The sequence below is a fragment of the Stegodyphus dumicola genome, chromosome 6 (assembly GCF_044657685.1).
Source record: "Stegodyphus dumicola isolate Sdum_Otavi_A_Nest chromosome 6, ASM4465768v1".
Lineage (NCBI taxonomy): Eukaryota > Metazoa > Arthropoda > Arachnida > Araneae > Eresidae > Stegodyphus > Stegodyphus dumicola.
The window spans coordinates 1499864-1616372 of record NC_140773.1 but is presented as its reverse complement, the minus strand read 5'-3'; the positions used below and the strand labels follow the sequence as shown (position 1 = coordinate 1616372).

General features: G+C 38.2%; 1 protein-coding gene and 1 long non-coding RNA gene across 13 annotated transcripts; one reads left to right on the top strand and one right to left on the bottom strand.

Annotated features, from left to right (window-relative positions):
* Positions 1-652: 652 nt before the first annotated feature.
* On the bottom strand, positions 653-49990 carry LOC118180730 (uncharacterized). 2 transcript variants are annotated; one of them, XR_015041549.1, is made up of 3 exons: positions 49509-49990; positions 47928-48008; positions 653-934 (listed from the first exon to the last, which is right to left on the bottom strand). It is a non-coding gene; the product is annotated as an uncharacterized LOC118180730 (long non-coding RNA). The 2 variants fall into 2 exon arrangements; XR_015041548.1 differs by having other exon boundaries at positions 653-696; positions 49509-49984.
* LOC146996642 (transcription factor unc-3-like) lies at positions 3105-103640 on the top strand. 11 transcript variants are annotated; one of them, XR_015041533.1, is made up of 4 exons: positions 15898-16322; positions 23183-23251; positions 90431-91277; positions 103388-103402. XR_015041533.1 is itself a non-coding variant. In XM_085817983.1 (3 exons), the coding sequence occupies exons 1-3, from the start codon at positions 4203-4205 to the stop codon at positions 103533-103535; spliced, it is 315 nt and encodes a 104-aa protein (XP_085674109.1). In that variant the 5' UTR covers positions 3105-4202; the 3' UTR covers positions 103536-103640. The 11 variants fall into 11 exon arrangements, 5 of the variants coding, with proteins under 5 accessions (XP_085674109.1, XP_085674112.1, XP_085674111.1 ...); XM_085817983.1 differs by lacking the exons at positions 15898-16322; positions 90431-91277 and adding an exon at positions 3105-4300 and having other exon boundaries at positions 103388-103640; XM_085817986.1 differs by lacking the exons at positions 15898-16322; positions 103388-103402 and adding an exon at positions 4188-4300 and having other exon boundaries at positions 90431-91414.
* Positions 103641-116509: the final 12869 nt, after the last annotated feature.

Sequence of the window (116509 nt, the reverse complement as noted above, 5' to 3'; positions counted from 1 at the left end):
TCATCTAATGATAGAACTTCCAAGGTTTCTAATCTGCAAAATTTATATAAATACATATTTCTTTTTCTGATGCATATAAAACTTTCCGGCTCATATTAGCATTTTAAAACAAAAAAACTAAATTAAATAAACTAGTAATTTTTAAATAGTTTTTTTAAAGCTGAAATTCAGATTTTTTTTAAACAAAAATAAAATAAATATAAAACATGAAATAAAGATTTAAGGGGAAAAAATGGCAAATAAAGCTACTAGAAATATTTAAAAGTAACTTTAAACATTTAACTTTTAGAATTTTAAGATAAAATATTTAAGACAAATACGCTTACTGTAATTTTTAAATTGTGTAAATTTACTTGCTTGAATTTTGACCCTTTTAAATTAAACAAAAACACATATTAAAAATATAAACAAAAATATTAAAATACAAAAGCACAAAATAAAACATGTTACAATTTAAACATTGCAGGCATTGTTTTGTTTGAATTTTAGTATTTTAAACTAAAACTTTTCAAACAAAAATAAAATAAATATAAAACATGAAATAAAGATTTAAGGGGAAAAAATGGCAAATAAAGCTACTAGAAATATTTAAATGTAACTGTAAGCATTTAACTTTTAGAATTTTAAGATAAAATAAGACAAGTATGCTTACTGTAATTTTTAAATTGTGTAAATTTACTTGCTTGAATTTTGACCCTTTTAAATTAAACAAAAACACATATTAAAAATATAAACAAACATATTAAAATACAAAAGCACAAAATAATGCATGTTACAATTTAAACATTGTAGGCATTTTTTGTTTGAATTTTAGTATTTTAAACTAAAACTTAAACAGCAAAATTGCACACTTTGAATTTATCTGTTTTGATGAAAATTGCAGACGAATTCTAAATGTTCTGTGAGTTGGTTCAGTAAGTAATATCAGTGACAGCTATGGAAAATACAAATATATGGAAAATACAAAAAATATTAACTAACACAAAATTGATCAAAATATTCAAACGAGAAACTTAAATTTTTGAATCAGTTTATGTATTTAATTTGTCAATATTTAGCCTTTTAATTAGGATAGCTCCCAAAGCCTTTCTCCTCTCCTTACATAAAACAGTCTTGGCACTGGAGTATGCCGGTATTTTAGTAATAAAATCATAACCTTTTTGATATAATTCTGAAAGTAGTTTTGGAAATATATGGGGAACGGGAACTGATTTTTTTGGGGGGGGGACTTTTCTTCTGCAAGTCTCTAACTTCCTTTTAACTTCGTTCTCAGTAATGTTGGGCACGCAGAAATGTACTTCGTATATGTACTTTCTTCAGTACTTTGTATTGAAAATTTCTCTTTACATTTCCTTTACAACGATGTGTCTTTTCTTTTACACATACCCAACTCATTCCTAATTTATTTTTTCGGTGTGGGTAATCATCTACAACTAAACATTCTTTTTTTGTAGAGAGTAATTTTTTTAAAATGGCTATGGGTTCCATCGCAGATTTTTTTTCGACGCTAAAAAAGACATACACGCTTCATAAGGATCAAACATCGACTGAGAAAATGAGAAAGACATTTTCTATTATAAGTATCGGCTTTTCTCTACAGCAGGTGCAAAGCTCGAAACTACACAATAGATGACATATGACTGATTAGGAAAACAACACAATAAGTGCGAGAATGTCCGCTCTGTCCACCTAGCTACTCTCACGTGTCCGCTGTAGCCACTGTCCGCTCTGACCGCGTAACCAATACAACCACCAAGAACCGGCTCAGTGTGCGCAGGTGAAACAGAAATATCAAACTTCCATCCTGGATCCTGGTATGTCTGAAAAACTTAAAGGAAGACAAGCCTAAGATACTAATTCTGAAATGCATATTATTTTAAAAGATAACAAACCTATATCTCTGATACCCAGAAGATATAAGAGATAAAGAAAGTGTTCAACTAAAACAAGTAAAATCTATTTTACAATTGGATTTGGATGTTCATGAAGAACAAGTTATGTCTTTGGAAAGAAAACTTTCCGTATCAGGCTGTAGAAATTTTACAGAAACAACTATTAGATGCCAAGAATGAAATAGAAGCTGCGAAAATACAAATGTTTAAGGTACAAGAAGAAAATAAGAAAACATATAACTTTCGAAGACGTTCTTCAAAATGTTATGAAATTAATGATTTAGTAGCAATCACCAAAGATAAAATCCTGTCTGAGAAAGAAAATAAAGTTCAAAATGTTAAACTGAACATGCAAGAAATGCTAGCTTTAGAAAAAGATTGCATGAGGGAAATTATGGAGAAGCGATTATTTGCTAAACAAGCAGAATTAGAAAGGAAAATGTGTATCACTCATGAAGATATCAGAATTATATCAGAAAGGTTGTCGTCAGTTGCGAGAAATTCTTAATGCTGATGATTGGGAACATTAGGGAGACCTGTGTGGTGCTGATGCTGTTCCAACGCCATCTAGTGCGACTTCAACATCAATTTACAAAGCAACTAAACATAAGACAACGTCACAGAAGAGGCGTTTCTTGAAGAATCTTCTGTCCCCAAAAGAAGACTTTCTAAAGCAATATCAGCTGTTAATTTTATATCTGAAGTAAGCAAACAAAATGCTTTTAATTTTCAAGCAAATACTGATTATACTTCTGGAAAAGAAATAATTGACGCAGAAATTCAAAATAGTTTTGAAACTTACGGAGAAGAGCTTCGAAAAGATGCGAAAATACAAATGTTTAAGGTACAAGAAGAAAATAAGAAAACATATAACTTTCGAAGACGTTCTTCAAAATGTTATGAAATTAATGATTTAGTAGCAATCAAAAGGACGCAATTTGGACCAATAAGTTAAAATCAAAGTATTTAGGCTTGTATAAGATTGTCAAAATAAAGAATAATGACTCCTATGATGTTGTAAAAGAAGGAGATCATGAAGGACCCACTAAAACAAGTACATGCGCTGAATACATAAAACAATGGACTCAAGCAGAAGAAGATGAATAAAATAATACTGATTATGACGTTCTTAACCTGAAGTGATACAACTGATAACCGAACTGTGAGTTTCCACCTAATAATGACTTTTATTTAAGTAAATGCTATTTTTAAGATGAAATGAACATTTCCAAAACTGTTAAAGATTGAAGATATTTTTCGTTTTAGATGAAATATAGAAGGGACTGTTGACGATGTTATTGTGCAAAGATGGACAATTAAGATGTTTCCTTTCAATATTGTCCTTAGCACACAATCTTCCCCTCTCCCTTCGTACTTCTTTTCAGGTTTCGGCTTATTTACGATGATGGTTCTTTTTATGATGTCAAGAGTAGAATAATGTCTTCGAGGTCGACGCATAGCAGGAACCCGAATGTGGGATACTAAATCCATAGTTTAACAATTTTCTTCGCGAGCTGTCTAATTTTTAGCTGTTGACTGCACGAGTGAAATTGATAGAACTTTGAACAGTTTGTTTTATGAGAGGAGATGTAAGATGTTGTTTTATAGATATAAGGTGTTATAGATGTTGTGTTAATAAATGAACGATATTATACAGTCGGTAGATGGAGCAAAATGACAAAAACCTAATCCAGAAATCTTTTTTTTTTTTTTTTCCCTTTCTGAATATTTCTGAAAATCATGTCTCTATTTTTTGAGAAATAAATAAATAATAAAATTCAATTAAAAATTTTTACTTGAGATGAAATCAGAATGGCTTTCTAGTGAACAAATGTGAACAAATTTTCAACGAAAGAAGTACTCAGCAATAAGTACTACAACTTTTTCAAATTTAGTTTTCCAATTAGGAACACAAGATAGAGTAAAAAGTGGATTTCTTGTAAGATTTCATTTCTTTTTCTTGGAAAAAGTAGGAAATTACGTAATTTTGGAAACTTCCTCAATTGCTTTGAATGAAAAATTCTTCAATTCATATGCAGCCATTCTCAGCTTAATTGCTCATAGCAATCACAGCAGATTACGTTTTATGCTTTCTATAGATTTCTGTAGTGCAGTGGATTTACATTTTACTTTTGTTATTTAAAATTCATTTCCGTACATTGGAATCAAAATATTGAGAATGAATAATTTAAAATGCGAGCGTCCAAAATTCGTTTGCGAAGTTTTTTCAGAAGTTGACGAGTTCCATCGACATGTGGCAACAATTCGCATTTCATTTTCTTTTATCGTTTGCAGATATATTAATTTTTAATGAATAAAGAATTTTTCCTTTGGAAATTTCCCAAAATAGCGATTCTTATCGCAAAGAATCTGCGTGAAATTTTGTCCTCGCAATGGAAATCCGCTAGGTAAGTTTTTGAAACTTTGTAAAATGCTTTTGAAGGCAATATTTTATTCAGCGTAAGAGATTTTGAGTAGTGTAAGATGTTTAATGAAGGGATAGAATACATCGAAGACGAAACTCGCTTTGTTAGATCATTTACTTTAAATAACTGAGTGTCGATCAAGTCGAAGATTTGCTTAGCGATCATCGTTCAATAAATTGGGATATTATTAAAGAAATTTTCATATCATCTAGACCTGTCAAGCTTTTGAACTTTAGTTCATCGCTTGTTCAAAATACAGTAACATGTCTCAGAAACATATCCTTCTTAAAATATAAGAATATTGCTGGTAATGGAATGTAGATTAATGTAATTAATGCTTACTATACCTGAAATTTGATTTAAGGATTTAACTAAAGAATTTGTATTATGGAAGGGAAAACAATCCGAAAGTATTTATAAATATTTTATTTGGTAATGATGTAGTATGCAAACTACCACTTTTTGTTACTTTTTTCTCAAATAGTGCGATTAAAATTCTAATTTTTAGTATAAAAATAAATGCAATTAAGAGTACATAAATGAATATAATTCCATTACTAATTTAAAAACATATTAAATTTTTAATGTCATTGCATTGATATTTCCATTGCTTTATAAAAAAATCGAATGTGTATTACCACATGACTTCCTTGTACGATTTGTTTTTGCTGCATTTAATTTAAACTTATTTCCTCGAATTTCATTAGATATATATTTCTCATTCAGTTAATTCAGTTCACACTTCGTGGCAAGGCAAAAATACATAAAACATCAAAATAACTTTATTAAAATTGAAAAATATAGTCTCTACATAGTATAATAAAAGAAAGAGTCTGTCTGTGTGTGCGTGTCTTTCGTTCGCGCTGCACGTAAGTTAATAGACTCACGGCTACGAAATTTGGTAGATAGGTGCATTTAGACAAGAGCCAGTGCACCTCGAAGCGATTTTTTTCGAAATTCGAATTAAAAATTTTTTTATTTTATGTTTTGTGACGAAATCGCGTCATTTTGAGACATAATGGCCTATAGGAAACGAGATTTTACTCTGCACACTCCATTTTCACATCGTCATGAAATGTAGGCACTTAACTATTTTACGAACTTAAAATAAATTGATCAGGAATAGGATAAGCTTCAGGCCACTTGGTGAAGTAATCAACGACAACGAGTATGTATTTGTTGCCATCAGCAGTTCGTGGCAGAGGTCCCAGGATGTCAAAGGCGATTCGTTCAAAAGGCGCCCCTACGTTGTAACGTTGCAGCTTGCCTCGGCTGCGTCTCTTAGGTCCTTTCCGACCTGCACAGGCATCGCAAGATCGGCACCACTTTTGCACGTCATCCTTTGCATTATTCCAGTAAAAGCGCTCACGAACTCTCTGTAAGGTCTTCATTATTCCAAAGTGACCTCCCGTAGGGCTGTTATGTAGTTCTTTAAGGACATCAGGATTGCGGGATCTTGGAAGTATCAGCTGCCATCGGAACGTCTTCCCATCATCCGATTCGAATTTCCGGTATAAGACGCCGTTTCGAATGTGAAGTGAATCCCAGAGTGCCCAATATTGTTTGGTTGTAGGACTACAGATAAAAATGTCCTGCCAGGTAGGTTTTCTGTTTGACGACTCCATTAGATCAATTATGGGTTTAATGTCGCGGTCTTCCAGCTGGTCTTTCCTGACTTCATCATCACTCCACGGTTCTCGATCAGCCGATGTTGATGTTGTAATTTGTCTTGCGACCGGAGTCAGCAGCTCGTATTTCGCTTCCACCCTGGAACAATATCGACAGTTTTCTTGGCAAGGTCTTCTAGACAGGGCGTCGGCGTTTCCGTGTGATGATCCCTTACGATGACGGATAGTGATGTCATATTCTTGGAGTCTCTGTATCCACCTGGCTATTTGACCCTCAGGATTCTTGAAATTTAAAAGCCAGGTCAATGATGCATGATCGGTGCGGAGCAGAAATTTTCTGCCGTATAGATAGTGATGGAACTGTTCTACAGCTTTGACTATGGCGAGCAACTCTTTCCTGGTGACACAATAATTCCTCTCCGGTTTAGACAGGCACTTGCTCCAGTACGCCACTACACGTTCTTGGCCGTCTGTTTCTTGGGACAAAACAGCACCGACACTTTCATTGCTCGCGTCGGTGTCGAGAATAAATGGTCGGTCGTGCTGAGGATACGTCAGGATTGGAGCAGATGTTAAAGCCTCCTTTAAGTTGTTAAATGCATCGTCGCATTCTTTTGTCCACAAGAACTTTTGGTTGCTCTCTGTCAGCTTGTGAAGGGGTCTTGCGATGGAAGAAAAGTCCTTCACGAATCTCCTATAGTAGGTGCAAAGCCCTAGAAAGCTTCTCAGCTGATGGACATTTTCGGGACGTTTCCAGGATTTAACCGCTGATACCTTTTCAGGATCCGTGCGCACACCTTCTGCAGAGATGACATGTCCCAGGTAAGTCACTTCCTTTCGGAACAATTTGCATTTAGCGGGACTCAGCTTTAGATTGGCTTCTTTCAGTTTCTGAAGCACCTTTCTAAGATTTTCTAGATGCTCTTCAAAACTCTTTCCGACGATGATGATATCGTCCAGGTATATCAGACAGGCTTCATAGGAAAGTCCTTTCAAAACAGTCTCCATGAGGCGTTCGAATGTTGCCGGCGCATTACACAGTCCAAACGGCATCACCTTGAATTGCCAAAGCCCTTGTCCCGTAGTAAATGCCGTCTTTTCTCGGTCATGAAGGTGTATTTCTACCTGCCAATACCCACTCTTTAAATCAAGCGTTGAGAACCACTTGCTTCCAGAAAGAGTGTCTAGAATGTCGTCAATTCTAGGAAGAGGGTAACTGTCTTTCTTCGTAACCTCATTCAACCGGCGATAGTCAACGCAAAATCTTGTTGAGCCGTCTTTCTTTCTGACGAGAACGATGGGAGATGCCCATGGACTTGTTGAAGGCTCGATGACATCGCCTTCTTCCATATCTTTTAACAGTGTTCGCACCTCTTCCTGTTTAGCAAACGGCAGACGCCTTGGATGTTGCTTGATCGGGCGATGATCGCCGGTATCTATTCTATGTTGTGTCAAACTAGTTCGACCCACGTCAGAAGACGAGCGGGAAAAAACAACTTGAAGATCTTTAATAACGCGATCGGCAGCATTCTTCTCTTCATCGTTTAATTGCGCATTCTGCAATAACTCCGATGTAATTCTCTCTGAGGACACGGATTCTTGGATGTTACTCTTTCTTTCAACGGTGGTTACTGGAGTACATGCTGCAACCACTTCACCTTTCTTAATAATTCTCCCCTTCTCAGTTACATTGGCGACTCTCACCGGGATAACCGTTCTGGATAGGTCGACGAGTGTTGAGGCTACTAGTACTCCTTTTGGGCTATTACAGTTATTGGGATATTCTATGACGCCGTAGCGGAAATTTTTGTTTTCGGCTATGGATCCAGGAAGTAAAATTTCTGTTCTTGCCGGTATTGTGATATTGTCTTGTGCTATGATTTTATGGACAGATTTAACTTCATCATTGACTCCAAATAACGCTATGTCCTCAGATGTAGAATGCAATTCGTTATTTTTAAAGTCCAAGGAAAAATTGTATTTCCTTAGAAAGTCCAATCCGAGTATGCAAGAATCAGTGATCTCTGCTACATATGCCGTGTGATGGTAAGCGGCACTTCCAAACGTGATGTTAGCATTTACTTTTCCATCGATGTTGATCTTCTCACCGGACACAGTCTGTAGGGTAACGCAGGGCGGCGTCCAGATAAGTTTGCTTCCCAGTTGTTGAGCCAAATCTTTTCGGATGATGGTAACGTTGGCTCCTGTATCTATCGTCATATTGCAGGGAACTCCATTAATATGTCCTATTATGAAAAGTCCATTACTGCCGCCTCTCACTGCAGAAATCTGAAGCGCTTTAAACTGGGGCTTTTCATGATCTGGCAACCTCCGCCCCGCGAGATGGCCACTAATTAGCTTCCCTGCTGTTTGTTAGGAGCGGTCTTAGCATCCGTGCCCTGGGGTGTTCTGCAGTTTCGTCGGATGTGTCCTTCAGCACCGCAGTTCCAGCACTTTACGGTCGGTTTCTTGTCACCAATATTCTGACTCAAGGCGTTCAGTTGTCTAGTTAAATCGTCTAGACGAGCAGTGACTTGATCCCCTGGCTCCTGGACTTGAGCAGCTCTGACTGGATGGCGGTCTCGACGGGTGACTTGCTGGGCTGCCTCAAATTTCATGGCATACACTAAAGCGCTTTTCAGATCTTTAACATCCGCCATTCGCAGTGCTTTCTGTATTTCAGGGTCCCGGATGCCATCGATGAAATACTGCAGGGACAGGATTTCCCTTGTTTCTGTCGGGCACTCTGAAAAGGCGTGATGTGACAGCCTTTCAACATCCGTGGCGAGCTCCTGAAGCGTTTCGGTGAGCTTCTGTTGACGAGATTTTAATTGGAGCCTGCTGTAGTCTTTTAAACATTTCTCGCCGAAGCGCAGCTCCAAAGCGCCGGATAGAGCTTCGAAATCTAGCCTTTGATTTTCGGGAAGCGTCTGCAGGATATCCGCTGCGTCTGCTCTCAGAGAAGTGGCGAGATGACAGGCCTTAGCTTGGGAATCCCACCCATTCGCATCCGCAACGATAGAAAATTGTGTCCTATACACCTGCCAGGAGGTCTTCCCATCATATGTAGATAGTTTCAGAACGGAACGAGCAGGCATCGATAAAAATTTAAAACCTTCAGAATTGTTTCCTACCGTCGCTATGCACTTCTTTAGGCTGTCAACTTCTTTGGCGACGGCAGCAGAAACCCTATCATCAATTTGTTGTTCGACGGCAGAAACTCTCTCTTCTATATGTCCAACTTTAGTTTCAACCGCGTCTATTCTGCCTTCCATAGCCTCAAATTTATTTTCTATTACGCAGGTAATTTCTCTTTTCATTTCGTCCTGACCTGCTTTCATCTCATTTTTAAGGGATTTCATCTCTTCCTTAACGGATTCCTGGCCCAATTTCATTTCTCCTTTGAGGGATTCCTGGCCCAATTTCATTTCTTCTTTAAAAGATGTTTGGCCAGCTTCCATCTTTTCTTGGAAAGCAGCAAAATCAGTAATGAGCTGTCTCAATTGTTCTTCCATCCCTCTTGTTATTGGCATTCAAATCCCACTTCTGACACCAAAAATTGTTGCGTGCGTACGGGCTCGTTATGAAATGAATGCACAAGTCCGATGAAAAATGAACAAAAATTTATTATTATCACAACAAAAATGCTTAAATTTTCTCAAATTATCATGCAGTATTACAATATCTCACAGTAGTTATCTTTTAACTACTCAAATATCCAATAGAACGTAATTCAAAACAGCTAAAGAACGCTAATCCGCGAATTCGCTACAATCAACAAGAGCAGTTTTCTAAACAACAACAAACTAAGCAAGCAACTACTACGAACTGAGATGTTTTCCTTCTTTTATAAGATTTTAAAATCACGCGCTAGAATTTTCCAGTACTTTCTCGAAATCAAAAAGAGATATTTATTTATTTAACGCCCGCGCTCTTGTATTTTTAATTTTTCCGGCTTAGCTTTCTTTTAATATTCGTCACGCGCTGCACTGCGCGAGAAATAAAACCATTTAATTTATAATTGAACTAACATTAGCTTTTTAAATAGCAAATTCGTAACAATATTGAAAAGTTTTGCATGACTTTTTTTCTTCAACGGGAAGTTGGTAAATTTTTTTATTAGGATAATTAATATTTGTATTAAGGGATATAGCTTATTTTATTGTAATGTTTTTTCTCTTGAAAATATAAGATAAAATATCATTAATTATATTTTGCTTTTCAGAATTTTTTGTTTTTTGTATTCTTTTAATGTTATTTATTGCTCATTTCACTGTTTTTAAGATATTGAAAAATTTTGAGTGATTTTTTTTAGGAAACAAAGTTCTTAACCTCCTTTATACCATTTTCTTAAGATTTTGCAAAGGGAAGTTGGTTAATTTATTTATTAGGATAATTAATATTTGTATTAAGGGATATTGCTTATTTCATTGTAATTTTGTTATACGTAATAACTTTTTTTATGAAGTTCTTCTGCAGAGTAAAATTCTATGCAGTTTTTAAATTTAACGTTTGGTGTTCCCTTCAGCCATTATTTCTGTACATTTAAAAGCCAGACGAAGGCTGCTAGTAAATGTAAAACACCAAGTACAGTGAAAACAGTTATCAAATTTTACAATTAAAGCCAGCGGTCAAGAAGTCAGATTTTTCTGTGCACAAAACTGAAAGTTTACTTTTGGTCCCACTCGGCAAAAAGACACTGAAAGTGTAGAAACTGACTTAATTCACAGTTCTGCTAAATTTGGCTCAGCCTTATTTAAACAACTTTTAAATTGCCCCACCTATTGGGTGCCTCCATAATAAAGAGACCACCACATCTGGCCTTGTATAGATTAATGGACTGGGTTACATTTGTAATTATTCACAATCTGCCATTGTATTTCTAAAATTCCATACTGAGATGAAATTCTTACTGATCTTCCCGCACTTTATTTCAATAAAGTGAGAATTCGAATTTTATAAAAACTATCTTTGATAATATTTATAAATTTTATTTACTCTTTTGAGAGCACAAACATGATTCCTCCAGATTAATAATAGCGAGTACAAATTTTTATATTGGACCTTTAGAACATCTTCTGATGTTGCCATTTCGGAAAAACACAACTCATTTTACTTTTATTCATAATTCACGATCTTTACATATGTGTATTTTAAGATTCTCTATTAATGTGTTTCTGATTTCACAAACAGAAGTCTTCAATTATGGAGAGGAGATGTTTAAAAATTTAAAACCTGTTTCTTGAAAAATTAAATATAACTTCAATGCACATGCAAGTTTGTTTTGAAGGTCTTGGGGTGAACATGCACATATGGCAAACTATATTTCTTTACAGTTTCCTGCATTCAAATACTTAACAATAATGTAAAAGAAAATGCAAAGTATTTTAAAATACTACGTTAAAATTTTGCTCTTAACTCGTGTAGACCTTTGTTTTTATTATCCGCGTATGTTTGTTTATATTTAATTGTGCCTTGTACACACTTGCATTCAGCATTTGTTTTACAGTACACTGAATTAATATATATGTTTTCCAGTTTGTAACAAATGTTCAGTTCTTTTGTATCATTTTAAGTATGCTTAAAAGTAAAATTTTTATGCATTTGTACAATTATTTGAATGCACTTTATTTTTCACTTTATTTCTCAATTGTTCTTCCATCCCTCTTGTTATTGGCATTCAAATCCCACTTCTGACACCAAAAATTGTTGCGTGCGTACGGGCTCGTTATGAAATGAATGCACAAGTCCGATGAAAAATGAACAAAAATTTATTATTATCACAACAAAAATGCTTAAATTTTCTCAAATTATCATGCAGTATTACAATATCTCACAGTAGTTATCTTTTAACTACTCAAATATCCAATAGAACGTAATTCAAAACAGCTAAAGAACGCTAATCCGCGAATTCGCTACAATCAACAAGAGCAGTTTTCTAAACAACAACAAACTAAGCAAGCAACTACTACGAACTGAGATGTTTTCCTTCTTTTATAAGATTTTAAAATCACGCGCTAGAATTTTCCAGTACTTTCTCGAAATCAAAAAGAGATATTTATTTATTTAACGCCCGCGCTCTTGTATTTTTAATTTTTCCGGCTTAGCTTTCTTTTAATATTCGTCACGCGCTGCACTGCGCGAGAAATAAAACCATTTAATTTATAATTGAACTAACATTAGCTTTTTAAATAGCAAATTCGTAACAATATTGAAAAGTTTTGCATGACTTTTTTTCTTCAACGGGAAGTTGGTAAATTGTTTTATTAGGATAATTAATATTTGTATTAAGGGATATAGCTTATTTTATTGTAATGTTTTTTCTCTTGAAAATATAAGATAAAATATCATTAATTATATTTTGCTTTTCAGAATTTTTTGTTTTTTGTATTCTTTTAATGTTATTTATTGCTCATTTCACTGTTTTTAAGATATTGAAAAATTTTGAGTGATTTTTTTTAGGAAACAAAGTTCTTAACCTCCTTTATACCATTTTCTTAAGATTTTGCAAAGGGAAGTTGGTTGATTTATTTATTAGGATAATTAATATTTGTATTAAGGGATATTGCTTATTTCATTGTAATTTTGTTATACGTAATAACTTTTTTTATGAAGTTGTTCTGCAGAGTAAAATTCTACGCAGTTTTTAAATTTAACGTTTGGTGTTCCCTTCAGCCATTTTTTCTGTACATTTAAAAGCCAGACGAAGGCTGGCAGCGAAGCTGCTAGTAAATGTAAAACACCAAGTACAGTGAAAACAGTTATCAAATTTTACAATTAAAGCCAGCGGTCAAGAAGTCAGATTTTTCTGTGCACAAAACTGAAAGTTTACTTTTGGTCCCACTGGGCAAAAAGACACTGAAAGTGTAGAAACTGACTTAATTCACAGTTCTGCTAAATTTGGCTCAGCCTTATTTAAACAACTTTTAAATTGCCCCACCTATTGGGTGCCTCCATAATAAAGAGACCACCACATCTGGCCTTGTATGGATTAATGGACTGGTTTACATTTGTAATTATTCACAATCTGCCATTGTATTTCTAAAATTCCATACTGAGATGAAATTCTTACTGATCTTCCCGCACTTTATTTCAATAAAGTGAGAATTCGAATCTTATAAAAACTATCTTTGATAATACTTATAAATTTTATTTACTCTTTTGAGAGCACAAACATGATTCCTCCAGATTAATAATAGCGAGACATCTTCTGATGTTGCCATTTCGGGAAAAACACAACTCATTTTACTTTTATTCATAATTCACGATCTTTACATATGTGTATTTTAAGATTCTCTATTAATGTGTTTCTGATTTCACAAACAGAAGTCTTCAATTATGGAGAGGAGATGTTTAAAAATTTAAAACCTGTTTCTTGAAAAATTAAATATAACTTCAATGCACATGCAAGTTTGTTTTGAAGGTCTTGGGGTGAACATGCACATATGGCAAACTATATTTCTTTACAGTTTCCTGCATTCAAATACTTAACAATAATGTAAAAGAAAATGCAAAGTATTTTAAAATACTACGTTAAAATTTTGCTCTTAACTCGTGTAGACCTTTGTTTTTATTATCCGCGTATGTTTGTTTATATTTAATTGTGCCTTGTACACACTTGCATTCAGCATTTGTTTTACAGTACACTGAATTAATATATATGTTTTCCAGTTTGTAACAAATGTTCAGTTCTTTTGTATCATTTTAAGTATGCTTAAAAGTAAAATTTTTATGCATTTGTACAATTATTTGAATGCACTTTATTTTTTGAAACTCTGGTTGCAGAACTCTGAAACTTTGTGCTTTGATTTTTATTGATATTACGGCAAATCTCATTAGGGTTATCTGTCTAGAGAAATGGATGCCTTCGTGGAGGACGTTCTAATTGAAACTGGCTCGCAGACACGTTACACATGGGGCAAACCAGGAAAACGCCCATGCAATTAGAACATTTTCGAATTATTTCGCTTGGCACAACGGATTTTAGAAATCCAAACCGGAAACTTACGCAGTGTTTTTCGCGATTGTTCTATGGAATATGAACACATGCATAATGGAGACGCACTCGTATGCGCATAACGTACATATACTTAATCCTTTGCAATGACGGAATTAACATAAAGGCTTTCACTTTACGTCATATGATGCATACTATACACAGAAACCTTATGAAATTCTATTTCTCGTTCTTGAATACTAGGTATATAGCTTATAACCGTTTCAACCAGGTATCGTCAACGCAGTGCTCGCTGGTTCCAAGATGCTCCCTAAGCAGTTTCAAACTACCCTTTTTCAAATATTGGCCCACGAGCTGCCGAGCGGTAAAGTCGCAGAACACTGAGAGCTCGTTACGAGGTTCGGATCGGGCTGGCTGCATGGGCGTTGTCGTGGTTTCCTCATGTGTAACGTGTATGCGAACCAGTTTCCCTTAAAAGTCCTTCACGAAGGCATCCCTCCTCGTAGGCAGATAGCTCTCGAATGCTTTGTCGTAATCAAATAAACAAGCCAAATCTTTCAAATATCTAAATGGCAATTTTTGGATATTCGGAAGACAAATATTCGAAATTGTAACGAATGATTTTTGTAAATTTCTTATTTTTGCTTTCCCATGGTAAGAAATGTAAGAGCAGCAAAATTAGCCTTTTAACATAAACTGAATGCTAGCAAAATCAAAATAACACTTCATGACAAGATGAATCAACTTTCGATTGCTAGGAACATCTGATTCCGCATACAATGAACTATTTTCTATCCCCATTAACCTCATATACTCTGTCCAACCAGGTGCACTGCGCTTTACATAGATTACTTCCTGTTCATATGTTATTTAATTAATTTGCCTTCTAAATTCAAGCAAAATTCGCATTCTTCTCTTCAGATTGGAAGATAACGAGGGCATACAGACAGCATTGATTTCGCAATGGTTGGTACTAAGAAAATGTTATGTCAGCTGATTGTTGTGTGACAACAACTTATTTCATTGCACAACAACAAGCCTCAGTTTTCTTGCTTAGCTGGCAACATTTATGAACAAAGAACTATAGCAATGTACTAAAGCAACTTTTATTATGAGTTTTCATTTAGTTCACTAATGGCCCACCAGCGGGCAAGCGGTAAAGTCGCTGAACACTGGTAGTTCGATTCGAGGTTCGAATCCCGCGAACGGGCTGGCTGCATAGGTGTTTTCGTGGTTTTCCCCCACGTGTAACGTATATACGAGCCAGTTTCCCTTAGAAAGTCCTCCACGAAGGGCATCCCTCTCTTTAGGCAGATAGCCCTCGAGGCTTTGCCGTAATTAAATAACCTAACCTAACCTAGTTCACTAATGTTTACTGTGGGTGGCAAACTGGGCCAATGATTGGGCCTTGTCTCAGGTGAACTACTCGAAGAGGTGCCAAATTAGCCACAAAAATTTAGAAATTAGACTTCGGAAGTACATCAAGAAGTTGAAAAAGAATTAAAATACTTTCGAGTACTCCGGATGAATTAAGCGAAGAATTCATAATACTAATTTTTTTTTAAAGCGCTGAGGTTTCGCAGCACTGGATGTTTCTAACATCAAAATTTAATCTTCGAACAAACGTGTTGAATTTTAGCTCGTTGCAATGGCTCAACTAGCCTAGATAGCACCATGGCGCAGACGTTAATATTCTCTACTATCAATTGTTTATTAGCAAAGCAACAAATCATGTTTTTGGCATAGATTTAGTCAAGATTTAGAGATCTTGTCTAAATCTACGCCAAACATTAATTTTGTTGCTTTGCTAATTTTATGTTTCACTTTGGTGTGTTTCTCTTTTCTTGGGCTGAAGATTTTACTTCACCATAACAAACTTTGTAAAGTCTATTGAGTTTACATAAACTATATAATATCGATATCAATACTATACAGTATCGCAACAGCCTATTTTTGTTGCCAATGACGAAATGCTATAATTGGCTAGATCTTCTGCACTTTCAATACACCTTTCCTTGGAGAACCATGATCGCTGCGTGGAGCCCGCGAGGCAGCATATCAGTTGATCCGGAACAAATCTCACCACCTGTACACTCTCAACTTATAACTGATTTTGGAACTATTTTTGTCGCAACCCACATAAGGCATAAAGGCCGACTAGAATAGCGTTGAAGGATCTAAATGAAGGTATTTACCGATAAAGTGTTCCATTATTATCAAGTTTTTGCTTCACTTTTGAGTAAAATTTGTTGTCGAACGATAACCATGGTGCGAGGTTGTATTGATACTTATTTTGGGACGGAACTGTATAGTTAGTTTTGTGATGGTTATTTCTGGATTACACTGCTGGATGGATTAAATGAGTTTTCTGTCAGCCTGTTTCATTAATTGTTATGTCTGGAATACGATTGTATCTAAGGTAAGACATGACTTCTTTTTCTTCATTTTTGAGTTGTTCTCTTGTTTATAATGAAATAATAAATTTAATTTTTCATCATAAAATAGAAACGGAGTTTTAAATTTTTAACTTTTTTTGTGTGTGTGTAAGATTTAAGACGAGCCGTCGTGTCTGATTTTAATGCAACTGATATCGACATTAAAGAACACCTTTTAAACGTTCAGTTTCGCTTCGTTGATTTTATAAGATAACCAGTATCGAATATATAATTTTAAAAGAATCTGTTCTTGTAACATGAATAAGTAAGCAATAAAATTTTGGAAAGAGAGAAATAAATGAAAAAAATGAATGAATTTTATGAAGGAACAGAAATAAATGAAAGCGATAAAGCTGTCAATTTAAAGATTTGAAACACGAAAATGAAATTAAAACATAAAAACCGGTTCGATCAGATATAGTCAATCTGATTAAATATTAAGAAAAATACTGAATCATCCATAATCAATGATTGATCCTCCAAAATTACGCCTGAGAAGACCGGAATTTAAAATAAAACGTCCACGGTCTAGAAATTTTAAAAGTTTGGAATTCTACCAATAGTCAAAGATTTGTGGAGGCATCCCGGTCATAAATGACGCGCGCAAATTGGAGAAGCTTTCAGCTAAATAGGTTTTAAATATGAAAAGTTCCCGACAGTTCCGGCCCATTTATCTTAATGAAGAAGGATGAAACACTCACGGATCAATTATGGCAATAATCATTTGTCATTAATCAAGATATCCGTTGGAAAGCATTTTAAGTGCCCTAACCATTCTCTCTGTCTGCGACACCCTTGATTTATCCTTTCCGTTTCCCAGGTACACGAGGTAAAGGAAGGAAATCGCTAAGCAAGCTATTCCATATGGGATTTTGGCACAGCATCCTTCAGAAAAAATTCTATTACGTTAATGATTTCTAAATCTTCTAATGTCCCTAAACCTGAAATATACATCACGTGAACTACACTGATGTATGCTGCTATCGTCTTGGAGATGTTCATCCATGTTCGAATCTTGAGATTGCCAGAGTACAAGCTATTTGTGATTGTGAATCAGTTTAGGTAAAAGCTTTCTAACCGGGGGTGTGGAAAAGCAGCTCAAAACTTATAAGATTTGTGCTATTTTTGTTTTAAAAGGGAGTTTGATATCACAGCAAAGAGAAAAATACTTGTTCGGGCTGAATGTAGATTATGTTTATTGAAAAAAATTGGAAAAAAAACAGCATATCATCAACTAAAGGAATAGCATAACTAATATGGAGTTAGTACAACATCTTTTAAGAAGTGATATAGTAGTGTATGTTTGATAGCGATTAAGGTCCATTTTTACTACACTTTCTGAGATGAAAATATTTAGATACATTTTTTGGAGATCCGCGGCGAATGCTAAACTGTGTTGTTATTTGTTTAGAGCAATTATATTTACTTGATAATTGTAATTTTAATTTAGAAGTCAAACAACAAAAATCAGCGTTATATTTTCAAATTTTCACAGGACTCGTTTCGATGATTTTACCGAACCATCAGCAAATCATGATGGTTCGGGAAAACCATCGAAAGGAGACCTGTGAAAATTTGAAAATATAACGCTGATTTTTGTTGTTTAACTAATTAATACTTGTTCGGCATGTTATTGTATCTTAATTGTAATTTTATTTACTTCATATTAAATTTCTGCTCTCACATTTTACCTCCATGAAAAAATATTTACTATTCTTCTTGTTAAATAAATTGACAGTTGACATCACAGGCATTTTGAAAAGAATTTTATGTATATTGGACTAAATATTGTAGATTTTAATGGGCTTCATATACTATGAGCTCAGTAATGCTGAATATAACTGATTTTATACTGCGAATTTAGTTGTTTTGAAAGAAAATTCCAAGCATCGCTACTTTAAAATCACAGTTTTTATTAGGTAGAGACGTTCTGAATTTTGAAACCATGTCAAATAATTAATTTTGTTTTTTATATAGCATTGCGTCTAAATACATTCTTTGAGGTACCTGAATTTTACAAATCAAGAATTGGAGGCGGTTTCTCTAATCATTTTAAACTAAACATAAGGCAGCCTTTAAGAGAAAACTTACTCATGTGTCATTATATGTCTCATTGCCTTAAATGCCTATTGTATTTTAAAATGAAACACTTACTTTCTTTTGAAAACTTTTGTATCTCTCTACAGTAGCAAATAATATCAAGAACCCCTCCCCCCCCATTTAAATCTTTGGCAATGTACAATGAATACTTACAATGCTGAAGGACTTTTACACATGTAATCTTAATAATCGTAGGCTCTAAACAGTTAGCTGTTAATTCTTAGAAAATAACCATTTTAGAAAATCGTTCGAGCTTCTACATCTGCTAATGTTAAATAAAATATTGTTTATTAGAAATTCTTCAGATTATGGATTAGACGCATTTTTTATATCATCACTTACTTTCAAAAGTAAATTTTTACGTTTCAATTAAAAATTACAAATAAGTAATATTTATTCTAAATTTCATGGAAAAAGTGATTTAAAGTTTTACGTCGCCTGTTTTCAAAATTCATTACTGGGATTACTATTGAATCAAGAGTCAAAATTTTCATTACGAAAATTGTACAAATTTTTTTAACTTGGAAGTGTTTACAACTTTGTGATATTAAATTTAATAGCACGAGTGATTAAGTAAAAAATAGTGATTTGTAAGTCAGAAGTAAATTATTTAAGCTGTAATAGGAAGAAAAGCTTATTTTGAATGTTAGATATTCCAAATAAATCAAACGAAGTACGGCATGCAATATATTAAAATAAAACTCTTTACTTACGCTGTATTTAAGCACATGTATTGGTATATAAAGGGCTACTTGTGCTGTTTACATATGATTTTGAAATATGTAAATCTTGAAACCATCCGCCCATTAAGTTTAAAATCCTTTCCTATAAAAACAATACAATTCTTTTGTTATATTTTGAACTCACAGATAATACCATTTTTATTCATTAGGCTATCCTGTACGAAGGCCAAGACAAAAATCTTGAAATGTGCCACGTTTTACTCACGTACGAAGTTATGTGCAGTTAAGAAAATGCTCTGAATTTTTTTCTGATCTTAAAATCTAAAAAAATAAGAAAATAATAAGCTATAGCATAAAATACATTTAAAAAATTTTCCTTTATCCTTCTCAAGAAAACTTCCCTATTTCTTTATAAAGCGTTTTTAATGTTTCTCTGGTTTTCAAGATTGCCATAAAAAAGATGGAAGAGAGGGAAAGAACGGTAGCGTTACATAAGATCTCTGGCTCTATAAAGAGCTAAAAAATTATGACTCTTTGTTAAGTTCATTTTATCTGGCGGAATTTCTTTCACGAAATGAGGAGGGAAATTCTCCTAGCATTTCTTTTTACACTCGATTCTGTTTTAAGCATGCTGGCATTGTAATCTGATTAAATCAAAACCAGGAAAAAAAAAAAAAAAAAAAAAAAAAAAAAGAGGAAAGAAGATGAAGGGCAGAAAGGAAAAATAACAGATACTACAGATTAGAAAATGAACATATGAAAGAGATATCTCTAATTATCTTTCATTTGCAGAATCTGTTTTTAACAAAAAGATACTTTTTTATCGGCTTGCCTTAGGTAGTATACAGTAAAGATAGTTTCGACCGAACTACATTTTAATTGACTCGAGAACTAGATGTAATTAAAGAGCACGTTACTTATAAGGAATAGGATAAAAATACATTTCTAATAGAAGAAAAAGTATGATTTTTATGAAATCGATGGCGGTAACGCCACAAGTTGGCGACAACTTCTAGTTTACTTTTTTTGGTACTATTCGGTTTCGAGGGCCATAAAAAAATTGCAGCGAAAATGTATGCGCGAAAGCGCCAAATCTAGCATACACGCCCATTTACCAGCGTGCCAAATCTCGCGTACGAGCTGATTTCAGATTGCGTAAGTTTATATAGTTCTGTATTTCTTAAGACGCCATTGAAATACTAGTTTAATTTTTAATTCCTTTTTTGATATCCTATGGATCTAACAATTTAGGAATTACCTATGATGAAAAGTCTGCGATAGAACTTTGGGTAAAGTGCAGAATCACCCACTGCTTGACGCGTTTTTAAGAATTGCACATACTCGGTGTAAAGATCGTGACTTGTAAAGATCATGACTTGTGAAGATCGTGACTTAAAGAGAACGTGAAATATAAATAATAGGACAAGAACTTGCATTTTACGGTGTGGCAACAAGAAGAGGATTCGAAAGATTTTTATATATATATATTTGTTTAGAGAGTTGAATGTTTTTTTAATTTTTTGAATAGTTGTAAGAGTTTTAACTGAGTAGTTAAGAGTTTAAAATTTTGATAGTTTAGAGCTGCAGTATTTATTTATTTATTTTTTTTGGTTCTGTTTTAAAATTTAAATAAAAGTATTTTGTTTATTCTGAAAAATTAGCTTTATTCTTCCTACAAGATTCAATATTCAGTATATTGAAATAAGGAAAGGATTTTTACTGGCGCAGTCGACAGGATCGGAGTTTCCCCGCATATAATTACGAACCAAAATAACTCAGGTGAGAGCTCAATTTACCTTGGAAACGTAAAATAGTTAATTAAGATTATGAAAAGTTAATTATTGTTTCCGTCATGGAATCTTAGTTTATTTACTTGTCAAAGTAATGAATACGCCAGTGTTCAAATGTAATTTTCAAAGTAATGAATACGCCAGTGTTCAAATGTATCTACTTTTCTTAGCAAGAAGTAATTGCGAGCAAATTAATAGACATTTTAAAAGAAATTTATCTTAAGTGTCTTAGTGAATAAAAAATGCTTTTGGAAAATATACTCGGTAGAATTAAGACATTATGATAAATAAGCATTTTCGCTTGTAATTTTTTTTAAATATGAATTCTTTTATCAAAAATAAAAGTTTTCAAGGAGCTTTTTAAGGTGTTTGTTTTCTTGCAAGTATAGCTAGCAGTAAAATTTCAGATATTCATGTGTATATCATCATATTATAATTATTAATGTTCACAGTATTTTTCCGCACTCGATATGTTTTTTTTTTTTTTTTTTTTTTTTTTTTTCCACTCCGTAAGCACAAATATTTCAAAAATTATCGAATTGATGATTTAAATAAATTTTAATAACTTATCTAAAACTGTCTGTGTTTAGAAACACTGCAGAAGCAGTGGTAAAGATTATTTCATGCAGAAAACTTCTTGATAATGATCTTAATCCTAAATCAGTATACTGCTAATGATTTATATTAATATCATTGATAACAATATAGTCCAGACTCTGATGTCTTTCTCAAACTGCCTTCTTTAAAAATAAAATTTCAAATAAATAAAAAACTTATTATTAATATACATTGAATTGACTCCAGCCTAGAATTAATAATTCTATAACTTATTTAATTTCAATAGTATAGTCTAGTTACTCGCGTATGATTAATTACGGTGCGATCGCAATCTAGGTAAACTATACTTATCATTTACACTATTGCGCTTCTTAATGACCTGATGGATATTGATTTTTCCGGATAATTGCGTTTTCTTAATATGCTACTTCTAGTCCAACTGATTCCATTTGAGTTTTCTTGCTGTTTTATAAGCAATATGAAAACTTCTTATAAATAATGACTAGATAACCACTCCTTTGTTTTAGACTGGTTATGTACCTAATTCAAATCAATGTATCGGAATTTTAGTAATTTGTTTTCAAATTGTGCTGTTTACAGACAGAAAATAAGGTGGAATTTTCTCTGGAAAAAATTTAATGAGTAGATACATTATGTTTTTCATCAGCGTCCTGTTAACAGTGAGAGAAAGATTGAGTTCATAAGGCTAATTAGAAAGAAACTGTAAAAAGAAAAAAATGAACCCAAGCAGGATTTAGCAAGGAAGACAGGAATAATTCTACTTTATGCATATACAAAACTTCATTCTACTCTTAAGCCAAAACTGCAGACGATACTATATGATATAAATTTTATTTTATGGAACTCTTTTTCTTCGAATTTCTCAATTAAGCCTGGTGTTCAGAAGCAAAAAAAAAAAAAAAAAAAAAAAAAAAAAAAAAATTAATATTTAAAAAAAATATTGTTATTATTTAATAGTAATTTTAAAACTCAGTTTTAAATCAAACGTTTAGTAAATATTTACGTAAATGAGGCAGAAAGAAGAAAATGTTATTAGAGTGTATCTCGTCATATTTCCTCATATTAGAAATTTTTTAGATATTTAATATGCTACGAAATATATAGATTAATAATTAATATAGATACGAAATGCATATCAATAAGAAATTTTTATCTAATTAACTTTAAAAAAATTAAGTTTACTTGAATCATAGTTTTTTTTTTTTTTTTTTTTTTTTACCCTTTTTAAGTATTCTGTGACTTTTATTCTGTACCAATTTTAAACTGCAGGCTTAACAGCTACACTCTTAATGATATAACAAAAAAATTTCTTCTGCGTGTGGTGCATTTTTTGGCTTCTGAAGATTATAAAAAAATAAGTAAATAACAAATAATTTTTTTTTGTAGATTTTGAGACAATGAGATGGAAGTAATGTTTATAATAAAAGCTGCTCGACATCTACGAATTAAAATGAAGACTACTATTAAGTCTATTAATATAATCCAACTAATAATTTCGGGTGCCTTATAAATGTTTTCTGGAAATTATTGACACAGTCAGGCATAATTTAATTTGTCACTATGAATTATATTACAGAATACTGCATTTTTTCAATAATAGTACCTTTTATTTTTATTCGGTGTCTGGAATTAAAATATATGCTTCGATTTAATTTTAAAATGTAACTAAAGATTTCTTTTACCTGCTTTTAGTCGGTGCTGTGACAAGAAGAGCTGTGGAAACAGAAATGAAACACCCTCCGATCCCGTGATAATTGACAGGTAGGATATGTGTTTCTTGGTGTATACTTTTCCATTCGTTGCATATATATATATATATATATATATATATGCAACGAATGGAAAAGTATATATATATATATATATATATATATATGCATTAGTTTTGTTATATATGTATATTAGTTTTGTAATACAATAGGTTATGGAGCAATAATGGTAAAATAAACTATTCTATTAATAACCATTTAAGCTATTATTATTATATAAATTTTCCAATAACTTGCAGTTTTATATTTCTTATTCAAAATAATAATAATAATAATAATAATAATAAGCTATTTTTTAAAGTCCTTAGTTTCTTTTAAATTGCTTAATATTAAATAAACAATCAAATAAGATCACTAATCGCTGCCACATCCAGCTCGTTTTCGATATTCATTCGCCTGATCTCTAAATTTAGTACAAATGTTTGCGCAGCAGATGGCTCTACAACTAGATCCAGTTACCCTGCCCTTACAGTACACCTCTGCCCGCCTTATATTCATCTTATATTCACGACAACAACAGTAGGAGGAAAATATGTCCGAATTTGCTTGAGTTTTAGTATTCTGAGTAATGCAGCTTTTAAAAGAGCGCAAGAACGGTTGATTATGTTGCCAAGAGCCAGTGGAGTAATTCATGACACAATTATTAAATAGTGTGTAACTTTTTATAGCTAATTAAGAAATACAGATATGAAAATTAATTTTAATAGCTCTAAATGATTTTGATTGAAGGTCGTAATCATTTATCGCAGAAATATAATCTTCTAGAATAATTTCCCACTCTGTTTGGGTAACCGACTGAGAAGATTTCTACGTCATTCACGTTTCATCTTCGAGACTTTTTTGTATAAATGACATTAGGATTTATATCCTCCAACAAAGGGAAGAGGAGACGCTAGTCAGTTGTCTAATTTTCAGAAGATTATTAAATTTTCTATCAGTTACAGATATGTTTCTTAAAGATAGGGTGCCATCTGAACCATGTAACCCTCTGCGTCATACTAAAAGACTACATGAACTAGAAACATTTTGGGATATCTTTTATAACAGCCAGAGGATTCTTTGTGGTGGAACAGAACATAAATAATTTTGGTTGTTAAATTTTTTTATTTAATGTTGACTCATTTCTTACTATCAAAACGATACTAAACCAGCAATATCTTAATTTTTCAAAGCACATAAAATAGTTTAATGGCTATTCACTTGTTTTTAAATATGGAAAAGTATTATAGTAACACATAAGGACATCTTCACAGCATCTATATATTACATTGGCGAAATACATTTAAACAATGAAAATGACAGTACGAATGTTATAAATTTGCGAAGAAAACTTTAAATATTTCTGCAAGCAAAAGGTCATACAGCACATTATTTTAGATTTGATTATGAAGTTGTTTTGTTATTTTTCTAATAGTCTACTTTTTTCTATTCTTTATTTATCATTTTTCAGTTTTCCATATTTAACTATATATATACTTTCTTTATTTATCATTTTTCAGTTTTCCATATTTAACTAGTCAAGGTATGTTTCGTAAAACATACGTAAAATGCTGCAATATAAATTACATAAATTTTAGCGTGAAAAATCAGCTATCGGAAACAATTTTCCCCCCTATGTTGGAAATTATTTTAGAAGCTTATAATCAGACTAAAAGATATTTAAACAATTCAGAAAGGTTTTCAACCTATAATACAACCTAAAATATATTGTATATATATTGGCTTTCAGATTATCAAGATATGCATTGAAGCACACCTGAACTTGCTCTCACTTGCCACTAAATGCTTAGAATTAATTGAGAATGTATTAACAGGGATTCAAGTTTGCCGTCTCTCAAACTTGTAGTCAAAAGACTATTTGTAATCTCATAATGTAATTGATTTCTTTCTGCAAATGGAGTAATATTATATTAAAAATTACGTCATTTCAAAAAAGTGGTATTTTGCTTGAATTCAGCTATGTTCTACTATAGAATGGCTTAGGTATTTCTCAGGTTTTGAGAAAAATTTTAACTGCAGCCGGAGTTTTCTATAAGACAGTCTTCAATATTTCTTTACTATGATTAGAGATTGCAATATCAGCAGGGAAGTCCATTATTCACTTGATATTTCTTTTAGCATTAATAAGACTAATACTGATATTAGTTACAAAATACACATTGTTCATTGGGACCTTAGTTTCATTCGGAAAAATAAAGGTCCATGCCCCTGCAAAACACGCACAAGAAACATCCGAGGCTGAACCATAAGCCCAGCATCTAGTTAACGTAAGCTGAAAAAAAAAAATGGATTTATATTAAAAATTTTTAGTATACGAGACATAAAGTTCGGCCAGTCGGAGACATGAAAACATATCACATTTCTGATTTCTGTTCACATTTGTTTTTAGAAGTAGAGGATAATAAGATTTCCAGTTCCAAATCTATATAAAACTGTAAAATTGATGGGAAGATTTCAGGTTAAATTTCAGTTACGAAGTTACTGCAAAGTTTGACATTTAATCAATAATTACCTTGTAGTATTTAATAATTTTAGCGCACGATTAAGTTTCTGTAGTAAACTTCTTTAGTGATAAGTTTTTAATTTAAAAATATATTTTTCATTAAATGTTGAATGCAAAATGCACTCCGTTGCTTTAAATGAACTTATATGCTATTAAAGAATATTTATTTTTTTTGTTACACTCTTATCAAATTTTACTCTCATAATTTACTCTTTTTCCATTTCTTATATTTCGTTAATTTTTTTGCCATATATTCATTTCGATTTAACATATTTTATTTCTTATCTGTCTAAGATAAATTTTATTTTATCTAATATATTATAATATAAATAATAAGATAAAGAATATATATAAAGAATTAGAATAGTTAATATTTATTATAAAACCATATAACCTATTTATCTGTATAGAGATTTATTTATATAATTTTATTATTTATATATGTAAAATGAAACATAGTTCTGTTACACACGCAGACTATAACAGCGTTCCGTAGAGTTACGCCATTTTTAATTTTAGAAATTAACTCTATTTGATACGGAAATATTCGTACATTTAGAGCATAGCATTGAGATAAATATCTATATTGAGGTAATATATTTTCCTTTGTGAATTAGGCGTAACAACAAACGTTTAGCTAAAAAACACTCTTGTTTTCCTCATTCAAAAAACATATTGCTACGGTAAAATAAATTTTGAGAAAAATAAAACATTTTAGAAGATAATTCAGAACTGCAAAGCAAATATGCTATTTGCGAAGGAAACTAAATTTTCAACCAAAAATTCTACGAAATATACGAATAAAACTAACTTTGGTACTTTTCCGTTTTGCCGGCGCAAGCGATAAAGTCGCCAATAATGGTACAACCCATGCCAAACGAAATATTCTCGCTGGTAACCTTTTACGCCTCAATTTCAAAACAAGTCGCAGCTTTTTCTTATCAGATTGATTGTTTCTTTCAATACTGGCATATAATTACATAGAATTTTTATCAGATAGTTCAGTTTTATGTCTAAGGCCATTTTCGGTAATAAAGTTAATTAGGATGCAATCACAGTGCTTACCCGAAGCCGAAAATATAGAAAAGGTAAAGTCAAGGGTTAAATTCATCAATTCTAACGAGAATGCATTAGCGAAGTAAAGCACTGCAGTTTTACATAATTTCTGAGTAAGCTATTCGCACGAATTGAAATATTTCTTGCATTTAAACTTGTGTTCCAAATTAAGATTTAACTTGAAATTAATGTAGATAATTACTGAGAGCATTAGATTTTTGTAGAGTAGTTTACGTGAGATGAGATCGCTTGGGGTCACGTGATATAAACCGGCGAATCAGAATGTTGAACCGTGAAAGCATAGTAAATTCTTAAATTAATGTGTTTTTACAAATTTATTGTCTTTATTTATTGGCTTTTTATAAAATTTTAAGCGATATTAAAATGTTTATGCCTTCTTTTTTAAAAAGAATTCTTAGAACTAACATTTTTTAAATATTTTTTACGTGTATACTGTATGTTGTCGCCAATAAAGTCTGCTTGTCGAGATTTGCGCCGGCGAAACGGAAAAGTACCCTAACTTTCTATAATAGTTCATCTCATATATTTTGTATCATCATCTAATTTGTATAAATAATATGCATATTTCTAAAAGAAGTTTAAAAAAACTGATTCTATACTGTACAAATATTTAAAAAAAAATCATTAAAATGTATTCGCCACTGTCAGTTAACCCAGAGTCTTCAACAGGCGCGAAAATCAGAGTAACTGCATATATTTAGTCTTGTCTTTGAAGTATATTGTCGTTCTTTGGTGGATTTTACCGGAGTTCTTTAAACACTAGATTTTCCTCTTAATTACAAATGAAATGTAACTACTTTGCTGCTGATTCAATAACACGTTTTGCACGGTTATTTTCTTAATTTTCAAAAGGGCCAACCAGCGGCGGAGCGGCAAAATCGTTGATCACTAGCGAGCCCACCATTGGCAGTGTGGTAAAGTCGCTGAACACTGGTAGTTCGAATCCCGCGAACGGGCTAGCTGCATGGAGTTTTCGTGGTTTTTCCCATGTGTAACATGTGTTTCCCTTGGAAAGTTCTCCACGAAGGCATCCCTCCCCTTAGGCAGATAGCCCTCGAGGCTTTGCCATAATCACACACAATACAATACAATACAATACAATACGTTGATCACTAGTAGTTGGATCTGGGGTTTGAATCCCGGCGAACGGGCTGGTTGCATGGGCGTTTTCGTGATTTTCCGTATGTGTAACGTGTTGTGCGAGCAAGTTTTCCTTAGAAAGCCCTCCGCGAAGGCATACCTTTCCTTAGTCAGATTGTTCTCTAGTGCTTTCCCATAAATAAACCAAACTAAACTTCACTTTAAAAAACTTCTTAAAATTGTAGCTTTTTGATGCTTTTTCACTTTTCACTTTTTCTGACATTTTTATTTATTTTTATTTATTTGTCTTTTTAGAGCTCAAATGATTCTTCCGACAATCTTTTTTTTCAATTTTAATGAATTAGCTATTTTTTCGTACACATTTTCTGTACAATTCCGCCCCGCCCCATTTTAAAGAATATTATAAAAGAATAATTGCACCGAATTCCGCTTAGTGTGATATGTATTCCTTGTATTTCATGTATTGATTTAATTTTTTAATATATTTACAGTAGGTTTCACATTAATGATTAGGAAGAAACATAAAATGACTTGTCATTTAAGACAAAGTAAGTCAAGACAAGTCATTTAAAACAAGTTTGGTCAACACTTGAGTTAGTTCTAAGAAAAGAGCATTTTTATTTGATTTATACGATTTGTAGTTTATTACTCAAAGTACAGAAAACAATCTAGATCCCGGATGGAGCTGTACTGAACTGTTCTGTTTAAGAAATTGTACAATAGAACTTCTGTTTTTCAAATTTAAATAAGTCGAATGGAATGATGAAGTGTATATTCGAAATTGTTATTGCCTTTTCTCATTAGCTTGTAGAGACATTGGGTATATTTTTGGAAGCCGGAGAGATGAAAAATTAGCAACGCTTTCCCCGGAAATCGAACCGCGGACCTCTGGAATACCGGCCCAGCGTGCAGAACCACTATATTACGAAGGCAGGAGAAATACCTTATATACTCCCCCTTTTAAAGGGCGACTGGGATTTTTAGGGGACTCATTCGCCAAATCCTGGGTGTGGAGAATCCTCATCCAAAATCCTTTTAGTTAGGGTGCTACTGTAGAGACATTAGGTATATTTTTGAAGCAGGAGGGATGAAAAATATGCAATCGTGTTCGCTGGGAATCGAACCACGAACCTCTGAAATACCGGCTCAGTGTGCTGACCACTACACCACGAAGGCACGCTAGGAAGGCGGGAGAACAAGGTCGTAGCTAGAATTTCTAGCGCCCGGGAACAAATAAAGAATCTGCGCCCCTTTCTGTGTGACAGAAACGGAAAATATTTCATTAAAAAATTTCGTAGCATGACTTTGGTGCCCCTTGGATGCTGCGCTCGGGGACAGATGTCCCCCCTTACCCCACCCTAGTTACGCCACTGCGGGAGAAATACCTTATAAGCTGAGCTTTCGATTAATTGAATGTCCCTTTATCTCCCTTCAGCTTCTGCTCGTGGAGGTTCCACTGCATTCCATTGCGCAAAGAGAAAAACCATAAAGAAACATCCACACAACCAGACAATTCTGTTGGAAATCAACCCCGTAACAAAACTACAAGTATTCTGTAATCTTATCCTCTGAGCCACTTTAGATAAATTCATTGAGTGTTACATCGCCATAGGACGATGCATACTCCAAGTATTACCATACTTGTAACATACCCGATAAAAATAGCACTGGATCTGTAGACGCTGCTCGTCCGCTAGGAAACGATAATGGGTCGCGTGCCAGGAAGCCTTTATCAGACAGCGTCCTCGCTTGTTACATCAAAGACCCTCTAAAATTCGAATCCCCCGATTTGAGAGTCCCGCTTTAGCTCGACTGAACTGTCATCTCTCGTAGCTTTCTGAACCTCGGTGGTTTCCTTTAGCTGGCTGTCACAGAGACTCAATTGATAACTGGAGTCATTACTTATATTGAAATTAAATTATTGATTTAAAAGCAGAAATTAATTGAACTCCAGGGAGAAATTATTACCATTTCAGGCATTCCAAATTTTGTTGTAATTTCACTTTTCTTAAATATTTCATAAATTAGAGTAAAAAAATTGATACAACAGTGGGAGAAACATTTCGTATGATTTTTTTACCTGTCATTTCGCAAAGCTGTTCGCTGCAGTAACGCTTATGTAATTGCAATTAATATACTCACATCTAATCAGCAAAATTTACTGTACCGCATCTTCTGATTGTAACACTTTTAGAGCGGCTGCATTTTTAAAAAACCGCTGCGTGTTGACCTATTCACATACGTATACAGAAGAAATTTAGTAAATTTAAAGCGTGTTTGCTTTTCAGAATTTATTAATGACAAGCGTATGAACATATTTATGTTATCAGTTTATATCCTTCATGTCAGTGCTATATAGTATCTTTCATACCATAGCTTGAATATACAAGTAATACGGTTTCACTAGACGACCATCCAGAAGTCAATGCATTTAATTCGGCTAAGTGTACTTTCTAAAGTAAATGAATTAAGAAAAAAAAAAAAAAAAAAAAATTGGAGCTAAAAAAAAAATTGAATCAGAGAAAGGCTTGAGCTTTCCTGAAATTTTCTTTGAAATTCTTACATAGTTTGCAGAGATCATTTTATGTTTAAAGTTGTTTTCAATTCGAATTTTCGGATTTTTAAGAGACAGCTTTAGTCTTAATTTTACCTCTTGCCGTTTGAAATATTCTCTCAAAACAGGGAAATATTGTGGGAGGTAGCCCAGATTCAACAGAAGAATTTTTCTTCTGTTAACCTTGTTCAAAAGGAGGAATGGAAAGCTTAAGAAATCAGACTTCACTGAACTGTCAATCTTTCGTGTTATATAAATCTAAACATTAAAGAAACGAAGACTGGGGAGAAATTAGGCGTACCATGCTTTAATACAGCCCAATACCCAGAGGTTTATATAAAAACGATAAGGAATTTTTAAATACCCTTGAAAACATCATATTCGTTGAAATACATATAAAATACAAAACTATTTTGTGGCCTAATAATTGATTTGTTAGCAGTAAAAATAAATCAGTTTACCTTTAAATGTACGGGCCCACCAGCGGCCGAGCGGTAAAGACGCTGAACACTGGTAGTTCGGTCTGAGGTTCGAATCCCGCGAACGGGCTGGCTGCATGGGCGTTTTCGTGGTTTTCCACATGTGTAACGTGTATACGAGCCAGTTTCCCTTAGAAAGTCCTCCACGAAAGGCATCCCTCCCTTTAGGCAGATAGCCCTCGTGTGCTTTGCCATAATTAAATACACCACACCACCTTTGAATGTACGAAAATAAACTCAATTTTTTTCTGTTAAATGAAACGTTTCAAATATTTAAAAATAACTTCCTTGTTCCTTCCTTGTTTGTAGCGTTAAATGAACACAATATAGATGATTTCCGTAGGCTCATTTTTTCCTTTCTTTAAATTCTCTTTATCCATGAATTCTGTTTTGTAACTTTTAATAGATAGAATATCATATGAATGAATTGAATGGTCGTGCATGGACCCTCTCCACTTCTTTATAGAGCATGCGTGATGTCCTCCCTAGAGCAGTTGGAACTTCGATGAATTGCACATGGATTGTCTCTTGTAATGGATTTTGTTTGAAGATAATAACGAGTCACATTTTCAACATCTCAACGTATAATGTTTCTTTTCAACGAGTTGTTTCTTCCTTTATATTAAGATCCCCACCTTCTTACTCTATTATTAGTTCATATAAACACGTGAAACGAGTATTTTAGCTACTTTTGGCGTCATGTTTCCAACATTTTTCTGATACTTTGTGCGCCCTATAGCTCCTAAACGCTTGTCCCTCTGCCCTAAGATTTCCCAGTTCTTCTACTTGTGACATGAGCTTTCAGAAAAGTATATGGAGTTCCTTGAAACCGGTATCAAAGGTAGGTAGGTCACGGAGGACTGGAACGCCTGGTGTCTAACAGAGGTAAACAGGCATATGTTCCACTTCCTAGTCTAACTACAGCAAAAGCTCCCTGGAGCCGCACGAGGCAGCACCAGGAGATTATTGAGGTTGTCAAAGGGAAGTACATGGCCTTACAAGGGCATTAGTAGGATTATATTACAGATTGAAGAGGCAAGCTGTGGTGTTACAGATAGTAGGAAGTTAAACTGAAAATACTTTACAATAAGACGTACACATAAAAAGACCTAAAAACACATAGGCAAACAATACACAAAACAGAATGCGTAAAATGCATAAACAGAGAGCACATAAAACAGGTACATACACATAGTCACTTAAGGCACAAAAAGACAAATGGAGTACATGAAGTCACACGAGAGCTGGAGCACAAGGTTAGTGTAGGACTGTTGATTTTTCCGATAATAACCCTATGTGCTATATCTGACTTCGAATCTAAAATTTTCTGAAAAACACAAAAACCTTGTCTAAAACTTAAAGGTTTATTTAACTGGAACTTCAACACTGATGAAAACTTAACATCACAAACAAAAACTTAACATCCTGGGTGGAAAACTTCAAAGTGCTTTAAAGTAACAGCTATGCCGGCACGGTGAAGAACACTTTCCCTTAAAAGACAGAATCCATCTAGCCCTTTCGGCGTATATCTCCATTCCGCTGAATTCAGACATCCGCTCCTACGTGTTTTGGACTTAAACGGCCAGGCTGGAACTGGAATAGGACTGGATCAGGACCGGAACAGGACTGGAACAAGACGGGAACCGGAACAGGACTGGATCCGCAACAAGACGGGAACCGGAACAGGGCGGAAACCGGAATATCTCATCCCCTGGCTTCCGCCCCGGGCAGGTCTATTCTGGCTCGAACTAAAAGGAACTGCGGTGCCACTAAGGAAAGCACCTCCTTTTATTGCCGGCGGTTGCCGTTACTACAGGCGACTTATGCAAATATTTAACATCCTTCCACCTAAGGAAAAAAAAAAAAAAAAAGAAAAAAAAAAAAAAAAGAAAAAAAAAAGTGAACTTTCACATCAAAGTAAAACAATGCAAAAGAGCCTTAATATGCCAATCTGTCCGGCGGAGTTACAGTTCTACCAGATCGTGTTACAGGCCTGACAGATTTATCATCTATGTTGAGTTTAAGTTCAGACAAAGAATCTTGTTTTTCATTCTGCAGCTTCACGGGTACATCATTTTGCGCTACCTCTAAAGGATACAGAGTTCGAACTGCTCTAAGCAAAATTCCATTTCGGGTCTTTACTCTTGCAAGCCGATCCATTCCATCAGGTCCTGGAAGTAGTTCTATGACACGACCAAGTTGCCAAAAAAGTCTTTTGTCACGACTACCGATCAAAACAATATCATCTAATTTAATAGTAACTTTCCTTTAAGCTCTTTTATGCGAAACCTTGAGAATTCCCAAATATTCTTTACGAAATCTATTTTTAAATGCTTCTCGTACAGTTTGAATATACTGAAATCTTCTTTGTAAATTACTTGATTTAATACCGTATTTTATATCCCGCAAACTACTAGTTCTAATTTCTTTTAAAAAGTCGGCAGGAGTTAAAGCTTTAAATTCAGGATCGGAAGGAATTACTGTCAACGGTCGGTCATTAAGAATCGCTTCACAGTCACACAGTATCGTGTACATTTCTTCATAATTTAAACAAGCATGTTTAAGAACTTTTTTAAGGACTTGCTTCATCATTCCGATCAGACGTTCCCACCAACCACCCCACCATGGAGCACTTGGGGGAATAAATTTCCATGTTATCCGCTCATTGGCTGCCTGCCGATTAATTTGTTCAAAATCTATTAATTTAAATGCATTTGAAGCTCCTACAAAATTAGTTCCATTATCACTGTACACAGTTGTGGGTTTACCTCTTCGTGACACGAACCGATGAAAAGCCTGAAGAAACACTTCTGTAGATAGAGAAGTCAGCAACTCCAAATGGACCGCTCTATAAACGGCGCATGTAAAAACACAAATCCATGCCTTTTCTTTGTTTCTCAACAATAAAGGACCACAAAGGTCTATACCCGTTACTTGAAATACTGCTGAATCATTTACTCGCTCTATTGGCGGTGGGGCTGATATGTGGTCAACAGGTGCAGCAGAATATCTCTTGCAAGTAATGCATTTACTCAAAACAGAACGCACCGTTCTTCTGCCAGATAACAACCAAAACCTTTCCCTTAAGGTATTCAGTATATATTGTACACCTGCATGTCCTTTCTTTTTATGTTCTTCCATAATTAAATTCCTAACTAATGGATGTTCTCCTGGTAATATTATAGGTGTTCTAAACTCTAACGTGTCATCTCTTCGAAACGCACCAGTTTTAATTCTTAGAATTCCCGCATCGTAAAATGGACTAAGAGTTCGTAAGCGTGCGTCTTCTATATCCTGAAACGATTCCGATTGAATCAAGCGAATAACAACCTTTTCTGCAAAATCAATTTCATCAACAGTGAGTTCACCTTTCCTTTTTTTCTTATTTCTGCAATTAAAGAAAAATCGTTGAATCCAACCAACAACTCTAACTGTTTTTCGATAGCTAGAAAATCGCTCACTCAAACTAAACCTTTCAGTAGACACTAGAGATGAAACCACTGCCTTTTTTTTCTCGCTGGCTATTTCCGCTTCATCAGTTATAAATTCGGCACTCGGCCAATTTTCTTGCGATTTTAAAAGCCAGCTCGGACCCTCCCACCATTTTGACCGGGAGAGTTGGCGAACTGAACACCCTCTACTTGGAAGATCTGCAGGGTTAAGGTGACGAGGTATATGCCTCCAATCCTCCACACGTGTCAAAAGCCTTATTTCCTGTACTCTATTTCCTACAAATGTCCCCCATTGTTCTTCCCTTTTTATCCATGCAAGGACAGTAGTTGAATCTGTCCAGAAAAATATACTTCTGGCCTCAAAGTCTTTTAGAGCGTCTGCAGCAAGACGAGATGCAATAGTTGCTGCTAACAATTCTAATCTTACAATGGTAGTTTCCTTTTTACCACAAGGGGAAACTCTAGACCTAGGCTGAAGCAACTGTACTTTAACTGATTCAGGTTCTTCTACACGAATAAAAACTACTGCCGCATACGCTGCTTGACTGGCGTCACAAAAAACATGGATTGAACACTGTTTTGGCTGATATCGTATCCACCTTGGAATTTTAATGTTTTTCAAAAGAAAAATGTCCTTTACCCATTTCAAAAATTTACTTTTAATTTCGGTGTTAACTTCTTCGTCCCATTTTACTTTTGTTTCCCATGTACGCTGTAATAACATCTTAGGTAATATAAGGACTGGACATGTTATACCGATGGGATCAAATACTTTATGGGCTATTGCCAAAATACTTCTTTTCGTAACTTTCTCGAAACAAAGATTTTGTAAATTAGCAACATTTATTTGAAGAGTATCGCCTTGTCTTTCCCATAACAAACCTAATACATTCGCAATAGATTCTGTTTCTAAACTACAGTCGGTATATTCCCAACCCCGCAATTCAAATTTTCGTTCTGCCATAACATCTGAAGATACTTTCATGAAGCGCTGTAATTCATCTTCACTTCCAACACTTGTTACACAGTTATCAACATAGAAACTATTCATTAATTTAACAATAATGTTGGAAGAATATTTTTCATCTGCATCATTTTTCTCCAAAATTGAATTTAAGTGATATTGAATAACAGCTCCAAGTAAAAGTGGACTACTAGTTACACCAAATACGACTCGACAATGACGAAAATGCTTCAAGCCATCTTCACCCTTTATCCAAAGAAATCGGAGGAAGTTTCTGTCACTAGAATTCAGGCCAATTTGTAGAAAGGCTTTACGAATATCAGAAATCACCCCTATTTTTTCTTGGCGAAATCTATTTAAGATTGTAGGAATAAATGAAATAAGGTTTAATCCCTTTTCAAGACAATCGTTGAGACTCGGAGAACCCTTTACTTTAGACGAAGCGTCAAATACTGGCCGTAACTTCGTAGTACTATGTTCCTTAACAACATGTCTATGTGGCAAATAATGATGGGGTAAATCTAATTCATTTACGAGTACTTCCTCTATTATGCCCTCTTTGAGCCATTCTTGGAATATATTTTCATACTCTTGGCGAAGATTATCTATTTCAAGTTGCCTAATCGTACCGTGCAACCTTTTAAGCGATAACTCAAAATTATCCGACAGGGGAGGGTGCCCTTCCAACCAAGGCAAAGACACTACAAAGCGGTCATCTTCTATTTTTACAGTATCAAGAAAATGTTGCCTGGTAGCCTCATACAATTCCAATTTAGTCTTTTGTTCGGATGGGTCCGTAATACCAAGCGAGTCGAGGGCCCATAAATCAGAAATACAAGCCTCTTTATTCAACATTGATGTAACTAAGAATGTTGAACCTTCACTATTCAACTCCCCGGTTTTTCCCATAACCGTCCATCCTAACTTTGTTTCAATAGCTACAAGACCGTTTGAAATTTGTTTACGATTCCCCGTTAATAATCGTCCTGCAACATCGGCTCCTATTAAAATTTCTATGGGTCCTTCTAAACGATCTGTTAAACTTATTCCACAGTCAGCAAGCTCTTTAAGCCATATTCCTTGTCCAATAGAAGGTATACTATTACAAATAACAGGCTGACTTAACGCATCAAAATTACAACTGTACGAGCCAGACATATTAGATAAATGAATTTTGTAAACTTTATGTTCACACAAACTGGTCGTTGTACCGCCAAATAATGCGTGGCTAAGGTATTCCTTTACCGTATACCTGTAACCCATATCTTGAGCTGCGCTTTGTAGAATATATGACCTTTGAGAACCAGTATCAATTATAGCTCGAGCCGAACGAGATTTTTTTTTTATCTCCTTTAATTATTACTCTTATTGTTTGCAGCAAAACCTTAGGAGACCTTGAAGAAATGTTGGCGAGTGTTTCAGCCTGATTTGGAGGCTGTTCCGTTGCCTTGTCTCACTCATTTGTGAATGGCCCTTACATAGAAAAATATGATGCCTTTTGCCGCATGTAAAACAAACTGTTTTTAATCTACACCTCCTGACAGAATGTCCAGATTTCAGACACAGATAACAAGAGCGTGTCCTTTGGACCAAAACTTCTCTTTCTGACAACGATAAGTTACGCGCCTGAAAACATTCCGCAGAACCATGATTTATACTGGAACAAAATATGCAGCCTTTTCTAGCTTCATTAGAAGAAGTAAACAGTTCAGCTGCCGTAGGTTTTAAGCGAGGTTCTCTTATCTTTAAACCCGAATTCCCTTTCTTATTACCGTGAGCCAATCGATCGAAAACATTGAAAGATTTAGCTGCTAAAGAAATTCTTTCCTCACTTTCAACTTCACCGCGCAAGAAACATAAAAGGCGCTCAAGGTCAGATTCCCTTTCTCTTAACTCGGCGTTTTCGCCGGTTAAACTTTCTGATCCTTTACGCGAAAACCTAAGTCTCTCCCAGGTTTTTAAGACTTCATTCGGCAATGCTGATTCTACCAATGGATATAATATCGCGCAATATTTGCCTCTATTTATTCCCAATATCTCCAAGGCTCTTAGATTAGATTCGAGTTCATCATATAGTTCCCGCAAAGAATGTGTACCTTGTTTTTGAATAACAAGGGTTAGCAAATCACGAATATAAATCTCCGTTAGTAATTCTTTGTTACCAAAACGCGTCTGCAATGCTTCGATTGCGCTCTTGTAACTATCGCCAGTTGGCGGAAAGCTTTTAACTATTTCCTCTGCAGGAGAATTCTCCATAGCCTGTGCTAAATAAGCGAATTTATCATTATTATCTAATGTAGGATCTTTATCAATCTTTTGGAATTGCCCCCAAAATCCTAGCCATTTCTTCACGTTGCCGTCAAAGATAGGCAATTTAATCTTCGGATAATGTAACATTTTATTCTGAACAAAGGACGGATCAATTAAAGTTACATTCGGGGTTCCAAAAGTGAGATCTTTTACTTTACTTTCCAGAAGTCTCCACCTATCAAAATATAATTCAGATTCATCTATTTCCTTAATAAGTAAAGTCTCGTCTGTAATTTCTTTAAACATTAATTCTCGTATTTTCATTTCAGTATCAAACAAAATTTTAGCTTTCTCGGAAATAACTTTTATTTTAATTAATTTTTCTTCCTGATTATATTTAGTTTCTTCATTGTCAAATTCATTACAAGCTTTACTGAATAGTCTTCTATATTGAGTTCTTGCTAATTTTAAAGCTTCCATAATTCAAAAATAAAAAAGTCGCTTACCTTGCAGATAATATCCTGTCGCTTGATGCCAAATGTTGATTTTTCCGATAATAACCCTATGTGCTATATCTGACTTCGAATCTAAAATTTTCTGAAAAACACAAAAACCTTGTCTAAAACTTACTTATAAGGTTTATTTAACTGGAACTTCAACACTGATGAAAACTTAACATCACAAACAAAAACTTAACATCCTGGGTGGAAAACTTCAAAGTGCTTTAAAGTAACAGCTATGCCGGCACGGTGAAGAACACTTTCCCTTAAAAGACAGAATCCATCTAGCCCTTTCGGCGTATATCTCCATTCCGCTGAATTCAGACATCCGCTTCTACGTGTTTTGGACTTAAACGGCCAGGCTGGAACTGGAATAGGACTGGATCAGGACCGGAACAGGACTGGAACAAGACGGGAACCGGAACAGGGCGGAAACCGGAATCTCTCATCCCCTGGCTTCCGCCCCGGGCAGGTCTATTCTGGCTCGAACTAAAAGGAACTGCGGTGCCACTAAGGAAAGCACCTCCTTTTATTGCCGGCGGTTGCCGTTACTACAGGCGACTTATGCAAATATTTAACAGGACAGTTCTGTTGTACATAAATACAGGTACATCTTGAATGATGAATGATGAGTTCGTGAATACTCATGTGTGCAGAAGAGTGCAGTTAGATTGCTAAGGCGTTGATTATTGTAGCGTCGCTAAGAACATAGATAAAAAACACTAATAAAAAAGCACGACGATGTTGTAGCACTAATTATTGGGCAGTGCCCCAGCAATTAGTGCACCGTGAGGCACACAAGCGTTCACTAACACTGCATAAGAAGATGCTTGTTCACATGCTGTTGAAAGGATTACATATATATCATTAAGGAGGCATAATACATCTCATTAAGGAGAAGTCATGTATTTGCGAATTGTTAGTATTGCCATTTTAGATTGGTGGGAACGGGAGCTTAAACACACAGTTGTGGTGAAGCACAGATATTGCAAAATCCATTGGACTAGTGCTTCGAATCTCCTCCCCGTTTTAAAGGCCCACCAGCGGCCGAGCGGTAATGTCGCTGCACACTTGGAGTTCGGTCCGAGGTCCGAATCCCGCGAACGAGCTGGCTGCATGGGCGTATTCGTGGTTTTTCAAATATGTAACGAGCCAGTATCTCTTAGAAAGTGCTCCATTATGGCATCTCTCCCCTTAGCAATATAGCCAATGAGGCTTTGCCGTTATCACATAAAACAAACCAAATCTCCCCGTTTTAGGAAGAATCGTGCAGCCGAAGAAAAGTAAAATCAGCGAAAATTACTGGTTAGATCTGGGAACAAACCCCGTGGAACAGGTGGCTTTTTTTTCCGGTTTTCTCCACGTTTTACATTAGCACGAGCCATGTTCCTTAGAAAGCCTTCCTCAAAAGCATACTTCCTTTATGTTAAGGGGTGTTGGAACCCAAAAATCTTCAAAAAACGGTGACTGCGGATTTTTGTATTTTCAAATTCTCTACACTTTTATTTTTCTAAAAATACCATTCTTTAATCTCTATGAAAATTATAACTGTAGAAAATCGAGTTTTAATTTGTCATCGAATGCTTTGATAAACGAGGATTTTTACATAAAAACGCGTTTTTCTCCAAACGTGATTTTTTTTATACTCGATTTACCTTTTCTCAGGAACTACTGCTCACAGGTATCTAAAATTTTTATGGCTTATTCCTAATGTTTAATAAAATGAGCTTTTTGTGATAAACTAAGAAAAAAAAAAATTTAAAAATGTTTTGTGTGAGAAAAGTGCTAAATTTTACTATGCCTAACAAAATATTTTGTAAATTACTCTAAAATTCAAAATGTTTCAAAAGCTCATTTCAGTATAATAAGATTAGTATACTTTAATTACTCCAAAAATTTCAAGCCTGTATCTACAGCAGGTTTTGAGAAAAGGTACATCGAAAATGGCCAATTATTTAATATTGTCGGTATAAGGGTTGCTGATACCCTTTAATGAAATTGGCGTGCTCTAACATAAACGAAATAATTCGTGAACTGTGAAAATACTGCTTCAGTTTATAGGGGCGAAACCGCTTATGCCGGGTTTCGAGTCCCGGACTGAAATGCGAATCTTCAGCGACTTTACCTCTCTGCCGCTAACATCATGAGTACTGTGATTTCTGGGACAATATAACTTTTATTATTACTCTAGAAAGTATATTTTATCTTCTTCAGACTCCATTCTGCTCTAATTCCATTTGAATTACTTTTTGCCCTCTTTCCTTGGTCTTCACATCATTCATATTTAAAAATATACGCTTTGCAAAACTCGTTTTTTTTTTTATATACTAGCAGCTTCGCAGCCAGCCTTCGTCTGGCTTTTAAATGTACCGGAAAAATGTCTGAAGGAAACACCAAACATTAAATTTAAAAATTGCGTAAAATTTTACTCTGCAGGACAACTTCATTAAAAAAAGTTATTACGTATAACAAAATTACAATGAAATAAGCAATATCCCTTAATACAAATATTAATTATCCCAATAAATAAATTAACCAACTTCCCTCAAATGGTATAAAGGAGGTTAAGAACTTTGTTTCTTAAGAAAATCACTCAAAACTTTTTAATATCTTAAAAACAGTGAAATGAGCAGTAAATAACATAAAAGAATGCAAAAAATTCTGAAAAGCAAAGTATAATTAATGATATTTTATCTTACATTTTCAAGAGAAAAAAATTACAATCAAATAAGCTATATCCCTTAATACAAATATTAATTATCCTAATAAAAAAATTAAGCAACTTTCCGTTGAAGAAAAAAAATCACGCAAAACTTCTCAATATCTTACAAACAATGAAATAAGCAAAAAATAACATGAAAGCAACTCAAAAAACATAAAATTCCGCGCAGTACAGAACAACTTTATCAAAAAAAAAAAAAAAAAAAAAAAAAAAAATCAATAAAAATGTATTATATAACAGGATGAAAGTTTAACGTGTCCAAAAATCAAAGAAAACTGTACATTTTTCAAAATAAACATTTTTTTAAAAAATCCCGTTGAAAAGGTGTTAAGCTCCCTTTGTTAAATAAATTCAAATTTAATCGATTTATTGAAACACGAAATTTATTTTAAAATCGTAAAATAACTAAATGCCTATGTTTTATGACGATGTCAAAATGGAGTGTGTAGAGTAAAATCTTGGGTTCCTATAGCCCATTATGTCTCAAAATGACGTGATTTCGTCACAAAACATAAAATAAAAAAATTCTAATTCGAATTTCTAAAAAATCGCTTCGAGGTGTACTGGCTCTTGTCTAGATGCACCTATGTACCAAATTTCGTAGCGTGGGTCTGTTAGCTTACGCGCAGCGCAAACGAAAGACACACACACCACTTTCTTTTATAATATGTAGAGATTTACGCATCATATTTTATATAAAGAAAGTTTTTTTTATGGGCAGCATGTGTACAGATACACACTGCATTTAATTTTTTCTTCCAAGGAGGAAAAAAAAAAAAAAAAAAAGCGTCGTTGTTCTTTTCTGCTGACTGGGAATCTTTCGATGTTTTACTCGCATTTCATTCACATTTCGTCGCGCTTCTGCTAGACATTTCTTCTGCTTCTAGCAGCTTGTTTCTTGCTGCTTATTTTTATGCAGTGTTTATGTCCGCAGCCTGAAGATAAGCCAAAAAAAAAAAAAAAAAAAAAAAAAAAAAAATACGAAACATTGTCTATTATTTCAAGCTCCAATTCCAAAATATTTTAATTATTAAATAAGTCCACTTTGCTTTGTATAATTTATGCAAATTGCAAATATAAATATCTAGCTATTGTATAGTATATAGTTTCAAACTGGTGGCCTGCGGGTCGCATGCTGCCCCTGAAGGAAATTTATGTGGCCCGTACATTTCAGTCACGTATTTGTTTCAATACTCTCCTTAAAGATTTCGATAAAACATTAATTTATTGGGCAGTGGATATGTTTTGAGAAAAGAGAAAAGCACGAGAAAGCATTTCAGCAAAACCCGAGGTGGGCACTCGGCCAGAAGTGTGATGGTAGCTCTCTTGTCTAAACGTTCTTCCTTTTTAGTACTTTTATTTTTAAATTATACATATCTTATTTCTCCTACACACTTAATGCCCCCTTGCGGCGGTAAAGTCGCTGAAAGCTGGCAGTTCGATCGAGTACCACCATGCCACACAGACACTATACATTTATAAACATCCACGCCTTATCCGGGAATCGAAACTGTATTCTTCGGCGTGACAGTCAGTCACTAACCGCTATCCCGGTTGGGCGGATCCTGTAATATAATGACTTAATGCCCATCCATGAACTGTTTCTGTCTATGGCGTATTTCGATGTAGTGATTTTGCGGTTCAGCAAATCAAAGATTTGGTCATCGAACTTTTGGGAAAAATTGAAGATTTGGAGCATCGAAAACATTTGGATCACTAGTTCTTGCTCTCTGACCTGTAGATTATATAAAACTTCTATAAAACGTTTAAGATTTATATGATTTTAGTCTCAATTATTATTATGGTTAATCTTAGGATTCTGACGTTACCAAAAGTTATTTATTTACGTTATTAAAATATTCATCTAAAAAGAAGTCCAGATTTAAACATTCAAAGGAGAGAAACCTAAGATATTTTGAACCAGCCAATAAGAGTAAAATACGTCGAGTAAATCATTCCTCTCTCCTCTCAGTAACATTCACAATATCACCACAGTGGCGACATCACTTGGCAATTGATAGAACTATTTTAAAATATTCTAAGTAAAAAAAGGTAATAGATAATTTTGCATTTTTTTATTTTAAAGCATAAAGCTCAAAAACTATATTTTTACTTTTTCTTTAAAAAATGTAAGTTGAACAACAGGGAATACTAAAATAATAAATATGGAAGATATAAGTATGGAATATGTTTGAAGTATTAGTTACAAGATTTAAATGTAGATGACACCACTACACATTCCGTGGTCAAAAAGGAAAATCCCTGAAACTGCGTTATCATGAAGCTAAAAATGTAATTTCGATTTTAAATTTTTGTTTTATACCATTCAGAAATGTCCTAAACAAGCGTCAATGATTTGTTAATTTAATTAATTTTAAGGTTAAACTGCATTAAATTATCAATACCTGCAGTAAAAACTTTTAGTTCTTTTTTTGAACTTGTTTCGGAATTAGAAAAGAAAAAGCTTTATGATTCGAAATAATGGCTACTATTTTTTACTTCTTCCATATTTTTTATTAACTGAAGGAAATACTTCAGCGATAAAACTAATTTATCAGCTCCGCAAGAAAGTTTACCTGCTCCCAGTAAAAAGATAAACGCTCTCGTAGGACTTCATTTTTCGGAAATGTTATGCCAGTTATGATCATACGATGACGAGAAAGTTTATAACGGATCATGCTGGTCACTAGAATATGGAATTGGATGCTGCCTAAACTTGTGCTGCAGGCTTTCAGCAGGCTTGGTTTCGAAGTATAAATAAGATTTTCACAGTGGCGTAGCAAGCATAACTGGCACCCGGGGCAAAATACCTTTTTGGCGCCCCCCCCCACAAAAAAAACACTGATAGAAATATAATTTGTAGAATATATTCGTAATAAAAATAATGCAAATAATAATAAAATGCTGAATCTGCCATAAAATACTCTAAAATATATTAAGAATAGTCACTACCTAACCACACTAGCATTGGATTCTGAAATGTATCTGTATCGGCGGAAAAATCAGACTTACGATGATGTAGAATTAGTTAAAAAAGTATTATTTATTTTACATATTTTTATAATTGTTTTTAAAAAAGTACAGTTTTTAAACAATTAAAATTTTATATTATAGATAAGTAGATATATTTTTAATAATAATACAATGTTATAATACATTAATATAATTAATTACTATGTATACATTTTTCTTGCCTTGGATGAAGCAAATTTATCAATTACTTCATCAAAGTCGATCCTTTCAAATTCTTCTCTTTCCACATTCAAAAATGCCAGATGACTTAGGGGATCTTGTCCCATCGTTGATTGTAAATATGTCAAAATTAATTTTAATTTGCTGAACGAACGTTCATAGCTAGCATTTGATAATGAAATAGTTAGGAATATTTGAAGTGCAACTCTTAGGTTTAGAAAAACATTTTCTCTATAGATCTGTAATGGAGTTTTAGAACATTTTGCCGTCACATTCACTGCTCAAAACAATTAGGGAATATTGTGGTTCGGTATGAAATAACCATAAAATCAACAATCTATTTCAGAAAAGGAAGTAGAAGAGATTATAAAGGAAAATTATAATGTTTACAAAATTGGGAATATGTAAATTTAGTGTGTGACGTCGAAAACTATGCGTTTTAGATAAGGAGTAAGGAGCGGCCTGCAGCATTCCTTTTGTTGTAGCAGATTAAAAACAATTGACACGCGTTGAATGCTTTGTAGCAATGAATATTTGATGTCTCAGTAAGATGACTTAGTTGAATCGGTAACCAGGAAGGCCATCAGTCGTTTAAAGGAGAGTGAAACGCAATCCTTTGTAGCGGAAGCGTTAGGAGTTTCCAAAAATGTAATTTTCAGACCATGGAATCGGTTTCTGGAAAATGGATATGTTTGAGAAATTCGGGACAAGGTCGTGTTATCGTTTTAAAATAAAAACCGGGAGCTTTACCTGCATTTCCTTTAAAAATATAAAAATATATCTCTATTTTAGAGAAATAAAGTGGTCAGAAGGAATGTTTTGTATACGGAGATATTTGGTTGATGTACTGCAAACATTTTATCAGGCAATACAAGGAAATAAATAATTAATTGTATTACAGTGATTATTAATTTTAAATACATTTTCCAGAAATCTATCAAAATAAAAATTGAAATTTTCCGAAAAATCTTGTTTGGAGACCATTTGGCGCCCCCTTGCGAGCGGCGCCCGGGGCATCATACATTCCCTTGCACCGCCCCCTCGCTACGCCACTGGATTTTCACCGTCGATTTATTGTTGATTTTTCATACAGGTTGAGCACATCTATGTTGTTGTTATTATTGCTGTTATTCTGACTTATCTCACTTCTCTGGCAGTAATATCAGAACAAGCTGACAAAATTCATCGTGGCAAAGAGCGCAAGTCATAGTGTCACTTGTATTGTGTTAAAGGCTATTCCTTTGGCAATAGCCTTTAACACAATACAAGTGACACTATGACTTTGCTCAGTTCTGCCTCCGATTGGGCAGGAACGGGTCTGAGAGCCTTCTACCAGCAACCTCTCTAAAAGACATATTTAAAGTGTCCCATGTCACACAGACACTATACATTTACAAACATCCATGCCTTCGAAACAGCAGTCAGCGTCGCAAATCACAATTCCGGTTGGGCAATGCACGTGTATAAAAAGTAATCTATGCCACTGTATGATGAAACAATTTTAGATTATTTGATGTCTTCTTTAACAAATTGTATCGGTTGCGTTAGATGGAAAAAGTTTTATTACGAATCTACAAAATTGCTTCATAATTTTGCAATACTATGTTCGTAATTTTGCGAGAGTTTTATTTTCCTGTTTTATCTGTCGTAAAACGAGAGAAAGAGCTTTTTAACCTCCTTGAAAAGCAGATTAAGCTCACTTAAAGCCTTTTCAAATTCTTTTCTGGCGATTAAACGCAAATTATTTCCACTTTAATCGTAGCACTTTTGGTAAGAGATGCTTTCAGCTATAAGTACATTGACGAGCCAAAACATTATGACCATCCCCACGTTTTTCAATGAACTTCTCTGGATGACGCAGGTGCTTGAATTTGAATGGTATATCTCGCTTACTTGCGAGTAATGGGCTCTAAGCGAATTTGACAGAGGGCATATTGTGATTGTCGAAGATTCGGAACGAGTATCTCCGAATCTGCACGACTTGGTAGGTTGTTTACGATGAGCCATTGTTAGTGCGTATGCATAGTTGATAAATGAAGGCGAAACCAGCAGTAGACGTCAATGTGTTGGATAAAAAAAAAGGTCTTCTAAGACTTTCTCGCTTTCGACGCCAGGCAGTGGCTCAGCTTACACTTTAATACCACATAATTTCAAGTACATGTGTGTCGGAAGACACAGTTCAGCGGATATTACTGGACGGCGCAACAGACGTCCCACTCGTGTATTGATTAAGCGTCATTGCCAACTACGCTTACAATAGGACCGGGAATAACAAGATTAGACAATGGATAAGTGGAAGACAGCTGCCTGTCACGATTTCTCATTTATCATGTCGATGCTCTAGTCAGGATATGCCGTCTTCCAGGCGTGCATTCGCTGCCCCCTTCCCTGTACAGCAGGTCATACACAGGCGGGTGGTAGTAGCGAGTATTATGCTTTGGGGGACGTTCTTAGGGACGGCTCTGAGACCCTTAATTGATAGAACAGACCATGAAAAATGAGGGCTCTCTGAACATAATTGCTGATCAGTTGCAGCCTTACCTGTTTGGAGCTTATGTGCGATTAAATTGAATATATTTGCTTTAATTAGGGTTGTAAGTACTGTTTTACTTCTCTTTTAGTATTTTGCTAAGTGATTTTATGATATTTATTGTCCTCATCAACTTTTTAAGGCAGATTGCATGACTGAATTCGCCGGCAGTGCTTTACTTCGCTAATGCATTCTCATTAGAATGGATGAATTTAAGCCTTGACTTTACCTTTTCTATATTTTCGGCTTCGGGTAAGCGCTGTGATTGCATCCTAATTGACTTAATTACCGAAAATGGCCTTGGACATAAAACTGTACTATCTGATAAAAATCCTATGTAATATGCCAGTATTGAAAGAAACAATCAATCTGATAAGAAAAAGCTGCGACTTGTTTCTAAAATGAGGCGTAAAAGGTTACCAGCGAGAATATTCCGTTTGGAATCGGTTGTACCATTATTGGCGACTTTATCGCTTGCGCCGGCATAACGGAAAAGTACCGAAAAGGTTTATAAGACTTGTTTGATACAACAATAGCTTTTGCTAATGTAAACAATTATATTATTTTGAACATTACTTCATCAGATCCTCTCACTCATTTTAATATCACTAGGAGAAGATATAATAACTAATTGAAATGAAAAGGCAATAATCTTGAAAAGTAATAAGTAAATGTCATTAGTTTAACTTTCTAACTATTGAGTTTGATGTATATGAATTTATCTATGAATCATTTCAGAATTATCATGTTTAAATTAGTATATATTTCGACAATTTTGAAAGTATGCCTGACAAGTTTTCTTAGAAGGGGAAATAAATAAAAATAACCCGTCGAATTAGGTTTTCTCCCGCAATAGAAGGGAGGGGAAGCTGTTTTTTAATTGTGCATTCTATTATCTGTTAATAAAATAAGTTAATTTTTTAAATATGATAGGCGCTGCCACAAATATAAGGCAATATTGCTTAATTTTCATATTATAAAATAAAAATGCATCAAACATTTAGGTTTTATGGCTTACATATAAAAAAGTCGTTTTGTTTCAGTTGAAATAAAAATGTTTAGACATGTACGAATTTTACTATTTAATTAAGTCTGAAAAAAAACATGCCTTACATTTTTTAAAAATAAATACTGTTTTTTTAATTTTCTTATTTGCATTAAAAGAAATAAACATTTGATGTACATATTATATATTGGCATATACGTATATTTGTCAGTAAATACATATTTAGCATAAAATAAATACATGTATATAGAATATAAAGTCAACTGAATATCTGGAATTTTCAAAAATCCGGACTAGGTATAGTTTTTAATTTAAAACAGAGTAGAAAATAAAATTACCTTTTAGGACATTAACAGCATCTTCGGGAACTTCTTGCAGTTATAAAAATCTGATAATTTTGAACTATCATGTAATGCCTCCTGAAAAAAAAAAGTATTTTATTGTGCTACAATTTAAAAGAAAGACAAGGGGCAGATAAATTTGACAATTTGCTGTGGCACAAGTATTAGGAATATGGAACCTATGCAGAATGGACAAGGTTTTTTTTTTTAGTCCAAAGGGACAATTCTCCCAGAAGGACTGTTAATTTCGTTTTGGCATTTTGCATATATTTTGCATTTTGCATATTCCCGATATGTTTCATTTCAAATTGCTGCCACCAAACATTATATTTAAAGAAATTAAATAATGAAGAATCTGCATGAATGTATGTATGTTTCTCGTATTGCAATAAAACAACGGTACCTAGAGCCAACAAAATTTGAATAAGGTAATCTTCCATAGAATATGGGCATGTGGAAGCCCTAATTGGAATTTGAAATTGGTTTTATTATTTGCTTTATTATTTAATATTTTCTAATACTTCAACGAATTTTTGATTAACAAAGTAAACGATTTCAAAGCGAGCAATGGCAAGACTGTACGAGTAAAAAAAAAAAAAAAAAAAAAAAAAAAAAATCTCCAGCTCGCGAGAGTATTGGAAATTCTAAAGATATGTTCATTTTAAAATTATTTTGCGATATTGCTGTTGAATGTTTTTATGGTTTAACTGCGAAGAACATGATATTTTATAAATAAAGGTAACACACAAAATGTTAAAAAAACGCCCCTTTGGACGTAATTTAAAATCTGAAGCTTTCAGTCTTTTTTAAAGAATGCAAGATTTTTTTAAAATCGTAAACGGAAAGCCGTCTTAGCAGCTTTATTGGCCTCCGGGACTTCTGAATGTTCAAGAGGCCTTAGCTACACCTACACTCTCGAGAATAACAACATATTTGCAAAAATATAAGTTTTAGAATGTTGATATGACCCAGGTAGTGCTAGTATTTATATTTTGGAAAAATTCAGCTTTGCAACAGTAAGTGAATTTTATTGTCACAAACTATAAGCAGAATTTATAAAAAATGAAAGTTAAAAATCTATTAAAAACTACTAGAAGCTGAAAACGATATGACTTTAATAGGAAATTCAGTAAAGTATACGGTTTTTATTTCTTCCAATACTACCAAATAATTTACACACTTGTGTTATTAAAAAAAATCAAAACTTTAGTATGCATTTTTTTTTTCCACCGCTGTTCTTCCTATTTAAAATAGGAATGCATGCAAAACTAAATTTAAATAATTAAATTCGATAGCTTTGTGTAAATTGTTCAAAAATAAAAATAATGTTAAGAATTATTTACAAAAAGTACCATCCATACGTACAGCTTTCATTGTGTTAGCATTACGTAATAAATAAAACTACGTTACAGCATTACACTCTTAAAGCAAATTTACAGACACCTAAAAAAAAAGAGCAAACTAAAACTACTTTTTATTACATACTTAAATTTTGACACATAAACTAACTATAATTTATAATAATTAAGATATTTATATTAAGAAATAATTGTATATATATTTTAAAAGCGAACTTACTTTTGGCAAAGGAGCTGTATCCATTGTTACGACTGTCCTCGCTTGAAATGGCGCTTAGCCAAAGAACGTTCTTTGGCTTAGCAAACTTGTTTGGTCAGTCTGGGTGGACAATGACAAGACAGGAGGTCGTCCTGCTCCTTCAATTCACTCCCTTCCCCAAGGTTATTATTGCAAGTGGGAAACATGTTCTGCTACCAAGACAGTAAATTTGCGTTGTTTGACACGAAACGGAGCGAAAACTGCTGTCACCATGGAGGTAGGAAGTAAGATGGAGTCGCCCTAAACAAGTTTCTCCGTACCCTGCTCTGAAGCACCGGCGATCCCTACGTGGTGACCAAAACATTGGGTCATTTACCATTGAGTTCTATGGGATTTGACGCGTTCGGGTGTAAATATTTTGTAATTACGTCGCAAATATACATATAAATGTATATATTTTCTTTTTCTACAACACTTCAGAGTCCTAAGTATGTGAAAACAACATATTTTTAAACAACATTTCATTCTGAACGGAATTAAATGCTATACTTTTCACAGGACAGTTTTCTCAGAATGGTTTAATTTGAATGAAATATTTTCACAAGTTTTCGTTAATTACATTAAAAAAATTAAGGTAATTCGATTTTAAACGGTTAAGGTACAAAAATTAAGATCAAAGTTTATTGTATTATTAATATTAAAATTATGCATTATTTATAGAGCTTCTTCTTAAAATACTTTCTTAAATATGACATTATTTTTTGGCTTCTTTTAAATCGAAAAATGTAAGTCATTTTATAATTAATGCTCTATTCGGTTCATTTTAAATTAGAGAATTATTAGGAATTAGCGAAAATTAAATAGGTATTAAATAGTATTTGACTTTCTCTGAACATTTCTGAAAGGGAATAAAATAAGTGTTTTTTTTAAGTATTATTTAAAACTTGTAACTGAGTTATTATAAAATGTAAAGGGAATAATTCTTTTAATTATACTTATCAGATTTTTTTTTTTTTTTTTTTTTTTTTTTTTTTTTTTTTACCCTTTATTTCAACAATACATATTCCAAAACTCTTTATTACGTTCTTAAGTGCGCATCTCATAGCATTTGCTTTACAATACCTTTTAACAGATTGCTTTCCAATACGAACAATTCTTGCTTAAATAGTTTTATAACGTATTTGTCAACAGGATTTCAATTTATGTTTACAATTCAATATTAAGGTTATTATATATTTAGATAACATTTATAATCATTATAAATTAGATACATTTAATCATTAAATTTCTTCACAGTACTTTCACAGTTGTTTATAAGTGAATAAATTCTTCATTTCAAATACATTTATAAATAATTAAATGAATATTTAAGTATTTTGTCAAAGGCAGATACATGCTTTTTGCAAGCACATGCATAAATACCCATACATATTTCCTATTTATCATTTCCGGCATGTGCAAATCTTTAATTTCTGTGCATTCACTATATTTTTCGTGTAAAGTAATTTACACTAATTTAGCATACACCCGAAAGTTTTACATAAAAAATACATATGAATATAATTTGAATGAAAATTATAAGTATTATTTTTAATACCCACTCAGAGGTCAGTTTTTCTTCAAAATTCCTCCACGATGGCATCTCTCTCTTTAGGCAGATAGCCCTTGCATGTGTTACTCTATTTAATAAAAACTTAATCTGACCTATGTGCCTTATTACAAATATTTTAACATACATAATTTTATATTTACATTTAGTCATCAAGTTTCAAACTTTTCAAATCTTCTAGAAAATAAATTTTGGCAGATCTCTTTTAGCAATTTTCTTAAAATCTATATTTTTGTTGTGCAACTGCTTAGAATTTTATAAAACAAATTCATAATCAAAATCGCTGTTGTTAGTTATCGAAAAATAACCAAGATGTGATTTTTGCGTAAATGTCAGTAAACTATACAAATTGCTATTATCCATCACACTATGAATGTTTCTTTCATGCGAGAGTGTCCCTTTTTCGATTTCTATGGAACTGTCGTGTGTCGAAATACTATCAGAATCTTGTCAAACGAGCTTCTGAATGTAAACAAAGAACACCCCGTCTGGTGACCCAAGCTTCAAAGCAGTGCTTCACTTCTAGCGCGGAATGGCCCCTCCTCCCTTTCCTACCTCCATGGCTGTCACCCTCCAAATCCCACCCTGCGAGATTTATAGTGTAAGAATTTAGAAATGTTGAAAATATGTGCCCAACTACAAAGTCTTCCAAAGCTAAGAAAGAAAATTTAAATATTATTAGCCTTGAAGGAATTAAAATTTATCCTTTAATGCACGAATAAAGTGCTATTCAAATTCTTTAAAAAATGTCTCAAAATTATTTTCTACAAATAAGAAACCACTCTTTACTAAGTGTAGTATTTTATTAGCAATTTATAAAAATACGTTAGAATTGTGCTGCTCTTGATCTGAACACAATGTAAATTAAGCCAGCCTGGCTAAAATAATGTGGCTAAATGCCTGTAAAGAGTCTCTTGTTGGTTTAAGTCTTGGGGAACTTACATACGACAGTATAAACTTCTCCGGCTTTGTCCAGGTTTCGATAGAGAATACTCACCGGGATAGATTCAAATGTCTCTTACCTTTTCTTACTCTACGGCAATTTTTTTAAGACGAACAGTATTTTAAAAGTGCCCCCATGTCCCATATATGACATTTATGCCTTCCCTACAGCAATCCACGTAATGATATTTATACCTTTCCTAGTAGGTGTCAATACGATGGCCAATTTTTATTATATGTGGTTATAGCATATATATATATAAGAAAATCTGCTGATATCTGAGTCACTACTATAGCTATCGTCACCAAAGTTTTTACAATTCTTTTCTGGGTCCTGAAAAAGGTCTACGTCTACTTTAAAAAAAAATCTGATGTGTACACCACATGACTTCCTTGTACGGAATATTAAATTATACGCATTTTTCTTGACTTTTATTTAAGCTTATTAGATTGAATTAAACCTACTTCGCGGACAGCGCATAAACCACAATAGAATAAATGCATTCTTTAAAATTCACTTTGTTTACCATAGCGACACTCTGGCGCTAGGTTTACTTAACAGAATTATATTTCATTCATATTATAACTCAGAATGCACATAATGTATATCATTTAAAGAATTATCTAATCGTTGCCACATGTTCTATTCAAATACTATAATAAAGCTAGACTTATGTATAAAAGAAATTAAGCAAACAAAACAAAAAAGAAACAGCTTTTCACAGACGATTGAGTATTTCTCATTTAATTAATTCGGTTCTCACTTTGCGAGAAGGCAAAAATACATAAAAATTCAGAATATCTATATTAAAAATTACGAAGTAAATCTTGAACACTTATTTCCTCGAAGAAACTCCAGAAAGGATTAAGCATGATTTAATTCGCAATAATAAATGAAGGCGTTATCTTTGTTGTTGCGAAGCTTAGTCTCTCTAGATTGGCAACAAATCCACTAGTCTCCCGTTTCAAATGTAAACATCAATGGCCGCCATTAAAAAAGGCTTAGGGGCAATTAAACAACTTTAAAAAATAACAATGGTTATTTTTCAGTTTATAAAATATATATATTGCCATTTGTGCAGCATATTGGTTATTTGTATTAAATATACACACCTAAAAATATTAGATTAAAAATTGGTTACCATTTTTATTATCAAAATTTAAATTATCATACTTTAATTCTAAAATTTAGTGCGAAATTTGGGCCTGTTTAGTAGAGATCAGTTTCCTTATTATTTCACTTAGTTTTAATCGCAAATGAGGATCTACTTTTAATTTTATTTTATATTTATTTTTCAAAATTTTGTTCACGCAAATAGATTGTGTAAAAAAAGTAATAAAATTTAATAGCTTTATTTGAAATGCCTTTAAGTTATTTTTTCGTTTGAGCCAAATATTAACAAGTGTTATTTATGAAATCTTCAGTTAGGAAATATATATATCAAGTGTTCTTTTTTGTCACGAGATTTTTTAATTTATACTTAAAAGTCCTTTGTTTCTTTGTGTACCACCTATTTTGCTCTTGCGTACCACCAGTTGAGAGTAGAGAAACGTGTTTCAGAAAGTAAATTTTTTTTTTTTTTTGCATTTTTGTAAATGCGATGTTTTGTTTGGAAGAATTATTGGTAACTTCTATTCTTTCAAAATTCAATACAATTTTAAGTTGTTTGAACAATCTTTATTACATTATCGTGCAAACGGTAAATGCGCTGTTCTTACGACACTTGCAATTAACACATTGCATTTCATAAGTATATTCTTACAGAAAATTTAAAATTATATACTATTTAAGCTATAAAATTTAGATTTCTTATAAAAAATAAGTTATATAATTTAAAGCCAGCAACTGTAAATAGTAACAATGATTATATAAAGCACTATAAAATAAAGCTTAAATATTTTGTAGATATAAAATAATTTAATAAAATAACTTTTCATTGTAAATGTTATTCAACACCATAGACAAAATATTTGTGCGTGATAGACATTTAAAGGTAAGAGATCACTAAGGAAACAAATTTGATAAGCAATGGTCTTTAAAAATAAAATCAATACCTGGAGGACAAAAACAGTAAAATGCCGTGCAATATGAGGTCAGTTTACTGTCCATTTTCTCCGGGTTTTTATGCGTTTTTACTTAAACCTTTTATTTGAGACACCTTTTCACACTTTCCAGATTGCAGTGAGAAGCATTTCTTTTTCTTCGATTTCAATAATAAGTAAACTTACACCACAAAACTTATTCTTACCTTGGACATTTGACCTTAGATCTCTTACCTTTAAATGTCTAAGTTCAAAGTCTCTAAGGTCCAACGTCAGACGTCTAAAGAAGTCTAAGGTCAGAAGTCTAAGGTCCAACGTCAGACGTCTAAGGTCCAACATCAGACATCTAAGGTAAGAAGTGTGAGAGTGTGTGTGAGTGTGTGAGAGTGTGTGAGAGTGTTTGAGGGTGTGAGGGTGTGTGTGTGAGGGTGAGGAAGTGTGTGTGAGGGTGTGTGTGTAAGGGTATGTGTGTGAGGGTGTGTGTGTGTGAGAGTGTGTGAGTGAGGGTGTGTGTGTGTGAGTGTGTGAGAGTGTGTGTGTGTGTGAGGGTGTGAGTGTGAGTGTGTGAGGGTGTGTGTGTGTGAGGGTGAGTGTGTGTGAGAGTGAGAGTGTATGAGTGTGTGAGAGGGTGTGTATGTGAGGGTGTTTTGTGAGAGAGTGTGAGTTGAGTGTGTGAGGGTGTGTGTGGGAGGGTGTCTGTGGGAGGGTGTGTGAGTGTGTGTGTGGGTGATGGAATGTGGTGAGGGTGTGTGTGTGTGAGGGTGTGTCTGTGAGGATGTGTGTGTGAGGGTGTTGCATGAGGGTGTGTGTGTCTGAGGGTGTTGTGTGAGAGTGTTTGAGAGTGTGTGAGAGTGTGTGTGTGTGAGGGTGTGTAAGATTGAGAGTGTGAGGGTGTGTGGGTGAGGGAGGGTGTGTGAGAGTTTGAGTAAGGGTGTGCATGTGTGAGGGTGGGTGTGTGTGAGTGTGTGTGAGAGGATGTGTGTCTGTGAGAGCGTGTGAGAGTGTGTGTGTGAGGTTGTGTGTGTGAGAGAGTGTGTGAGGGTGTGTGAGGATGTGTGTGTGAGGGTGTGAGGGTGTGTGTGTGAGGGTGTGTGTGAGTGTATGTGTGAGTGTGTGGGTGTGTGGGTGAGGGTGTGTGGGTGAGAGTGTGTGAGAATGTGTGAGTGTGTGTGAGGGTGTGTGTGTGTGTGAGGATGTGTGTGTGAGAGTGTGTGTGTGAGGGTGTGTGAGAGAGTGTGAGAGAGAGTGTGAGAGAGTGTGAGAGGGTGTGTGAGGGTGTGTGGGAGAGGGAGTGTGTGTGTGGGTGTGTCTGTGAGAGTGTTTGAGAGTGTGTGAGTGTGTGTGAGAGTGTGTTAGTGTGTGTGTGAGGGTGTGTGTGGGTGAGGGTGTGTCTGTGAGGGTGCGTGTGATTGTGTGTGAGTGTGTGTGAGGGTGTGTGAGTGAGGGTGTTAGGGTGAGTGTGAGTGTGAGGGTGAGTGTGTGAGTGTGTGTGAGTGTGAGTGTTGGATTGTGTGAGGGTGGGTCTGTGGGTGAGGTTGTGTGTGTGTGTGTGAGTGTGTGAGAATGTGTGAGTGTGTGTGAGGGTGTGTGTGTGAGAGTGTGTGGGTGAGGGAGTGTGTGAGAGTTTGTGAGTGTGTGTGAGAGTGTGTGAGTGTGTGTGAGAGTGAGTGTGAGTGTGTGTGTGTGAGGGTGTGTGTGAGAGTGTGTGAGTGTGTGTGTGAGAGTGAGAATGTGTGTGTGAGTGTGTGAGAGAGTTTGAGTGAGGGTGTGTGTCTGTGTGTGAGAGTACGTGAGTGTGCTTGAGTGTATGTGTGTGTGTGTGTGAGTGTTTGAGAGTGTGTGAGAGTGTGTGAGGGGGTGTGTGTGAGGGTGTGTGTCTGTGAGAGTGTGCGAGTGTGTGTGAGGATGTGTGAGGGTATGTGTGAGTGAGTGTGTGTGGGAGTGTGAGAGAGTGTGAGTATGTGTGAGTGAGTGTGTGTGCGACTGTGAGAGGGTGTGTGTGAGTGTATGTGAGAGTGTGTGTGAGAGTGTGTGAGGGTGTGTGTGTGTGAGGTTGTGTGTTTGAGAGTGTGTGTGTGAGGGTGTGTGTGTGTGAGAGTGTGTGAGTGTGTGTGAGAGTTTGAGTGAGGGTGTGTGTGAGAGAGTGTGTGTGTGAGGGTGTTGTGTGAGAGTGTGTGAGTGTGTGTGAAGGTGAGTGTGTGTGTGTGAGGATGTGTGTGTGAGGGTGGGTGTGTGTGCGTGTGTGTGAGTGTGTTTGAGGGTGTGTGTGTTTAAGGGTGTGTGTGAGTGTGTGAGGGTGCATGTGTTTGAGGGTGTGTGTGTGAGAGTGTGTGTGAGAATATGTGTGTGAGGATGTGTGAGGGTGTGTGAGAGTGTGAGAGTTTGAGTGAGGGTGTGTGAGAGTGTGTGAGTGTTTCGGAGAGTTTGAGTGAGGGTGTGTGAGAGTGTGTGAGTGTGTCGGAGAGTTTGAGTGAGGGTGTGTGTGTGTGAGGGTGTATGTGTGAGAGATTGTGTGTGAGGGTGTGAGGTTGTGTGGGTGAGGGTGTGTGAGTGTGTGATGGTGTGTGTGTGAGTGTATGAAAGTGTGTGAGTGTGTGTGAGAGTGTGTGAGCATGTGTGTGAGGGTGACTGTGAGAGTGTGTGAGATTGTGTGTGAGGGTGAGTGAGAGTGTGTGAGTATGCCTGAGTGTGTGTGAGAGTGTGAGAGAGTGTGAAAGTGTGAAAGTGTGTGAGACTGTGAGAGTGTGTGTGTGAGGGTGTGAGTGTGAGAGTGTGTGAGTATGTGTGAGTGAGTATGTGTGTGTGAGAATGTGTGTGTGAGAGTGTGTGTGTGAGGGTGTGTGTGTGGGTGATGGAATGTGGTGAGGGAGTGTGGGTGAGGGGGTGTGTGTGTGAGGGTGTGTCTGTGAGGATGTGTGTGTGTGAGGGTGTTGTGTGAGAGTGTGTGTGTGTGAGGGTGTGTAAGATTGAGAGTGTGAGGGTGTGTGGGTGAGGGAGTGTGTGTGAGAGTTTGAGTGAGGATGTGTGTGTGAGAGTTTGAGTAAGGGTGTGCGTGTGTGAGGGTGGGTGTGTGTGAGGGTGGGTGTGTGTGAGTGTGTGTGAGAGGATGTGTGTCTGTGAGAGCGTGTGTGAGTGTGTGAGGGTGTGTGTGTGAGGGTGTGAGAGTGTATGAGAGTGTGTGAGGATGTGTGTGTGAGGGTGTGAGGGTGTGTGTGAGGGTGTGTGTGAGTGTATGTGTGAGTGTATGTGAGAGTGTGTGGGTGAGGGTGTGTGGGTGAGGGTGCATGTGTGAGAGTGTGAGAGGGTGTGTGAGGGTGTGTGAGAGTTTGAGTGAGGGTGTGTGTGAGAGTGTGTGTGAGGGTGTGAGTGTGTGTGTGTCTGTGAGTGTGAGGGTGTGTGTGTGTGAGTGTGTGAGGGTGTGTGTGAGCGTGTGAGGGAGTGTGTTTGAGAGTATGTGAGTGTGTGTGAGCGTGTGAGGGAGTGTGTTTGAGAGTATGTGAGGGTGTGTGAGAGTGTGAGTGTGTGTGTGTGAGGGTGTGTGTGAGAGTGTGTGAGTGTGTGTGAGAGTGTAAGTGTGTGAGAGTGAGAATGTGTGTGAGGGTGTGTGTCTGTGTGAGAGTAAGTGAGTGTGTTTGAGTGTATGTGTGTGTGTGTGAGAGTGAGAGTGTGTGAGAGTGTGTGAGGGGGTGTGTGTGAGGGTGTGTGGGTAAGGGAGTGTGTGTGAGGGTGTGTGAGAGTTTGAGTGAGGATGTGTGTGTGAGGGTGCGGATGTGTGTCTGTGAGGGTGTGTGTGTGTGAGAATGTTTGAGAGTGTGTGAGAATGTGTGAGTGTGTGTGAGAGTGTGTGTGGGAGTGTGAGAGAGTGTGAGTATGTGTGAGTGAGTGTGTGTGTGACTGTGAGAGGGTGTGTGTGAGTGTATGTGAGAGTGTGTGTGAGAGTGTGTGAGGGTGTGTGTGTCTGAGGTTGTGTGTTTGAGGGTGTGTGTGTGTGAGAGTGTGTGGGTGAGGGAGTGTGTGTGTGTGAGAGTGTGTGAGTGTGTGTGAGAGTTTGAGTGAGGGTGTGTGTGAGAGAGTGTGTGTGTGAGGGTGTGTGTAAGTGTGTGAGGGTGTTGTGTGAGGGTGTGTGTATGAGGGAGTGTGAGAGTGTGTGTGTCTGTGAGTGTGAGGGTGCGTGTGAGAGTGTGTGAGTGTGTGTGAGGGTGAGTGTGTGAGGGTGTGTGTGGGTGAGTGTGTGAGGGTGTGTGTGGGTGTGTGTGAGGGTGTGTGTGTTTGAGGGTGTGTGTGAGTGTGGGTGTGTGTGTGAGAATGTGTAAGTGTGTGAGAGTGAGAGTGTATGAGTGTGTGTGAGGATGTGTGAGGGTGTGAGTGTGTCCGAGAGTTTGAGTGAGGGTGTGTGTGTGTGAGGGTGTATGTGTGAGAGTTTGAGGGTGTGTGTGTGAGGGAGTGTGTGTGAGGGTGTGTGAGTGTGTGATGGTGTGTGTGTGAGTGTATGAGAGTGTGTGAGATTGTGTGTGAGGGTGAGTGAGAGTGTGTGTGTATGCCTGAGTGTGTGTGAGAGTGTGAGAGAGTGTGAAAGTGTGAAAGTGTGTGAGACTGTGAGAGTGTGTGTCTGAGGGTGTGTGGCTGTGGGAGTGTCTGATAGGGTGTGTCTGTGAGAATGTGTGTGTGTGTGAGGGTGTTGAGGGTGAGAGTGTGAGAGTGTGTGAGTATGTGTGAGTGAGTACGTGTGTGTGAGAGTGTGTGTGTGAGGGTGTGTGAGGGAGTGTGAAAGTGTGTGAGAGTGTGTGACTGTGAGGGTGTGTGTGAGGATGTGTGTGTGAGAGAGTGTTTGAGAGTGTGTGTGAGGGTGTGTGGGTGAGGGTGTATGGCTGAGGGAGTGTCTGTGAGGGTGTGTGTGTGATAGTGTTTGAGAGTGTATGTGTGTGGGGGGGTGTGTGTGTGAGGGTGTTGAGGGTGAGAGTGTGAGAGTGTGTGAGTGACAGTGTGTGTGTGAGGGTGTGTGAGGGAGTGTGAAAGTGTGTGAGGGTGTGTGTGTGAGAGTGTGTGAGTATGTGTGAGTGAGTAAGTGTGTGTGTGTGTGAGGGTGTGTGTGTGAGGGTGTTGTGTGAGGATGTGAGGAGGGTGTGTGAGGGTGTGAGAGAGTGTGTGAGTGTCTGTGTGTGAGTGTGTGGGTGAGGGAGTGTGGTGAGGGAGTGTGGATGAGGATGTGTGTGTGAGGGTGTTGCGTGAGGGTGTGTGTGTGAGGGTGTTGTGTGAGAGTGTTTGAGAGTGTGTGTGTGAGGGTGTGTGAGAGTTTGAGTGAGGATGTGTGTGTGAGGGTGTGTGTGAGAGAGTTTGAGTAAGGGTGTGTGTGTGTGTGAGTGTGAGGGTGTGAGGGTGTGTGTGTGTGACTGTGAGGGTGTGTGTGAGGATGTGTGTGTGAGAGAGTGTTTGAGAGTGTGAGTGTGTGTGAGTTTGTGTGTGAGGGTGTGTGTGTGAATGTGTGTGAGTGTGTGTGAGGGTGTGTGAGGGAGTGTGAGAGTGTGAGTGTGTGAGAATGTGTGTGAGATTGTGTGTGTGTGAGGGTGTGTGAGTGTGTGAGGGTGTGTGTGTGAGGGTGTGTGAGTGTGTGAGGGTGTGTGTGTGAGGTTGTGTGTGTGAGGGTGTGTGAGTGTGTGAGAGAGTGTGTGTGAGGGTGTGAAAGAGTGTGAGAGTGAGAGTGTATGAGTGTGTGTGAGAGAGTGTGTGAGTTTCTGAGTGTGTGAGAGTGTGTGAGTGTGTCGGAGAGTTTGAGTGAGGGTGTGTGTGTGAGGGTGTATGTGTGAGAGTTTGTGTGTGAGGGTGTGAGAGTGTGAAAGTGTGTGAGACTGTGAGAGTGTGTGTGTGTGAGGGTGTGTGAGGGTGTGTGGGTGAGGGTGTGTGGCTGTGGGAGTGTCTGTGAGGGTGTGTCTGTGAGATTGTGTGTGTGTGTGAGGGTGTTGAGGGTGAGAGTGTGAGAGTGTGTGAGTATGTGTGAGTGAGTATGTGTATGTGAGAATGTGTGTGTGAGGGTGTGTGAGGGAGTGTGAAAGTGTGTGAGGGAGTGTGAGATTGTGTGAGAGTGTGTGACTGTGAGGGTGTGTGTGAGAGAGTGTTTGAGAGTGAGAATGTGTGTTAGTGTCTGTCAGGGTGTGTGTGTGTGGGGGTGTTTGTGAGGGTGTGTGTGTGTGAGGGTGTTGAGGGTGAGAGTGTGTAAGTGTGTGAGTGACGGTGTGTGTATGAGGGAGTGTGAAAGTGTGTGAGGGTGTGAGGGTGTGTGAGTGTGTGAGACTGTGTGAGAGTGTGTGTGTGAGGGTGTGTGAGAGTGAGAGTGTGAGAGTGTGTGAGTATGTGTGAGTGAGTAAGTGTGTGTGTGTGAGTGTGTGTGAGGGAGGGTGTGAGGGTGTGTGAGGGAGTGTGAGAGTGTGTGACTGTGATGGTGTGTGTGTGAGGGTGTGAGGGTGTTTGTGTGTGTGTGAGTGTGTGTGTGTGGGGGAGTGTGTCTGTGAGGATGTGTGTGTGAGGGTGTCTGTGAGGATGTGTGTGTGTGAGGGTGTCTGTGAGGGTGTTGCATGAGGGTGTGTGTGTGAGGGTGTTGTGTGAGAGTGTTTGAGAGTGTGTGTGTGAGGGTGTGTAAGAGTGAGAGTGAGGATGTGTGTGTGAGTGTTTGAGTAAGGTTGTGTGTGTGAGTGTGTGGATGTGTGAGGGTGTGTGTATGTGAGAGTGTGTGTGGGAGTGTGTGAGGGTGTGTGGGTGAGGGTGTGTCTGTGAGGGTGTGTGTGTGAGTTTGAGTGAGGGTGTGTGTGTGTGGGTGTCTGAGAGTGTGTAAGTGTGTGAGTGTGTGTGAGGGTGTGTGTGTGAGAGTGTTTGAGAGTGTGTGAGATTGAGTGAGGGTATGTGTGTGAGGGTGTGTGTGTGAGGGTGTGTGAGAGTTTGTGTGAGGGTGTGTGTGTGAGGGTGTGTGTGAGTGTGTAAGAGTGAGAGTGTGTGAGGGTGTGTGTGTGAGTGTATGTGAGAGTGTGTGTGAGTGCATGTGTGAGTGTGTGTGAGAATATGTGAGTGTGTGTGAGAGTGTGTGTGGGAGTGTGAGTGAGTGTCTGTGTGACTGTGAGAGGGTGTGTGGGAGTGTGAGTGAGTGTCTGTGTGACTGTGAGAGGGTGTGTGTGAGTGTATGTGAGAGTGTGTGAGGGTGTGTGAGGGAGTGTGAGAGTGTGTGACTGTGATGGTGTGTGTGTGAGGGTGTGAGGGTGTTTGTGTGTGTGTGAGTGTGTGTGTGGGGGGGAGTGTGTCTGTGAGGATGTGTGTGTGAGGGTGTCTGTGAGGATGTGTGTGTGTGAGGGTGTCTGTGAGGGTGTTGCATGAGGGTGTGTGTGTGAGGGTGTTGTGTGAGAGTGTTTGAGAGTGTGTGTGTGAGGGTGTGTAAGAGTGAGAGTGAGGATGTGTGTGTGAGTGTTTGAGTAAGGTTGTGTGTGTGAGTGTGAGAGTGTGTGAGTGTGTGTGAGCGTGAGGGTGTGTGTGAGTGTGTGTGAGTGTGTGTGTGAGGGTGAGTATGTGTGTGTGAGGGTGTATGGGTGAGGATGTGTGTGAGGGTGTGTGTGTGAGGGTGTTGTGCGAGGGTGTCTGTGAGAGTGTGAGAGTTTGAGTGAGGGTGTGTGTGTGAGTGTGTGTGTGTCTGTGAGTGTGGGAGTGTGTGAGGGTATGTGTGAGAGTGTGTGAGTGTGTGTGAGGGTGTGTGTGAGTGTGTGTGAGGGTGTGTGTGTGAGTGTGTGTGAGGGTGTGTGTGAGTGTGTGTGAGGGTGTGTGTGTGTGTGATGGTGTGTGTGTTTGAGGGTGTGTGTGTGTGAGGGTGTGTGTGTTTGAGGGTGTGTGAGGATGTGTGTGAGGATGTGTGAGGGTGTGAGAGAGTGTGTGAGTTTCTGAGTGTGTGAGGGTGTGTGAGAGTGTGTGAGTGTGTCGGAGAGTTTGAGTAAGTGTGTGTGTGTGTGTGTGACTGTGAGGGTGTGTGTGTGAGGGTGTGTGTGAGTATGTGAGAGTGTGAGTGTGTGAGAATGTGTGTGAGATTGTGTGTGTGTGAGCGGGTGTGTGTAAGGGTTTTGTGTGTGTGAGGGTGTGTGAGTGTGTTTGAGAGAGTGTGAGAGTGTGTGTGAAAGTGTGTGTGAAAGTGAAAGTGTGTGGATGTGCGTTTGTGAGAGTGTGCGAGTGTGTGTGAGGATGTGTGAGGGTGTGTGTGAGTGTATGTAAGAGTGTGTGTGAGAGTGTGTGAGTGTGTGTGAGGGTGTGTCTGTGAGGATGTGTGAGAATGTTAGAGTGTGTGAGAATGTGTGAGTGTGTGAGTGTGTGAGAGTGTGTGAGGGTGTGTGAGTGAAGGTGTGTCTGTGAGGGTGTGTGTGTGGGTGAGGGAGTGTCTGTGAGGGTGTGTGTGTGAGGGTGTGTGTGTGATAGTGTTTGAGAGTGTGTCGGTGTGTTTGAGAGTGTGTGGGTGTGTGCGAGAGTGTGTGAGGGTGTGTGAGAGTGTGTGTGTGAGGGTGTGTGAGTGAGGGTGTGAGAGTGTGTGGGTGAGGGATTGTGTGAGGGTGTGTGTGTGAGAGTTTGAGTGAGGGTGTGTGTGTGTGAGAGAGTGTGTGAGGGTGTCTGAGAGGGTGTGTGTGTGTGTGTGAGGGTGTGTGAGAGTGTAAGTGTGTGAGTGTGTAAGAGTGAGAGTGTGTGAGGGTGTGTGGGTGAGGATGTGTGAGGGTGTGTGTGTGAGAGTGTGTGAGGGTGTGTGTGAGTGTGTTTGAGAGTGTGTGAGAGTGTGTGAGTGTGTGTGAGCATGTGAGGGTGTGTGTGAGTGTGTGTGAGGGTTTGTGTGTGTGAGGGTGTGTGTGTGAGTGTGTGTGAGGGTGTGTGTGTTTGAGGGTGTGTGTGAGGGTGTGTGTGTTTGAGGGTGTGTGTGAGTGTGTGTGTGAGACTGTGTGAGTGTGTCGGAGAGTTTGAGTGAGGGTGTGTGGGTGAGGGAGTGTGTGTGAGGGTGTTGTGTGAGGGTGTGTGTGTGAGAGTGTGATTGTGTGTGAGAGTGTGTGAGTGAGTGAGGGTGTGTGTGTGTGAGGTTGTGTGAGAGTGTGTGGGTGAGGGTGTGTGTGTGAGGGAGTGTGTGTGTGTGACTGTGAGGGTGTGTGTGTGAGGGTGTGTGTGAGTATGTGAGAGTGTGAGTGTGTGAGAATGTGTGTGAGATTGTGTGTGTGTGAGCGGGTGTGTGTAAGGGTTTTGTGTGTGTGAGGGTGTGTGAGTGTGTTTGAGAGAGTGTGAGAGTGTGTGTGAAAGTGTGTGTGAAAGTGAAAGTGTGTGGATGTGCGTTTGTGAGAGTGTGCGAGTGTGTGTGAGGATGTGTGAGTGTGTAAGGGTGTGTGGGTGAGGGTGTGTGAGGGTATGTGTGAGGGTGTATGTGTGAGGGTGTGCGTGCGAGGGTGTGTGAGAGTGTGTGAGTGTGTGTGATAAAGTGTGAGACTGTGTGTGTGAGTGTGTGTTTGTGTGTGGGTGTGTGTGGGGGGGGTGTGAGTGTGTGTGTGTGTGAGAGTTTGAGTGAGGGTGTGTGAGAGTGTGTGAGAGTTTGAGTGAGGGGGTGTGTGTGAGGGTGTTGTGTGAGTGTGTGTGAGAGGGTGTGAGGGTGTGTGTGAGAGGTTGTGAGTGTGAGGGTGTGTGAGTGTGTGTGAGAGTGTGAGTTTGTGTGAGTGAGGGTGTGTGGGTGAGGGAGTGTGGATGAGGGAGTGTGTGTGAGTGTGTGTGTGTGTGTGTGAGTGAGTGATTTTGAGTGAGGGTGTGTGAGTGAGGGTGTGTGGGTGAGGTTGTGTGGGTGAGGGAGTGTGGGTGAGGGAGTGTGTGTGAGGGTGTGTGTGAGAGTGTTTGAGAGTGTGTGAGTGTCTGTGAGTGTGTGTGAGAGTGTGTGAGTGTATCTGAGAGTTTGAGTGAGGGTGTGTGAGAGTGTGTGTGTGACTGTGTGTGTGAGGGTGTGTGAGAGTGTGTGAGTGTGTCGGAGAGTTTGAGTGAGGGTGTGTGGGTGAGGGAGTGTGTGTGAGGGTGTTGTGTGAGGGTGTGTGTTTGTGAGAGTGTGTGATTGTGTGTGATTGTGTGTGAGAGTGTGTGAGTTTGATTGAGGGTGTGTGTGTGTGAGGTTGTGTGAGTGTGTGTGAGAGTGTGTGGGTGAGGGAGTGTGTGTGAGGGTGTGTGTGTGAGAGTGTGTGAGTGTCTGTGAGTGTGTGTGAGTGTGTGTGAGAGTGTGTGAGTGTATCTGAGAGTTTGAGTCAGGGTGTGTGAGAGTATGTGATGGTGTGTGTGAGGGTGGGTGGGTGAGAGTGTGTGTGTGTGAGGGTGTGTGTGTGAGAGTGTGTGTGTGTGAGGGTGTGTGTGTGAGGGTGTGTGAGAGTGTGTGAGAAAGTGTGAGAGTGTGTGTGTGAGTGTGTGTGTGGGGGGGGTGTGAGTGGGGGTGTATGAGTGTGTGAGAGTTTGAGTGAGGGGGTGTGTGTGAGGGTGTGAGGGTGTGTGAGAGGTTGTGAGTGTGAGGGTGTGTGAGTGTGTGTGAGTGTGTGTGAGAGTGTGTGAGTGTGTGAGTGAGGGTGTGTGTGAGAGTGTGTGAGTGTGTGAGTGAGGGTGTGTGTGTGAGGGTGTGTGGGTGAGGGAGTGCGGGTGCGGGTGTGTGTGTGCGGGTGTGTGTGAGAGGGTGTCTGAGAGTTTGTGAGTGTGGGTGAGTGTGTGTGAGAGTGTGTGATTTTGAGTGAGGGTGTGTGTGTGAGGGTGTGTGTGTGAGGGTGTGTGTGAGGGTGAGGGTGTGAGAGTGTTTGAGAGTGTGTGAGTGTGTGAGAGTGAGTGAGGGTGTGTGTTAGTGTGTGTGTGAGAGTGTGTGATGGTGTGTGTGAGGGTGGGTGGGTGAGAGAGTGTGTGTGTGAGGGTGTATGTGTGAGGGTGTGTGTGTGTGAGTGTGTGTGTGTGAGTTTGTGAGAGTGTGTGAGTTTGTGAGAGTGTGTGAGTTTGTGAGAGTGTGTGAGTTTGTGAGAGTGTGTGAGTGTGCGAGAGAGTGTGAGAGTGTGTGTGAGATTGTGTGTGTGTGAGGGTGTGTGAGAGTTTGAGTGAGGGTGTGTGTGTGGGTGTGTGAGAATGAGAGAGAGTGTGAGAGTGTGTGAGTATGTGTGAGTATGTGTGAGTGAGTATGTGTATGTGAGAATGTGTGTGTGAGGGTGTGTGAGGGAGTGTGAAAATGTGTGAGGGAGTGTGAGATTGTGTGAGAGTGTGTGACTGTGAGGGTGTGTGTGAGAGAGTGTTTGAGAGTGAGAGTGTGTGTGAGTGTCTGTCAGGGTGTGTGTGTGATAGTGTTTGAGAGTGTATGTGTGTGTGTGGGGGGTGTTTGTGAGGGTGTGTGTGTGTGAGGGTGTTGAGGGTGAGAGTGTGTAAGTGTGTGAGTGACGGTGTGTGTATGAGGGAGTGTGAAAGTGTGTGAGGGTGTGTGTGTGAGGGTGTGAGTGTGTGTGAGTGTGTGAGACTGTGTGAGAGTGTGTGTGTGAGGGTGTGTAAGGGTGAGAGTGTGTGAGTATGTGTGAGTGAGTAAGTGTGTGTGTGAGGGTGTGTAAGGGTGAGAGTGTGAGAGTGTGTGAGTATGTGTGAGTGAGTAAGTGTGTGTGTGTGAGTATGAGTGAGGGTGTGTGAGTGAGGGTGTGTGTGTGAGGGTGTGTGTGAGGGTGTGAGGGTGTTTGTGTGTGTGTGAGGGTGTGTGTGTGAGAGAGTGTGTGTACGTGAGGGTGTTGTGTGAGGATGGTGTGAGAAAGTGTGTGAGTTTGAGTGTGTGTGTGTGGGTGAGGGAGTGTGTCTGTGAGGATGTGTGTGTGAGGGTGTCTGTGAGGATGTGTGTGTGTGAGGGTGTGTCTGTGAGGGTGTTGCATGAGGGTGTGTGTGTGAGGGTGTGTAAGAGAGAGAGTGAGGATGTGTGTGTGAGTGTTTGAGTAAGGTTGTGTGTGTGAGTGTGTGGATGTGTGTCTGTGAGAGTGTGCGAGTGTGTGTGAGGATGTGTGAGGGTGTGTGTATGTGAGAGTGTGTGTGAGAGTGTGTGAGTGTGGGTGAGGGTGTGTGAGAATGCGTGAGTGTGTGTGAGAGTGTGTGTGGGAGTGTGTGAGGGTGTGTGGGTGAGGGTGTGTCTGTGAGGGTGTGTGTGTGGGTGAGGGAGTGTCTGTGAGGGTGTGTGTGAGAGTTTGAGTGAGGGTGTGTGTGTGTGGGTGGGTGTCTGAGAGTGTGTAAGTGTGTGAGTGTGTGTGAGGGTGTGTGGGTGAGGATGTGTGTGAGGGTGTGTGTGACTGTGTGTGAGGGTGTGCGTGTTTGAGGATGTGAGAGTGGGATTGTATGAGTGTGTGTGAAAGGTGTGTGAGGATGTGTGTGTGAGGATGTGTGAGGGTGTGAGAGAGTGTGTGAGTTTCTGAGTGTGTGAGGGTGTGTGAGAGTTTGAGTGAAAGTGTGTGTGTGATGGTGTGTGAGAGTGTGTGAGTGTGTCGGAGAGTTTGAGTGAGGGTGTGTGTGAGAGAGTGTATGTGTGAGAGGGTGTGTGTCTGTGAGAGTGTGCGAGTGTATGTGAGAGTGTGTGAGCATGTGAGAGTGTGTAAGATTGTGTTGAGGGTGAGTGTGATAGTGTGTGTCAGAGTGTGTGAGGGTGAGTGTGTGTGAGTGTGTGAGTTTGAGTGAGGGTGAGTGTTGGAGTGTGTGAGGGTGGGTCTGTGGGTGAGTTTGTGTGTGTGAGAGTGTGTGAGAATGTGTGAGTGTGTGTGTGAGGGTGTGAGTGTGTGTGTGTGTGACTGTGAGGGTGTGTGTGAGAGAGTGCGAGTGTGTGTGAGTTTGTGTGTGAGGATGTGTGTGTGAGGCGGGTGAGAGTGTGTGAATGTGTGTGAGTGTGTTTGAGTGTGTGTGAGTGTGCGTGAATGTGTGTGAGAGTGTGTGTGTGAGGGTGTGTGATGGTGTGTGTGAGGGAGGGTGTGTGAGGGAGGGTGTGTGAGGGAGTGTGAAAGTGTGTGAGGGTGTGTGAGAGTGTGTGACTGTGAGGGTGTGTGTGTGAGAGAGAGTTTGAGAGTGTGAGTGTGTGTGAGAGTGTGAGTGAGGGTGTGTGAGTGAGGGTGTGTGTGTGAGGGTGTGTGTGAGTATGTGAGAGTGTGAGTGTGTGAGATTGTGTGTGTGTGAGGGGGTGTGTGAGGGTGTGAGTATGTGTGTGTGTGAGGGTGTGAGAGAGTGTGAGAGGGTGTGTGTGTTTGAGGGTGTGTGTGTGAGGGTGTGTGTGAGAGTGAGGGTGTGTGTGTGAGGGTGTGAGAGTGAGAGTGTATGAGTGTGTGTGAGGATGTGTGTGTGAGGGTGTGTGGGTGAAGGTGTGTGTGTGATTGTGTGTGAAAGTGTGTGAGTATGTGAGAATGTGTGAGTGTGTGTGAGGGTGTGTGAGTGAGGGTGTGTGTGGGTGAGGGAGTGTGTGTGAGGGTGTGTGTGTGATAGAGTTTGAGAGTGTGTAAGTGTGTTAGTGTGTGTGTGAGAGTGTGTGTGAGTGTGTGTGAGGGTGTGTGTGAGAGTGTGTGAGTGTGTGCTAGAGTGTGTGAGTGTGTGAGAGAGTGTGAGAGGGTGTGTGTGTGAGGGAGTGTGTGTGTGGGTGTGTCTGTGAGGGTGTGTGTGTGAGGGTGTGTGTGTGATAGTGTTTGAGAGTGTGTGAGTGTGTATGAGAGTGTGTGAGTGTGTTTGAGAGTGTGTGTGAGTGTGTGGGCGTGTGAGTGTGTGTGAGTGTTTTTGAGAGTATGTGAGTGTGTGTGAGGGTGTGTGAGAGTGAGTGTGAGTGTGTGAGAGTGTGTGTGTGAGGGTGTGTGAGAGTTTGAGTGAGGGTGTGTGTGGTCGAGTTTGAGTGAGGGTGTGTGTGTGAGGGTGTGTGTCTGTGTGTGAGAGTACGTGAGTGTGTTTGAGTGTGAGAGTGTGTGAGAGAGAGTGTTTGAGAGTGTGTGAGATTGAGTGAGGGTGTGTGTGTGAGAGTGTGTGTGTGAGGGAGTGTCTGTGAGGGTGTGTGGGTGAGGGAGTGTGTGTGAGGGTGTGTGAGAGTTTGAGTGAGGATGTGTGTGTGAGGGTGTGTGTGTGAGAGTTTGAATAAGGGTGTGTGTGTGAGTGTGTGGATGTGTGTCTGTGAGAGTGTGTGAGGTGGTGTGTGTGAGTGTGTGTGGGTGAGGGAGTGTGTGTGAGGGTGTGTGAGAATTTGAGTGAGGATGTGTGTGTGAGGGTGTGTGTGAGAGTGGGTGTGTGAGGTTGTGTGAGGGTGTGTGTGAGTGTGTGTGAGGGTGTGAGAGTGAGGGTGTATGAGGGTGTGTGAGGGTGTGAGGGTGTGTGGGTGAGGGTGTGTCTGTGAGGGTGTGTGTGTGATTGTGTGAGAGTGTGTGAGTGTGAGAGTGTGTGGGTGAGGGAGTGTGTGTGTGGGTGTGTCTGTGAGGGTGTGTGTGTGAGGGTGTGTGTGTGAGAGTGTGTGTGAGGGTGAGTGAGGGTGAGTGTGTGTGAGTGTGTGTGTGAGAGTGTGTGGGTGAGGGAGTGTGTGAGAGTATGTGAGTGTGTGTGAGAGTTTGAGTGAGAGTGTGTGAGGGTGTGTGTGTGTGTGAGGTTGTGTGTTTGAGGGTGTGTGTGTGTGTGTGAGAGTGTGTGGGTGAGGGAGTGTGTGAGGGTGTATGTGTGTGAGAGAGTGTGTGAGTGTGTGTGAGAGTTTGAGTGAGGGTGTGTGTGAGAGAGTGTGTGTGTAAGTGTGTGAGGGTGTGTGTGTGAGGATGTTGTGTGAGGGTGTGTGTATGAGGGAGTGTGAGAGTGTGTGTGTCTGTGAGTGTGAGGGTGCGTGTGAGAGTGTGTGAGTGTGTGTGAGGGTGAGTGTGTGAGGGTGAGTGTGTGAGGGTGTGTGTGGGTGTGCGTGAGTGTGTGTGAGGGTGTGTGTGTTTGAGGGTGTGTGTGAGTGTGGGTGTGTGTGTGAGAGTGTGTAAGTGTGTGAGAGTGAGAGTGTATGAGTGTGTGTGAGGATGTTTGAGGGTGTGAAAGTTTGAGTGAGGGTGTGTGTGTCCGAGAGTTTGAGTGAGGTTGTCAGGATGTGTGAGGGAGTGTGAAAGTGTGTGAGGGAGTGTGAGATTGTGTCAGATTGTGTGAGAGTGTGTGAGTATGTGTGAGTGAGTATGTGTATGTGAGAGTGTGTGTGTGAGGCTGTGTGAGGGAGTGTGAAAGTGTGTGAGAGTGTGTGACTGTGAGGGTGTGTGTGAGGATGTGTGTGTGAGAGAGTGTTTGAGAGTGTGAGTGTGTGTGAGAGTGTGTGTGAGGGTGTGTGGGTGAGGGTGTATGGCTGAGGGAGTGTCTGTGAGGGTGTGTGTGATAGTGTTTTAGAGTGTATGTGTGTGGGGGGGTGTGTGTGTGAGGGTGTTGAGGGTGAGAGTGTGAGTGACAGTGTGTGTGTGAGGGTGTGTGAGGGAGTGTGAAAGTGTGTGAGGGTGTGTGTGTGAGGGTGTGTGTGTGTGAGAGTGTGTGAGTATGTGTGAGTGAGTAAGTGTGTGTGTGTGTGTGAGGGTGTGTGTGTGAGGGTGTTGTGTGAGGATGTGAGGAGGGTGTGTGAGGGTGTGAGAGAGTGTGTGAGTTTGTGAGTGTGTGAGGGTCTGTGTGTGAGGGTCTGTGTGTGAGTGTGTGTGTGGGTGAGGGAGTGTGGTGAGGGAGTGTGGGTGAGGATGTGTGTGTGAGGGTGTTGCGTGAGGGTGTGTGTGTGAGGGTGTTGTGTGAGAGTGTTTGAGAGGGTGTGTGTGAGGGTGTGTGAGAGTTTGAGTGAGGATGTGTGTGTGAGGGTGTGTGTGTGAGAGTTTGAGTAAGGCTGTGTGTGTGTGTGAGTGTGAGGGTGTGAGGGTGTGAGGGTGTGTGTGTGTGTGACTGTGAGGGTGTGTGTGAGGATGTGTGTGTGAGAGAGTGTTTGAGAGTGTGAGTGTGTGTGAGTTTGTGTGTGAGGGTGTGTGTGTGAGGTGTGTGAGGGTGTGTGAGAGTGTGTGAATGTGTGTGAGTGTGTGTGAGGGAGGGTGTGTGAGGGTGTGTGAGGGAGTGTGAGAGTGTGAGTGTGTGAGAATGTGTGTGTGTGAGGGTGTGTGAGTGTGTGAGGGTGTGTGTGTGAGGTTGTGTGTGTGAGGGTGTGTGAGTGTGTGAGAGAGTGTGTGTGAGGGTGTGAAAGAGTGTGAGAGTGAGAGTGTATGAGTGTGTGTGAGAGAGTGTGTGAGGGTGTGTGAGAGTGTGTGAGTGTGTCGGAGAGTTTGAGTGAGGGTGTGTGTGTGAGGGTGTATGTGTGAGAGTTTGTGTGTGAGGGTGTGAGAGTGTGAAAGTGTGTGAGACTGTGAGAGTGTGTGTGTGTGAGGGTGTGTGAGGGTGTGTGGGTGAGGGTGTGTGGCTGTGGGAGTGTCTGTGAGGGTGTGTCTGTGAGATTGTGTGTGTGTGTGAGGGTGTTGAGGGTGAGAGTGTGAGAGTGTGTGAGTATGTGTGAGTGAGTATGTGTATGTGAGAATGTGTGTGTGAGGGTGTGTGAGGGAGTGTGAAAGTGTGTGAGGGAGTGTGAGATTGTGTGAGAGTGTGTGACTGTGAGGGTGTGTGTGAGAGAGTGTTTGAGAGTGAGAGTGTGTGTGAGTGTCTGTCAGGGTGTGTGTGTGTGTGATAGTGTTTGAGAGTGTATGTGTGTGTGAGGGTGTTGAGGGTGAGAGTGTGTAAGTGTGTGAGTGACGGTGTGTGTATGAGGGAGTGTGAAAGTATGTGAGGGTGTGAGGGTGTGTGAGTGTGTGAGACGGTGTGAGAGTGTGTGTGTGAGGGTGTGTGAGGGTGAGAGTGTGAGAGTGTGTGAGTATGTGTGAGTGAGTAAGTGTGTGTGTGTGAGTGTGTGTGAGGGAGGGTGTGAGGGAGTGTGAGAGTGTGTGACTGTGATGGTGTGTGTGAGGGTGTGAGGGTGTTTGTGTGTGTGTGAGGGTGTGTGTGTGAGAGAGTGTGTGTACGTGAGGGTGTTGTGTGAGGAGGGTGTGTGAGGGTGTGAGAAAGTGTGTGAGTTTGAGTGTGTGAGTGTGTGTGTGTGGGTGAGGGAGTGTGTCTGTGAGGATGTGTGTGTGAGGGTGTCTGTGAGGATGTGTGTGTGTGAGGGTGTCTGTGAGGGTGTTGCATGAGGGTGTGTGTGTGAGGGTGTTGTGTGAGAGTGTTTGAGAGTGTGTGTGTGAGGGTGTGTAAGAGTGAGAGTGAGGATGTGTGTGTGAGTGTTTGAGTAAGGTTGTGTGTGTGAGTGTGTGGATGTGTGAGGGTGTGTGTATGTGAGAGTGTGTGTGGGAGTGTGTGAGGATGTGTGGGTGAGGGTGTGTCTGTGAGGGTGTGTGTGTGAGTTTGAGTGAGGGTGTGTGTGTGTGGGTGTCTGAGAGTTTGTTAGTGTGTGAGTGTGTGTGAGTGTGTGTGAGGGTGTGTGGGTGAGGATGTGTGTGAGGGTGTGTGTGTGAGGGTGTGTGTGTGAGAGTGTGTTAGTGTGTGTGTGAGAGTGTGTGTGAGGGTGAGTGTGTGTGAGTGTGTGTGTGAGAGTGTATGGGTGAGGGAGTGTGTGAGAGTATGTGAGTGTGTGTGAGAGTTTGAGTGAGGGTGCGTGTGAGAGTGTGTGTGAGTGTGTGAGTGTGTGAGGGTGTGTGTGTGAGTGTGTGTCTGTGTGTGAGAGTAAGTGAGTGTGTTTGAGTGTATGTGTGTGTGTGTGTGAGAGTGTTTGAGAGTGTGTGAGATTGAGTGAGGTTATGTGTGTGAGGGTGTGTGTGTGAGGGTGTGAGAGAGTTTGTGTGAGGGTGTGTGTGTGAGGGTGTGTGTGAGTGTGTAAGAGTGAGAGTGTGTGAGGGTGTGTGTGTGAGTGTATGTGAGAGTGTGTGTGAGTGCATGTGTGAGTGTGTGTGAGGGTGTGTGGGTGAGGGTGTGTGTGAGAATATGTGAGTGTGTGTGAGAGTGTGTGTGGGAGTGTGAGTGAGTGTCTGTGTGACTGTGAGAGGGTGTGTGGGAGTGTGAGTGAGTGTCTGTGTGACTGTGAGAGGGTGTGTGTGAGTGTATGTGAGAGTGTGTGAGGGTGTGTGTGTGAGGGTGTGTGTGTGATAGTGTTTGAGAGTGTGTGAGAGTGTGTGAGTGTGTGTGAGCGTGAGGGTGTGTGTGAGTGTGTGTGTGAGGGTGTGTGTAGGGTGAGTATGTGTGTGTGAGGGTGTGTGGGTGAGGATGTGTGTGAGGGTGTGTGTGTGAGGGTGTTGTGCGAGGGTGTCTGTGAGAGTGTGAGAGTTTGAGTGAGGGTGTGTGTGTGAGGGTGTGTGTGAGAGTGTGTGAGTGTGTGTGTGTGAGTGTGTGTGAGGGTGAGGGTGTGTGTGTGTGTGATGGTGTGTGTGTTTGAGGGTGTGTGTGTGTGAGGGTGTGTGTGTTTGAGGGTGTGTGAGGATGTGTGTGAGGATGTGTGAGGGTGTGAGAGAGTGTGTGAGTTTCTGAGTGTGTGAGGGTGTGTGAGAGTGTGTGAGTGTGTCGGAGAGTTTGAGTGAGGGTGTGTGTGTGAGAGTGTATGTGTGAGAGTGTGTGAGAGGGTGTGTGTCTGTGAGAGTGTGCAAGTGTGTGTGTGAGTACGTGAGTGTGTTAGAGTGTGTGAGTGTATGTGAGAGTGTGTGAGCATGTGAGGGTGTGTGTGAGGGTGACTGTGAGAGTGTGTGAGATTGTGTGTGAGGGTGAGTGTGTGAGTTTGAGTTAGGGTGAGTGTTGGAGTGTGTGAGGGTGGGTCTGTGGGTGAGTTTGTGTGTGTCTGTGTGTGAGAGTGTGTGAGAATGTGTGAGTGTGTCTGTGAGGGTGTGTGTGTGTGAGAGTGTGTGAGGGTGTGTGTGAGGGTGTGTGTGTGAGGTTGTTGAGGGTGAGAGTGTGAGAGTGTGTGAGTATGTGTGAGTGAGTAAGTGTGTGTGTGTGTGAGACTGTGAGGGTGTGTGTGTGAGGGTGTGTGTGAGTATGTGAGAGTGTGAGTGTGTGAGAATGTGTGTGAGATTGTGTGTGTGTGAGCGGGTGTGTGTAAGGGTGTGTGTGTGTGAGGGTGTGTGAGTGTGTTTGAGAGAGTGTGAGAGTGTGTGTGAAAGTGTGTGTGAAAGTGAAAGTGTGTGGATGTGCGTTTGTGAGAGTGTGCGAGTGTGTGTGAGGATGTGTGAGGGTGTGTGTGAGGGTGTGTGTGAGTGTATGTGAGAGTGTGTGTGAGAGTGTGTGAGTGTGTGTGAGGGTGTGTCTGTGAGGATGTGTGAGAATGTTTGAGAGTGTGTGAGAATGTGTGAGTGTGTGTGGGAGTGTGAGTGTGTGAGAGTGTGTGAGGGTGTGTGGGTGAAGGTGTGTCTGTGAGGGTGTGTGTGTGGGTGAGGGAGTGTCTGTGAGGGTGTGTGTGTGAGGGTGTGTGTGTGATAGTGTTTGAGAGTGTGTGGGTGTGTGCGAGAGTGTGTGGGTGTGTGCGAGAGTGTGTGAGGGTGTGTGAGAGTGTGTGAGTGTTTGTGAGAGTGTGTGTGTGAGGGTGTGTGAGTGAGGGTGTGAGAGTGTGTGGGTGAGGGAGTGTGTGAGGGTGTGTGTGTGAGAGTGTGTGGGTGAGGGATTGTGTGAGGGTGTGTGTGTGAGAGTTTGAGTGAGGGTGTGTGTGTGTGAGAGAGTGTGTGATGGTGTCTGAGAGTGTGTGTGTGTGTGTGAGGGTGTGTGAGAGTGTAAGTGTGTGAGTGTGTAAGAGTGAGAGTGTGTGAGGGTGTGTGGGTGAGGATGTGTGTGAGGGTGTTGGTGTGAGTGTGTGTGTGTCTGTGTGAGGGTGTGTGTGTGAGAGTGTGTGAGGGTGTGTGTGAGTGTGTTTGAGAGTGTGTGAGAGTGTGTGAGTGTGTGTGAGCATGTGAGGGTGTGTGTGAGTGTGTGTGAGGGTTTGTGTGTGTGAGGGTGTGTGTGTGAGTGTGTGTGAGGGTGTGTGTGTTTGAGGGTGTGTGTGAGGGTGTGTGTGTTTGAGGGTGTGTGTGAGTGTGTGTGAGAGTGTGAAAGTGTGTGAGAGTGAGAGTGTATGAGTGTGTGTGAGGGGGTGTGTGAAGGTGTTGTGTGAGGATGTGTGAGGGTGTGAGAGAGTGTGTGAGTTTCTGAGTGTGTGAGGGTGTGTGAGAGTGTGAGAGTTTGAGTGAGGGTGTGTGTGTGAGGGTGTGTGAGAGTGTGTGAGTGTGTCGGAGTTTGAGTGAGGGTGTGTGGGTGAGGGAGTGTGTGTGAGGGTGTTGTGTGAGGGTGTGTGTGTGAGAGTGTGATTGTGTGTGAGAGTGTGTGAGTTTGAGTGAGGGTGTGTGTGTGTGAGGTTGTGTGAGAGTGTGTGGGTGAGGGTGTGTGTGTGAGGGAGTGTGTGTGTGTGAGAGTGTGTGAGTGAGGGTGTGTGTGAGTGTGTAAGGGTGTGTGGGTGAGGGTGTGTGAGGGTATGTGTGAGGGTGTATGTGTGAGGGTGTGCGTGTGAGGGTGTGTGAGAGTGTGTGAGTGTGTGTGATAAAGTGTGAGACTGTGTGTGTGAGTGTGTGTTTGTGTGTGGGTGTGTGTGGGGGGGTGTGAGTGGGTGTGTGTGTGTGTGTGAGAGTTTGAGTGAGGGTGTGTGAGAGTGTGTGAGAGTTTGAGTGAGGGGGTGTGTGTGAGGGTGTTGTGTGAGTGTGTGTGAGAGGGTGTGAGGGTGTGTGTGAGAGGTTGTGAGTGTGAGGGTGTGTGAGTGTGTGTGAGAGTGTGAGTTTGTGTGAGTGTGTGAGTGAGGGTGTGTGGGTGAGGGAGTGTGGGTGAGGGAGTGTGTGTGAGGGTGTGTGTGTGTGAGTGTGTGTGTGTGTGTGTGAGAGTGAGTGATTTTGAGTGAGGGTGTGTGAGTGAGGGTGTGTGGGTGAGGGTGTGTGGGTGAGGGAGTGTGGGTGAGGGAGTGTGTGTGAGGGTGTGTGTGAGAGTGTTTGAGAGTGTGTGAGTGTCTGTGAGTGTGTGTGAGAGTGTGTGAGTGTATCTGAGAGTTTGAGTGAGGGTGTGTGAGAGTGTGTGTGTGACTGTGTGTGTGAGGGTGTGTGAGAGTGTGTGAGTGTGTCGGAGAGTTTGAGTGAGGGTGTGTGGGTGAGGGAGTGTGTGTGAGGGTGTTGTGTGAGGGTGTGTGTTTGTGAGAGTGTGTGATTGTGTGTGATTGTGTGTGAGAGTGTGTGAGTTTGAGGGTGTGTGTGTGTGAGGTTGTGTGAGAGTGTGTGGGTGAGGGAGTGTGTGTGAGGGTGTGTGTGTGAGAGTGTGTGTGAGAGTGTTTGAGAGTGTGTGAGTGTCTGTGAGTGTGTGTGAGTGTGTGTGAGAGTGTGTGAGTGTATCTGAGAGTTTGAGTCAGGGTGTGTGAGAGTGTGTGTGTGACTGTGTGTGACAGTATGTGATGGTGTGTGTGAGGGTGGGTGGGTGAGAGTGTGTGTGTGTGAGTGTGTATGTGTGAGAGTGTGTGTGTGTGAGGGTGTGTGTGTGAGGGTGTGTGAGAGTGTGTGAGAAAGTGTGAGAGTGTGTGTGTGTGGGGGGGTGTGAGTGGGGGTGTATGAGTGTGTGAGAGTTTGAGTGAGGGTGTGTGTGTGAGGGTGTGTGAGAGGTTGTGAGTGTGAGGGTGTGTGAGTGTGTGTGAGTGTGTGTGAGAGTGTGTGAGTGAGGGTGTGTGTGAGAGTGTGTGAGTGTGTGGGTGAGGGAGTGCGGGTGCGGGTGTGTGTGTGCGGGTGTGTGTGAGAGGGTGTCGGAGAGTTTGTGAGTGTGAGTGAGTGTGTGTGAGAGTGTGTGATTTTGAGTGAGGGTGTGTGTGTGAGGGTGTGTGTGTGAGGGTGTGTGTGAGGGTGTGTGTGTGAGAGTGTTTGAGAGTGTGTGAGTGTGTGAGAGTGAGTGAGGGTGTGTGTTAGTGTGTGTGTGAGAGTGTGTGATGGTGTGTGTGAGGGTGGGTGGGTGAGAGAGTGTGTGTGTGAGGGTGTATGTGTGAGGGTGTGTGTGTGTGAGTTTGTGAGAGTGTGTGAGTTTGTGAGAGTGTGTGAGTTTGTGAGAGTGTGTGAGTGTGCGAGAGAGTGTGAGAGTGTGTGTGAGATTGTGTGTGTGTGAGGGTGTGTGAGAGTTTGAGTGAGGGTGTGTGTGTGGGTGTGTGAGAATGAGAGTGTGAGAATGTGAGAGAGTGTGAGAGTGTGCGAGTATGTGTGAGTATGTGTGAGTGAGTATGTGTATGTGAGAATGTGTGTGTGAGGGTGTGTGAGGGAGTGTGACCGTGAGGGTGTGTGTGAGAGAGTGTTTGAGAGTGAGAGTGTGTGTGAGTGTCTGTCAGGGTGTGTGTGTGTGATAGTGTTTGAGAGTGTATGTGTGTGTGTGGGGGGTGTTTGTGAGGGTGTGTGTGTGTGAGGGTGTTGAGGGTGAGAGTGTGTAAGTGTGTGAGTGACGGTGTGTGTATGAGGGAGTGTGAAAGTGTGTGAGGGTGTGTGTGTGAGGGTGTGAGGGTGTGTGTGTGAGGGTGTGAGTGTGTGTGAGTGTGTGAGACTGTGTGAGAGTGTGTGTGTGAGGGTGTGTAAGGGTGAGAGTGTGAGAGTGTGTGAGTATGTGTGAGTGAGTAAGTGTGTGTGTGTGAGTGTGTGTGAGGGAGGGTGTGAGGGTGTGTGAGGGAGTGTGAGGGTGTGTGAGGGAGTGTGAGAGTGTGTGACTGTGATGGTGTGTGTGAGTATGAGTGAGGGTGTGTGAGTGAGGGTGTGTGTGTGAGGGTGTGTGTGAGGGTGTGAGGGTGTTTGTGTGTGTGTGAGGGTGTGTGTGTGAGAGAGTGTGTGTACGTGAGGGTGTTGTGTGAGGAGGGTGTGAGAAAGTGTGTGAGTTTGAGTGTGTGAGTGTGTGTGTGTGTGTGAGGGAGTGTGTCTGTGAGGATGTGTGTGTGAGGGTGTCTGTGAGGATGTGTGTGTGAGGGTGTCTGTGAGGATGTGTGTGTGTGAGGGTGTGTCTGTGAGGGTGTTGCATGAGGGTGTGTGTGTGAGGGTGTGTAAGAGTGAGAGTGAGGATGTGTGTGTGAGTGTTTGAGTAAGGTTGTGTGTGTGAGTGTGTGGATGTGTGTCTGTGAGAGTGTGCGAGTGTGTGTGAGGATGTGTGAGGGTGTGTGTATGTGAGAGTGTGTGTGAGAGTGTGTGAGTGTGGGTGAGGGTGTGTGAGAATGCGTGAGTGTGTGTGAGAGTGTGTGTGGGAGTGTGTGAGGGTGTGTGGGTGAGGGTGTGTCTGTGAGGGTGTGTGTGTTGGTGAGGGAGTGTCTGTGAGGGTGTGTGTGAGAGTTTGAGTGAGGGTGTGTGTGTGTGGGTGGGTGTCTGAGAGTGTGTAAGTGTGTGAGTGTGTGTGAGGGTGTGTGGGTGAGGATGTGTGTGAGGGTGTGTGTGTGAGGGTATTGTGTGAGGGTGTGTGTGAGGGTGTGTGAGAGTGTGTGAGAGTGTGAGAGTTTGAGTGAGGGTGTGTGTGTGAGTGTGTGTGTGTCTGTGAGTGTGAGAGTGTGTGAGGGAGTGTGAGCGTGTGAGGGTGTGTGTGAGTGTGTGTGAGGGTGAGTATGTGTGTGAGGGTGTGTGTGACTGTGTGTGAGGGTGTGCGTGTTTAAGGATGTGAGAGTGGGATTGTATGAGTGTGTGTGAAAGGTGTGTGAGGATGTGTGTGTGAGGATGTGTGAGGGTGTGAGAGAGTGTGTGAGTTTCTGAGTGTGTGAGGGTGAGTGAGAGTTTGAGTGAAAGTGTGTGTGTGATGGTGTGTGAGAGTGTGTGAGTGTGTCGGAGAGTTTGAGTGAGGGTGTGTGTGAGAGAGTGTATGTGTGAGAGGGTGTGTGTCTGTGAGAGTGTGCGAGTGTATGTGAGAGTGTGTGAGCATGTGAGAGTGTGTAAGATTGTGTTGAGGGTGAGTGTGATAGTGTGTGTCAGAGTGTGTGAGGGTGAGTGTTGGAGTGTGTGAGGGTGGGTCTGTGGGTGAGTTTGTGTGTGTGAGAGTGTGTGAGAATGTGTGAGTGTGTGTGTGAGGGTGTGAGTGTGAGAGTGTGTGAGGGTGTGTGGGTGAGGGTGTGTGGCTGAGGGAGTGTCTGTGAGGGTGTGTGTGTGAGGGTGTTGGGGGTGAGAGTGTGAGTATGTGTGAGTATGTGTGAGTGAGTAAGTGTGTGTGTGTGTGAGGGTGTGTGTGTGTGTGTGACTGTGAGGGTGTGTGTGTGTGTGTGACTGTGAGGGTGTGTGTGAGTTTGTGTGTGAGGATGTGTGTGTGAGGCGGGTGAGAGTGTGTGAATGTGTGTGAGTGTGTTTGAGTGTGTGTGAGTGTGCGTGAATGTGTGTGAGAGTGTGTGTGTGAGGGTGTGTGATGGTGTGTGTGAGGGAGGGTGTGTGAGGGAGTGTGAAAGTGTGTGAGGGTGTGTGAGAGTGTGTGACTGTGAGGTTGTGTGTGTGAGAGAGAGTTTGAGAGTGTGAGTGTGTGTGAGAGTGTGAGTGTGAGTGAGGGTGTGTGAGTGAGGGTGTGTGTGTGAGGGTGTGTGTGAGTATGTGAGAGTGTGAGTGTGTGAGATTGTGTGTGTGTGAGGGGGTGTGTGAGGGTGTGAGTATGTGTGTGTGTGAGGGTGTGAGAGAGTGTGAGAGGGTGTGTGAAAGTGTGTGTGTGTGATGGTGAAGTGAGAGTGTGTGTGAGAGTGTGTGTGGGAGGGTGTGTGTGTTTGAGGGTGTGTGTGTGAGGGTGTGTGTGAGAGTGAGGGTGTGTGTGTGAGGGTGTGAGAGTGTATGAGTGTGTGTGAGGATGTGTGTGTGTGATTGTGTGTGAAAGTGTGTGAGTATGTGAGAATGTGTGAGTGTGTGTGAGGGTGTGTGAGTGAGGGTGTGTTTGGGTGAGGGAGTGTGTGTGAGGGTGTGTGTGTGATAGAGTTTGAGAGGGTGTAAGTGTGTTAGTGTGTGTGTGAGTGTGTGTGAGGGTGTGTGTGAGAGTGTGTGAGTGTGTGCTAGAGTGTGTGAGTGTGTGAGAGAGTGTGAGAGGGTGTGTGTGTGAGGGAGTGTGTGTGTGGGTGTGTCTGTGAGGGTGTGTGTGTGAGGGTGTGTGTATGATAGTGTTTGAGAGTGTGTGAGTGTGTATGAGAGTGTGTTAGTGTGTGAGTGAGGGTGTGTGTGAGAGTGTGTGTGAGGGTGTGTGTGTGTGTGAGTGTGTGAGGGTGTGTGTGAGAGTGTGTGAGTGTGTTTGAGAGAGTGTGTGAGTGTGTGGGCGTGTGAGTGTGTGTGAGTGTTTTTGAGAGTATGTGAGTGTGTGTGAGGGTGTGTGAGAGTGAGTGTGTGAGAGTGTGTGTGTGAGGGTGTGGTCGAGTTTGAGTGAGGGTGTGTGTGGTCGAGTTTGAGTGAGGGTGTGTGTCTGTGTGTGAGAGTACGTGAGTGTGTTTGAGTGTGAGAGTGTGTAAGTGTGTGAGAGTGTAAGTGTGTGAGAGTGAGAATGTGTGTGTGAGGGTGTGTGAGAGTTTGAGTGATGGTGTGTGTGTGAGGGTGTGTGTCTGTGTGTGAGAGTACGTGAGTGTGTTTGAGTGTATGTGTGTGTGAGAGAGAGTGTTTGAGAGTGTGTGAGATTGAGTGAGGGTGTGTGTGTGAGAGTGTGTGTGTGAGGGAGTGTCTGTGAGGGTGTGTGGGTGAGGGAGTGTGTGTGAGGGTGTGTGAGAGTTTGAGTGAGGATGTGTGTGTGAGGGTGTGTGTGTGAGAGTTTGAATAAGGGTGTGTGTGTGAGTGTGTGGATGTGTGTCTGTGAGAGTGTGTGAGGGGGTGTGTGTGAGTGTGTGTGGGTGAGGGAGTGTGTGTGAGGGTGTGTGAGAGTTTGAGTGAGGATGTGTGTGTGAGGGTGTGTGTGAGTGTGTGTGAGAGTGGGTGTGTGAGGTTGTGTGAGGGTGTGTGTGAGTGTGTGTGAGGGTGTGAGAGTGAGGGTGTATGAGTGTGTGTGAGGGTGTGAGGGTGTGTGGGTGAGGGTGTGTCTGTGAGGGTGTGTGTGTGATTGTGTGAGAGTGTGTGAGTGTGAGAGTGTGTGGGTGAGGGAGTGTGTGTGTGGGTGTGTCTGTGAGGGTGTGTGTGTGAGGGTGTGTGTGTGAGAGTGTGTGTGAGGGTGAGTGAGGGTGAGTGTGTGTGAGTGTGTGTGTGAGAGAGTGTGTGGGTGAGGGAGTGTGTGAGAGTATGTGAGTGTGTGTGAGAGTTTGAGTGAGGGTGCGTGTGAGAGTGTGTGTGAGTGTGTGAGTGTGTGAGGGTGTGTGTGAGAGTGTGTTTGAGAGTATGTGAGTGTGTGTGAGGGTGTGTGTGTGTGTGTGAGTGTGTGTGTGTGAGTGTGTGTCTGTGTGTGAGATTAAGTGAGTGTGTTTGAGTGTATGTGTGTGTGTTTGAGAGTGTGTGAGATTGAGTGAGTGTATGTGTGTGAGTGTGTGGGTGAGGGAGTGTCTGTGAGGGTGTGTGTGTGAGGGTGTGTGAGAGTGTGTAAGAGTGAGAGTGTGTGAGGGTGTGTGTGTGAGTGTATGTGAGAGTGTGTGTGAGTGCATGTGTGAGGGTGTGTGGGTGAGGGTGTGTGTGTGAGAATATGTGAGTGTGAGTGAGTGTCTGTGTGTCTGTGAGCGGGTGTGTGTAAGGGTGTGTGTGTGTGAGGGTGTGTGAGTGTGTTTGAGAGAGTGTGAGAGTGTGTGTGTGTGAGGGTGTGAGAGGGTGTGTGAAAGTGTGTGTGCGTTTGTGAGAGTGTGCGAGTGTGTGTGAGGATGTGTGAGGGTGTGTGTGAGTGTATGTGAGAGTGTGTGTGAGAGTGTGTGAGTGTGTGTGAGGGTGTGTCTGTGAGGATGTGTGAGAATGTTTGAGAGTGTGTGAGAATGTGTGAGTGTGTGTGGGAGTGTGAGTGTGTGTGAGAGTGTGAGAGAGTGTGAGTATGTGTGAGTGAGTGTGTGTGTGACTGTGAGAGTGTGTGTTAGAGTGTGTGAGGGTGTGTGGGTGAAGGTGTGTCTGTGAGGGTGTGTGTGTGGGTGAGGGAGTGTCTGTGAGGGTGTGTGTGTGAGGGTGTGTGTGTGATAGTGTTTGAGAGTGTGTGGGTGTGTGCGAGAGTGTGTGAGGGTGTGTGAGAGTGTGTGAGTGTTTGTGAGAGTGTGTGTGTGAGGGTGTGTGAGTGAGGGTGTGAGAGTGTGTGGGTGAGGGAGTGTGTGAGGGTGTGTGTGTGAGAGTGTGTGGGTGAGGGATTGTGTGAGGGTGTGTGTGTGAGAGTTTGAGTGAGGGTGTGTGTGTGTGAGAGAGTGTGTGAGGGTGTCTGAGAGGGTGTGTGTGTGTGTGAGGGTGTGTGAGAGTGTGTAAGTGTGTGAGTGTGTAAGAGTGAGAGTGTGTGAGGGTGTGTGGGTGAGGATGTGTGTGAGGGTGTTGGTGTGAGTGTGTGTGTGTCTGTGTGAGGGTGTGTGTGTGTGAGTGTGTTTGAGAGTGTGTGAGAGTGTGTGAGTGTGTGTGAGCATGTGAGGGTGTGTGTGAGTGTGTGTGAGGGTTTGTGTGTGTGAGGGTGTGTGTGTGAGTGTGTGTGTGTGGGTGTGTGTGTTTGAGTGTGTGTGTGAGTGTGTGTGAGAGTGTGAAAGTGTGTGAGAGTGTATGAGTGTGTGTGAGGGGGTGTGTGAAGGTGTTGTGTGAGGATGTGTGAGGGTGTGAGAGAGTGTGTGAGTTTCTGAGTGTGTGAGGGTGTGTGTGAGTGTGTGTGAGGGTGTGTGTGTTTGAGGGTGTGTGTGAGGGTGTGTGTGTTTGAGGGTGTGTGAGAGTGTGTGAGAGTTTGAGTGAGGGGGTGTGTGTGAGAGGGTGTGAGGGTGTGTGTGAGAGGTTGTGAGTGTGAGGGTGTGTGAGTGTGTGTGAGTGTGAGTGTGTGTGAGAGTGTGTGAGTGTGTGTGAGTGTGAGGGTGTGTGGGTGAGGGAGTGTGTGTGAGGGTGTGTGTGAGAGTGTGTGAGTGTGTGTGAGAGTGTGTGAGTGTGTGTGAGAGTTTGAGTGAGGGTGTGTGAGAGTGTGTGTGTGTGAGTGTGTGTGTGAGAGTGAGTGAGGGTGTGTGTGAGGGTGTATATGTGAAGGTGTGTGTGTGTGTGTGTGATGGTGTGTGTGTGAGTTTGTGAGAGTGTGTGAGTGTGTGTAAGTGTGCGAGAGAGTGTGAGAGTGTGTGTGAGAGTGTGAGAGTTTGAGTGAGGGTGTGTGTGGGTGTGCGAGAATGAGAGTGTGAGAGCGTGAGAGAGTGTGAGAGTGTGTGAGTATGTGTGAGTGAGTGTGTGAGTGTGTGTGTGTGAGGGTGTGTGTGAGAGTGTGTGCGGGTGTGTGTGAGAGTGTGTGAGGGTGTGTGTGTGAGGGTGTGTGTGAGAGTGTGTGTGTGAGGGTGTTGAGGGTGAGAGTGTGTGATTGTGTGTGAGAGTGTGTGAGTTTGAGTGAGGGTGTGTGTGTGTGAGGTTGTGTGAGAGTGTGTGGGTGAGGGTGTGTGGGTGAGGGAGTGTGGGTGAGGGAGTGTGGGTGAGGGTGTGTGTGAGAGTGTTTGAGAGTGTGAGTGTGTGTGAGTGTGTGTGAGGGTGTGTGAGGGTGTGTGTGTGAGGGTGTGTGAGAGTGTGTGAATGTGTGTGAGTGTGTGTGAGTGTGTGTGAGAGTGTAAGTGTGTGAGAGTGAGAGTGTATGAGTGTGTGTGAGAGGGTGTGTGAAGGTGTTGTGTGAGGATGTGTGTGTGAGGATGTGTGAGGGTGTGAGAGAGTGTGTGAGTTTCTGAGTGTGTGAGGGTGTGTGAGAGTGTGAGAGTTTGAGTGAGGGTGTGTGTGTGAGGGTGTGTGAGAGTGTGTGAGGGTGTGTGAGAGTGTGTGAGTGTGTCGGAGAGTTTGAGTGAGGGTGTGTGGGTGAGGGTGTATGTGTGAATGTGTGTGAGAGTGTGTGTGAGGGTGTGTGAGAGGGTGTGAATGTGAGGGTGTGTGAGTGTGTGTGAGAGTGTGTGATTGAGGGTGTGTGTGTGAGGGTGTGTGGGTGAGGGAGTGTGGGTGAGGGTGTGTGGGTGTGTGGGTGAGGGAGTGTGTGTGAGGGGGTGTGTGTGTGAGAGTGTTTGAGAGTGTGTGTGAGATTGTGTGTTTTTGAGTGAGGGTGTGTGTGTGAGAGTGTGTGGGTGAGGGAGTGTGGGTGAGGGAGTGTGTGTGAGAGTGTTTGAGAGTGTGAGTGTGTGTGAGTGTGTGTGAGGGTGTGTGAAGGTGTTGTGTAAGGATGTGTGTGTGAGGATGTGTGAGGGTGTGAGAGAGTGTGTGAGTTTCTGAGTGTGTGAGGGTGTGTGAGAGTGTGAGAGTTTGAGTGAGGGTGTGTGTGTGAGGGTGTGTGTGTGAGGGTGTGTGAGAGTGTGTGAGTGTGTCAGAGAGTTTGAGTGAGGGTGTGTGGGTGAGGGAGTGTGTGTGAGGGTGTTGTGTGAGGGTATGTGTGTGAGAGTGTGATTGTGTGTGAGAGTGTGTGAGTTTGAGTGAGGGTGTGTGTGTGTGTGAGGTTGTGTGAGAATGTGTGGGTGAGGGAGTGTGTGTGTGCGAGAGTTGAAGTGTGTGTGAGTGTGTGTGAGTGTGTGAGAGTGTGTGAGTGAGGGTGTGTGTGAGTGTGTAAGGGTGTGTGGGTGAGGGTATGTGTGAGGGTGTATGTGTGAGAGTGTGTGAGTGTGTGTGATAAAGTGTGAGACTGTGTGTGTGTGTGTGAGAGTTTGAGTGTGGGTGTGTGAGAGTGTGTGAGAGTTTGAGTGAGGGGGTGTGTGTGAGGGTGTTGTGTGAGGGTGCGTGTGAGTGTGTGTGAGAGGGTGTGAGGGTGTGTGTGAGAGGTTGTGAGTGTGAGGGTGTGTGAGTGTGTGTGAGAGTGTGAGTTTGTGTGAGTGTGTGAGTGAGGGTGTGTGGGTGAGGGAGTGTGGGTGAGGGAGTGTGTGTGAGGGGGTGTGTGTGTGAGGGGGGGTGTGTGAGTTGTGAGTGTGTGTGTGTGTGAGAGAGTGAGTGATTTTGAGTGAGGGTGTGTGAGTGAGGGTGTGTGGGTGAGGGTGTGTGGGTGAGGGTGTGTGGGTGAGGGAGTGTGGGTGAGGGAGTGTGGGTGCGGGTGTGTGTGTGCGGGTGTGTGTGTGAGGGTGTCTGAGAGTTTGTGAGTGTGAGTGAGTGTGTGTGAGAGTGTGTGATTTTGAGTGAGGGTGTGTGTGTGAGGGTGTGTGTGTGAGAGTGTTTGAGAGTGTCTGAGTGTGTGAGAGTGAGTGAGGGTGTGTGAGAGTTTGTGTGAGGGTGTGAGGGTGTGTGAGAGTGTGTGTGTGTTAGTGTGTGTGTGAGAGTGTGTGATGGTGTGTGTGAGGGTGGGTGGGTGAGAGAGTGTGTGTGTGAGGGTGTATGTGTGAGGGTGTGTGTGTGTGAGTGTGTGTGAGTGTGTGTGTGTGAGTTTGTGAGAGTGTGTGAGTGTGCGAGAGAGTGTGAGAGTGTGTGTGAGATTGTGTGTGTGTGTGGGTGTGTGAGAATGAGAGTGTGAGAATGTGAGAGAGTGTGAGAGTGTGTGAGTATGTGTGAGTATGTGTGAGGGTGTGTGTGTGTGGGAGTGTGTGTTTGTGAGTGTGTGAGTGTGATTGAGTGCGTGTGAGAGTGTGTGAGTGTGTGTGAGGGTGAGGGTGTGAGTGTGTGAGGGTGTGTGTGTGAGTGTGAGTGTGTGTGAGGGTGTGAGTGTGTGATGGTGATGTTTGAGTGTGTGAGAGTGTGTGAGGGTGTGTGTGAGAGTGTGTGAGAGTGTGTGAGAATGTGTGAGAGTGTGTGTGAGTGTGTGTGAGTGTGAGAGAGTGTGAGAGAGTGTGTGAGAGTGTGAGAGTGTGTGAGAGTGTGTGAGAGTGTGTGAGAGTGTGTGAGAGTGTGTGAGAGCGTGTGAGAGTGTGTGAGAAATTATTACAGATATTACAATGTGTATAATATGTGGATGTTACAATGTATATATACAATGTATATTACAGATTATATAATAAGTGGTGTATTTAATTACGGCAAAGCAGTGGGTTATGCCTAAAGGGGGGTGCCTTCGTGGAGGACTTTCTAAGGGAAACTGGCTCGTATACACGTTACACATGAGGAAAACCACGAAAACACCCATGCAGCCAGCCCGTTCGCGGGGCTCGAACCTCGAACCGAACTACCAGTGTTCAGCGACTTTACCGCTCGGCCGCTGGTGGGCCAGATGATATAATAAACATCACGCGGAAGATCTAATATGTCTCATAAACGGTTAAAAACTACACAAAAAGCTTTTTTTAACTTCTAATTGTTTTGTTCTAATTGTTGTATGTATAATACGTCGATTACACAGTAATTATTTTAATTGATTCAATATTTTTGATACCTAATATTGAAACGATTTTCTAAGATTAAACGATAAATTTTGACACTTAATGTATTAAATAAAAATATCTGTTGTGACTTCCCTGTACAGAATATTAAATTATACCCATTTTTTCTTGCATTTCATTTAAAATTATTGGATTGAATTAAATCTACTTTGTCGATATCGCGTGAACCACAACAGAATAAATGCACTCTTTAAAATTCACTATATTTGTTTACCATAGCGACACTCTGGCCGTAGGTTCACTTAACAGCGTTACATTTCTTTCATTTTTTAACTCAGAATACACAAAATTTATATCATCTTAAGAATTATCTAATCGTTGCCCCATTCAAATACTATAATAAATCTAAAACGATGTATAAAAGAAATTAAGCAAAGAACAACAACAAAAAAGAAACAACTTTTCACAGACGATCGAGTATTTCTTATTCAATTAATTCAGTTCTCACTTCGCGACAAGGCAAAAATACATTAAAACTCAAGATGCCTGTATTGAAAATTCTGAAGTAAATCTTAAACACTTATTTCCTCGAATAAATTCCAGAATGATTTCATGAATGATTTCATGATTTCCAGAATGAACATGATTTAATTCGCAATAGTAAAAGAAGGCGTTATTGCAAAGCTTACTTTCTCTAGATTGGCAACAAATCTACTATTCTGCTCTTTCAAATGTAAACAAGCAATGGCCGCCATGAAAAAAATTATTAGGCTTAGCGACACTTAAACACCTTTTAAATTGTTGATAATTCTAAAAATATTGTATACAGATTTACTAAAGCAAAAAATTTTAAAACAGTTTTTGCGACAACGATTTTTTAAATCGAACATCTGTTTTTAAAACAACAGCGATATTTTAAAGCAAAAAATGCACAATTTACAAACATGTAAGAATAAAGAAACCGAGATCACTGAGCCGAGTAACAGAGTGGATATATATATATACATATATTTATATACTTTTGGTGCAGCCGATTGCAACCAAAATACGAGGTGCACATCTACATTTTATAGCAATCCTATATACAAAATTTTAACGTTCTGAGGCTACTCGTTTCTGAGTTATGCGAGATACGTACGTACATACGTTCGCACAGACGCAACGAAAAATTCTCTTCAGAACTCATTTTAAATAAGTTTTTAAATTTTGGGGGGAGACTCCTTACGTACAGATGTCACGCAGAAACATCGTTAAATTGGATTCGATAGCGGTGAAAATGGATATTTGCGTTGAAATATGATGCCTGAAATTTTTTGCTAATACGATACTTACTTTTTACTACGTTCTGTCTCAATTTTAAAATTTCCTTCCCTTCCCCTTTTATCATAATTGTACTTTTACTTACTTCCTACGAAATCAGAAGATTTAATGGATTCATTTTTGATATCTGACATGTGAAACTCGGGAGCAGGCACACTTTTGCACGAAAAATAGTGTATCGCATTTTTTGTTTTAAAAATGAATAACTTCAAGTTAAGGTTTTTATGCCTTTAGTTAATCTGAACGCAATTGTTGTAGAATTATCAACAAACTAAAACTTGGAGAACTAATAAAGCGACCATTTGTTTACATTTGAAACTCTTAGTAGAATAGTTAGTTAAGTCAGTTTGCACACCAAATTGGGTGCCTTTCTTCCAGCTGGGACCAAAGTAAACTTTCAGTTTTGTGCAACGAAAAATATATCTTCATGTGTGGTGGCTTATTTTTGCTTAGCTACTATAATTTTAATTGTAAAAATTGTTTTTTCAAACCGTTTTTTTAATTGCATTTTGGTATTTTACGTTTTTTTTTTTTTTTTTTTTTTTTTTTTTTTTGTATTTTACAATTTTTAATGAAAATTGTTTTAAGTTTTTATGATATAAGAAATCTGATGTGTACACCACATGACTTCCTTGTACGGAATATTAAATTATACGTATTTTATTTAAACTTATTAGATTGAATTAAACCTACTTCGCCGACAGCGCATAAACCACAATAGAACAAATGCATTCTTTAAAATTCACTTTGTTTACCATAGCGACACTCTGGCGCTAGGTTTACTTAACAGAATTATATTTCATTCATATTATAACTCAGAATGCACATAATGTATATCATTTAAAGAATTATCTAATCGTTGCCACATGTTCTATTCAAATACTATAATAAAGCTAGAACTATGTATAAAAGAAATTAAGCAAACAAAACAAAAAAAAAAACAGTTTTCCACAGACGATTGAATATTTCTCATTTAATTAATTCAGTTCTCACTTCGCGAGAAGGCAAAAATACATAAAAACTCAAAATATCTATATTAAAAATTACGAAGTAAATCTCAAACGCTTATTTCCTCGAAAAAATTCCAGAAAGAATTAAGCATGATTTAATTGGCAATAATAAATGAATGCGCTATCTTTGTTGTTGCGAAACTAAGTTTCTCTAGATTGGCAACAAATCCACTAGTCTCCCGTTTCAAATATAAACATCAATGGCAGCCATTAAAAACAGGCTTACCGGCAATTAAACAACTTTAAAATTGCTCATAATTCTAAAAATATTGCACACAAATTTACTAAAGGCATAAAATCCTTAACCGGAAGATAAAAACAACATAATTCAATCATTTTTAAATCAAAAAATGTACAATTTACAAACATATAAGAGTAAAGAAACTGAGATCACTGAGCCAGGTAATAGAGTGGATATATATATATATAAATATATTTATATACGTTTGGTGCGGCCGATTGCAACCAAAATACGAGGTGCACATCTACATGTTATAGCAGTCCTATATATATAGAAAATTTCAACTTTCTGAGGCTACTCATTTTTGAGTTATGCGAGATACGTACATACGTTTGTAGAGACGCCACGAAAAATTCTCTTCAGAATTCATTTTAAAGCAGTTTTATAATTTTTTTGAAGGAAAAGAGTCTTTTATTCTGTCCTTACGAACAGATGTCACGCAAAAACATCGTTAAATTGCATTCGATAGTGGTCAAAATGGATATTTTCGTTGAAATATGCTGCCTGAAACTTTTCGCGATTACAATACTTCCTTTTTACTTCGTACAAGGAAGTAAAAAAAGGTCTATAGACTTTCTTCCTAAAATTAATTCAGCAGGAGTTTTCTGAGTCATATCGTGGGTCATTGTGCGTAGTGCAAACGTGACTTCGTGTAGTGAAATCGGCCGAATCATCCCAAAGTCTGTGATAGTTTTTTCGTTAAATTTTATGAACCTCTGAAGAAATTTTTATAACTAACTACATAATTCGTATACCTTGAGAAAATGTACTTTGCTGTTAAGTTTTTACTGTATAAAGCATCGTCTGCTATTCCAATAAAGTTCTTAATAAAATAAATTATTACAATTGCAATGCAGTAATGTTTGTCCACCCTATTTTACTAACATTAAAATGAGCTTCAAAATAGCACTAAAATAAGCTAATTTAATTAGATTAAACAAGAAACATGTAAACAGGAAGTTTCAAAGAATTTTAATTAGGAAATGCAGAAGTTTGCTTCGGAACCGTTCATAATGTATTTAATCGTATTTTCAAAGTTTAATGCAAAAGTTTATTTATGAACGGCGCATAATATTTCTTGAAATCACTTGACCGATTCCGTATCCCGTGACAGTAAACGTTCTCTTAATATTCAGAGAGCATTCCTCACTTGAATAGAACATGCCAATGTAAAATTAGGCAGAAAATGCAATCTTAGTTTAGCGTAAGTGTATTGTTACAGATTTTGTATTTAGTTAGATGTTTTTAGTAGAATTCTAATTAAATTGGTTTACATTCCAGTGCAATGCAGAACGAAACATATTTTTAAAGAAAGCTACGTCGGAAATTGTAATTGACTACTGTATTAGCTGTAAACGTAATTTTACTCTTTTGCTTTCCAGAAATCGAGAAAACAGACATTATCATAACTTTCTCGTGCCCGATTAAAATACTTTAAAAAGTCAGATAGAAACATCGCAGAACAAATTGAAAATCTATATCAAACTCAGACTTTTTGTTTTGGCCCAATCTTAAATGATTGACCGCTTCCTAAGCGACATTTTTCTGGCACTTGACAAATTTTATAATCTGTTTGCTCATATTTTTAGCGATTTTATTTCAATTTAAAAAATATATTCCACACTTTGATCACGGTCACCGACCTGTTGATCACAACAAACGAAGTATTTTCTGTGTTAACGAGCAGGACTTGGGCGATTCTATAACAACATCCGAATTATATCATTAACCTCGATAATATGAACCGCAGTCTACTGTTCTAAGATAATCAAGTCAATTATAGAAACTGATTTATTATTAGTCCAAAGGAAGAATTTGCACAGAAGGATTATTAATTTCTTTTCGGCATTTTGTGTCGATTCACTAAAAGCGCTGTTTCACTTTTTAAATTCTTGCCACGAAATATTAGAGCCCTGTATTATACTTAAAGAAATTAAATAATGCATTTCTCGCATTGTGATAAACAACGTTACCTAGAGCCGTCCAATTTTGAATAACGTAATCCTCCAACGAATATGGGCATGTGGAAGTCCAAATTTGGAATTTGTTTTATTATCGACTTCATATTTTGTAAAACGTTTTTTTACAAAATATTTTTGATTAACAAACTCGAGGGTTTCAAAGCGAGCAATGGCATCGTTGTACAAAAAGAACATTTTTATCTTCAACGCGCGAGACTGTGTATCGAAAATTCTAAAGATATGCTCATTTTAAAATTATTTTGCGATATTGCTGTTGAACTGAATTTTATGATTTAAGTGCGAAGAACATGATAAATAAAGGTAACACAAAATATTAGAAAAACGCCCCTTTCAACGTAATTTAAAATCCGAAACCTTTCAGATTTTTTTTTTTTTTCAATTCTTATGTAAAATTTATTCTATTTTATTTATTAGTTCGTTACATTCCGAGTTCTCGTAGCATTCTTTGTGTTTTATCTTTAAATTAAATTTTCTTTAAAATAAATTTCATTTTCAGGGCAAAGCGGAAATGAAGACCTATTGGCTAATTAGCCACGATCCATCATCTGGTAAGAGACGGAACGTAGCTCGCGGAATGATAGTTCCACCTCCGCTTTTCAATATACGTGAATCAGAAAATAGAAGACAAAGTCCCAAAACAGAATTCTCCCATCGGACGACTCCAGCTCAAATCTACCGCTCTGTAGACGACGGCGTACCTTTACCTAACGACTCTGTTCCTGGAAAATCGTATTTCTTTGGATATCACAAGACAGTCCCCGCATACCAAAACGTCTAAATCCATCGGCTGTCGTTGCAACACGCGACGCTTCGCAGTCAGAACCATGGGATGGGAATGAATGGGGTTTTAATATGGCCTTTGATGATTCAAACCCAGACATCCTGGAGAGTTCAGATGAATGGTTTTGACTCTTCTGAAGCACCAAGAAGACTTTCTAGTAATTACAAACCTAATATCAAAGTAGCATCACTGACAGCTGCAGACGATGCGTACAAACGTCTTATTTATGCAAAGAGGAAGCAGGTTGAAAACTTGAGAAAATTTAAAAAAAAGAAAAAAAAAAAAAAAAGAAAAAAATCCTTAATGGAAGAGGTCGTGGTCTGCAGACAAGTTTGACCTCTCAAAGGAGTCTTTGAAGGAATGGTTAACAAACCTTTTTTACCACAAGTTTGCATGCTCAAGTTTCTGAGCTCAAAAGACAAGAATCACTTCAGACACTTCAGACAGTGAAAGAGAGCGATATAGAAGAAAGCGTAGTGTAATATGTTTGTACCTGTGCTAACTAAATATATCTGTGATATATCCGTGGCAGTTTCGGTTCGTACATACAGTTTTATTCGAAGTAAATGTGTTTTTGTTATCTAAAACTCATAAGTAAACTTATTTCTTACATTCTTTTCATTTTTAAAATTTTACATATTTTTTCCTTTTCACATTTTTACTTTAATGACAAAAATTAAAGTTATTTTTGAAGTTTAACTTTTTATCTTCGCTTTTTGTTTTAAAAAAAAATCTGATGTGTACTTCCTTGTACGTGATGACTTCCTTGTACGGAATATTAAATTATGCGCATTTTTTCTTGCATTTCATTTAAACTTATTAGATTGAATTAAACCTACTTCGCCGACAGCGCATAAACCACAATAGAATAAATGCATTCTTTAAAATTCACTTTGTTTACCATAGCGACACTCTGGCGCTAGGTTTATTTAACAGTATTATATTTCGTTCATATTATAACTCAGAATGCACAAAATTTATATCATTTAAAGAATTATCTAATCGTTCCCACATGTTCTATTCAAATACTACAATAAAGCTAGAACTATGTATAAAAGAAATTAAGCAAAGAAAACAAAAAAGAAACAGTTTTTCACAGACGATTGACTATTTCTCATTCAATTAATTCAGTTTTCACTTCGCGACAAGGCAAACATACATAAAAACTCAAAATATCTGTATTAAAAATTACGAAGTAAATCTTAAACACTTATTTCCTCGAAAAAATTCCAAAATGGATTAAGTATGATTTAATTGGCAATAATAAATGAAGGCGTTATCTTTGTTGTTGCGAAGCTAAGTTTCTCTACATTGGCAACAAATCCGCTATCTTGCTGTTTCAAATGTAAACAAGAGCAATAGCCGCCATCAAAAACATTATTAGGCTTAGCGGCACTTAAACAATTTTAAAATTGTTGATAATTCTAAAAATATTGTATACAGATTTACTAAAGGCATAAAAACCTTAACCGGAAGATAAGAACAACATAATTCAATCATTTTTAAAGCAAAAAATGTACAATTTACAAACATATAAGAGTAAAGAAACTGAGATCAATGAGCCGGGTAACAGAGTGGACATATATATAAATATATTTATATACGTTTGGAGAGGCCGATTGCAACCAAAATACGAGATGAACATCTACATGTTATAGCAGTCCTATATACAAAATTTCAACGTTCTGAGGCTACTCGATTTTGAGTTATGCGAGATACGTACATACGTTTGTAGAGACGACACGAAAAATTCTCTTCAGAATTCATTTTAAAGCAGTTTTATAATTTTTTTGGAGGTTTTAAAGCAGTTTTATAATTTTTTTGGAGTGTTTTATTCTGTCCTTACATACAGATATCACGGAAATACATCGTTAAATTGCATTTGAAAGAGGTCAAAATGGGATATTTTCGTTGAAATATGCTGCCTGAAAATTTTCGCGATTACCCGGAATTTCCTTTTTTCCTTCACTTCCTTTTTACTTCGTACAAGGAAGTAAGAAGAGTTTTTAAATTTACAATTTATTTATTTTGCAAAAGTTAAGATTTTTTTTCGCAAGTTCAATTTTTTTCTTTTGTTTTTTTCACAAATAGAACTTTACTTTTATCTTTTCCATTGAAAATAACTTTAAATTTCCTTTTCATTTTTCTTCCCAAACCTAATTTTTTTCTTCTAAAATTTTTTCTTCTCCCATTTTTTTTATTTTACACTTCAAGATTTATTGAGCTATCAAGATTATTAAAACCAAAATAAGTTCTAATTTATTTCCTTATTTGCCAGTAAAGAAGGCAGCATTCATTAATTAATCAAAATTTTTAATAGTTTAAATCAGGTGCTCTAACCGGTGGTACGCAAGAGAAACATAGATGGTACGCAAAAAAAAAGTATTTTAAACTATTAAATTCAAAAATCTCGTGAAGAAAAAGAAAAATTGATAGAAGTTTCCTGTGATCGAACTCTAACTGAAGATTTCAAAAATAATGCACTGGTTAACTTTTATCTGAACCGAAAAATAACTTTAAAGGCAATTCAAATAAAGCTATTAATTTTTTATTCCCTTTTTGCACAAACCTATTTGTGTGAACAATGATTTTCATCCATGTTATATTTAAAAATTAAATGCGAAACAAAATTAAAAGTGGATCCTAATTTCCTGTTAAAACTAAGTGAAGTAAGACCAGACACAAGGAAATTTGTCTTCCTTAAACGGACCCAAATTTCGCACTCAATTTTAGAATTAAAGTATTACAACTTAAATTTTGATAGTAAAAATTGTAACCCATTTTTAACCTAATATATTTTTTATATATGCATATTTAATACAAACAGCCAATAGGTTGTGCAAATGGCAAAATATATTCATTTTTAATATTTCTGTTGAGAAACTGAAAAAAATCATTGTAAAATGTAGCGGTGGTACTTACGTTTTTCAGTATTTATTTACATGGTACTTGTTAGTCGAAAGGTTGAGAACCGCTGGTTTAAATAATTCACAATAATAATATTACAGAAATAGAAAATTTGCTTCAGTTTAATTTTCAAAGAACTCTGATTCCCATTTACTATTATTTATCAATATAGCAATGTTTTGTTTAATATTCTAACCGCCACTGAATGTTACTTCCTTGTACGAAGTAAAGGAAGTACAAAAAATTCCGGGTATCATATTTCAACGAAAATATCAATTTTGACCGCTATCGAATGCAATTTAACTATGTTTTTGCGTGACATCTCTACGTAAAGACACAAAGGGCTTTTTTTTCCTCAAACCAATTATAAAGTTGATCCAAAATAGATTCAGATCAGAATTTTTTTCGTGGCGTCTGTACGTTCGTTTGTATGTATGTATCTCGCATAACTCAAAAACGAGTAGTTGTACACTGTTACTCGGCTCCCTGAGCTCCGTTTATTCTTATATGATAGTAAATCGCGAATATTTACTTAATCATGGAAAATGGTTATGCTGTTCTTATCATTCGGTTAAGGTTTTTATGCCTTTTATGTACTCTGCATGCCATCGTTGTAGAATCATCAACAACTTAAAAATTGTTTAAGTGCAGCTACGCCTGATTTTTGATTAACATAGCAGCCATATTTGTTTACATTTGAAACTTAGCAGAATCTTTCTGCACCTATTAGATTAATTAAACCAGAATTAAATCAAATTGCAACCAGAATTAAATCTTTCTGCACCTTCACTGTCTTTTTGTCGAGTGGGACCAAAAGGAAACTTAGTTTTCTGCACCGAAAATCTGCCTGCTGGCCGAATTGCTTGTTTTTGTGTAGAAACTGAACTCTAATTTTAATTGTAAATTTTTTTTTGTTTTAAATGAATTGGCGTTTTATGTTTTTTGTCTATCTTTGAGTTTCTAAAGAATTTTTTTTTTTTTTTTTTTTTTTGTATTTCTGCCTCGCCGCGAAGTTAAAACCGATTTAATTGAATCAGAAATATACCCCCGTAACACAAAACATCCTCAGGATGTCCTATTTAAGTCGAAATATCCCGGGACATAATTAGGATGTCCTGAGTATGTTGATTCTCAGATGTCCTGAGGACATCGTAATTTAACATCCTGAGGATGTCTTATTTAAGTCGCTATGTCCTGGGATATGAGAGGATGTCCTGAAGATGTTGATTCTCGGATGTCCTGACGACTTCACCAATTTCACATCCTGAGGACATTCATACTGCATTGTCCGGAGGACTTCAGTTGTCAAACATTCTGAGGATGTTCGTTCTCAAATTTACCAGTTTTAGTTTCTTGCACATTATTTAATTTTCATATGTATTTTACTAAGTTGTTTCTAAATGCTGTACATTAAAAATATTGATATGATTGAAGATTTATTCTTCTTGTTTTGTTATTAATTTTAACTGCTATTTTTTCTGACGTTTTTAAAAATTTACTTTATCATGGAAAAGATTTTTTCCAATGGATTAGCATTTTCTAGAATATTTGCTAAATTCCAATAACATATATTTTTTATAAAAAATGTATAACTCGAAGAAGTAAGTTTAAATGAAATGCAGAAAAAACTGCTTATAATTTAATATTCTGTATAAGAAAGCCATGTGGTTTCCGCATCCGATTTCTTTTCCTGTAGTTTCGAAGATTTGGCAGTTAACATTTTTGAAGACATATTGTAGATAACAGTAAAATTGCAATTCTGAATTACATTTTAATTCTCAATTCCTTTTAAATATTTCTGGAGTTTTCAACTTATTTGGTTCTTCTCGAGCTGAGGTATATTCCTTTCTTCTTAATAAAGAATCCATTGTCACAATAGCTTGTAATTCTTTGTGATTGTGCTAGCACAATTACTTACTCATAAGCTTAATAGTGTATTTAAAGATTTGATGCACACCCCATTAGTCATTATGGGACTGAATTTAGTTATGATGTTTGTTAAATTTGCTTTTGGATGTGCTCTTAAAAATTCGTAGCACCATCAAACTGCAAACGAAGCAATTCAAAAGTACAATTCAATTACTTTGGCCTTCGTGGCCTGTCGAAGGTATTTAATAACCTTCTATAATATAATTTTTACATAATTCTTTTAGATAAGTTAAAAACGAACTGTCAATGCAAGAGTCTCAAATGCTTTGCTCTTCTTTAATTTTCCCAAAAGAGAAATTTGCGAGTTGTTTGATATTTATCTCACCCTACTATGCTTTTGTTGAGGGTCAACAAGGTCTATCAGTGGCCGAGCGGTTAAGTCGCTGAATACTGGGAGTTCCGACCTAGACTCGATTCTAGGCGAACGGACTTGCTGCATGCGTGTTTTCCCCATCTGTAATGTGTATACGGAGCCAGTTTCCCTTAGAAAGTCCTCCTCGAAAGCATCCCTTCCCTTAGCCAGAGTTACGGCAAAGCGCTAGAGTGCTTTGCCGTAATAAAAAAACACCACTGGGAATCAATATATTTTAAGATGCCACCCTGCTGACTTTCTTGACTAAAATAAACACACAGGAAATTGCATCCAATTTGTATTGTGTTAGCACTGGAGTTTAAATGCAATAAAATATTGATTTTTAGATCTCAGAAGATCAGATTCAGAAGAATATTAATTCAGATCTCAGAAGTGGTGTTAGCACTGGAGGACTCGGAGTCCAACCCCTTCGAAACTGATCGATTATTACGAAATAGTGTATGGTTCGAATAATTACTGATGAGGATTAAATGAAATATAGCGTAACTGTCCCGCACATAAAATCTAACAGGTGTTGATAACCTGATGACAAAAGTTACTGCTAAAAGTTCTTTAAATACAAATAAAAGCACATAGTTACACAAGCAATTGGAACAGTTTTAGTCAACATTTACAATATATTAAAACAATAAAATAATAAAAACTGAAACCTTTAAGATTTTATATTACGCCCAAAGGGGCGTTTTCTTAATGATTCATGTGTTACCTTTATTTATTAAACATGTTTTTCGCACTTAAACCATAAAATTCAATTTAACAGTAATATCGCTAAATAATTAAAAAAAGAGCATATCTTTAGAATTTCCGATACAAAGTCTCGCGCGTTGAAGATATTGTTTTCGCATAGTGTTGCCACTGCTCGTTTTTAAATCGTTGAGTTTGTTAATCAAAAATTCGTTAAAGTGATACAAAATATGAAATCGATAATAAAACAAATTCCAAATTAGGGCTTCCAGATGCCCATATTCGAGAAGATTACGTTATTTAGAATTGGATGGCTCTAGGTACAGTCGTTTTATCACAATGCGAGAAACTTACATACATTTCTGCAGATACTTTATCATTTAATTTCTTTAAATATAACACAGGGCGATAAAATTGGGTGGCAACAATTTGAAAAGTGAAACGGACATTTAAAGTTTTCGACGCAAAATGCCAAAACGAAATTAATAGTACTTCCGGGCAAACGCCTATACAAATTTTGTAACATTTCTTATTATTTTTAATTACAGATAAGAATGTTATTTGATTTCCTAACATTTATAACAATTGTGTGCCAATTGTGCAAGTAGACATGAAATTGTGCTTTGCCAAATTCCTCATGAATTAATACATTGTTTTTTACAAACTACGGGTGAAGTTACACCCGGGGTCTGTCTCATACCTTCACACGCATCTTGTTCAAAAGCGCGTAGAGGGGATGAGAAAATGAATAGATTCAATTTCTCCCAGTGTTGTTGGCAAAGTTGGCCAGTTGGCAAAGCAACAGGTGGATGTAAACATGACTTGTGGCGATAAGTAGGGTTTTTAAGGATGAACATCTAGAAGTTACTTAGCATGCGTGAGCGCCTCCTTTCTTAGAAAGATTCCTAAACTATCGGCATTTGTAGCAAGTTCGGTAAAGAATATCAACATAGGAAAAAAACTCACTTTAACAATTTAAAATAAAAATTTTAATTATTAAATAAAGATTATAATAACGCACCTAATAGGTGGGTACCGTTACCTCCTATAAAGGAACAGAATTTTTACACTCATGCCTTCTCCGGGATTCCAAACCGGGACCTTCGGTATCGCAGTCCGCGACCCCCTTTACCACTATGCCATGGCAAGTCGAAACAAACTAAATGGCCGATCAAACTTACTATTTTTTTAATTGGTAACTTCGTCAATTACGTTCCAATTTGACTGAAATTTTTATATACCGGGCAAAAAATTGCACAAATAAAAAAATCGCACAAACAAAGACCGCACAAAAACAGGTTTCAGTGTACTTTCATTTGACATCATATGGGTTTAATCACCACTTTCTTTCCAACTTTGAAATCTCCCCCCCCCTGCGAGGTCTTGCTGAAGCAAACTGTTTTCTACTGAACAGCATGTGTTCATATAAAGAGTTGCTGCTTCAAACAACCTGCATGTTAGAATTTTCACATACCACACCTCAAAAATACACCCTACATTCAATTCTCAGCCCTCAGGCGCTAAGTGAAAAATTAACTTAGCATTCGCTGGTAAGCCTATCTTAAAATGTCATGGCTTTCTCAAAGTAATTTTCGTTTTTTACGTAAAATCTACTACTAGCTTGACTTTCATACATACACACTCATTCCTGTTTTACAAGCAGTTACAAAAATACTTTTAGGTTTACAATAACTTTAACTGAATTTCCTGAAAACAATTTTAAATTGTTTACATTCAATAAAATTCTTTTATAATAAAATAAAGAGTAACGAATTTGCTTCACTTAATTGGAAGCACTCCAAAGTTTCCTAAACTCAGCCTCTCAGATGAACAAATCGTTCTCATTTTTAAACTTAATTAATTTTGATAATTACAAAAAACTAACTTTAAATTTCATTCAATCTGAAGCTAGCTTTTATTTTTAACTTAAATTCTGTTAACTTGACTTTTAACTCTTTCACACATACAACCATATTTCTGTTTTTACTAGCATCGCAAAAATACTTAAACACATGTTCCACAAAACCTTTTACATTTACAATCACTTTAATCGAATTTCCGGTAAACAATTTTAAATGGTTTACATTCAATAAATTTCATTCATTTAAAGAATAACGAATTTGCTTCATTTAATTAGAAGCACTCCAAAGTTTTAGCTCTGTTTCTTGGACTAAAACGGAATATCTCGTTCTCATTTTTAAACTGAATATATTCTGGCAATTACGAAGCCTAATTTTAACTTCATGCGTTCTCAAACTAGTTTTTATTTTTAACTTAATTTCTACTATTAGCTGGACTCTTACACATGTATTAGTATCACAAAAATACTTTGTTTTAACACACATTTCATAAAAACTTGCATTTACAATCAGTTTAAGTGAATTTTCTGAGAACCATTTCAAATCATATATGTTAAATAAAATTCTTTAAAAGATTAACAAATTTGCTGATTCATTTAAGAGAAAACACGCTAACGTTTCCTGAAGTCAGTCTCTCAGACTAAAAATGAACATCTTGTTCTCATTTTTAAACTTAATATATTCTTACAATACAAAATAATTAAGTTAAAGGACGTCTTGCTCTGTAAAGTGCTAAAATAAGATTATCCTTGATCGAGGCAACGATTGAAAGAAAATTTTTGAGAACAATTTACTTGAGAGCTACTTTGAGCACAATTTACTTTTAAATTAAGATTAAGTAAAACTACATATTCAAGTAGAGTCATTTTCACTTATCTTTCGTTTGTTGAAGTCAGAGAATATGTTCTGGATGAACTCATTCTAGGAATCGAATTAGGAAGTCTGCTGGACCTTCAGCCGCAGAGCTCCTTGCTCTGAGAGGATAAGGCTGGCCTGGTCAGACGAAGCAATCCACTGGTTACTAAGCAGATTTCTTGCTCTAGAGAGGTTCATCAAGAGACATTTCAGGCATGGAATGGGTGCCAACGTGGTTAAGAACCGACCACTCACAACGAACACGTGAACTGAGTTTCGGTCTACGATTTCGCAGAGTCGCCCGCGCAGTCGTACCTGCGCAACAATATCTTCACTGACTGGCTACTGCTTAAACCCGTTTCCACAGGTATGAACGGCACTGATGATTAGTTTTTACACCTGAGTAAGCTACCCAACCTGCATTGTGGCTAGTGTTGCTGACTGTACCGAAGAGCCTGGGTTCGAATCCCGGAGAAGGCATGGACGATTGTCAATGTATGCACAAAAAGCTATTAAAATCAATCATACATATTTGTAAGAAAGTAAAACATTATTTTTGGTTCATGATGCTACAAATATGAACCCTATTGTTACAGTTTTTAAAGATTACAAATAACTTCACATTCAACAGATTTCTAATAATCTTTTGTAACTCTATATTTATTGCCGCCCAACCTGTATAGTGGTTACTGTCTCTGATTGCCGTGCCAAAGGGCCCGGGCTCGAATCTTGGAGAAGGCAGCAAATGTATAGTGTCAGTGCGGCTTGGCAGCAATCTAAATATGCAGCAAACCGAAAGTCCTCTCGTGTGGTTGGTTTGGTGGAAAGGGAGAGGTTTAATTGGATAGCTAATATCTCTACGCATATCTGGATATATAATTTATACCAGTGCGATCACGGAGAAATTAATTATTTTATTATTAGTACTCAGAGACTTTTGCATAGCGATAAGCTATTGCGATTTAGTCAGCTCATTACGTTTTAAAACTACATGCCCGGAAACTCGGCGGTAAAGAATCTCATATCCACGGTTCTTCAAATTTAAGTTTAACTTCAGCTACTACAGAATTCTGGGGAGTAGTAACATGTCTCTAATACTTTCCGTGAACTCACTATAAAATAGCTTTCCAAAAAGCAAGAGCGCATTATAAAAGAAATATCAGAATATCAAAAATTAATAGTTGGAAAACATTTTGCACTTCTACCTCCAAAATTTATGGCTCCGCCTTCAAAATAGCGCACAATAAAATTTTCACTCCTCCTTCATTATCAATGTACAGCTTCTCTGAATCAATTTCCTCTTCCCAAGCTGCGTTAGAAATTTTATCAAAACTATTCCCACAAGATGAATATAGATCGAATCATACACAGATACAGAAGCATCTAACAGTTCTTCTACACGTCGTCCTAATCCACCAACAGTTATCATCCCTCCAAAGATCGATGAATTGGAACATATCATCAAAAGACTAAATAACAGGAAAGCACCAGGTCCCGATGGTATCGACAACATCATCTTAAAACTTATTTTTTATAATTATCAACAAATTATTATATCATTCATTAACGCCTGCTGATATAACTTAACATTTCCTAATATATTAAAAAATGCAGAAGTTGTTTTGCTCCTCAAGAAAAATAAACCAGCCACAAACCCTCTACTTATAGACCAATATGCCTTCTTCCCACGTTGGGCAAACTCCTTGAAAAACTAATCCTTTCAAGACTTTTATATCATCTAAATAAGAATAAAATCATGCATGAAAATCAGTATGGATTCACACCAAATAAATCAACAGATCATGCTTTTCAAAAAATGCAAGAAGTCTTAAAGATGAATGAATCAAAGAATCTTCATTCAATAATAATTTCGATAGATATTCAAGCAGCCTTCGATTCTATCCGCTGGAAAGACATCATAACAATTCTAGAAATAATATCATGCCCTCAGGATATCCTTCATATTATCAAAGACTACCTATGCAATAGAACTCTACAATATTCTTCAGATTCCGGTGTAATAAATTATAAATTATCAAAAGGTTGTCCTCAAGGATCTTGCTTAAGCCCTACGTTTTGGAATCTTATAGCAAACGAAGTTTTAAAACTATACGACAATATTAATCATACCCATATCCAAGCATACGCAAATGATTTTCTTCTCATTGTGAACGCAAGTAGCCGGAAATCAAATATTAAAAACTGGAATATTCGTTTAAACAATAACAACTCAGTTTTTCAAGCAGAACTTTTTGCAATCAAAGAAGCCATATGCTTCGCAAAAGAACTTTCTTTACCATCCTTAATTCTCTCTGATAGTGCATCTAGTATTCAAGCTATAATTGGACACAGTCGATCGCCTATTGTACAAGAAATCCATTTTCTACTTTCTCAATTTCAAAACAATAATAGACCACATTTCAAATGGATTAAAGCACACATCGGTAATAGTAGTAACGAGCTCGCAGACGAACTAGCAAAAGGGGCTGCAAACAATTCTTCCCTTCCAAATTACTCAATTCCATATCCAATATCATTACTGAAAACAAAATTAGAAACAGAATTAATGCACTTATGGAAGCAAACCTGGACGGAAGCAACTACCGGCAGAAGAACTTTTACTTTCATATCAAAACCTTCAAGATCATTAATATCTACCAACCGTTCAATTACATTTTTCCTAACAGCTCATGGTCCATTTCCAAAATACCTTCATAGATTCGGACTTCAGCATACAAATCTCTGTACCTGTGGTAATGAAGGCACAATAGATCATTATCTCTTTCACTGCAACATTACTAAAGATTATCACCTTAAAGCATACAATTTAACTTCTGCTCAGTTATGGTTTCAACAGTTATTAAAAAGTAATATTCTCAGAAATAATCTTCATAATATAATAAATTATATCTCCGCAAACATCGATAATCTTAAAGGAACTTGAAATCATTATTCTTTGTTCATTTACCTTACTTAATAAGCCATTCTTTCTACTACCTCATTTTAATGCTTTCACTCAAGACTATCTTTATTTAAACCTTCAAGATCTCTCAAGCTCGATCAAGAATTTAAGGATATTTTCTAACTCCATCTCCTTAATATATTAATAAATTCTCAACTCAAGATTTTTAGTCAAGTCTTTTACTCAAGAATGACTCTCTATCAAGAATTTCCACGAACTTTTCATTCAGGTCATCCTAATTCATTCAAATACTATTTCTCATCAACTTTTATTCAATTACTGCTCTTCATTCTCCATAATGAAATACTTTACTCTTTACATATCTTACATTCTCAGCCTCTACTATTCTTATACATTATGTTGTTCATTTTCAAAATTTGTAATGATCTTCTTAAGTATTTACTTATCTATTTACGTTTCATTTACTTTCATATTTCTTTAGGTATTATGTTTTTATATATTTAATTTCTTCAATTTTTATTATATAATTCTCAAAATTCTGATACTTTATTTGACTTCATATATAACACCATTGTATTTATCTTTGTAACAGACCTATTTAAGTGTAATTGAACTATTTTATTCATGTCATGGACTGTAACCGAACTATTTTATTTAAACGCCATCTCGTGGCGATATGAAAAAACGTCAATCGACCTCCAGCCGCCATGATGATAGCTTACTATGTTATGTTATTCTCAATGTTTCATTTTTTATGTATATTTCTTTTGTTTGTAACCGTTCCTGTGTGCTCTGTTAATAAATCCTTTTAAAGCTAGCCGGCATTAGTGTCTATTGAGGAACGGCTACATCACATCTTATTCTAAATTTTTAACTTTTATTTATTGTATCTATTTATGTTTATTATTTATTGTATTATTTATATATTTATTTATTGATATTTTATTTTTATTATGTAATTATCAAAATTCTAAAATTTTATTGTATTTTACATAACAACACAGTTGGTAGATGATTCCATCAGTTGAGCGTAAAAGCTGAATGTCTTAAAGGCGGTGCAGCTGCTCATCTGATGGTAAATAAATAAATACTTTCCGTGCAATGAAGGAGTCCGTATAAATTATAAACTTTCTTTTGTACAGGATTGGATTATTCAGTTATGGCAAAGCACACGAGGGCTATCTGCCTGAAGGGAGGGATGCCTTCGTGGAGGACTTTCTAAGGGAAACTGGCTCGTATACACGTTTTCTTTTGCACATACCAGGTTATCAAGTTATTAATAAGATATAAAAAGAAATATTAATAAATACCAAATTAAAGTTCATATTCTGCAACTTTCGAAACTATGCTCATTCATATTCAACTACGTCTGTTTTTTAAATTATTGTCACCATACTAATTCAGAAGTCAAACAACAAAAATCAGAGTTATATTTTCAAAATTCTTTTTTTGAAATTTTGCAACTTTCAAAATTTTGAAAATATAACGCTGATTTTTGTTGTTTGACTTCTGAATTAGTATTTTTTCTGCGTGTTATTGTGTCTTAATTATTGTCATCATCTCAAAATCTTGGTGAAAGTATAATTAAATTATTAAAATTGGTAAATAAATACCTAACAAATTTCCCACAGTTTGAAAAACTACTTTCTGTGATTTAAATGTTCACTTTCAGTCTCCCTGCTTAACGAATTTGTAATATCTTTTCTTTAAGTTAACATATAACATACAGATATAAACAAACTTGTCGAAATTTTAAAAAATATGCTCTCTCAAATACAGTGATTCAGTTGTTACATTTCACCAAAATTCGCCATTTCAACGCATACGTATACTTCAATTAAAATCAGCTTATGAAGAAAATCATGCATGAAAATCAGTATGGATTCACACCAAATAAATCAACAGATCATGCTTTTCAAAAAATGCAAGAAGTCTTAAAGATGAATGAATCAAAGAATCTTCATTCAATAATAATTTCGATAGATATTCAAGCAGCCTTCGATTCTATCCGCTGGAAAGACATCATAACAATTCTAGAAATAATATCATGCCCTCAGGATATCCTTCATATTATCAAAGACTACCTATGCAATAGAACTCTACAATATTCTTCAGATTCCGGTGTAATAAATTATAAATTATCAAAAGGTTGTCCTCAAGGATCTTGCTTAAGCCCTACGTTTTGGAATCTTATAGCAAACGAAGTTTTAAAACTATACGACAATATTAATCATACCCATATCCAAGCATACGCAGATGATTTTCTTCTCATTGTGAACGCAAGTAGCCGGAAATCAATAGAAATTAACTCCACCTTTTCTTTAAATATCTTCCGCAACTGGACAGATAAATTTCATCTTAAAATTTCTACTACGAAATGTAAAGCACTATATATTCCAAAAAGAGGTACTTCCATAAAAAACCTAAGAAAGCCAATAATCAAAATTTCTCAAGAAAAAATCAAAATTGACAAGAGCATCACATATCTGGGAATAGTATTAGATACTCGGCAATCCTGGCATTTCCATATTCAATATCTCAAAAACAAAACTTTAACCCTTCACAATTCTCTTCGATCTGTAACAGCCAGCACTTGGGGTATATCCTCAAAATTAGAAAAAATTTGGTACATAACAGTTATTGAAAAAATACTACTATATGGTGCTTCCGTCTGGGGTTTAACCTTGAATTCTCAGGCTCAAAAACATTTACTTTCAATCCAAAGACCTTTCCTCCTCTCTCTAGCAAAAGCATATAGAACTACTCCAACTAGTGCGCTACAAATAATAACAGGCATCCCTCCAATTACTTTATCTCTAATAAAAGAAGCAAATAAAGTAAGAATATCAAAACTAAGAATTCAAAGCATAATGAATAATAATGTATTTCAACCCACAGATTTTGAATATCTTAAACACAACTTAGAGCTACATCCTACATATTTTTACACAAAATCCCTATTGGGAACCTTTGAACTCAATAAATATGAACTCACCATATATACTAATTGTTCGAAATCTGAAGCAGGCGTTGGTAGTGCATATTGCGCATTCCGAAAAAATTCAAGTATTAAAAACTGGAATATTCGTTTAAGCAATAACAACTCAGTTTTTCAAGCAGAACTTTTTGCAATCAAAGAAGCCATATGCTTCGCAAAAGAACTTTCTTTACCATCCTTAATTCTCTCTGATAGTGCATCTAGTATTCAAGCTATAATTGGACACAGTCGATCGCCTATTGTACAAGAAATCCAATGTACTTGCATTCAATTTTCAATGTATTTGCATTCCTCCCGAGCAATACAAATACATTGAAAATTTATGTCCAGAAATAACTTCCATAATAAGACTGGATGTGAAGGCTGCATTATTTTCTTTTCTAAACTCATAAATTGTGTAAAATTCCAAGATTCTGTCACAGCACATTCAAAAGAAAGTTGACCGAAATATTATCTAGAAAGAGGATTGGCATTTTGCGTATGAAATCTTATTTTTGTGTGTGTTTTGTGGTGAACGGATAGTGCCGCTCTGATCTTTATGATGATTAGCGGCGCTGACTACTGCACCGATATGCCTTTAAATGTGTATAGTATCTTTGCGGCATAGAGACATTCTAAATACTGGAAAATCGGAAATCCTTTCGAGGGTTCTGGTAGTACAGTAAGAGAGGCGAGACACCGATACCTGTACAACGAGAGGAGAAATTCTGGTGTCATGTCCACTGGAACTTGTATCTAAACTAAGTTTGAAAATATTTTTATGCGAAATACGCCACTAGCGTAAAAAGTGTTATATGGCAGTCATCGAGCCATCGAAAAAACAAAATCTTAGAAAAGTTGATCGAAATCTGAAACTTTTAACGTCAATAGAAGAAAGACAGAGAATTTATTCATTACTTCATTCGTTACTTTCTTCAACACAAAAGGTTATAAAAGTAGTTTAGTCGTTCTATTTGCTCTGTTCTTGAGGATGAAGGTATATAAGAAAGAAAGGATCAGTTTTGATATCGAAGGTTTGAATTTAGTTATTTTGAAGTTGGTGGTACACAGGTACGCATGTGATAGTTACACATACGAATCTGTTAGCATTTCAAATTAACTAGTTTGGTTTATTTAATTACGGCAAAGCCCCGAGAGTTATAGGCCTAAGGGGGGATGCTTTCGTGGAGGACTTTCTAAGGGAAACTGACTCGTATACACGTTACACATGGCTCGTATACATACTGCACAGAAACGTCCATGCAGCCAGCACGTTCGCGGGATTCGAACATGGGACCCAACTACCAGTGTTCAGCGATTTTGTCGATAGGCGGCTGAGAGGCATTCTACAGGGTGGGCCAAATAAGACCTACTAATGTTAAACATTGATAACGCTTGTAATAATTATTTATTTTAATTAATTTTTTATACATTAAATATATTTATGGAAATTATGCATGAAATATGACATCAGACCAAGGTCCACCCTTTTTCTCGATACGGAGATTGGCTCCTTTTAACGCGTTTTCCATTAAACCACGTACTGTTTCTGGTTGAAGGCTCAGTATTTCATCTCGAATATTCTGCTTCAGCTGTCTAATAGTCTCTGATTTATTAACATACAAGGTGTCTTTTAAATATTCCCATGAAAAAAGGATCCTTTTCCACTACTGGCCGCAAAAAGTATTCAATCATTGTTTTGTAAGAAGCTCCGGAAATCGTTTCCAGCGCTCCATCCTCATTCTCGAAGAAATATGGGCCGATAACCCTATTGACCACAACACCGCACCCAACAGTACACTGGAATTAAAATATTGCTGATATTTATGCTGCGTCATAACAATTGATCGTTGACAAGAGTAGAAAAACTCGATAATTTTAACGCGATGTATGGCTCCATAATAAATTTCCAAAAATTCAAATATAACCTACAAAAAGAAAAAAATAATTATGTCGAAAAATAAAAAAAAAAAGTTATTTGTGTTTAACGTTGGTCGGTCTTATATTTGGCCCACCCTGTAGATGGCGGCTTATTTCTAGCAAAAAAGGAATTTGCTAAATAATGAATTAACAAACCGTTTTCAATCATTTACAAGCTATGGAAAAGATTCAGAAATTATGTCACATGAATTTATCTAGGCGAAGAATTATGAATGAGGAGTCTGAATCTTACAATAAATTACACAGTAAATCTTTCCCACAGGAAATTGGGTCAGGGGCTGAAAAATGGATATATTACAATAAAACATAGCAAAAGAAATTCTCGAAGACGGAAAAGAAACATGCCAAAGTAAAAACATAAAATTAAGCAAAACAACAACCTTAAGCCGAAAACCTATTCGTTAGAACCGATGTTCCCAGAATCAAAGCGAAGAATGAGAAACAGAAGTTTAGAAATGATATCTTGTAGATGGAAAACCACCAAGTTGAATTTCGCGTCTCCTCTATCAGACTATATGCTTGACCCTCACAAATAGCCATACATTTAAGAAGTTCTCACTCATTCTCGATCCTACGTGAGTTCCTGGAATACGCTTAAAGTTTCTCGAAGCGAAGTTCATTTAAATGCAGGTGACTTGTGGATTTGGAATCAATTCTCATTGGATGTTCCTAGCAATAATATTACGATTTCTTAACATCATTTCAAGTTTGATTGGCGCATTTCATTTCTTTAGTAAAGTTGCGTAACTAGAAAGTGTTCGTTAATAAAGCTGATAGTAAAACATTAAACGATATAAAATCGTGACCACTTAAAAGCAGATTCTATGTACTGATATCTGAAGCCACTTATAAGAATGGAAAGCCATACGCAATGTGTTCTTTCTGTCGCACGTGAAGTAGGATGGTTGTGTGGAGACGTTGACATGGGCACGAAATAGCGACTGCTAGTGTCTCATTAAACGTTACGTAATGTCTTAATTTAGGCTTACAGTGCACTAGCATAAAAAAAAGAATCTTGAAAGATTCGGATTTTAAATTACGTCCAAAGGGTCGTTTTTTTAACATTTTGCGTGCTACCCTTATTTATTAAATATCATGTTCTTAGCACTTGAACCCAAAAATTAAGTTCAAAAGCAATATCGCAAAATAATTTTAAAATGAGCATATCTTTAGAATTTCCGATACACAGTACCACGCTGGAAATAAAAATGTTAAGTAAAAATTCAAGTAGTAAAATTTCAAGTCAAATTCAGTAAAAATTCAAGTAGCAAAAATTCAAATGAAACTTTCAAACGATTAGACACATTGGGGACTGTTCGAAAAGCAAACGATTTTTATATTTTTGCCTAGCTTCTTTATCCAAACAAATTCCATAAAATTTCATGTTTAGTCCAAAGGGGTAATTTGCTCAGAAGGCCTATTAATTTCGTTTTGGCATTTTGCGTCAATTCCCGATAAGCGTCGTTTCACTTTTCAAATTGTTGCCACTTAATATTATCGCCCTGTATTATATTTAAAGAAATTAAATAATGAAGAGTCTACATAGTGTGAATGCATGTGGGGATGTTTCCCCTCTGCTTCAGAGTGCTACAGTTTTTTTTAAGGTATAGAAAACTGCCCAATTAATATTTTTAAATCATTATTGTATTGTTTTGGAAAACGGCTAAAAGTTACTTTTATAATCTGTGAAAATTTCTAAATTTTACATCGGATATGCTTTTATATTTTGAAATTTTAAAATCACAAACATCAAATAATCCAAAAATTCCGGAGATTTGAAAAAATTCAGAAATAAAGTTACAATTTTTATGCAAGTTTCATTGAAAATAATTTTTTTTGTCTCCATTCGATGGTGCGAAACAATAAAATTTTGATATCGTTCGTTAATGTGAATTGTTCGTTATGAAGACATGTGCGAAAAATCGTTTAAACATTAAGACTCGATTTTATAATTCTTCCCCCTTTTCATAACCGCTGAGCCAAGAGCCCCCAGTGAAGGTACACAACTGTTTTTCCGAGCTCGCGGGATAAGGTTAATTACAAATACCTAAATCAAATTTGGAAACAATTACATTCGCATTGTGTTGTCATGGACAACTGTTCCTTATAAACTGTATAAACTGCGTTGAACTCCATAGTTTATAAGGAAGTAGATTGAAAATAGATGGCAAAATTCCACTCGTAGTGAAGCACCACTAGTGAACTAAATAAAAGCTTATAAAACACAATATACAAACACTTGAATCACATGTTTCCAAACACTTTTACAAATACCAACGATATACAAACACTTTAATCAATACATTATCCCAACACAGTAATGAATAAAATATACAAACATTTTAATCATTAGCTTCATTTTTCGTAATATTAAAGGCTGATTAAGAGTATTTGAAATAAATATTATTATGGTACAAAAACAGTTTAAAATATAACGGAATTTCTTAAAACCCTCAAAAATGCTAAAGAAAAACCATAGACTTATTTGAAAAATAATAGCACAATAAACTATATGCTTCTTTGTATTCCACATAATATTATTCAAAAGGTACTCTAAAGAATCAAAATTTGAGAATTCATCAAAAAGTAATTCTGTATTTTTTGGCCTAAATACCATATTACAATTAAAAAAGAAAGCTTTTATTAGGAAAGGATTCCACAATAGAATTTTCTTTAGTACATGTACTAACAAACAATACAAAGACAAAGAAATTAAAGTCTACAAAATGCATATTACAAGCTGAAGAGACCAGCATTGCCTAGCTTTATGCAGAACAAAGAGGCTCCATTTAGAGCAGTGGTTCTTAACCGGGGGTGCCCGCAGCCCTAGGGGTGCGGGAATGTATTTTTGGGTGTGCGGGAGAAGCCCCTACCTAACCATAAAAATTTTTAAATATCATTTATTTAATTTATTATAATGTGGTATTGTGTATTCTGATTTGTCCAGAAACCTCTTGAGACTAATACATTCGTAATTGCCCGTTCAAGCCGAATAGGATTCAGTGATATTACAAACGTACGAACATTATATATATTATATTACATTGTTTCTAAATAATTAAATCGATTATAGTGAACCCCACTATGTCAAAAAAAATGACAAAGGAATGATAAGTATGCTGGTTATGGATTTACCTGCACAACCGAAAAAGATGGCACGCAGCGACCGCAATGCATCTTGTGTTCCCAGATATTTTCAAACAGCAATCTAAAACCATCAAATTTATTAGAGCATTTCAACAATCTGCATGGTGGCGAAAAAGCGCATAGCATGAACAGCTTGAAGTCAAAGAAGGCTCGGTTTGATACCAGTGGAACTATCCTAAAATTGTGCGGACCAGCAATTCAAAAACCTTTATTAGAAGCGTCATATCCAGTGGCATATTTATGTGAAAAAAAAAAAAAAAAAAAAAAAAAAAAAAAAAAAAAAGAAAGAAAGAAACCTCACGCGATCGCTGAAGAGTTGATTAAACCTTCTGCTTTAATTATTGTTAAAACAGTTTTAGATTCGGAAGCACATAAAAAAATCCAACAGATTCCATTATCGAATGATATTATACGATCGCGAATACAAGATCTCAGTGAAGATAGTTTAATGCAAGTAATTGAAGACATAAAAATCAGTCCACTAAAAATAAGCATGCAACTGGATGAGTCAACTGATGTTGATAATTGTAGCCAACTTTTGGTATTTGTCAGGTACGTGAAGGAAAAAGAGGTGATAGAAGAATTACTATTTTGTGAGCCACTGGAGGTGAATACGAGAGGAATTGATGTTTTCAATCGCATCAAAGTTTTTTTACTAAATATCAATTACCAAAGAATGTGATTGGCTCTATATGCACTGATGGAGCCCCAGCAATGTTAGGCAAAAATTCAGGATTTTTTCCACATATGAAAAGAGAATTACCGGAAGTTATAATAACGCATTCTATGTTGCATCGTCATGCACTTGCGTCGAAAGCATTGCCAGAAAGTTTAAAACGACATCTAACTACAGCAGTAAATGCAATAAAATACATCCGAGGCGAGCGCTTAATCATCGCATTTTTTGTGGATTTAGTGAAAGATTTTGATAGTAATTATGCAATGCTGAGGCTGGCCTACTTAGCAGACATATTTAGCCATTTAAATGAATTGAATCTATCGATGCAAGGATTTGGCATAAATATAATAATACTTAGTGAAAAATTATCTTCATTTATCGCAAAATTAGAAATTTGGATACGTCGAGTAGAAAAGGGGAATTTTGCAAACTTTCCCTCGCTTGATTCTGTTATTGCGAAAAATGAAAAGAATACAATTATACCCGACATTGTAATACATTTGAGACGATTGAGCGAATCATTCAATGGATATTTTTCTACCGGAAATATTACCAAAACTCAGAGATGGATACTGGATCCATTTTTATTTGACTTAAATTTGATGATCTGAAAAAAGATCAACTTATTCAAATGCGAGCAAGTAGATATGTTCAAATGGAACTCGAACAATTAGAATTGCAGCAATTCTGGTGTTCACAGTTACAGCGTTATCGAGAGTTGATGAACGAAGCACTGCAGTTACTCTTACCCTTTGCTACCACCTACTTGTGCGAAATGGGATTTTCATCGATGGTGTGTATTTAATTATGGCAAAGCCCACTAGGGCTATCTACCTAAGGGGAGAGATGCCTTCTTGGAGGACTTTCTAAGGGAAACTGGCTCGTATACACGTTACACATGGGAAAAACCACGAAAACACCCATGCAGCCAGCCCGTTCGCGGGATTCGAACATCGGACCGAACTACCAGTGTTCAGCGACTTTACCGGTCGGCCGTTGGTGGGCCCCGAGATTTTCATCGCTTTTGCATATAAAAACCAAAGCGAGAAATCGCTTAAATGCAAGTGATCGCTTAAATTCGTATGTCTTTCAAAAAAGGAACCTCGCTTCGCCATTCGCCAGTATAATAATGAGCAAACAACAGACTAGTCATTAATAAAAATAATATTGTTTTATTTTTATATAAAATGTACAATGTTTTTCAATAAACAATAAGTTTCGCATAAAATGTACTTTTCTAGACTAAAAAAAATTAAAACACATTTTTCAATGGGGTGCGACTCTCTAGAAAGGTTAAGAAACACTGATTTAGAGGAACAGTTTCTTTGAAATCTCAGATAAACTGAGATTTTCCCCTTATTTTGGTACAAGATGAACTAAGCAGAATTTAACCAAGCTCGCATAACGTACAACAACGTAAAACTAACACGGCGCCCTGTAATGATTTTAGTAAAAACTGATATATACTTCGTTATTTTTTTTTTTTTTTTTTTTTTTTTTTTTTTTAGGAAATGAGTTTTCGATAATCCCCACCCATTTTGGCAGATTTTTTTCACCGTTTTCGAAATATTCGCAAAAAACTAATACAGATCACGCATAATTCCGCTTATATTTTCTGCCCTCTTCTGTATAGTTCGAGCTGTTCTAAACAGTAAACGAATAGGGCGTCATTTACCGTTTTGGCCAATCTTTGGAATATGGTAACAGGTAGTTTGGCGACGTTTTGGTAAAGCGATAAAGGTTACTAGCTAGGACTTTAGCAGTGTACATGGATAAAGTCAAGAGTGTGCGCAATGCCATTTTTGTGCAATTCTGGAATGTTTTTTTAAGTGAAAATAGGTCGACGTGTACATGGATGATACCGTGTACGTGCAATTCTTAAAAACGCGGCAAGCAGTTTGCGATTCTGCACTTTCTCCCAATTTCGCACCTAATCTACGCCATGATCAAGCACTTTTGTTCCATAGCGTTCTAGCAGAAGCGTAATTCGGCTAGCAGATTGTTGAAAAAAAATTTTGAGTTAAAAAAAAAAAAATGCCTTTACTTCGTGAAACCAAAATGGCGTCAAAACAAAAACTAGCAAGTTGCTGTAGCAGGGTTGGTCGCCAAATTTTCGCCAAAAAATCGCCAAGTTACCATAATCCAAAGATTAACCGATTTCTTTCACAGTTTTCGAAATATTCGCAAAATACTAATACAGAGCACGCATAATTCCGCTTATATTTTCTGCACTCTTCTGTATAGTTCGAGCTGTTCTAAAGAGTACACGAATAGGGCATCATTTAAAGTTTTTGATAGGAATTGATAGTTTTAACGCAACAACGGCACCTAACCCAAGATGAGTGATGTTGGCACGACATTCTAATATACATGCCATGAGACCTTGTGGGTGACACAAACGGTTTTGCATATTTAACCTTCATTTTACTTTTAAGTTCACAAGGGCAATATTTCATGAAGATAGAAACACAATTGTAAACTTGTATATATTATACACAAACAAAGAGACACTCATATCTTTTACAGATATAGAAGATTTTAATGAATTCAGGCGGTGTGATTTTATGGGTCCAGAAATAATCGAAATGGAACGATCTTTATCGCTTTAAAATCGCTGGCTTTGTTAATTAATAAGAGAATAAATGTGAATAAAAAATATCTCGTCTTCACTGAACGTTAAAACAGTGCCGCATGCAAGATAAAAATATATCATTTCGTGCAGTGGCAATATATTTCTTTTAAATTACAAAGTTTTTAATTCAATTCGAAAGACAAATATGTTGCGAGAAGCAATGCACTTCTAATCACCGAGTTTTTGTGGTTAAATTTGAGACATCCTTCCCTTTTCACAGTGGCAAAACAAAGCTTTACCCATGACACGCTGTCCTTACCGCGTTATATCATAAAATGTGAGCTACCATTTCTGATACGAGGAAATTTAAGTGTAAATTTCAGTTTTAAATAAAACGAATTTTAATTTCATATTATTGAATTAAACTGGAAAATACGCCAACATACCTCATATATCTCAACATTTATAGGTCTCTCATATTCCTCTTTCAATCAGTCTAACCCTCTCCCCCCCTTCTGACAAATTTAGCCTCGGGCAGTAAGGACCGTCCGGATAGACTAATTCATTCGACTTTTAAGCTCTGAAAAAATATCTTTAATGTTTAAAATACAAAGATGAATATCAATAATTCGAAGACTATCTAGTACTCTTTGAAACGTCTTGAACTGTACGACATCGGTTATATTTAACATTAAATTTTGTTATTTACAGAAGTATCTTTCGGTTGAACTTGTATAAGACACCATTGTAACCCACCCTTCATTGCGTTGTGATCCCTTCTGTAAATATTTCAGGAATAAATTTCCATAACACAATTTAATATATACGCATGCTTAATTACGATCATACTTATTTTTATTAAATCATGCATTTTTTGTTGCAAATGCTGCAACCTTTGGGTTGGTTCGTTGTGGATTTCTGGCGCAAAATCTCAAAGGCTATCTGCGCCGAAACAGGTATCAGGTACTTGAAGAAGTAAAGTGAGTAAAAACACAAGTTATAGAGACACAAATAACGCAGAAAACTCAGAAGCAAACTAATATACACACAAAAAACTTAGAAGCCCTGATGAAATCAACAGAAATAATAAAATGAAGGAAGCTGAGATGAACGATAAAATTCAACTATTAAAACAGATAAAATTCATTTATTAAAACGGGTAAAATTCATATAGGATCAACATTTAAAATACATTAAAGAAATATTAAAACCATTTCAGAATGTGTCATGAAAACCAGTATCCCTTAAATATAAGAATATGTGTTGTCCAATTAGTTGATGAAGAGTTACCTCCGAACCATTAAAATATTTCCCACAAAGTGCATTCAAGTACGGGCGTTATACTAAAATGTAAACACACAGAATGTACAAACCTATATCTGCGAGAAATGGGCTGTTTCTACACTTTTAAAAGGTAATTCAAAGGTAGGCCATGAACGGCGAGTAAAAGGTACAGTGCGCAAAAAACAAAATGAGGCAAGTCTATAGCCGTCAATTGACCATTCTCTGTTCCATTTGACGAAATTCAAATTGCGTTGTTCGTGTCTCGAAAGTGCGTCTTAGGATATATAGTAGACTTAAGTACAGCGTTGTTCTAATATAGGTAATTTGACATAAAATAGGACTTTTTCTGAAATGACATGCCAATTTGTTTCCATATTTCGATTCCTCTAATTCCAAACCTCTAACTCTGACTCATTTTCAAACCTCTGATTATGATAAAGCATCCAAAGGCTCTCTACCTAAATGAAGAGATGCCTTTATGGAAGACTTTCTAAGGAAAACTGGCTCATATCGTCGGTACACACGGAGAGATCAGCGAAAATACCCTTCGCATGGAAACGGGCTCAGGTTAAACCAGTGCTCAACTGCTTCAGTGTTCAGCGACCGTGAGTGCTGGTCGACTCCTCAGTTACTCAGAAAGTTATAATACTTGACCTAAGCATCTGCACATTTTCCAGTATAATTTGTACATTATGTATTTGCAGGCAATACTTGTAGAATTATCAACAATTTAAAAGTTGTTTTAGTCCGACTGAGTATAATTTTTTTTTAAATAAATGCCATATGTGTTTACATTTGAAACTTGGAACAGTGAACTAAGTAAGCTTTTTCTCACAATCACACAAACTTACCCATGTGTTTCAAAATGCATAAAACAGAAAAAGCACTGTATACATAAGCGTGAAATAAGAAAACATGCTTAAACAGCAAAAACAATTTTGTCATCCCCACATGCACGTATTTTAAAGTTATTAAACGTGACAGACTCAATCATTCCCTAATTATATTGTATGTAAATACATTTGCTTTACATGAAAAAGCGGGAAAATAAGAAAGCATAAAAACTATAAAATTCCCCAAAACTTGTCAAATAATCCCTTCTTTCACGCATAACAAAATTAATGAAGACAAAAATCAAACACAAAATTTCTTAAACAGAGCCAGTAAATGCTCCTAATATTCAAACTAAAAGCACAAAAGCACTAAGTCATGCATTTTCAACACCTCAGTTTAATTTCAAGGTCTATAAATTCTCAATGTCAAATGAAAACATACCTGTTATATTAAGTTTAATGGCTCCAGCACATAAAAGAACTCAAAATTCCGAATATGCTTTCTTATGACGTCAAATTTCTTTATAAACCAGTATCGAAGCACGTAGATTAACACAACGCAACACCAAAAATCCAACCACACGGTTTTTTTTCTTTCACCGAAATATCGCATAAAAACTAAAAGCTCATAAATCACACAAACATGTCGCCGCTCATGTGCAGAACTTCCCCAATTTGGCACAGGAAAATTTTCTGTAATATCGGGTATGGGCCCACGAACGGCCGAGCGGTAAATTCGCTGAACACTGGTAATTCGTTCCGAGGTTCGACTCCCGCGAATGAGCAACTACTGCATGGGCGTTTTCGTGGTTTTCCCCATGTGTAACGTCT

Bases quoted from the DNA above. Each gene is read 5' to 3' on its own strand.
- LOC146996642 (XM_085817983.1), top strand. From the start codon at position 4,203: ATGAATAAAGAATTTTTCCTTTGGAAATTTCCCAAAATAGCGATTCTT. The intron at 4,301-23,182 runs GTAAGTTTTTGA...ACCTGCTTTTAG, and splicing joins TCGCAATGGAAATCCGCTAG to TCGGTGCTGTGACAAGAAGA. The intron at 23,252-103,387 runs GTAGGATATGTG...TCTTTTGTACAG, and splicing joins GATCCCGTGATAATTGACAG to GATTGGATTATTCAGTTATG.